The sequence below is a fragment of the Tinamus guttatus genome, unplaced genomic scaffold (assembly GCF_059628265.1).
Source record: "Tinamus guttatus ecotype Peru unplaced genomic scaffold, ASM5962826v1 Tinamus_guttatus_pri_ptg000260l, whole genome shotgun sequence".
Classification (NCBI taxonomy): Eukaryota; Metazoa; Chordata; class Aves; order Tinamiformes; family Tinamidae; genus Tinamus; species Tinamus guttatus.
In genome coordinates, this window is record NW_028288794.1 from 957,829 (window position 1) to 1,088,243 (window position 130,415).

The 130,415-nt window shown below is 42.3% G+C and overlaps 7 protein-coding genes across 7 annotated transcripts; 3 read left to right on the forward strand and 4 right to left on the reverse strand.

Moving 5' to 3' along the window:
* Positions 1-952: 952 nt before the first annotated feature.
* Positions 953-18,321, forward strand: LOC104575354 (aryl hydrocarbon receptor). The gene is made up of 11 exons (XM_088526963.1): positions 953-993; positions 1,069-1,256; positions 8,998-9,110; positions 13,116-13,205; positions 13,716-13,839; positions 14,279-14,409; positions 14,769-14,971; positions 15,094-15,203; positions 15,481-15,622; positions 16,268-17,915; positions 18,142-18,321. The coding sequence occupies exons 1-11, from the start codon at positions 953-955 to the stop codon at positions 18,295-18,297; spliced, it is 2,946 nt and encodes a 981-aa protein (XP_088383089.1). The 3' UTR covers positions 18,298-18,321.
* An 11,577-nt stretch (positions 18,322-29,898) lies between these two features.
* OSGEPL1 (O-sialoglycoprotein endopeptidase like 1) lies at positions 29,899-33,463 on the forward strand. The gene is made up of 7 exons (XM_088526964.1): positions 29,899-30,183; positions 30,721-31,108; positions 31,262-31,466; positions 31,549-31,697; positions 32,611-32,741; positions 32,902-32,973; positions 33,335-33,463. Exons 1-7 carry the CDS (start codon positions 29,972-29,974, stop codon positions 33,411-33,413), a joined length of 1,236 nt encoding a protein of 411 aa, XP_088383090.1. The 5' UTR covers positions 29,899-29,971; the 3' UTR covers positions 33,414-33,463.
* Positions 33,464-34,502: 1,039 nt separating this feature from the next.
* On the reverse strand, positions 34,503-50,636 carry ANKAR (ankyrin and armadillo repeat containing). Its single transcript, XM_088526948.1, has 24 exons — positions 49,985-50,636; positions 49,118-49,555; positions 48,647-48,810; positions 47,706-47,821; positions 47,206-47,386; positions 46,692-46,911; positions 46,218-46,253; positions 45,607-45,639; positions 45,038-45,245; positions 43,897-44,105; positions 43,234-43,338; positions 42,567-42,811; positions 42,296-42,464; positions 41,314-41,555; positions 40,974-41,127; positions 40,718-40,879; positions 40,066-40,172; positions 39,468-39,587; positions 38,614-38,772; positions 38,206-38,323; positions 37,286-37,395; positions 36,222-36,418; positions 35,186-35,232; positions 34,503-34,747 (listed from the first exon to the last, which is right to left on the reverse strand). Exons 1-24 carry the CDS (start codon positions 50,580-50,582, stop codon positions 34,503-34,505), a joined length of 4,383 nt encoding a protein of 1,460 aa, XP_088383074.1. The 5' UTR covers positions 50,583-50,636.
* A 1,046-nt stretch (positions 50,637-51,682) lies between these two features.
* On the reverse strand, positions 51,683-56,297 carry ASNSD1 (asparagine synthetase domain containing 1). Its single transcript, XM_010222689.2, has 3 exons — positions 54,774-56,297; positions 53,118-53,299; positions 51,683-52,009 (listed from the first exon to the last, which is right to left on the reverse strand). The coding sequence occupies exons 1-3, from the start codon at positions 56,244-56,246 to the stop codon at positions 51,748-51,750; spliced, it is 1,917 nt and encodes a 638-aa protein (XP_010220991.2). The 5' UTR covers positions 56,247-56,297; the 3' UTR covers positions 51,683-51,747.
* Positions 56,280-59,144, reverse strand: ASDURF (ASNSD1 upstream open reading frame). Its single transcript, XM_088526965.1, has 4 exons — positions 59,073-59,144; positions 57,741-57,794; positions 56,907-56,982; positions 56,280-56,394 (listed from the first exon to the last, which is right to left on the reverse strand). The coding sequence occupies exons 1-4, from the start codon at positions 59,142-59,144 to the stop codon at positions 56,324-56,326; spliced, it is 273 nt and encodes a 90-aa protein (XP_088383091.1). The 3' UTR covers positions 56,280-56,323.
* A 7,087-nt stretch (positions 59,145-66,231) lies between these two features.
* SLC40A1 (solute carrier family 40 member 1) lies at positions 66,232-77,764 on the forward strand. The gene is made up of 8 exons (XM_088526974.1): positions 66,232-66,286; positions 66,365-66,432; positions 70,468-70,627; positions 71,227-71,342; positions 71,664-71,790; positions 74,773-75,015; positions 76,079-76,735; positions 77,333-77,764. Exons 1-8 carry the CDS (start codon positions 66,247-66,249, stop codon positions 77,650-77,652), a joined length of 1,731 nt encoding a protein of 576 aa, XP_088383100.1. The 5' UTR covers positions 66,232-66,246; the 3' UTR covers positions 77,653-77,764.
* A 27,004-nt stretch (positions 77,765-104,768) lies between these two features.
* WDR75 (WD repeat domain 75) lies at positions 104,769-120,073 on the reverse strand. The gene is made up of 21 exons (XM_088526966.1): positions 119,975-120,073; positions 119,727-119,856; positions 118,756-118,821; positions 118,006-118,099; positions 117,169-117,293; positions 116,090-116,160; positions 115,623-115,739; positions 114,956-115,044; positions 114,285-114,443; positions 113,861-113,920; positions 113,660-113,775; positions 113,014-113,186; positions 112,533-112,696; positions 111,181-111,364; positions 109,402-109,496; positions 108,889-108,984; positions 108,165-108,334; positions 107,624-107,683; positions 107,025-107,168; positions 106,858-106,949; positions 104,769-104,994 (listed from the first exon to the last, which is right to left on the reverse strand). The coding sequence occupies exons 1-21, from the start codon at positions 120,061-120,063 to the stop codon at positions 104,787-104,789; spliced, it is 2,502 nt and encodes an 833-aa protein (XP_088383092.1). The 5' UTR covers positions 120,064-120,073; the 3' UTR covers positions 104,769-104,786.
* Between the last annotated feature and the right edge of the window lie 10,342 nt (positions 120,074-130,415).

Genomic DNA, 130,415 nt, shown 5'->3' on the forward strand with positions numbered 1-130,415 from the left:
GCACCCTGAGGAGGTAGCACCCTATCTGGTTCCCTTGATTAGGGCCAGGACAGACCCTCCGTGACCTCAGTGCATTATTGTTAATTATGTCTTAATTCATTATGTATTATGTAAATGCATATAAAGGGTATTTTTATGACCAGAGCTCACCTTTGCACTTCATGGTTTCTTTGGATGCTATTTGCAGACAAAATATATTGGGAAAGAAAAAAATATATATTGAAACTCTTCTGCTTTGTATGTATTAAAACACAGTTTGTTTTGTATCAATACAGTGTCCCCGCTTCCCGCCCAGCTCCCGGCCCTGCTCCCGCGCTCTGTGCCCTTCCCTCCTGTCATGGCTTTTGGGGCTCCGTGCTCATCCCCGCATGGCTCCCGCCACCCAGGCTCGACGCCCCGCTCCCTGGGCAGGTCCCCTCGAGCTCGGGGAGGGGATCCTCGACCCGCCCCCGGCTCCCCAGGACTCGCCCGCTCCCCGCTAGGGCTCCATCCCCAGCAGCTCCCCGGAGAGGCCTCCTCACGGCCAGGGCTGTGGCGCTGCTGTGGGCGCCGCGGCCGCCCCTCTCAGCCAAGGTTGCCCAAACCTTCCCACCCCAGCGGGACCCTCCTGGCTTGCAAGGCCGGGGCGCAGCAGAGCTGCCGGGTTCCGCGGTCACCCGTGTGAGCGCGTTGTCCCCGCGGGCTCGTCCCACCGGCCGCGCGTGTGTGCGGCACCGCGTCCGCCGCGTCCCCCACGCACACGCGCTTCGCACCCGGCCGCAGCCCCCGCCCAGGAGCCCCCCGGCCACCCGCGACCCCCGCTCGCCCGCCGGGCCCCGCGCGGCGCTGGGCGGGCTCCGCGCCCGGGCCGCCCCCAAGGGCGGCGGCGGCCGCTGCCTGCGGTGGCGCCGCGCGGAGGCAGCGGCGCTCGCGGCGCCCCGGCCCGGCTCGGCTCGGCCCGGCCCGGCCAGCCATGTACGCGGGGCGCAAGCGGAGGAAGCCGGCGCCTCGCGCGTGAGTGTGCGGGGCGCGCGGGGCCGCGCGGGGCGGGCGGGCGGGCGGCGGGTGACCCGGCGCTCTCCCCCGCAGGGCGAAGGGCGGCCCGGGTGAAGGCGCCAAGTCGAACCCGTCGAAGCGGCACCGGGAGCGGCTGAACGCGGAGCTGGAGCGGCTGTCCGGGCTGCTGCCCTTCCCGCGGGACGTGCTGGCCGGCCTGGACAAGCTCTCCGTGCTGCGCCTCGGCGTGAGCTACCTGCGCGCCAAGAGCTTCTTCCGCGGTGAGCGGCGGCGCGCGGGAGAGCCGGGATAGCGCGGGAGAGCCGGGATAGCGCGGGAGAGCCCGGGATAGCGCGGGAGAGCCCGGGATAGCGCGGGAGAGCCGGGATAGCGCGGGAGAGCCCGGGATAGCGCGGGTTCCACCCGCGGGTGCCACCCAGGGACAACGGGGCTTCTACCCGCGGCTGCCACCGGAGTAGAAAATGGAAGTTGGGTCTAGAGGATCTCCCCGCGATCCTAGGCTGGGGCTTTGGCAAGCCCAGCTGTGAGGTTAGTGGCATCTTATGTAGCACGGCTGCGAAGTTTCACAGTGAAAGTGGCCTTTTTTGCAGCAATAGGGAGAAACGCCCTTGTTAAGCTTTCTGACAATGAATAATTGTGATGCAGTTACAGTTTATTTTGGAACCTTTTAAAATACGGCGTGTTAAAGACATTGCTGAGTTCCGCAGGGATGTAATTGTTGTAATTCATAGGAGCCCTTGGGAGGGGTGGTTAGACAGCACTGGATTTGCTACTGTGAAACAGCAGTGGCATGAAAATGTTACGCGTAAGCTAAGAAACGCCACCTTTTTAACTCCAAATTATTGAATGTCCTTCCCTCACCCCGAGGGAGTGTTTATAGGATTAGCAGGCAGGTGAAATAAAAAACTAATGACTCTTTAGACCGAGAGGTCAGGACTTCTCTTTGGGCTATATTTACCTTATTTTGCAAACTTTTTTTTGCCCTGCCAAGTAGCTCTGATGTTTCAGCCTTTCTAGTGCTGAATATACTGCCTGAAGTCCCCTGAGCGGTGCCCTGCGGGATGGAGTCGAGTCCTGGGTGTTTGGCACATCTGTTAAGACGCTCCAAAGCAAAGCAGGAGCAACGTGCCGTGGTTGTGCTGGTGTTTCTGAAGGTTTCTGCCTGGCAAAAGCGTCCTTGTTCCACGTGGGGGCCGGGGACAGTGTGGGGCAGGAGGCTGTGGCCTTAGCAGGGGCAATGCAGGCCTTAGCTTCTCCGGAAACATTAATAATTTAAAATTCTCAGCTTAGAGAACTTGTAAAATGGAGGGGTGATTGCAGTTTCTTAATTTTTAAATGGCTGTTTTATTATTACTTTTTTCCACAAAGCATCAAAGAAGCTGCAGTGTTTGTTGCCCCACTATGCTAAGAAAGCAAAGGGAAGTCCTTGAACAGCCCACCTTGCCCTGAGAGAACCCAGGTCCTTGCCAGCACTGTTCATTCAGGGGCTTTACATTCATGGAGCCTGGGTGGGTTGGTTTATTTTGGTTGTGATTTGGAAGAAGCTATAAAATACCCTGTTTTGAGATTCTTGCAGATTGACATTTTGCTATGGGAGAGCAAAAACACAACTGTGAGCTGCCAGAGCAGCAGTAGAGTCTTCCCTCCCAAAATGTCTTGGGAACACTTGCCCGCTCCCCCTTATTCCCAATGTTTCGGGAATGTCTTGGGCAGGAATGGGTAGTAATGTGGTGGGGAGGGAGTTTGCTTGGATGCCAAGCACCATGAGGCAGGTTGAGTAAGGTAAGCATGGTGAGTGATTAAGAATGACAACAATCCTGCACCGTTCGACATCCGTCCTACCTCCGCTTCTCTCTTCCCCATAAAATCCCTCCCCTGCTCTCGTGTCTTCCACCTGCACCAGCTGCCGGCTCCTGCTCAACTGTGTGAGGGACTTTCTGAGTCCCCCGCAAATGCACTGTGGCTGCCAGGCATTAATCAGTGAGAACTAGAATCACAGAATGGTTGAGGTTGGAGGGAACCTCCAGAGATGGCCTAGTCCAACCCCCCTGCTCAAGCAGGGCAGGAAGACACACTGCGTGGCTGCAAAATCTGCTTAATTTGGGCACTGAGATGCCCCCTGCCATCCTAGCGACTCCCTTTCCTTATGAACGATGTTGCTCTGTGGCAGATGTGTTGAAGCCACTGCAGGAGACACAACTGCCTGCTTGAAAACACAACGTGGATTCCCAAGGAGGAACTAGATGTGGCAGAACAAGGTGAGTGGCAGAACAAGAGCAAATTGCAGAGTCTTGTAATTTGCAAGAGATTTCTGGAGGTTTTTGATGCAACCCCCTGCTATGACATAGCTCTTCTGACGGATGAAGCAGCACTGACATGACAGGCCAGCATTACTGGCTTCGAACAAGAGGACCAGAAGGAGCTGATGTTGGTTCTCAAATCCAGGGTTATATGCACACAACACTGCAAACTGGTAAAAAAGCTCTTTCCTGCCTTTTTTTTTTTTTTCCTGGCAAGAGTCCTTTTCCTCTGTCTCTTCTTGCTGAGGGAACAATTCCCCAGATCAAGACTCTCGGTCACTCCCAAGCTGAGGAGCAGGATGCCGCGGCCTGTGTCCCTCCTCCAAACTCAACCGGTGCCTGCACCTCAGCACGGAGGGGAAGGGCTGCCCTGTCCTGGGCCCTACAGCTTTGGGGTTGCTGTGTCCTTTTGACGGGAAGGGCTCCGGAGATGCTGTTGCGCTTGGCAGCGGGGCGTTGCGGTGGACGAGCGTTGCCCATGACCCCATGGCTGCCGGCCCCCTCCTCCGCGGCCCGTCTCAGCGTGGTGCCCATTGAGGGAGCCTCGTTCCTGCCGTCCCCCCGGCCCCCGCTCATAATGCGGGTCTTGTTGGGCCGCGCGGCGCCGGCGCGCTGGGGTCTGCGCGATGCGTGGTGCCAAATGAGCCCTGACAGATTAGTCTGGCTGTGCCTGGCGGGCTGCTCCCCTCTAATCCTTCCCCATTCTTGTGCTTGACACTAAGTGCCTGCGACGCGGCCGGCCCGGTACGCGCTGCCTGGGTACAGAGAGGTCACTGGTTCTTTTGCCTCCCTCGCCCTCCAAAAAAGGGGGTAGGACAGAAAGAAAACGCACGAGTAGCAGCCCGTAAGGAGGGCGTGAGGGCTGCGTTTGGGCTTAGGAAGCTCTGGCTCAGGATGGGTGTCATCTGCAGTCTGTCATCAGAGAGTTTGAGCCAATGGTGCGCTTATATGAGGTGATAGTGTAGTTTGTCCAAAAGACATAATAAAGCCTAGCAGTTTGTATTTCTTATAATTTTTTTTTTAAAATACAACATTCCAGAAAGTGTTGAGGGTTTGGGGTTTGCTTACAGTAGTCCTTATATCTGCAGTGGCTTCTGTAGCATGGGTATGCAGCTCTATGGCTGGCCATAATCCCCTGAAACTCTGGGAGAAGCTCAGGACTGAAAATGCTGCCCTGGGCTTGGGTTTCGGCTGGCAGCAGCTCCAGCTTCAGACTGAGCTGGCATTGAAGGAACTGGCTCCTCTGCAAGGAGATGAGCACTCCGGGAACAGATCGGAGCTCGTACGTCCATCTCTCCCAGCATGTTTGTGTGTTAATGTGGTGGTTACCTGAGGGGCTCTATCCGTTCTGTGGTGCCTACTGTGTCACCACGTCTCCGACTCCGTTTGCATCCAGGTCTCATCCAGCCATATTGACCCCATGGTGGCTCCTGAAGAGGAGGGTTTGAGATGAGCTTCTACCACCAGAGTATGTGCCAGGCATTGAACAAACACTGTATCTGAGAGGGGCAATGGGGGAAGGAGTGAGAGCCCCTGCATCTCCTGCCGATGTTTGGAGGGCAGGAGGTTCAGGATCTGGGCTCGGCAGGGCACAGTGTGCAAGTCTCGAGACTCTTCTAAGATACTCAATCTTCCTGCTATTTGCTTTCCTTGCAAATTACTTTTCCCTGGGCCTTATGAAAATAACTTGTAGGAAGATGACAGAGAGATCCATGAGGTTTCATCTAGACACTTGGTAGCTGTCTGCTCTGTTGGCTAGAATCACCTCTGCGTTGGGGTCTCTCAAAATTCCTGTCCTTTCAAACACAAGCAAGGGAGCAGAAGGGGCATGAAGCTTCAGGCTGAGATCTTGAGTTGAGACAGCGCAAATCTAAAGCTCTTGGGAGACAGGTGAAGGCACCAGGAGGTGCTGGGAAGCAGGACAGGGAGAACTTTTTGCCCACAAGTTATTCTTAACGTCTAGGCTTGGGCACTGACCTAACTCTTATGAACTTACCAAACAGTTCTCATGCTCTCAGTGAAAGTCATGACTTCCCTCAGGTATTCTTGCCACTGACTGTGTTTGCCGTGGGCAGCGTTTTCATGTATAAAATGATGCTTCCTTAATTCTTGGAGGTACAGTTCTTATCCTTCATATTAGCTATTATCTTTAAATTTCCAGCATGCTATTGGATTCTTCAGTTTATTTCTGTTGAAGATGTGGTTTTGGGGGTAGGGCAGGTGCATCCATGACTTAAAATTCCTGGAGAGCTCATGGAACAGAAAGTGAATGTTTTGTTACTAAGGGAGAAGCAGAGCATGTAGGTGTCAAACTGTAGGGTGATGAAACTATAGGCTGAACACAGCGTCTTCCTTGGCCACGAGGAGCTTCCTCAGGCTGTGGAGGGTCTCTGCCATCTCTAAGCTGACACTTGGAAAACTCTCACGCTAGCTAAACACCACAAAGTGAGAAAAGGCTCGTGCTGGGAGTGTGCAGAAGTGTCGAGGTTACGTGCTGGAGACTTAGGAAAGGACTACGGTTATGAGGGTGCATGTGCTCATAGGTGCTGCAAGGAGAAGGGAAAGCCTGTACAGTCTGCAGGAAATTCTGGATGAGTTGGGACCTTTGTACATGCTTTCACTTGACACACAGAAAGTAACATGCAGTCAAAGCATCCTTGCTTTTATAAGTGCAATTAGATCTTTGAACAGGACATTCATTATTCACCAGACATGTTCACAGAACTTTGTGTATCTGTACTATTCAGTTGAGGGATAAATAATTAATCTACTTGATGAAATTTATGTCAATGGGGAGCTGTGGCACGTATTATGAAACACTGAGTAAAACCATAGTCTCTACTATGGATAAGAAAGTGGAAAATACTTGTTACTGCCTTCTGCAGCTTGCCATCACACCGCTCACCACAACCTCCTGCGCTGTCCAGCCAGGTTCAGCCTGGCTCCTGCCTGCCCAGCTGGCCCTGTCTTCATCAACTTCTCCCAGTGAGCATCTTTTGTGCCACCCTGTCAAAAGCCTTACTAAGGTTTGCTCCCCTTCACGTCCTGGGTTCTGTCCTGCTGGTGGAATCTGGGGGCTGCGTTTGGTCCCGGTTCTTCACTCCCTGCACAAAGGACTGGCCTTGTCCTCCCAGCTGAGGCGGGTCAGGGATGTTTCTGCTCTTTGTGTGCTTTTCCTCTGGTAGAAATCAGTGCTCACATCTCTCCAGGACTCACACAGAAGCTCTGTGGCACAGCAGTACTGCAAAGGCCTGGCCAAGGGGGCTTAAATGTTTATGATACCCACAGAAGGCAAAATTCTTTCAAACTGCAGCTTTTATCCCAGTCCGGGCAACGCATCCTTTCTTCTTTTGCCCTGCGGGAGGCAAACGCCACTGCCTGCAACCTCTCGCCGAGAGCCGGCGGCGAGCGGCGCCCTTGCCCTTGCTGCTGCCCTCTCTGGAATACGGGATCCAGCGTTTGGGAGCCCTCTGCAAGGCACCAGAAACTACATAGAGGGAAAACATACATCCTCATTACTGCCTTTCCCATCCTCACTTCCTTCCTTCACTGCCTGCCAGGGACACAAGTGCTGCTGGCAAGGGCACCTGCGAGCTGATTTCCACGGGACAAACCACTTCTTCCCCCATATAAATGCCTAGTCCAAGTACTGCAGCCCTTCCTAGCAAGGATGAAGCCAGCATCTCTGTACTCAAAGCAGCTTGCGTGGTGGCAAGTGTCTGGTTTGAAAGGCCACTTTTCTCCAAGTGACCATTTTTCCCCGTTCCTGTCTTACTTTTCCAGGGCAGAACCGCAGTGTGGAGGATGCCACTACCAACTGTCTGGCTGATCTCTGCTCTGTCAGTCAGATTTGCTGTGACAGTTCTGCTGAATTAGCCACCCAAGGGGCTGTGCAGGCCTATTTATAGAGAGACAAAGCCAGGGGAGAGCAGGCTGAAGGCCAGTCTGAGATATCTGCAGCGAAGAGCTGGGCATCTTCAGCCCTGTTTAGGGTTCCTGAATGCTTCTGTGGAAAACACGCTGCTTTGGTAAAGGACAGAAAACTCCCTCATAGGGGAAATCTGTTTGTATGGAAACAACCTCCTGCCTCTGCAGGGTGTGAGTGTTTCCCAGGTTGGCTCAGGAGCCCGTGAGCCAGACAGCCTGATATTCTGGCATGCTGGTTCCTCCCAGGTGAGTGACACGGAGGCTTTTCATGAGGATGAGAAATAAAATTATTTCCAGGAGCATCAGGGAGCCTTCCCTCCTTCACACCCGAAGAAGTTATGTCGTATTCTCAGAATCAGGAATCATAGAGGACAGGATGTCGTCCTCCCTCTCTGACACTGTAGCACTGCAAATTTTAACTGATGTCTCCTCTGGCCTGATAGCTTTGGAGTGGCCTGGGCACTCACTTGCTGCTAGCAAGGCCTGTTTTTAGTACTTGTGATCCAAATCCATCACTCATAATTTTTTGCTTTGCAGGACTGGGCTCTGAGAAATAGTCAAGCCATTAAACTCCTCTGCTGGAGACCTCTGAGGGGAGGGTGGCTGCCTCTTGGGCTGCTCTTTGGCTGTGCAGGTCCATCCTTGTCCCGCCCCAGGGCAGTGCAGCGCTGCAAACCTGCCTCGTGCACGAGGCCTGCACGGGACAGCCACACTGCTCCTCCTCGCGGCCCCCACGTCTGCCTGTGCCTGTGGGTTTTCCAAGATCATCCTCCTCAGAACGGGGAGATCTTCATCCTCAGCAGGAAGCGGTCATGACGTGTCCTGATCCGTTCAGATCCCAAGAAGCGGTTGGTGGCCGAGGGGTTTCCCGGTGCGTGGGCTGTGTAACGCGGTGCGCGGGGCGGGATGGGAGCCACGGTGCGGGGCTGCGCCCCGGCGCGAGCAGAGGCAGCGGTGACAGCGCAGGCTTCGTGCTCTGCTCTCCGTTCCACGCAGCCTCGCGGCCTCTGGGCTCCTGCCATCGCTGCGTGACTTCCTCCACATGGAGGAGTTTAAGGAAAGAATGCCACCTGCAGATGAGTGTGGAGTTTGTCTGATTGGTTTTTAACTACATTGAATACACTTCTCTCCTGCAAAACCTGTCTGCAGCGGGGGCAGCCTGCACTCAGGTACTGACGTGCCAGTGAAAATGGGCTCAGCACCAGCATCGGCATGAAGCAGTGCATATGTTAGAGCAAGGGGACCCTTCTCTGGGGAGTCTGGATGGATGCCTGGAAGATATAGATGGGTTTGACATAGACTCTGCAGATTATACCCTTCAAGATGGCATGTTTCTTACTCAAAAGAGAATGGGGTATGGTGCAAAGCAGCCAACACCACTGCTGCTGCTGTTTGCAAATAAATGCTAGGCATGGCGATACCTGTGGAAGAAACAGAGCAGCCACTGTGCTTGAAGAGAGAGTTTGTATGGCTTTGTACCTAAGGGCTGGCTCGGACTGCACATGACCCACTGGGCCTGGCAAGAGGTGGGATGGGGAGTTGAAAATGTGTCCATGGGGTCTGAAGGTCTCCTGATGGCTACTGCTCAGCACATGAACTAGCTCACAATATCCTTGGGAGACACTCAGAAAATAAGGGATGAACCAAAAGGCTTCCCCTGGAGCGGCATTGCCAAGTGTGGACTGCAAATGCAGCCAGGTTGGTAAGAGGTTCTTCTGGGCACGTCTGAAACGTTGCTGCAGTGCTGAATTCCCTTTCTTTTGCTTTGTTGCAGTTGCCCTGAAGAATCACAGTGCCGAAGAAGCAGGGAGCGGCGGAGCCCACGCGGGCGGACGGGCTCCGGGCTCGGCAGCTCCAGGGGTGCCGGAGGGAGAGCTGCTCCTGCAGGTTGGTGCTCACATGGCCCGGGCACGCTCCGGCACGGCAGCTCCCTCTTCCAGCCGCTTTGAGTTTCACCTAAAGAGCAGCCTGCTGTGTTATTCATCACAGAATACCTGGGTGAAACACATTATGGTAGCAGGGGAGAAGCTGTCCAGTTCTTGATCTCTGTTCAATAATTTACTGATCAATACAGCTTTTTAATGAGCATGCAAAGCTCATTTTCTCCCTACTCTTGTTCAGTGACTTCAGACTGTCTAACTCATGATGGTTTGAGGTAGCAGAGGTTTAAGCATTGTTCAAGCACAAAAGAAAACGGAGAAAAAGACACTGTGGAGTCTTCGTAGTTTCTCAGACAGTGATGCTTAACATGTGGAGAGAATACACAGACACCAAGGGGCCAAATCTTCAGTCGTCCACATAGTGCAGGTGGCTGCAGGCAGGGGGTTCTGCAGGCACCCCCTGCCCTCGCTCTCCTGCAGCAAGCTGGAGTGGGGGAAGAGGTGTGATTTGGCCTTTGCTGTGGCTCCCACTAGGGCCTGTCTCCCTATGACTTCCAGGGCTGGAGGAACATCAACCAGAGAGGGTGAATGTCTCTGTTTTATCCCTTAGCAGCAGGGAGCTAAGTGCAGTCTGTCGTATCGTGTAGCCAAGAGACACTAACAGACACGGTCGCTGAACTGTTTTCCGTGTTCCCCTGAGAATCAGCACAATCTTGGTCACCCTTTTGCAGCCTGGCAGAGGTTTTCTCGCATCTGGATGTATAAGATGGTGTGCCAATACTTCAGGACAGGGGTGATCATTGTGGAATGGCCGAGCTCCCTTCCTGAGAGCAGGAAAGCACCTTCAAAGTGGCTGATGCTTAAGCAAGACTGAGAATTGGGTCAATAATCTCTGCCGAGCTACAAAGCAGTATTACCAAGCAGTGCAGGGTAACGCACACATTGTTTTGCAGGTTACTAAATCCTCCCCTGGTCAGGGTACTTAAGAGAAGTTAGAGTGATATAAGACATGCTTGGCTGACATGGGACAGAAATGCCTCAGAAGCTGCTCAAAGGGTTAAGGCGCGTGTGGTGGCACTAATTAACCTCTGCAGCAGATTCCCACACATTCAGGCCCACACAGTAAATAGAGTGTTTGTGCCTGGAATAAAGGGGGCAGGGGGAGATAGGGACCCAATGAATCGGGAATTGGCAGCAACAGTAACTGGACTTGGCCAAGAGGACTCGCTCGGCTCCAATTACTCCTGGTCTGATGTAAAGGCAAGGACCGACCTGGCTACTGCGGATTTCCTCTCTGTGGCCAGATTTAGTGTTATGGGTCTGGTTTTAGCTCTTGGCAGACACACTCTGGGGTGAGTGCTGCAGGAGGACCCCTGCCCTCCGTAGCACTTCCCGTTCAAGCTAGCAGTGGTGTCCCTGCAGGACCCGCTGCCCTGATAGGGAGAGTGACCAAGCACAGAGAACACTGTGTGTGGTTGGGGTCTGCAGTGCTGCTCCCTGGGGCTGGCAGCATTTTGAACTGTTCCTCCCTGGCTGTTCCTAACGCTCTGTCTGTAACACACGGAGCTGGGAAGTGGATGTCCCAAAGGACATCCTTGGGAGGAGGGGAGTGTTCACCCTGGCACACGCTCACAAGAACTGCGGCCCCACCTCAACCACCTACCTTCTTTTTAATGCAAACTGCTGCGCTGAAGGTGCAGTTTATGCAGATCCCTAACAGCATATTTTCAGCCCAAATTCATTACGCACGTAGGGATGAGCCCTTCCTGAGGCTGACAGCAGCGCTGAGTAGCTCAGCCCATTCTGGCCTAGGAATGGGATGCTCCCTTGCATGCTGATTTTGCAGTCTTGGAGCTCTAAGAGAAGATGGAAAGAAAGGCCACTGAACTGTAAAACATGTAAGTTGTGTAGCATTAAAAATGCATCAGAAGCCTCAGATTGGCTGCATTTGCTCTTTTCTGGGGGGAGGGCTCGGTGCTTTGAGCCCACACAGGCGAGGGAAGCAGAGTGTTTATTTTATGAAAACAGAGCACAACATCCGGAGACTGACTCCAGTGTGCTTGGGTGGAGGATGTGCATGAGCAAGGACACGCTGCAGGACACGGTGCTCGTACTGCACGAAGCTGCACACTAACCAGACCGAGGGACTGCGAGGAACAGGAGTGAGGCTGCGAGTGTCTTGTGGCTAACGTGTGCATCCCGGGACTCGCCTCCCAGCACACGCCGGCATTTGAGCTTTTCCTCTGCCATGAAGTACTTCAGAAGGATGTTCGTGTGCAGGCAGCACAAGTGCCTATAGCAGGTCCCCACTGAGCAGGAGTTTGAGACGGAAAAATTATTTGCCAAAGGGAAAAAGTACTTTAGGGCCTATATGATTCTGTAAAAGTGAGTCCTCTCTCCTCTTCCCCCTGTGCTAGAAGAAACTGATTTTGCAAAAAATTATTTTTTAGTTTTCATCTTTCCATTTTTAATGGCTCAGGTTCTTTCCAGCATTAGGTTGTCCACCCTGACTGCAGGGAGAGAAGTTGCAAGTAGCAGGGAGTGTTTGTGGGAGAAGAGCTCTTTAGAGCTTTGATGGAGAAGCTGAGGATGGTAGTGGGGACCATTCTGTTGGAGACACTCAGTGCAGGGTGTCAGCAGCAGAGAGGGCTCTCTCCAGCAAAAGCTCCCAAGCTCCTAGGCCTTATTCATGTCTCTGCTGTCCTCCCCAGCTACAGCAAGTCAGGAGAGAAGTTTTGAGAAGGAAAAGGCCACAGTCGCAGACCCAAGGGTCTCCCAGCATCCAAAAATTGCCAGAGGCCTCCCAAAGGACACAGAAACTCCCCAGTGGAGCTAGTAGGGGTCAAGACTAAATGAAGCCAGTGTGAAACACTGCTTTCATTCAAAGTTGTCAAAAAGTTTTACTTCCTCCAGAACACCAGAACAGTCCCACTCCTAATTGTGTCCAGTTTCATTCGGCAGGCAGTTCTATCACTTTATCTGTTCCTCACATAGTATGAGGATCAATATCCATATCTGCCTTCTGCCCCAAGAATGGAAGCCAAGGTTTCCATGAGTCTGAATTAGGCTACACTCAAGCGGGCGAATGCAGTTAGATGGGGGAGCTTGGACAAACCCAGCCACAGGCCCCATCCATTTGCTTGGCTAGTACAGCTCTGCCAGCACCGTGATTGCTGCAGTGTTGGTATTTGCTGAACGGGGGTGCTTTTTGTCCAATCTGAAAGAAACTGAACTAATGCTCTGTTCTGACACATCGCTCCGTTCAGCCTCCCAGGCACTCGGCTACACTGCAGTGTGTTGTGACATTTACATTACTTGAGAGCCTGGAAAAAAAAAGGAAGAACCCCCGTGGTCCCTCCTTTTTGGGCAGCAATTAAACAGGTCATTCAGAATTAAAAGGCCACTTGCTGAACCCTGTTTGCAACCCAAGTAGCTAAGAAGTGACCATGTAACCTCACAGTTCTCACAGGAGAAGAAGGGACTGTCCATCCTATGTCCATGCTGTAAAGAGAAGGTATCCAGCGGGGATCTCCAGGGGAAAAGTGTGTGGCCTGCTCATATTCCCCTCAGGACACCTAGGGCTGTCACCAGAACAAGGCCTTTGTTGTAGAAGCTCTGAATCTACTCTCACGTTCACGTGTGCTCCGTGCACTGCTGCATCTCATCTGCTCTGTGCAGATTGCTCTTCTGCGTCTCTGCAGCAGAATTTAGCTTTTGCTAATTAGATTTTGCAGTCAGAGGCAGAGCTCCCTCCACTTTGAAGTAAGAAGCAGGGTCAGATGGTGCTGTTACCAATGTGCTTATGATGGAGAGAGACATAAGCAATACCAAGAGCTCCTGTGGCTCAGCTTGGGATTCCTTTTCTCTCCAGCCAACTGCCAAGCAGTGGATTTACCCAAGGGAAGCAGCATGGAGGAAAATCTAAGAATAAATTACAGTGTTTGGTTACAGCCCTGTTAGAAAAGGGTGATGTGAACATGGCCTTTAACTGCTGGCCTTCTCTCTCCCCCAGGCACTCAATGGCTTTGTGTTGGTGGTGACATCAGAAGGAGTGATATTTTACTGCTCGCACACGATTCAGGACTACCTGGGGTTTCATCAGGTTAGTAGGATGCCTGTGCTTTGGGGTGGTGGGTTTGCTCTTGGTAAGTTGATTTGGCCTTGGTGATGGAGGATAGGCCTAAGCTCCTTGCTGGGAGCTCTGCAGACATAGCAGGGTCTCTGTGGATTGTGTGTCCTGGGAAGAAAGCAGGACATTGATGTTACTGTGCTCTCAGAGTACCCTTCCCTTTGTAGGGCTCAAGAGAAGGAAGAGCAAGGGAGCTGCAACATGCAAAGATTTTACCCTCCATGGGATTTTGGTGGCTTGGGAGTTTAAGATGTGAGGTGTCCTAGCTGCACTGAGACAATAGTGAAGGAGAGAGAAAAATGGTTAAATAGGAGTCTTTGACATAGTTTTATGCTCCAACACAGCCTTTGGGACAGAGCAGCCAGGCTGTTGGTAGAAAAAACTCATTTCAGTGGAATGGGCAATTTCATGTTCCCAGCCAGACCAGGAAAACTAGCATCTAGGAAGAAGCCACGGGATTCAAATGTTATTTCTTTCCTTTAGACAGATGTCATGCACCAGAGTGTATTCCAGCTGATCCACCCCGAGGACCAGCAGGAATTCAGGCGCAACCTGCACTGGGCCCTCAGCCCGCCCTGCGCTCCCGAGGGTGAGCCCTGCTCTGAAGGTAAGCGCAGGTTTCCAGGCCGACATGGGACATCCATCCCATCAACTCAGAGGCTAGTGGAGCTGCTCCTTCTTGCCTTCATCCAGAGATGAGTTTGTCCTCAACAGGATCCTGCCTTGCTGCGGGTGGTGTCTGCATGTGGCCACCATCATCACAGCAAGGACTCGTCCTAATGCAGGCTGGCAAAGCCACCACGTGCAGCTGCACAGTGCAGATGGTCTTCATGTGCTCTGCCATGTTCTACGTTATGGAACCCAGATCCCATGTGTGGCTTATACAGGGCCCAAATCTGTGGCTGAGGCGCAGAGTCCTGCTCCAGTGGATTTTCTGTTGCTTTGCAGACTGCTGCAGCTGTCGATACTGTGTCAGGGCTGCTGAAACCCCCCGCCCTTGCTGAGGACCACCTGCCTTTGCCTCTCTTGCTCACTCTCTCTTACAGGGGAGAAGAGTCTTGGCTCTTCTGCTGTCACCTACAAGCCTGATCAGCTGCCCCCAGAAAACTCAGCCTTCCTTGAAAGGAGCTTTGTGTGCCGGTTTCGCTGCCTCCTGGATAACTCATCCGGCTTCCTGGTGAGTACAGATCTGCACTGCCGTCTCCACAGGAGGATGGTGCTCGGATAATGATATTAGGCAGGCCGTGTGTCTGAATTCATCTGGGAATGGGGGAGCTGAAAGGGAAAATACTCCTGGAGCACAGGTGAGTTGGTCCTACAGTGCTACTGTGTCAGATGGTTCAGGGCCCATGAACCTCCTCTCCTTACTGCTGTGGAGATTCACTGCTGCTGGTGGAGGGCTGGTATCCCCTGTGGATTGTTTGCGTCAACTTTCCAGTGAGATGACTTACTTTCCATGCAACTTTCTTCTCTCATTTTTTTTTCTATACAGTTTAATAATAAAAAATGTGTGATACCAAACTCTTCTCTTTCAAGGCTTTCAACCTTCAAGGCAGGCTGAAATTCCTTCATGGGCAAAACAAAAGGTCCAAAGACGGGTCTCCACTGCCATCCCAGCCTGCCCTCTTTGCTATCTCCACCCCCTTGCAGCCGCCATCTATCCTGGAGATCAGAACCAAGAACACAATCTTCAGGACGAAGCACAAGCTGGACTTCACCCCCTTGGCATGTGATGCCAAGTAAGTAACAAAGCTGATTTGAGGGGGACCTGCTGTGAACCTGTGTTTCCTGCACAGTGGTTCATGCATGATACCCAGGTGGGCTCTGCCTCTGAGCACGGTGCTTTCTGGCTCTCTTGCAGGGGGAAGATTGTTTTGGGCTACACTGAGGCAGAACTGCGGATGTGTGGCACTGGTTACCAGTTTGTCCACGCTGCTGACATGCTGTATTGTGCAGAGAACCATGTCAGAAGTAAGATCTCCTTCCCTTCTCCCTTGTGCTCGCCTCTGAGGTTGATAGGTGGGCTTGGACTATGGTAGCTGTCCTATCAAGCCAGGCAGCTTCCCGCCAGTTGCATACTCTGCTTCATGCCTTGCCATGATGCTCTAGTTGTTGTGGGGGTCTCTCTGTTGGAGGATTTGCATGTTTGTAGAGCTGGAGCCTTGGAAGAGCTGCAGCTCTCAAATCAGCCCCTAGCTCATGTGATGTGCTGCACAGGCCTCAGCACAAGTTTGTTTTCTCCTGCCAGTGATGAAAACAGGCGAGAGCGGCCTGACTGTCTTCCGCCTCCTGACGAAGGACAAGCGCTGGAAGTGGGTGCAGGCCAACGCGCGGCTCGTCTACAAGAACGGCAAACCCGAGTATATTATTGCCACACAGAGACCACTCGTGTGAGTGCTGCCCGGGATGGGGGTGAATGCACACTTGCCTTCACTGTGGACTCTGGGAAACAGGGCAGGGTGTTTGGTCATCACTGCTTCTTGCATCTCGTAAGGGAGTAGCCATAAGACACTGTGCTCTGACCAATGTTGTCCAACCTCACTGCAAGATACTGATCTTGCTTGGCGGCTGCCATGGGTGTGGGTGGGAGGGCAGGTCTGGGACCTGACCCCTGCAGTCAGAAGAATGGATTTTGTGACCTCTTTGACTCAGCCTGCAGCAGTGCTCTGGTTGTGTTCTTGAGGAAGAGCCTAGTCCATTAACAGCTCCCACAACCTTCTGCCCATGTGGGGCCAGAAACAACAGGGACCTCAAGCGTGTCGCAGTTGGGTTTGACAGTAAGCCAACACCTGTGTCCTTAGGAGGATGACTGCAGCACAGATGAGCAAGGCAAAGGGGTGACTATTGTCCAGCAAAACTCTTTATCCCTGCTTATATTACAGATGTGTTTGTGTGTATTTGTGTGTGAGCAGTGCAGTCTGGTAAGAGCAAAAAAGGGTTGCAAAAGGGTTGCTGGGATCACAGTTACCCTTTGCAGGAAACAACTAGCAGCGTGTACACACATACAAAACCTAATTCTTCTTCCTCCTGTGCAGAGATGAAGAAGGAGGAGAACATCTCAGGAAACGGTCCGTGCATCTTCCCTTTACATTTGCAACGGGAGAGGCACTCTTATACCAAACTACTCACAGTCTCCCAGGCTTCCCTGACTCTTTCCAGAACAAAGAGAAGAATAACAAGTCCAAGAAGACCTGCCACAGCAGTGGAAGGCACTCCTGGAAGGATAACATTGACCCCAATTCTCTGCTAGGTGCTATAACACGACAGGATGAGGCCATGTACGTCTCCCAGACAGCTCCCACACACAGTCACTGCTCCAGCAGTAGTTTCCAGAACCACCTGGGAGATATGTCCTTATGGGGTGCACACAGAGAGCCCTGGAGTACACTCACTGCCCCACTTTCCTCAGGGGAAAGCAGCCTCAAGCAGGAACTGACAGATTTGCAGGAGAAGGACCCTCTCTTGGCCACCTTGGACTCACTCTCGATCAGCAGTGATGAGAGTTGTTCCAAGAGTGAACTGTCCAATGCACTGGAGAGTCTTGGTTTCAATGCCAAAGACTTGGAACTCCTGCTGTTGGATGAGAAAATGGTGATGGTTGATATGGATCTTGATCACTCCCTGTCCCTCAGCAACTTCCTAACCAACAATGAGATTCTCTCCTACATCCAAGAGTCTCTAATGAACAAGTATGAGGCGGGGCAACAGGTCAGGTCTTTGCTGGACACAACCCAGAGCCTGAATGAAGGCTTTGCTATGTACCAGGCCCAGGGGGAGGAGAAGGACTCTCAGTACCTTTCCCAGCAAATGCAGCAGTCTGGAGTAGCCCCGGGCCAGTCAGCCGCTCCACCATGGGAATGGCCCCTCCACACCACCCTGGGGCAGCTATCCCCATTGCTGCTGAAGCCATCAGAGGAAGAGAAACAGCAGGCTGCTGGCTTGCAGTGGAAGCCAGCTGCAGAAGAGGGCTTGCTCCACTTCTTCCAGCTCACACAGGGCACGCAGTGGGCCAGAGCTCCCGGTTTGGGCCTGCAGAGCTCCCCCATGGGAGCCCCATGCCCACAGGAGCCACACAGGGCTCCACGGCTGGAGAGTCAATTCCCAGCTATGCTTGTGGCCCAGGTAGATGCTCTTCAGCCCTCTTCCAGTCACAGTCAGGGCTCGGGGTGTTCGGGATTGCCAAGCCCACTGAAACACAAGGCCAACCAGCACCTGCTGATGGACGGGGTGTGTGGCCACAACCCCCCAGCCTCTCCGCACCCCCTCCCTGGCAGCAGCAGCAGCCCGTGGCAGGACTATGTTTCCCCGCTCCTGGGGTCCCCAGCTCAGCCTGATTTCTATAGTGTTCACCGAGACTTGAACCCCCAGTGCCAAGGCTGCTCGAGTCCAGTGCACGGGCCCAGCACGTCAACAACATACGTGAACCTGAATGGATTGCCCAGCATGGAAACTGTGGACAGCACAGGCTCCCGGGAAGAGGTGGTTCCATACTCTGTTTTTTTCCCTCCTTCCTCATACCAGCTTATTTCCAAGAAGCAGCCAAGCCCTGTTACCTCAGCATCCCACCACCCTTTCCAGAGCTTGGCTGCAGAGCACTTCGGGAGCGTTGGCAGGCCACTGGAGACTCCCATGAACTCCTATGGGACGTACACCTCCTTGCTGAGCCAGGAGAGCGGGCACAATGTAAGGATCTCATTCTGCTCCTGAACTCACTGTTTTATTTGGCAGCGTTTCTTGGGGGTGCTAGCATGGGGAAGGCACAAGCCACTGGTTACTAGACAGCAATCACCTTCCTTGTTCATAGCAGCCCCTCCTTGCCAGCTTCCAGACAAATTAATACTAGCAAAATACTGCCCCTTAAAAGCCTAAATGCCTTTTTTTTTCCCCCCCTCTCTCTTTCTTCTCTTAGCCTGAAAACAGCTGTATTCTGTCCAATGGTTATGCGGGACTCTCTGGAGACTTCCTGGTGCCGAGGGGGAGATCTGCTACTTCCAGCAAGCTGCACTCCTGCACAGAAGTGCTTCCAGATCACCATCACACATCCAACAGTGACTTTTTCCTTTAGGAGAAGCAGATTAGATGCGACAAAACAGGATTATTCACATACCATATGGGGAGAAGCTGTGTTAAAGTTACGGATAGCAAACAGCCCTGTCATGCGTGTCCTGCCACCGCTCTCAGTGTCAGTTACTTTGGCTTGGCTGACTTTGTTCTTATATTTTATCAACCTCTTGTGATGCTGATCCTGCAGCGCAAGGAAGAAGGAAGACTGTGTGCGCCAGACTGTACGTCTCAGAGATGTGTCCCTGGCCTGAGAACTTAGGTTACCATTAGGGCAGGCAGCAGGGCTGCAGAGCGGGGCTTCTCTGGGGCATGGATGCTTGGAATCAGCCAGCACACGCAGCATCTTTGTGCAGCTATCTTGGCATGGCTTAGATTTGGTCAGCTTTGGCCCATTACAAGACTCCAAACTTTAGGACATATTTTTCATGACCTCTCTCATTCTATCCTGACCCCCTGGTTTTTGTTTCCCCAGCAGAAATGTTGTCAGCCCTTTCTGTCTATGCATCTTGCAGCAGGAGAGTTAATTCTCAAGTATTTTGGCCTATTTTATTGACTTTTATGGCTGTTGCTGCTTTTAAATGGTGTTCAGAGACTAACTTTCGCTCTAGAAAGGGAAAGGATTGCTTTCTAACACCTACCAAGGTGCTCTGTGTTAAAGATGTGATATTAATGTGCAAGTCTTGCACTCTGCAGAGAAATTAGAGTAAGGTCTCTGTTGCACGAACCTTTGCAGTTCTGTCATTAAGTGAAAGGGGATTTTTTTGTTTGTTTTGTTCTGTATTTTCCAGGCTTTTTGAAACACTAGCTGCTTTCATTATTGCTGCTTCACTCCCAAAGTTCAGTAGCCCTTGACCTTGTCTGTCCAAAGCAGCCGTCACCTCTGAGGAAGGTTGGATTTCTGCACTCTGCTAGGGTGGGCAAGGCTCACATCCTTTAGCTTCACTGATGCTTTCTGATGAGCAAACATTTACAAGCAGGTCCTCCCAAAAGAATTGTGTGTAGAAAAAAGACAGAAGGTTTTCACCTATGGTATTAACTTTCCTGCTTTCCCTGCCAAGGCACCTTTGGCTATGGCACAGGCCACATTGAATGGATGCTTGTTTTAAAAAGAAATCTGAGCCCTGACTTCTGTCTCATATTGCACTGGTTCTTTTGGAGCCAAATTTTTGTGTGTCCAATGCATTTTTAGGACCTAGATTAGATGTCCTGCACTCAATGTCCAGCTGTTCAGGTACTTCATTCTCAATCTAGGATCAAACTGGCATATAAGCCATAACTTGCATCTGTGCCTAAACAAAATGCAGAAAAGTAGTGGAATAGACTGCTAACTGAAGGAGAAAATTCAGATATACTGTACAAAGGAAAGTTTTCAGTAAGATAAAGAAAAGTATGATGTTTAAATATTGACATAGTCATATTTTCCCATAGAAATGAAATACCACCCATACATATGTATATGAGTTAACGGATACGTTTTTATGCCACTGCAGTGAAGAAGAAAATCTCTTCCCAAAACATTAAATTAGTATCCTATGGGATGAGACAAATAGACTGTTCAAAGGATCAGAAATATGTCTGCTAAGAAATCTGACAAAGCAGAACCTCTTCCTGTGTGTGCAGCATTGGCTTCATGTTAACTTTCCATCTTTTTTCTTTTCAATAAAATGTTTTGGATGTCAGCCTTTGTAATCTCCCTCCCTGCATGCTTCTTGCTTGTCTCTGTAGCCTTGTTCAGCCACTAATGAAATAACCTGACCTCTACCAAGTTTTCCCATGGATCTTGGTCCTGGAAGTTATGAGCGATCATATGGTTGCCAGATATCCTGCCTGCTTGCCACCAGTCTCTAACACCCTAATGATCCAGAAGGATCTAGGGAGGCCTTACCCTTCCTGACATGTTTGCCATGGTAGTGTGCTTTATTTGCCCTCAACATGGAACCAAACTGTCCAGTGCTCTCCAAGGAGTCTGTTCCCTACATAATTCATTCCCAGCCTCACACCAGCTGCTGCCTAGCTGCTGTTCGTCTCCTCCTTGGCCTAATGGTAGCTCTTTGTGAAGCACCAGGCCAAGTAACCTGTTGCAGAGCAAAATACCCCTCATGAGTCTCAACAAGTGGCAGAGGAGTAGCCACTGTTTATTCTCCAGGCTGGACCAAGCCAGCTGGATTTGGATTTGCAACAGTTCTTGAGCCAAAGCATGGTCCCTCCAGCACAGAAAAAGAAGAGAGGAAGGGGAATCCCTCTGTTCCCTCCTGGTAGGAGTAGAATCCTGGTAATCATGAACACTTTGAAGAAAGGGAGAAATGAAGTTAGGCAAGACCACGAAAGCTAAGGAAGGAACAGGCCTGTACATTACATGAGCTGGCTGTGTCTGTGTGGTACATGTGGTGGCAATCTCAGAGTTATTTTAGACTCCAGCTGGGAAGTAGCTCTGATCCCAGTTTTTGCCGTACCCTGCCAAGCCCATGCTACAAATATGCTCCCATCGGCTACATGGTGAGCAGCTGCCAGTATTGATTCAAGTAAATGACTGTAGTGCTACTTTGCGCTCCTGGATATGTGTTTGTGCCTCACTGCCCTCCTGCGAAGTCACTGCAGGGACAGGCCTTCTCCAGCCTGGCACACCTGTCTGCCAACTCAGGTTGAGCTTTGCTATCCTGTGCTGTGGGGTTAGATGGCAGCCCTCTTCCCAGCACCCACCTTACAGCTGAGCTGAACTGAATGCTTTCCTGTGAGGCAGGGCCCTCCACGTCCAAACACACGCATCTCTCTGGGATTGCAGTCAAATCTCCAGGGTTACATGCCTGACATATGGCTTGGCCTGAAAAGGCGTAACTAAAAGCATAATCTTTGCTGTGAGGGGTTCGTTAATTGCTCCAGTCAGACCTTCTCCACCTCTCTACATCTGTTTGAAACCCTCCCTCACTGTTGAATCAAAGGAGTCGTGATTCTTTAGGCAGACTCATCAATAAAACATGGTGACCCATTAAGCATAAGAGCAACTCCTCAATTGCATTTCACAGTAATAGCAGTTCCACACACAGAGGCGAGGCAGACCACCACCAAAACACAGGCAACTGAACCCTAGATCCAGTGGAGGAAAGGAAAGCGTGGGCAAGGAGCGGACAAAGGCTCTTCCTATGCTGGGCCCCACAGCAACACTGTGCAGAAGAGAAACAGCCCTCTTGGTGGGGGAAAAAACAAACTCCAGATGCCTAACTCTAGCCATGTTCCCTCAGATCCTCATGGATAAGGCATGTTTTCTCCAGTGCTCTAACCTCTCCTGGACAACAGCATTGCTTGCAGACAACACTTTCTTGTGGCAAGAGCAGAGCAAATTTCTGGGCAGCAGAGTACACACTGACATGATGGGAGTACACCATGGCATTTCTGCAAGCCACCAGTGAAACAAGTCATTTGTGAACAAGTATAAAAGCAGGGATTTCTGTCAGGGAGTGGTGAGGCCTGCCCGCTCTACAAGAGACAGGGGTTGAGCACAGCAGCATGGCCAGCAGCGCCAAGGCCTCACCAGCCAGAGCTTCAGCCAAAACACACAACTGGGGCAAGCAGGGCAAGCCCAGGCACGGCAGCTAAGGTCAGCTGAGAGTCCTGGCAAATTCATGGTGATGGGACAGATCTGTGGTCATGCCAGGAAATCAACCCACAGGTCAGGCCATGAGGGTAACCAGCATCAGACAGCGCAGTGATGGCAGCTAGGAACACAGCAGTAGGAGAGATCCAAAAACTAAATGTCAGGGTCCAAATAAATGCAGTTCATGGCCATGTGTGGCTGTGGCTCAGCTGGAGACCGTTACTCTGATAATATAAGTCAGACAAGGAGTGAAGGTCCAGAGCTGGGCTCCTGGGCCTGTGGGATGTGCGTCAAAGTCCTAGGTGAGGCTGGTTAGGGTCATTAGGGCATAATACCGCGCTCAGAGGTGTGATGGTGACCCCAGGAACTCATTCCTCACCAGTAGTTTTAGGGTTAGTTATTGCCTGAATCTGGTAGACTAGGGTGAGGAGAGAGGATTATGACTGTGGGAAGGGATGTGGGGTTGTTTAGGGTGCCAGGAAGGTCTTGGCTGTTTTTTGGATGTTCAGCACAAAGCAGCCTTCAATATGCAGGTCATGGCAAGAAACAGTAAATGCAATCTAAGGTTTCACCTTGTATTGCGCCTAATATGTAATCCAATATGCTTCCTTGTTATTTTTTGCATTGCAATTATCACTGTGACTATTAATTATTGAGGGGGAAAAAAAAGTCTGATTATATTGGAGCAAAGAAGGACAGCTCCAAGATGCACAGAACCCTTCTATGCACTCTTTAAGGATGACTTAGAAGCTTCAGTGCCCTTCTTATAGCCACGGCTAAGAAACACCTTAAGAACCGAATGTGCACGAAGACACATTTCCATCTCAGAAGGAAGGGAATGATGCTAGCAGCTCATGGCATCTTCCTCTGATGTGATGTGACAGCAGAGTACTCTAAACACTGTCTCAGGAAGCCAATTATAGGCAAAACGTCTGTTTTCATCTCCCCTGGCCCATCCCCTCCAGCTACAGTTGAGACACGCTTGCAATTCACTGTTTCATGTCTGGGAGAAGGATCCATTCTAAAAATCAGCTGAGATAGCTGGAAATAATTCACAGGAGCATCTTAATAAATAAGTAAATATCTACCTCTCTGACATGCCCCTTTGTGCCTTTTTCTAGTGGTACGAACACCCATGGCTGCCTGAGCAGCCCTCCACAGGGAGCACACAGGACCTTCAACAGAAGCTGCCATAGTCTCCTTGAAAGAAGCCAGGGCTTGCCATAATCTTATATGTGCTCTTTGTAATGCAGATGAGGAATGTATGTCCAAATGGACAAATGTCTGAGTGGTTGTCTGGCACCTGTTGCCTTCAGTGTGCTGAAATAAGCAGGTATGAGGCAAAATGTGTCCGCCTCAAAAAGGTCTGCTATCCCAGTGATTCTTGAGAACTATGCTGGCTTTTGCCCCAGAGACCTATCCCCCTAAGTGATTCCCCTTGTCTGTGGGTTTTATCACAGCAGTGGCTGTGTATTTGGCTACTGCTAGCAGTTGATATCGAAAGAAAACTGTATGTCTGCTGTGTAAGGAGATGCACACTCTGAAGAGGCAGCCTCTCACCTGAAGAGCGAGGAAGAAACTTGTCTTTCTTGTCCACTTGAGGAAAATGGAGACAGCTTTGGGACTGGGCCTTGTGTGTCTGGCCCCACCACCCCGAAAGATCAGCCAACAGAAGCACTGGAAGCAGACATTTTCTGTCAACATCTTTTGCCAGGTGGATCCTGGGAAGGAGTATTCCCAGGGGTCCGGAAGGTTTAGTCTAGGCATGATGGATGGCCATGCACAGATAGGGAATGACTTCCAGCAAGATCAAAATAGGGTGGCACAGGTGTCACGTTTATACAATTCATTGAGCCTTCCATGTTCATTTGACTTGTCCTAGTTAGACACAGTCCACATGGCTGCCCAGTACTCATTGGCGAAGAAGGCCTAGCACTGGTTAGGAACTGGTGGTCAACCCCCTACTATAGCCTTTCCTTTCATGCTGGTTTTGACTGGTATTATAAGCGGTGTTTGTCACATACTTGAAAAGTCATTGGTGAGGGGTGAAGGTTCATGAAGTGCAGTATGTTGTTGAAATGCATTATGTTATTGAATGTTTTCATCACAGAGCATTGCTATTGTGCTCTTTCCTATAGTGCTCTAGTAAGTAAGGTTGGTTCTGACTGTTGCTATCAGAAAGCTGCTCATCTGACTTAACAAAAAGTACTTAGAGCTCTGATGACTCAGACATCTCTCAGAAGGTAGTTTGTCTCAGTGAATTGGGGCAGGTGCATTTCTTGCCCTGTAGTCAAACCTTACTTCATGGCTGCATGAGGAGGAATTAAATTAAGAAACACAGTACTTTTCTTTCTAAAGAAAAAGTCTAAATATTGAAGGATTCATTGGTTTGTGTGCCTTCATCTTTATCAAGAATAATCCACTGTAAGGTCTGGTCCAGACAAGGAGATTGTTTGGCCTCTCTGAAGGGCATGATAACTATGACAGAAAATAAGCTTCTAGGTAGGCTTCCATTTCCTCTCCAGGCATGGCAATGGGGGTTGCATAGCACAGGCAAGGACAGCGAGAGGGGGTCATATCGTGCTCACAAGAGCCCAGTGATGATGGATTGCATTTTTTCCAAGAGCAACTTTACTCTGCTAAGCCACCTCCTGGGGCTGTCAGGGAGCATCCAGCTGGCAGACGATGGGCCACATTTGCTCTTCCAGCTCCTGCGTCTGGGCTGGAAAGTCCTCACTAGGGTTCACACATGCCAGGGACCCACTTGGGTTTTGGCTCTGAGGGCCATAGTTTGGGGTGGTGCACAGAGGGTGCAGAGCAGAGACCTTCCTGTGCCAGGGAGCCAGAAGAGCAGAGAATGTCTCTGCAAATGGCACCATGCTTGGCTCCCCTCTCTTCTGAAGCAGCTTTCCGACAAGGCACATGGAATCACAGGATGGTTCAGGTTGGAAGGGACCTCTAAACATCATGTAGTCCAACCTCCCTGCTCAAGTTGGGGCACCTAGAGCACGTGGCACAGGGTCACACCCACGGAGGTTTTGAGTCTCTCCAGAGGAGACTACACAACCTCTCTGGGCAGCCTGTTCTGGGGCTCTGTCCCTCTCACAGTAAAGTTCTTTCTCACACAGAGATGGAACTTCCTGAGTTCGTGTTTATACCCATGACCCCTTGTCCTGTCCCTGGCCACCAAGAAGGAGAGTTTGGCCCCATCCTCTTGACATTCTCCCCTCATGTATTTGTACATGTTGATTAGATCCCCTCTCAATCTTCTCTTCTCCAGGCTAAACAGGCCCAGGTCGCTTGTCTTTCCTTATGTGGTAGATGCTCCAGTCCCTTGATCATTTTCGTCACTCTACACCCCACCCTCTCTAGAAGCTCCATGTCCCTCCTGTGCTGGGGAGCCCAGAGGTGCACCCAATACTCCAGGTGCAGCCTCACCAGAGCTGAGGAGAGGGGCAGGATCCCCTCCCTGGACCTGCTGGCAACTCTCCTCCTGAGGCAGGCCAGGATCCCACTGGCCTTCTTGGCCACAGGGGCATGTTGCTGGCGCATGGTTAGCTTGTTGTCAACCAGAACTCCCAAATGGCTCTCCAGACACAGAGACCAGCTCTCACAACAGTTTCTTTATTCTCCTGGCTCCCTTGGAGCCCTACTGTGGGAGCACCTGGACACTGCGGCAGAGAAAAAGCTCTCCTCCTCTTCTATATCTTCTGCTTTCCTCTTCTTGGCTGGTTTGTGGAGCCCGCTCTCCTTCACGTGCAGGTGGCACAGGCGCCTCAGCTGCTTAACCATGAGGGCTGTGTTTGCTTCCAGCCGACAGAGGACCCCATAGCTGTCGTAGCGGCTCCCGCCGCGGCAGGCGGTGTCGCCAGGAGCAGCAGATGCCTGGTCTACCTGCTGAGAATGACAGGGCAGGGGTGAGATGAAACAGGGCAGGGGCTGTGCAGCTCAGCCTAAGGTCAGTAGCAAAGAATGCTTCCTGGGCAGATGGGGCCTCAGCAGGAGAGGCGGGAGCTGCAGCCACATGGCCAGCACATGATCAGGAAGCTCACTGGATGGCCTCACGCGTGATCGTGTACTTGACTGGATGATTGGGTTGCTGGGCTTCGCATGCTGCTAGGCGGAACAGGAACTGTCCCCAGGGTGGGGAGCTATATAAGTGGAGTTTCACTCTAAATAAAGGTCTTTGGTTTCACCCCACAGAAGTCTGTGTTTCCTTCGTATGCTGCAGTGGCCTGTGGGGTGCAGACGTGTCCAGTAGGGCTTGGCCTTTCATCGAGTAACTCAAGCCTCCCAGTGCTGCTGCAGCCAGCAGGTTGCCCCAAGAAGCCCTCAGGCTGAATATTTTCTGCCCAACGGCTGGAACCCCAATGGGCTGTACGTCCCCATTCCCCTCCTCTGAGGCTGACACCAGCCCCTGCCACCTGGGAGCAGCAAGTAGAAAATGGCCAGGGGAAGAGGCAGAAGACACGCCACATCCTGCCAAGGCTTTCTAGGCCAGCTGGGTTTTTTCCTCCTTGTGCCAAGCATCCCACACCCCAAGGCTTTGCCTGCTCCCAAGCTACCATCCCACCTGCATCCCTTCCAGCACTCGCCTGTCTCTGGCATCTGACGGCTTTACGCCAAAGCCAACGTGCAACCAAAAGCCCCCCGAGCAGGCCCAGGGCTTGCGTGCACAGAGAGAGCACCTGCAGCAGCACCAGCGTTACCTCCAGCTGGTCACAGGAGGGCCAGAGCTGGTCCAGCGGGTAGGGCAGGCAGGAGCGCTGCTGCTCCCTGCTGATGCCGAATTGCTGCAGCTCCTCAGGGAGAAGATCCCACCCTACTTGAGCCCAAGCGGGGTGCCTGCAAAGGCCCAGACTGCCAGGAAGCAGCAACGCTGTGATCACAGCAAGGACCAAGCAAAGAAGTGGGTAGAACATTGTCCCAGTGCTTGAGGAGGACCAACTTCTGCAAGTGCTGCTTGTCACCCTCAAACTAGCTTGGCCAGTGACTGCCAGCACAGAGAGGCAATGCCGATTATTGGCACAGTGGCGGGTGGATGAGGTCATCAGCCCCAGGTGGCTGTCACCAAAGGCCCTGTGAGGCGACAAGGCCTTTCTCCAGTGGCCAGAAGATGGCTAAGTTGATGGCAATACAAAGGGGCCCTGGGAGGCCAGGAATGAGACCTGTTGCTGAGGTCTGTCCCTTCCTGGCATTCAGCTTGGATTGTGCTCCTGCTTCCTTGAGCCTGGCAACCTCTGTCGTGTGGAGAGCACATTCCAGCTGCTGCCTTGAGTCCAAACGGCCTGACCCAGAGTTGTGCCTACACAGGCACCCACCAAAGCCTCTGCACACTGTTTGCCCTGGGTGCTCCTCTTTGCCCTTGAGCATGCCAACACCCCCTGACCTCCACCTGCACAAGTACAGCAGCCTCATGCCTTCCTAAGATACCAGGCTAGCACATACTTCATCTAATTTCCATGTCCAGACCTCAAGGCCTCTCAGCCAGGCTCTAACACAGAACCTGCGTCTTTCCAGTTGTGCATCTCCACTTGACATAACCAGTCCAGCTCCATAGCTGCTAGCAAATATCACACTGAGCATTTAGGTTCCTTAGGTACACTTGCTGCCTCCAGCCTCCTCTGGCTGTGGAACCTGGCCCTGCTGCCCCCCATGTCTCACAGCCCCTTCTCTGGCTGCTCACACTGTCACCTCCCAGCGTACTTCCCCACACATAGAGCACAGACGGAGCTTACACAGCAAGAAGAAACCCAGCTTTCCTGAGAAGATAGGGCAGCCTGTGGTGCAGAAAGGAAGGCAGACAACCACATGGTCTGGTACCCCACCAGACTGGCATACTTGGATCCTCTCCACTTCTCCACTCCGGTCCCCCTTCCTCCACTCTCCCTTCTTCCACTCTTGCCTCCTTCCAATTGAACAACCTGTCCCTCATTATTTTTTCCTCCATTGGTCCTACTTTCCCTACACTTGCATCCAACTGTGACATTTCTCATATTGTTCCCAGGGTCTGGGAACAGATGGACTCAGATGGACCAAGGACAGAAAGGCCATTCAGCAAAGAGCCCTTCTCAGCACATGTATAAATGAAAACACTGGAACTTAGAAGGGTGCAGGCAGTCTCAGAGAGGGCCATGGTAGCTAATGTTCTCTGCTGCTTCCTTTACTCCAGTGAAAGAAGGAAAAGATCCTCCACCCACCTCTCCTTGTGCCACCGGAGTCTGGAGATACAAAAATGAAAATGAGTTCTGTTTTGTACTTGATCCTAACTAGGGAGGGAGGGCAGACAGTAACTAAGTGCATTCCTCACTCACATGTGCAACAGCAGTGAAAATATCTGGGCTCATTTGGTAAAACACTATAATTGAATACCATCCATTTTTGTCTAGAAAGGGGAATGTCAATGGTCCATGTATTCACTTCCCATGCAATATAATTACCCATCCTTTTGACTGCCTTTTATTAAGACAAAACAGGGATGTGAAGAATTTAAAGGAATGTGCTGTTTCAATTCATCAGATAATTCCGTTAGTCGAAAGCAAAATTGAATGACTGCATGAATTAGGTCAAGATATAAAACAGATCACAGGAGTTGATTTTTCATGGCTAACCTCACGGTTGCCCAACTTTGACTGGCTGAAACAACTGTTTATGATGTTTGTATTTTTACTTGTAATTATGGTAATACATGGCTGCATGTTTCAAAGTCAACCTTCATGTGGTTTCCAACTTTTGTGTTTATTGGTTTGGCCCACCAGGCACACTCCCTCACCTGGATAATAACCACATGGCCTCACTGTGCATGTTTCCAGAAAAAGATGTGAATAATGTGCATGTCTTGGGAACGTGCAGGAATGCAGCATTTTAAGGGTACTGTGCGGTGCTGAGCCATCTCGTGTGCGATGGGCTCTGGAACTGGACTGAAGAAGGTACAACTAGAGCACCAAGCACCTACTCCTGCATCTTGGGAAAAAGGGAAAATTTTAAAGCTACAAAGTGGCTGCCAAGTGTAAACAAATTAGACAGATGCCTCTAAGACTCCAAAGGTGATTTTTTGAATTTCTTTCATTTAATCGTGGCCCCGATTCATATTTGCATTCAGTAACAGCCTGGGAGGAAAAGCAAACAAACAAAATGACTCATGGTGCTTATTGGTGTTCATGTTGGCAAATTTTCAGATTAGCTTACGATTAAAAAAAAAAGAAGAAGAAAAGGCAAGCAATGGACTAGGTCCTAGTACTAAATAAATCTTCAAGTTGTTTGCGCGTGAAGGGTAGCAGCTCGCTGCAACCTGGGCGTTATGGGCTGGAGGAGGAGCAGGAGGAGGAGCAGGGGAAATGGGGGCCGGCGCCATTTGGGCGCCGTGACGCGGCGGGGACGCGCTGACATGGCGGTGCAGGAACGGGCCTCTTGTTCCTCCCCGCGGCCGCGCTGCCCCTCGGCTAACGGCGGAGGGTAGCAGGTTGCCAGCCCTCGTGGGGCTCCGGTAGGCGCTGCAGTCCGTGTCCCTCCCGCGGGGCAGGAGCAAGAGCAGAAGCCAGGGGCAGGGGCAGGGGCAGGGGCAGTGGCGAGGACGGCGCTTCTTGCGCGGTGGGGGTAACGCGCAGGCAGCTCCCCCCAACCCCGGCGGGGCACGTGGCTATTCTGCTTTCCCGCTGCCCTTGAAAAGCTCAACCAGGCTGGTAAAAACCGCCCTTGGAGCTGTGTAGTTTTAAAAACCAGGAGTTCTAGAGAATTAAATACACAGACGGGATATTTCTAACCTGTAAATTGCCGAACTTATTACTTTTCCTGCACCTGAGAGAGGATATGCTTGAAAAAAAAAACTCAAAAAGAGGTTTCTGGTGGGCTTGGAACGAGTCCTCCCCTTCCTGCTGGAAGCATTCACACCTTCTTACTGGAGCAGGCAGTATGGGTGCCTGCTCCGTAGTTAGAGGTGACGCTTGCTTCATTAAATTAATCCTCACTGAATTGCAATCAGGGTGAACACTGCACGTTGCTGGTTTCCTTAAAGCTCATACTGTGCAGAGACGGTGGCTGTACAGTTCCTCTCTGGATGTGACCACAGGACAAGCTTTTAGCAATGAACAGCTTTACCAGGAGCCTTTGGAAATCACTTAAGTGCGGACGGGCGGCATGGCCAAGACACAGCTCCGCTCGCGCTGCAGAGCAGCATTCACCAAGACTGGTTCTGGGCATAGAGACAAGCTGCGATGACACGGGGGCTGCCGTGGTGGACGAGAGCGGCGCCGTCCTGGGAGAAGCGCTGCACTGCCAGAGGGAAGTGCACCTGAAGTAAGAACGCCTGCTTGCCAGGCTGCTCGTGTAGTCGTAGTTGTGGGGGCGGTGTGAAATGCGGTGAATTTGAGGAGGCTCCTCTAGTTGTTTTTTTTTTTTTTTTTTTTTTTCCTAAAAGAAATTATTTAGCCTAATTAAACATCAAATTATTTTTAGTTAAAGCCACAAAATATCTCCAATGTTGTAAGAGAAAATTAATGAAAATAGGCACTGGTGGCCTGTTTCCTGAACTGTACCTGAACTGACAAGGGTCAGTGATTTTTGAGTCTTCAGTTGCAGAAGTTGTTTTGCTACAATACTTGGCTCCGTTTAAGAGGGATAGGTATTGAACTTGAGCAAGCAATATATTTTTCTGCCTCCCAGTGAAAACAATTATTTATTCCGTACATAGGCGTCCTTTAAATAAAGCATAAGAGAATGTGCTAAGGAAAGACAGAAGATATGTCAAGGTTAAGAGGTGTTTTAAATTTGCTTTTCCTGTGGCTCTGACTTTTATAAGAAATACAAATTGTAATTCCTTGTTTTTTTAACCAGAACAGGTGGGATAATTCCTCCGGTGGCACAGCAACTTCACAGAGAAAACATTGAGCAAGTGGTAAAAGAAGCTCTCAGTGTCAGTGGAGTTTCTGTAAATGACCTTGCTGCTATTGCAACTACAGTGAAACCAGGCCTTGCCCTGTGTCTTGGCGTGGGATTGGAATACAGCTTAAAATTGGTGGACAAGTATAAGAAGCCTTTCATACCCATTCATCACATGGAGGCTCATGCCCTAACCATTAGACTGATAAGTCAGGTGGAATTTCCTTTCTTGGTCCTTCTGCTATCTGGAGGCCACTGCATTTTGGCAGTAGCACAAGGAGTTTCAGATTTCCTTCTGCTTGGGCAGTCAATAGATATAGCACCCGGTGACATGTTGGATAAGGTAATATTGCCATAGATCAATCTTTTTTTTTTTTTTTTTTTTTTGTTACAGCAAGTATACTTAAATTTAATGACTTGAATGCAGTGATGCAGTTGCAGGAAGGATGAATTTGGCTCTTCATTCTGGGTCTCTTTTTTATGATTTCCACCTCAGGTAGCAAGAAGACTGTCCTTAAGCAAACACCCAGAGTGCCAGAGCATGGCTGGGGGGAAGGCCATAGAGCACTTGGCTCAGGCTGGAGACTGGCGGTGTCACGCGTTCAGAGTTCCCATGCAACATTACCGTAACTGTGATTTTTCTTTTTCTGGACTTCAGAATCTTGTCAACAAAGTAATCATACAACAAGAAAAAGAAGAAGGTATTTTAAAACAAAATTAGATAGAAAGTATGGACTTGATGAGCTATACTCAGAAAAGGCCACTGGTCTTGTGTTTTTACAGGTGTTCAGGAGGGAGAGCTGCTGTCTTGTGCTAAGGATATCGCTGCTGCTGCACAGCATGCAGTGGCTGTGCATATTGTCAAGCGGACGCATCGAGCCATGCTGTTCTGCATAAAGCATAGCATAATATCACCCAAAAATGCAACTCTGGTGGGTATACATCATCTTTTTGTGTCGGTAGGGGGAACATTCAGCTTTATATTTCACTGCATAATATCACTTGAAAGAGTAGATGCCTCTTGGTACTTTCTGCCTTGTCAGAGCTATTTAAAAATAAATAAAAACAGGGTATTTAATTGGGCCCAAATAGTTACTGAATTAAACAGTAGTACATTAGTGTTTATGCGCAATGATTTGTTGTTAAGGTAATACTAAAATCACTTTAAGATTATTTTATTATTTAAAGCATACAACCATGTAGATTAGATACGTGGCATTCTTATGGATATACTTTTCATTCTCAAGGACTTCAGACCACTTCCTAAAGATATTTAGTGTGCTATGCAAATTGCAGAATGGACTAGCAGCATCACCTTCCTGCACAGAACAGCCCCTTCCAGAGCACCACTTGTTTCAGTGCACACAGCACAATGTAAAGCGCTTGAGACAAAAGCAGAAAGAATTTTTGTAAGGAATTAACAGGTTAGGTAGATACCAATAAGCTATTCTATATTGTTAAAATATGAAATTAAAGTAATGGTCATATAACTATTTAAAATGCAGCCTTATAATTTGGTCTTCAGTAGAAGTAGATTTTCTTAGAAATCAATCAAACCTTCAGTAAAACTCAGGCCACATAATTTGACCTAGTGCTGCCCAGTGCTTTACAGGTGTTCTATTTATAGCCCACTCTTAGTCAGGAATCCTGTAGCATAATGTGCTCACTTCTCATACTCTTTTCTGACATGCCATAATCTTTAAATGTGCTCTCTGTTGCTGTCTACAGAACTTTGATGCCTTTCTTAATCAGATAGTAATTGAATATGGCCCACCAATGTACTAAAGCTCTCCTAACTTGTTTATTTTTGAATTACGCCTTTTTTGTTTTTAAAACTGGTGTCAGGTTGTATCAGGAGGAGTTGCAAGTAATCAGTATATCCGAAAAGGGCTGCAGATTGTGGCAGATGCAAACGGTTTTGCTTTCCTGTGTCCTCCCCCGAGGCTGTGCACTGATAATGGTGTTATGATTGCGTGGTAAGGACTGCTTTTCTTTGTGTATATTTCTATAGTGTTCTAGCATCAGAGTGAAGAATTTGTGACTGAACCACATACATGTATTCAGATGATCTGAACTCCATACTTGTATTCTGATATTTTTTGATGAGCGTTTTCATACAGTTGCTTTCTTGCTTAGGAATGGCATTGAAAGGTTACGTGCAGAACTTGGTGTTTTAAACTGTACTGATGGCATCCGCTATGAAGCAACGTAAGTAACTACACATTTGCTTACAACCCAACTCTTCACTTACTCACTGTAGTTAGTGAAAATGGAAGGAAGTGGAGACCAAGAAGGCCAGTAGAGCCTGATAAGTACTACTAAACCAAATCAATATGAAGTTCTTTGCTGTAGACCCTACCTCCTTTAGAATTATCACAGAGAACATACTTATAAGCCTCTAGCGTGTCTTCATCAGTGAAATAGAAGATGACTTATCCACTAATACTGAAATTTAAATAAAGTGACCAAAAAGAACTTTGAGATCACATTCCTGTTGCCTGAGCTGTCCTCTACATGCAGTAAAAATGACACTTACGAAAAATATGTAACAACTATTATTATTTTCTAGTGCTCCACTGGGCATTGATATCTCAAAAAGAGTTGAAGAAGATTCAATCAAGGTGCCAAGACTAAAACTGAAGATTTGACGGTTGGCATCAGATTGAGTAGTAACCGAATAAAACCCAAATACAAATTCCTCAGTAAGAACTGTTTGAGTGCTGTTATATTTACTATCAATATTTGGCTTGAAGTTGTTGAAAATCACATACCATAAAAATAAATGCTGTGAAGTACCACCAAAATGTTTCAAATTACTGTTTCACAAATGGTATCAAAGCAAAATCAAAAATGCATTTTCTAATGATTTTAGATTTATGGGTTTTATGCGATTAATGGGTTACTTTTACCTTGCATCTTGACAAGCAGTGGTAGATTATTTTTTATGTTGTTTATTACACTGATGTTTACTGGATTAATCTCTTAAGCACTCGTACTTCCAGATGACAGTTAACAGAATTTTTTAACACATAATGCATGTGTTTAAAGTTACCTGCTTAACTACAACCCAAATAATTGGGATACCCAAGAGAGTTACAGCCAGTTTACCTCTTGTGGTAAAGGTGGCGCTGTTTGGACTGGATTTGTTTTTTCTTCCTTTTCAACTTGAATCCAAGATTTAACACAAATTATGTGCCTTATTTTTCCAGTACTTCTGGAAAATGAAGAAGATCTCTCTTCAGACAGAAAGTGGTATTTGAAGAATACACTCTCTGTATTCAGTTTGTCACATAGTGTTTTAGGAGACTTTTTTGTATAATTTCATAGGATCTTAAATATAGCTTCAGTGCTCTAAGATGGCTATAAATGTTGACATATTCTCTGTAAAATAGATTCAGATGCTCACAGGTAATTTTCCAATTCCTCCACATAAAAACTTCAGAAACCTCTCTTAGGATAAAGCACTGCTTTGTTAGAAAGAGAAGCTTAAATTCTCTTTATATTCTAAGATGCCTCTGGCAAGCTTAGAATTTTTAAACTTTCGATACATTTATTCTTTAGCATCGTAGCTGTTTTTAAAGTATTCACAGTCTTCCTCCATCTATCACAGTCTCAAGAATGAGATTTCAGAAGGCATTTTTGTGAAATGATTGACACACTGAACTTTGCAAATACGAAGCAACAGAACATGGCATAGTTACATTAAGTGCTTTTCAGCTCCAACACTGACACAGGACTTAAAGCTTCTCTCCCGGTGCAATGGCTGAAATCTTACTGACATTAACAATTCTTGGTCTTGAAACTTTTGTGATGTCTGACGAAACTTCATACGTAAATGAATATACTCTAGGAGTTTGTCCATGGAACATACTTGCTCTTCTGAATTTTCCCCTTAGGTGAGCAGGGGCAGATACTAAAAGCAGTGAGTCCTTGGGTTGACATTTAGTCCAGGGATGTCTTCCTCTGCGACTCCACGCCTTCTCTGAAACAGTAAATTATTTTGTTAGCATTTATATGTGATATATTGCAACTGTGTTCTGAACAGCATAAGCTACAGCTTTCTTCTGAACGAAAGGCCTCAAGTTAAAGTTATATATGACCCAAATAAAGTATTTTACAGCTACAGTGTGACCTTTTTGCATTTATCCATCTTCAGTGTTGAGCAAAATTAGCAAAATGGCTTTTTTTAATACAGTGCTCAAATTTTGCCACCTTGTTTCTCCAGAAGGAAACTGCATTTAGTACAAACTGGTTTGTTGTGTAGGGACAAATAAGAATGTTAATAGTTTATGATTAATACATTTCTCATGACTATAGAAAATACAAACTGATCACCTGAAGCTGTTTTGCAGAGCCAGACTTTGGGGCATGCACCAATAAACTGCTTGCCCTCCTCCAAACGAGGTGAGAAATATCCTACCTTTAGAGTAAGTTGGAACTGCGGGCGGTCCTCCGTTTATCATCAAACTGCAAATGGAAGAGTGACATCATGAAAATCAATGGCTTAAACTATTCAACACGTTCTTGTAATAGTGAATGGGAGTCCTTCAGCCTTTTTATTATTTCTGTTTTTCTTGTACACTTTTTTTTATTAGGAAACCTAGTCATTTTTTTTGTAGTTTAAAAAGGTAAACTTGCCCATTTTGTTGTAAAGTAAGTTTTTGCCTACATAACTCCTAAGAATAGTTGGCATTTGGGGGCAGGTTCCACGGCTAACCAGCGCAGCCCTTGCTTGCCTAACCACTGACCTTAGTTCCTTGCCATGACATCCAAAGAGGAACTCATTCCTAAATATTTACTAATGCTAAGCAGCATCTTAACTCCAGGAACATTTCTGGTATTGCAAAATACTAAAATCTTGTCTGAGCTTCTGAAGTCAAATGACTTAAGTTCATTGACATCAGTAAGAGCAATATAGGATCTATACATAATTCAAAAGATAAGGGAGAATTAATACAAGAGTAAAGCATTTCTCTCAATCTTGGTGTTTAAGCTGTGTGTTTTCAATACTCAGTTTGCAAAAATAGGAAGAATTTTTGATAATGATGTCTGAACAACTCACATGCACAAAACCAAATGATGCAGGCACCCTACCTTTTTGTTTTTGAGTTTTTTTTAAAAAAGTCAATGTGTTGTCATTTACAATGAATCACACTATTCAGAATTTGCAGTTGCGTATTTTATGTGATGTTCATGTGATAATTGCAACAGTTGGTGAAAGACAAGGGGAGCAGAGCATTTCTGAAAAAATTTAACAATTCATATGTACACACATCTTTAAAATCTTTAAGTTTTATTAAAAAGAATCCCTGTATACCTTCAAGAAAAGTCACAGTAAAATTCATAGTAAAATTAACTATTTTCAACATGTTTGAGGAATTTATCTTAATTATCCTCATGCTTTAGGGTTTTTACAATACATTTTTTTCCATGTGAAACACACGTGCGAGAAGTACCTTAGGGAAGGCAGTCCCATGCGTTTCTCTCGCCGGAACTCGTTGACGAAATCCGGGTTTATCCGCGCGTCCCTGCTGAGGTTCCCCAGCAGCCGGCCGAACTGCTGGGGCTTGTTCCTGCACTCCCCGAGGAGGTGGCGGTACGCGGTCGGGTTGAACGTTAAGTAGCCCAGTGCATTGGCAGAGGCTATGCAGACCTGGAAGAAGGAAACAGGTCTCACCCTTAGGTCAAAGGAGGTTTTTCTTCGGAAATAGACTCTTTTATCAAGATAAAGCAGGTGCGTATCAGCAGCTCTCTTGTCACCCATCAGAATTTCAAAATACAGGTCAGAAAAACAAGAGTGTGAATGAAAAAGTAAAATGCTTCCCTGTTCAATGAAAATAAATTTGGTTCTACAAATGAATAGCTGTTCTACTTTGGGCCAAGTAATGGGAGATTTGCAGTTTACTTCACTGAAAGAGGGAAGCTCCTGTATTCACTTGTAGCTGAAAATAGTGAATAATCATAGATGGGAAAAAGTAGAGGATTTTAATTTTTTTTACACATATGTGATGGCTAATGAGTTTTTTCAGCGTGAACTACATCTGCCTAAGTTTAACAAAGATAACAAGCAACTTTTGAATACTGAATTACAGACTAAGCAAAAATTCAGGAAAAGATGCACAAAGTGTTGATGGACTTAAAATCCATCGAGCGTTCAGAAAGCATCATCTGCAGTCTACAGAATTCAAGGAAAGTGAAAAAGACACTAGGCCTTCTATATTAGCTAAATTCAAAAGTGGGGAATCTTTAACATTCAGAATCACTGTGACTCAGAAGCGCTGCTTTCAAGTCAACAGGCCCGTGTTCGCGGCTCATCCGATGGCTAAAACGTTTAGCTGAAAGACTCTTCTGAAATAGTAAATCATTGAACGCCATATAATTATCCCATTTCATTATTTTTCCCCCTGAAAAATCCTCTTGCCATGAACTGTACTGTCAGCCAGCTGTACAAGTTGAATTCCACACAAAGCAAAAATAAACAGAAATTCACAACACAGATGTTACTTTTCTAGCATTTTACCTCTTCGTCATCTGAGTACAGGTGATAACACAGGCGCTGGATAGTTCCTAATGTAGTGATGGCTTCTGGAATTCCTGCCCTCGTATGAGCCAAGCTGGCCAGTAACTTCCCTAGGAAAGAGACATACACAACTGTGTCTCCCAAGAACAGTGCTACCCAGAGAGGTTGCATCCTCTATAACTCTTGCTCTGGTTGTATTTAAAGTATTTTAATGCTGAAAACCCAGCCCGAGTTTAGAGCTCATAGGCTTCTCTAAAAGATAAAGATAAGCACATTCAGTGTCCTCCATCAGATATCACTACTCCTTCTGAAACAACTTTAGAAACTATTAACTGCTTGCAATATCAACAAACTCACCACTGTATTTCTACTCAAACTCTCAGTGACTTTTTAATGAAAATATATTTCTTCAAGGAATCTGCTTTGAAAATTAAAAAACAAAACAAAAAAAAATCCAAAAAACCTCCCACATATTCTATAGCTATCTTATTTTTATTTTTTTTTAACTCTCTAGTCTTTTGCCAAGCTGTTGAAATCCTTAGTAAGTTTTATTTTTTATTACTGAAACCCTTGCCCCTACTCCCATTAAAAGTCTTTTAAAGAAGAATTCATTTCTCCAGTAGATGGAGTAGCAGCTATACAGAGGCTGGTTCCACTTTACATTACAGTATGGGATGTTAATGGTGCTTTACATCAGAGAAAGGGTTCTTAAAAAACAAAAACACACACCCACACACAAAATAAAGTTATGCAAGCAGTTTGGGTATGTCATAGTCTCCCAACTTTGCACTTAGCATTGCACATGTTCAATTATATCATTTACTACATTATGCTAGAGGAAAAAAAGTCCTTTCTCAAAAATGCATATGCTTAATTTTTGCCGCTCTAGAATAGATGACCAGCATATTTGTATTTCCTACCTGTAAGAATAAGTGTCACAGTGTCCTCAGAGCTCAGCAATTCCACCAGTGCAGTAACACCTCTAGCAGACAAAGTGACCTGATCGGCATCTGCTATAACTCTGGCTAGCACAACAATCTGAAATCAAAACACAACTTGATTTAGGCAAGCCTCTTATTTCCTTATCCTTCTCTTTATTATTAGAACAAATATTTATACATGCTGCTCCAAATTTAATCATTAGAAACAATGTGATACATTCATAACCAAAAATTTAAAATATTGCCATGCCATCAGATATGATTATACAAAGACACCTAAGCCTTTATAAACTATATATATATATTAAAAAAAAAAAAAAGTATACAGATTTTTTTTTCCAGTTTCAAATATCTAAAGCCTGTGCTTTGAGAAAACAGATCTCATACCTGAAAAGCTGCCAGGGCTTTATCTGTCTCAATTTCTGACTGCAAAAAAGGCTCAAATATGGATATTGTAATTGTTCCACTCTCCCGGATCCGGAGTTGTTGGACACAGTTATTGTATGCAAAAAGGGCTAAAGCATGTGCTGCTCGTAAACGGATATCCTTTAAATAAATAAACAAAATATCAGTACACCATATAAACTTGTATTTCATTCCATCAAAAACCCTTCCCAGACTCTTTATGGCTCCTTATTTATGCTATTTATGCTAGGATAGTTACTATCCCTGCACTCTAGGCTATCAAACACAGATCTCTTCTTGCCACACCATTTACCTTATTTTTAGGGATTTACATCCCTAAACATATTGAGGACCAAAGACTTCAGAGATTGAAAAAGAAAATAAATATGAACACTTCACATCAAAGAACCTTTATTACTTAAAGTTAAAAAAAAACAAAAGACTTATTTGAGATACAGCAAAGTTGAGTAGTAAAACAAGTAAACCTAAAACTAAAATCTAAAGTATTTATAAGAAAAACAATTAATCATGCCAAAGGATATTTTAATTTTACCTCCAAGGAAGGCTTTGATAACAGCCACTAAAACTTCTTTTGTTGTGATAGGGAAAAGGGGCAAGAGAAAAAAAAAAAAAGAAAGAAAAATAAGGAAAAAAAAAACTGTTGTTGAAAAAGAGGGGCCTGGTTAAAGTTGGGACACTATTGATCGTGGCTAACCTGAGAAAAAAAATCATGTACAAAATACAAGGAGTTATTGTATAGTTAAACTTGCTGTGACATTGTGAAAAGAAAATTCTTGCTCCTAAATTGATACTGTTATGTTATAGAAAAGAAATACCTTATCTGGTACTTGAAGAAGTTCAAGAACATCGGAATAAATGAAACCTTCTTCTTGTAATACCTCCTGTAGCTTTCTGTTTTTTAAAACAATACAAGCCAAGGAATATGCGACTTCAGCCTAAACATTATGAAAAAGGCAGTTACTTTACACAATAAAATAATTAAAGACACTTTACAGGGAACAAAAAGTTTGCCTTTTCTATTACCAGAGTGTGTATGTATCCAAAGTTAAATGCAATATTGCCCTCGTTATTCTGTAGAGACGCCTGCTGAACTGGTTTTTGTTCTTTGATGTAATAAATCTTATCTATGCAATAGGATTAAATTATACTTTTTCACCCCTCATAAAGACATCCATCACAGACCCACCCACACAAGACCATGCGTCTGTACGTTACCACATTCAAAAGACTGACTATAAAATGGCTTTACAGGTAGCTGATTTGATGTGTTTTACATTTTTACTTTTTGTTTCACCTCTGAATACGCTGCAGGAAAGACAAGACGTGCCCCTGTTGTCACTCTGCCAGGCAAGAGAGTCACAAACACACACAGGAACCCACATGCACATGGCCATGAGGTTTCTTGCTCCACACCTTTATCTGAAGTGAACCGTGATGTTTGAGCAGATGAACCAGGGTTGGCAAGGCCTGTTCCTCCAACACACTTTTCTGGCTGACAGGGTTGTTTGTAAGAGCTACACCTGTAAGAGTTCACATAACAAAATATTGCTCTTTTACACAAGGAATTTGTGCACGTGTGGGGGGGAAATGGAAACAAAGATAGTCAAATTTATATGTAGGTGTATGTACACTACAGTATATATTAGTATGCATACGTTATTGTGTACATATTGACATATTGTGCACATGTTTACAAGTGATATATAAACCACACATATATACATGAGACATACACATATGCATATAGTACCAGCAAGCTATCTAAAAATACCTGAACTACCTTCTTTATCACTGCCCAGAGTGCCCTTGAAGAATTTTGAAGCCCAGATTACAAAAAAGCTCAACTAATTAAATTTAAAGTAATTAAAACTAATGCCTTTAAACATACAGTTGCATGGGTTCCAGAATTTATCACAAGTTGATGAGATGAGAATGTCATCTGTGGCATCTTATATTCAGTGCCTCACAATGGTTGCACTAGCAATCTGTTAACTGATACTGCTTTTACTTCATCCCTTTTTCTGTTCAGAATCTTTCACAAACAAATTCCGTAGATTCTACAAACCAATGCATATGGTCCCCAGGGCTCTGATGACATTCAGCAGTGTTCCCTCTGCTATTTTTGCATTTCTCAACAGCCAAACTAACGGGCTGATTCCATTCCCTTTACATATTTGATTTTGATGATGTCTGCTGTCTTCGCAAAGGGCAACAACTGCTTCACCTCCTTTCAACAAAAAAGTTTGACAATTTTTAAGTTCTTTTTAATAATCTGTCCAGTGTTTTTATAAACTTGCACAAAAAAAAAAAAAACAACTCACCAACATGCTGCATTTTATCAGATGGTGACAAAAGCATGTCAGTAATTAAGTTATACCCAATCTGTTCTGCCATGAACTTCTGTTGCTTCATTTTTTTTCCTGCCAGTGCCCACAAAGCTGTTGCACCCTGTTCCTTCACTTTCACGTGAAATGCCTGTATAATAATAACAATAGCAGTATTTTAGGAGTGCACATTAAAAGGTCCAACTATCTATTCTGTGAAATTAAAAGTTCCCCAAAACTTCAAGGCAACTACATTTTCTATATTCTTCTCTTAAACAAATTGATGTCAAACAGTAACAATAACATGACAAACCATAAAAACAAGATAAATTCTTGCCTTTAAGAGCTTCAGCAGATCCTTTGTTACTGATTTCTCCAGGAACGCCCTCTGCACATGAATGTTGTTTTCACACAGTGCCTCTACAGCCAGAGCACCTTCCATTTGTACATTGATAATCCTTTTTCTTAGAAGTTCAACTAGAGGATCAATTGCCTCTGCATCTGCAATGGCATCCTGCATGTTTTTATTCCCTCGAGCAAGTTCTGCAATAGCTGCAGACGATACAGCCTGTAGTACAGCTTTAAATGCACAAAGTATTTATCAGTTAAGAGGTAAGATTCAGTTTATTTAAAGTTAACAGATTCTAATTCAAACAGCTGTTAGCACTGAAAGCTTTAAATGAACTAATACAGATAAAAATCAACAAAGTATTTAGTCATTTTGCCCTGCTTCTTGCTCACTGTGTCTGATTCTTATGGATTCTGAATGCCTTTCAAATTCAAATGTCATCACTGAGGACTATCAAAAACCCTAACATTTTACAATATCTGTGTTCTTGTGCTATAATGAATTTCATTGCAGTTATAAGTGTTTTTGTTTTAAGTGGTGATTTTATCTTGATTTCATGCAAGATGAAAGTGTTTTTGATCAAGATCTACTGGGTTTAAAGATGATAGTTTTATGCGTACATTGAATTTTTGCTCTTAAAACATCGTTCACATATATCTGTTATCTATGTATGTCTGACGCTTGTAGTTATACACTGTGTGTTAGACTATCATCAAAAACCAATGTAAGGAAAACAGTGCTGACCTACCTGACATTAAAGCCTTGTATACAGGCATGCTGTTTAAACTAGTCTGATATGAATTAAAAGAAAGATCCATATTCAACTGAGAACTGAACTAATTTCTTTTAAGTTTAGTGGCTTTCTTGATTCCATGAGCAAACAAAAAAGGAGCCATGTGCTTTTCAAAGCTTTACGACAAGAATATGACACGCACAATAAAAAAGAGAATACACGTAGCTGGATTTTTACCTGAATGTGCAGTTAGAAACTGAATAAGTAACGGAATACCCTCATGCTCCTTTACTTCCTCTTGATTACTTTTGTTTTGAATGCACAACACTCGGATACAATTCATTACATTTACCAACAAATCATCAGTTTTACTTTCCAAAAGATTTACCAAAGACCGAATTCCACCCTGAAGTGGAAAAAAAGGGAGTATGTCTGTTATATGAAACCACTCGTAGAAGCAGTAGCTTTATCAGGTAAGCTTAATTAACAGTTCTGGATTCAGGCTTACCAGCTTAGCAATGACATTTTGATAATTGTCCAAATGAGCAATATCGTATAAGACAACAGCACAGCGAGACTGCAGTTCAGGTTCCTCATAGCCCAACAGATCAACCAGCACAGAAATGCCCCCAGCCTCTGCGAAGGCTCTGGAAATGGCATCGTGAGTTGAAATGTTGCTCAGAACTCCGGCAGCTATGCATGCAAGCTTGCTGTTCTGGCTCTTTAACAAACTGATTATAGGGGATATAGTGCCTGCAAAGACAAGGGCACATCACTTACTCTGTCATCATGACAAAAAAAAAGCCAAAATAATACTTACTTCCAACTGACATTCAGAATATCAGATTAATAAAACAGATACACAGAAAATGTCTTACTTCGAAAATGTTAACAACTATTGAAATACAAATATAATGTAAAACTTATTCAGAAATCTGAATATTTTTATTAAAAATGTTCAACTTCTCCTGGCAATAAATTTGGAAGCTATGATTTTACTATAGTATATGCACAACTACAGAATATAATGAAGAAAACCACTGAGAAAGGCCTTGAAAGTTTATGAAATCTTTTTCTGCAGTAGTTAGAACCAGATTACAGTGTAATTAATTTTATGCCTTACCACATGATAATGTTCAAGTACAATATCAAGTATATTTGATGTACTGTATTACCTGCATCCAAAATGCACTTCCAGTAGTGATCTTTTGCTAAGCAAAGGACTTCCAAGGACCTAATAGCCATTTCTCTCCTAGTAGGTTCTTCACAGTTTAACATTCCTATTCAGAATTAAAGTACTTTTTACACATAAAATAATAAAAAACAAGTATACATTTGAATGGGAACATTAAAGATTGCTAAACTCTTAAAATAGTGCTTTTCACCATAATGATATTCCATTTCACTCATAGATTCCTGTTTCATGAAATCAATAGTAAACATCCCATCAACTTAAACAAGTTCTCATGCCAAATATATTTCTCCAAATGCTAGCATATCAGACCTTCAACATAGTAGAAGAAACGCCTGAGAATGGAAAAATAAACAATACTTTAGTGTACAGGAGTCTGGAAGTGACAATAAAATCTAGTATTCACATGACAAACGTAGATTTCTAGCATGCAGAAGTTATAATTTTTCCATCAAATTCAAACGTCAAAAAGAAGGAATAATCTAAAATATCACTTACATTAAAGAATATGACCCTAAAAACATTCTGAAATATTCATTTTATTCTCATCATTTACATTTCAAAGGTTATGTAATTTCATAATTGTAGGGAAATTGCAAGTGGTTAGATACCTACAAATTGCTTGGAGACACACTTCGGTACTTACCTACAATAGTACTCCAAACAGGAAGATCTGGATTATTTACCTCTAGCAGATGCTTAAGAATTTCTGTGTGAAAGTAAAGCACTGCTAAATGAATTACATTGTTTCCTTTACTGTCAGTCTTTTTGTAGTTGGCACCGAGAGAAAACAAATACTGCAGTGTGTCTAACGCCCCAGATATGGCAGTAAGCAGCAGTGGAGTAACTCGATACCTTGGAGACACATGAAGAGATTCTAATATAAATACATGCAACTTTTTCTATGTCAAATTTTATTATTTAAGATACAATTACTTAAAAAACTATTTCACTTATTAAAACAGTTCTTTTAAATGAAACCCAAAAATGTGCAAATAGGAAACATTCTATTCCAAGAAACCAATACCCCTTATTTTACAAATTTTGTTTGTTCAGTCTTGTTAATTTGCATTATGCTGAACTAAGGCTAACAAGGAGACTTCAAATCAGACTGACAATGCTCCGTTTTCTGTCCGTTCCAATGAGTAGAAATATAAAAGGTGTTTCAATTTCTGTTGCTCATAGATGTGCAGCTGCACAGTATCATGAGGTCAGGATGAAATCTCAGCACATCAGCAGGACCAACACCCTATCTCTTCTGCTTTGACACTTGTTTAAAATACATTTAAATTCTACCAGTTAAAGACATCAGCGCTTTCAGATAAGTTATTTTACTTTCATATGGACAAATAATCTGTTTCTGTTCCACACTGAAAGTACAGCTAGAAGTAGAGCAGCACTCTACTGCACACAAGCTCTACATCTCATTCTCTTCCTTGAAAATACCCAACAACTGACCTGCCTGGATGTGCCTAAGACACAGCAAGCACTGTAGAAAAAGAAAAAGCAGGCACAATTGCTAATGCTTGTAGCACGTCTTCACTCATCCAGGCCACAGGTGTATCATAAAAATACAAAATCACAATAATTGATATTTCCATATTGGTGGATCTGCCTTCATACATTTAAGGATAGTGCTAAAAATATGTTGTTATCCTTATTTTGAAAGTCTTTTTTTTCTCCTCTCGATATCTTTTTTTTTTCTGCTAACCTCACAAATTATAATTTTTCTACAGCGAGTTTTTTTTTGTTATACAGCACTACTGAAAACACTTCTAGTAACTTACACAGCTGTTGTTTCAGCCTCCAGCAGGCTAGGGTCTTTTCTGCACAGGACTGTGATACAAGCAATCTTATCATAGAATGCAGCATAATGCACAGCCAGCCAGCCTTGATGATCGGCCACTTTATAATCTGCCTTCATGGCAAGGAGACAGTTAAGGGCTTCAATGGATCCACACTGAGCTGCTAAGTGTAAGGCAGTAGGACCTAGAACTAATACACACGTACAGGAAAAATCTCACATGCTGACCAAAAAAAAAGCAATTGAATTGAAGTGTTTGCCTGTGTGTAAGGCTTTTCACTGTATTTGCAGAAACGGCTTTTATAAAAAAAGATGATAAAGGCTGGTAGTTCAGGGGTAGGTAGCACAGTCACACTCTGCTTTTCTCAAAATATGAAACTAAAGTATCTTATCTTCCATACTACAAAATGTGTATTTTGGAAAGTTTTTATTTTTACAGTTTCCAAAGACTCAGATTAAAATCTCCTGGAGTTAAATGTGAGTAATGTATTTCCTGTTCCCTCAGTGTGTGGTACCATGTTTCCCCTCACAGATGGGTAGTAAGTAACTTACCAGACTTTTCATAAGGCTGCACGCTTTTTTTCCCTGAAAATAAGCATATAATATTCAGTCGGGAACAATACTATCAACGAAGAACTGGCAGGGCAAATATTTGTATGAAAGAACAGCAGCTACTGTTAAATTGTAAGACCCAGAAGGAGAAAATTAATCCAGTTGTGAAACAAAATGTTCCCCTTTGTGATGGGACAAAGTTGTACCCCAGCCACACTTCTCCTTAGAAATGAAAGGAAACGCAGAAAAGAGTCACCCTCTTAAACAGAAACTCTTGCAGCTAACCAAGACCACCGATATTCTCTCTGAAATTATTAGCCATAGCTTAAGATACATATTTTTTAAAATACAAAGATATCAAATATCAAGCTGTTCAGGGAATTAGCAGTCTTAATTTATCTGTAAATAAGGAGACAATAAAACGAGGTAAGAAATCCTTCCCTTAAGGAATAGAGATGGGAATAAATGTTGCATATATAATCTAGTTTATCACATAGAGTACTAGTTACTACTGCAGACTCAGATCTGCTTTTGAAGGAAACACTGATCATTTTTCCATGCCTACTTAAAAAAAAAAAAAAAAACTGAAGCACCAGTCAACATTTACTTACGTGCTTTTTCTGCCTTACTCTTTTGCAAGTGTTTTCCTGTAATAAAATCATATATCATATCATCATATATCCTACTTATGTATCTTCTATATTTTGCAATATGTATCTTATATATTCCAAAGAACAGAACATATTTTATCCCCTTCTACATAGCCAGTCTAAAAAGAGATGCTTAAAATTTATAGAAAAGCAGAATAAGCAGTTAAAAACAATATATCTCTGTGCAAATAGACATGCTAGTGCACAGAAATTTGTTCCCATTTCTCTTTGCACTACAGGAGATAACAAAGTGACTTGCTTAAGCTTATTTCTCAGATCAGAGAGCTAGATTCCCATGAAATTTCTTCACTGAAGTTTTCACAAGGTTTAGAAAAAGAACAAAGTTCTCTGCATTCTATTTTTACAAAACTCTGCTTCTAATAGGAGTGAAAAAGAACAGAGGGTCCTAAACATCTCCCGCACCTCACATCTTACCGAGGCGAATGTGAACGATGCATCTCTGGTTGATATCCACATGGGCTTTAATCAGCTGGTATATAACTGGAACACGGTTGTACATGGCAGCATGGTGCAGAAGAGTGAAACCAGACTCATCAATAACACTGAAACTGGACGTAGATGCCTTACGACAGAAGGCAATGAAGATAGCAGCTAGTCCTCTCTTGGCAGCTGATTTCATACCATATGGCAAGCTCTAAAATTTATGAAAAATAAAACAGTATGTCTTGTTCATGTGCAACTGGACAAGAAACGTGAAAACAATACGTTTTGAAGAAGTTAATGAGGACAGAATAAAGGCTACAGAGCCATTAGTACCAGTACTGATATATGAGAGAGAACACACTTCCATTTATTTATCTTCTGTAAAATTTACAGGTATGGGAACAAACAGTTCACTGTAGACTATGTAAATACACTCTATCATAATATTTATATTTCTTGAATGCAGATGCACCTTAAGAGAAAAATATTTTCTTTAATTGAGTACCTTGCATTTAATAGCTTCCTTGTAACCAAATTTTCTTTTCAATTGGTCAAGAATCTGTGTATCTGTAAAGGCAACTCTTTTGGGCTTAAGAGTATTTATCTTTTCATTTATGGCTGCCCACCATGGTGTCCTATAAAGCTGCTGATAAAACCCTTCAAATTCAATACAGATCACATAGTAGCTGTAATTAAAAAACAAAACACACACACAAGTTAGAAAGAAAACTAATTTAAAGGCTCTCCATTACTTTTTTGACTTCTCAGGATACAAATTCACATAGGTGAGACAGAAACATGTATGAGACCCACTGATTTTAGAAAAGCTTTTTACATCATCCCACATGACTTATTACTGAACCAAGTCAATATACTGTATCTCAGTAAACCAAACACGGTAAAGCACACATTGAAAACATTAAATATTCGTTCAGAAAATTAAAAGATCCTATATTATTTTAAAGTCTATATTATATTGTCCGTACTACTGTGTATATTCCTTACCTCTTACCCTCAAATTCCATGACTGGAATGGGATAATGTTCTCTACCGGTTGTATCTCCATCAAACAACTGAGCCATTTGTCTTGATACACTATGCTGTATTTTTTCATAGGCAGCCTATGAAAAAAATCACAGAATCACAGACTGGTTGAGGTTGGAAGGGACCTCTAGAAATCATCTGGTCCAACCCCCCTGCTCAAGCAGGGACACCCACAGCACGGGGCACAGGGTCGCATCCAGGCAGACGTTATAAGCATTTCTGTATAGCCAATTTAACATTAATAAAATGATTGTTAGAATTGCAGCCTTACCAGCCCTATCAACGCTCATCTACAGTGCAAGCTGAAGTACAATTTTGATTTCTCTTCATGTTTAAAAGTCCTTTGCATCTTCATACAGATCGTTTTCAACAACAGGACTAATTAAACCCATATCTAAAGAGAAGCATTCTTCTGGGAATAGTTTTTACCTCCTCCAGTGAATCCGTTTTGGTGATTCCTCAAACTGGCCTCATGCCATCCAGAAACGTCACATATTATATATTAAAACAAGAAGTCTGATACCTTAAGGCTAGGTGTCTTTTAAGGCAACATTGTCTTTATAATTAAGATATCTTAGGCAAATATGTACAGATCAGTATTAGCAATAAATATTCTAACTGCACACTTTCAGAAATGTGTATTGCCTATTCTGCAACATGCAATTCCTGGAAAATACCCCTTCAGTTCGCTATAGAGTGCAATGACAGGAATGACAGTATCCTTAGACTACATAATTTGACACAGAGCCACAGCAAGACAGAGAGGGAAGTATTTGTACCTGTGCTTCATTCTCACCTCTTCAAGCACAAGTTAACAGCGTCTAAACTACCATATTTTCTCATACCTTGTTGGCTGTAAAGACATGCACACATACGTTACGTAAAAGAGAGCAAACTAAAACCTTGATCTCTTCTGAAATATCCTGTATCGAAGGAGTCCCAACGTCAAATTCTATTCCTCCATGGGCATGAAAAAATTCATTCTGTGCATATTGAAAATGCTGACATTTAAATTGTTGTCCAAGAAAAAATGGAGGCAATTCTCTTTCAGTTTTAAGCTCGAGACCTATAAAAGGATTTTTTTAAGAAAAGTAGAATTATGATAATAATTTAATACACTAAAAAAACTTATTTTGATACTGAAGATATTTGACTCTAAACAGCTTTATTTCAGCTGAAGTAGCATATTATTTTGGAATAACTATATTGGGAGGAATTTATCACTAGTACAACACCGCTGCATCCAATTGAATTGTACCTGGGGTGACTCACTTATGTAGTGTATCATGATTCAATTTCAGATATTTGGAGTTACTACATTTACAACATAGAATCTAAATTTTTAAAAATCACTAGAATTGCAGTTTTCTTACTTGAGTATGCCTGAAGAAGTTTATTTAAATTGGGAATTTCCATCTTCTTCTTAAACCCCAGTAAAAATGGAATCAAAAAGCTCATTAACTTCAGGTATTCTATATTCTTGTGTACTGTGATGTTCTTTTCTAAGTGTTTCTTCAGGAGCTTTTGGTGAAGAGCTAACCTTTGCTGCAATCTCTGATATGTTTCTTTGTCTAAACAGTCCTCTGCTGATCTTATAACATTGGTGAGTCTGTATACTGCATCAAACCTAAAAAAGTTTTCATGTTGCTCAACTTGTGCATTACCAAATGTCAACTTAAGTACTATATTATCAGCATACTGCATGAAGAAACTTTTTTCTTCTGCACTGTTTGGATTGTAAGTTGGATCTTCATTGATATTTTCATCATAGATTCCAACAAAGTCAGGTTCAGTAGAAATATCAGTTAGCCCTGCAAAATACAGAAATAGAAAAATCTACAAAATGTAGTTTTAATCTAAATTTTATAACATTTTTTACCTACCATGAAAATGTATTTGTACCATTTAAATGCAAATGCTGTTCTTCCATTTTAAAAGTATATTTGTCAGAAGCACTTCGCATCTGTAAGCTGACAGTATTCTAATGCAGGGGAAATAATTAGTTATATATACTGCAGTAGAAGCTAAACTCTTTTGGAATTGTGGCAAATAACCTTTTGTGGCATCAGCTTTAGTTTTACATAAGCTCTAACAATCTATATTTTTTCCAAGTAAAGATCCCCATTTTTAGGAATGCCACATATATATATGCACATTAAACTTAAGTGTATATGCAGTTATCAGACTTAATAGGAGTATAATATCCAAAAATATCAAAGGAAGATATTTTTGTAACCCACCTCCTGAGGAAAACACTGAAGAAATGTTTCCATCCGTTTGGGGTTTCCCATCTGCATCCACGTCCACCTCAGAGCGCCACAACTTGGAAAACCTCATGCGTTTCTCTCTGGGCACATAGGCCCCGTGCCACAGGGCTTTGAGCATGTAATCAACACTGATCAGAATCTGTCCAATCCTGGTATCGACGTAAGCTGATGGAAGCTGACAAGATGTGCTTTGGTCATAGTTAGCATCTAAACTGATCGAAGGTATCTGGTTTAAACAGTAAATGCCAACAGCCAACTCTCTCAAAATCTGATGGACTTCTTTACAGTCCAAGGGTACACCTGAAACCACCGGTGCCAGCAAAATTGCAGTCCGGGAACTTATGTTTCTTAGCTGGCTCACCAGTCCGCTGGGAAGCTCTATTGGACACTCCATGGCATCTTTTGAAGCCAGCCAACTCGAGGACATGGCTGTAAGTAACTCCTGCAGCTCAGTCGCGTCATACTTCTTGAAGAAGGCACTTGCATTTTTCTGCACTGCTAGGTTTGACAAATAGGTTGCCTCATCAACTTGTTCAGCTCTTGGGAATGCTTTTTTGACAGGCCTGAGCATTCTCCAAGAATATTCTTTTTCTGTTTCCAAAATAAGATTTTTAAGAAAGGCTAACAAAAATAAGAGAACTATTATTTAAGCCAGTACTATATTAGTATGTGCAAGAAAATAATACAATTCTTAAGGACAAGATTAAAAGCCAGTAACACATCAATGCTCTAAACTATCAATGAATGTAAATGACTTCAGTGTGTCAAGTATTTTAAAATATTAATTTTCTCTAGAACTCTTTTCTTTAAAAACAAAAAATGCGCTCTGAAACATTGCAGAACTTAACATTTTGTAATAAAAAAAAATCTTTACAGTCTAAGCTACTTAGTTTTAGCTATAGCTATAATATGCTTTGAAATATATTTAGAATAGCTATAATATGCTTTGTATGAAAAAGACTTAATTGTGTCTGGCACGAGCACTCCTCTCTTTCCTTTTAATTGGACAGACTTTCCAAGAAAGTAGAACTGTAAGGAAGCATCTTGCCTATCAAGCTCCTACCTTAAGAACAACAAAAAAAAACACCCAATCACACTAGAGAGCGAGTATCCGGTTTAACATTGCTTCCCTTCCATTCATACTTAGAAAATAAACCGCCTGAAGCTTCTCTTCAGGTAAGCTCCTCTGTTTCTATTTGACCCCATGACTGTACTGAGACACTTACCTAGACACAGTCTGACTTTTGTTAATGTTCTTTTTGAAAGAAGTTTGTGTTTTGCTTGATGTCTTTAGGGAAGCCTTCTTCTCACTACACAGAGGATGTCTCACAACATCACAGTAAAAGCTAAAGCTACAGGAGCAGTAGCAAATGCAGGAGAGCCTGTGGGGAGCTCCCCTTCAGCTGGGGCTCCCCCCGAGGCCTGGCTCCAGCGCCTGGAGGCAGCAGGCCCGGGGGAGGCAGCAGCAGCAGCCCCGGGGAGGCCCTGCCCCAACTCAGCCCCAGCCCGCACCACGGCGACAGGGAGGCCCTGGCAGCGCCCTGGCGACTGGCAGCGCCTCCCTCCCGGGCAACCCCCCCAGGGCCCCTCTCCCACTCCCCAAACACCAGGCCTCCATGCTGCAGGGTCACAGCAAGACACTGGCGTGTAAGAAAAAACAAGACCAAAGTCTCCAAAACAACTCCAAGGCTTTACTGAACTCGCACACAGGATAATGTTGACTTCTCAAGACGTAACTAAACTTCATCAGTTGGAAGTGACTTGAGCCTGCTGCACTTATCAGAGGCCTTCTCACTGTTGCTCTCCAGTTTGGCGATTCGCGAGCCAAACTGGACAGCCCTCTTGGGCAGAATGGCCGACGCTGTAAGGCCAAGCTCCACAGCTGCGAGGCGCAGAAGCAGTTTCTCACCAAGTCCTCGAGGTAACGTCAAGTCTGCTTTTTCAGAGATAGGCAGAGAATTGAGGAAGGAGACAACATCTTCATCAAGGAAAGGAAATCTAAAGAAGAGATAGACATGGTGAAAAACCCCTTACAAAGTCAATACAAACTTCCTTCTCCCCTATTCTGTGCAAAGGCCTCAAAGCCATGTTGTCTCCCAATCCAAGACGCTGCAGTACTGGAGCAAGTCTCCCAAGACAGCAACAGTATCCTGGAGGGTGACATATTGTATCACTTTTAAAATCAGAACCCTGAAAATTTTTGAAATTGCACTCAAGAATAATTTTTCTTTTTTTTAAAAAAAGCATTTTTGATGTTCACGCTATCAAAAGAAAAAAGTACAAGAGATTAGCAAATACAATGCAAGAATAAGATCACGTTAAAAGTGACGGTTCTCAGGATAACTTTTAAATATTAGCAACACTATACAAAGCTGTACCGTAACTTTGAAACAAAAATATTTAGACAAGAAATTCTTACAACCTTGTGGAGTAAGATTTCCAGATATTTTTATCATCCAAATGATTAACAATATTGCCTGTCCACCACTGCAACTACTCTTTGCTAAAACACTAGGACTTGAAAAAGCACTTTGTGACACAAAGATCTCATGAAAAGCCAGACTTTCATGCACCTGAGCCGTCCCTGCTATAGCACAGCGGTTCTAAGGAACTAGGTGCTAGTGTGGAGGATGTAAACAAGGACAAATCGGTTCTTTAACCACTCTGACTGAACAGCCAGGAAATCCAGTGGATAATGACCATGTCATCATTGCTGTGGCAGGAATAAGTGGCTTTTGTGCTGTGGTACCACAGCCTCTGTAAAGGCTGGATTAGGTAGTTTCCTTTTTCCAAAGCCACCCTCCAAGTCACCACACAACAAACTTTTCAAAACTGTGCAAAAGACTTTTGAACTTAAAATGATAAAAGCAACTTGATTTTGTTTATTCCAGTATCCAACAGTTGCCACTTAAAATTTTCAGACAGAAATATGTTTGAATTTCTGTATTTTCCTGAAGAACTCTTTTACAGAACTATTGATGGCTATTTTTCTACAACAATACATACTAACTCAACTGAATTGGAATTTAAAGTTGCAGTAAACTTTCTCTTGCAGTGGTAAAGATCATAATTTAAAAAGTTTTGCTTCACATTAGGACAATACTACCTGGCTTCTTTTCCATGATCACCAATAATCCTGTCATCTCTACCAAGATTTCTAGAAGAAATGCGATCTAACTCCATCTCAATTTCTTTATTTAGACCCTCTAAACCATAATTTTTGAAGCAAACACGATGTCGAGAATAGCCAGCAAGTTGCTCATCTGCTCCAATTCCTGTAAGTACAACCTAAGGAAAGAGAAGAGATGTTCTTAATATCCATGCAATCTAGTAGCATTTGGCAGCTTTAAAATAGTTAACTACAACTTAGTAAGGAGAGTAAATTTAATGTATCTTCTCTATATATAAACTAGTACGACACAGACCACAGCCTAGTTGACACATTAACAAAGCCTGAAATAGTTCAATCACTGGAAAGCTCAATTTAGGTTCATGATCACACCCAAGAGTACAATCATTTCTACCAAAGCAAGGAAAAATCTTATACTAAGCAAAAAAGTGCCATATTCTTCTGCCTAGTCAATGACCAATGACAGACACATCAAACGTCATCAAGAAAAAAAAAAAAAAAACTAATACACCTGGACCATCATCATGCCTTCAAGAGCAAGTCATTGTAAAATCAGAATTCTAAATATAACCGGTCAAGAGCATGCTACTGTTATGACACTTGCTAGTGGTCAACTTACATATGAAACAAAGTTACCTGTGTACAGTAGTATGTAATTTTAGGGAGAATGACACTGTCTCTTCATGATTTATTAACTCATAACCCTTTTCAACATATTTTCAATATAAAATAAACTTGCTTTTTTCCCCAAACATGAAATATGCAGCTTTACCTAAATCAGTCAAGTAAGTCAAATGTTTTACAGTGATATTATTTAAAGCAAACTACTCCTGCACTGCAATATATCTTTATTTTTTTAATCCAAGTAACTAGCACAAAAAATAAGAAGAATGTCAAAAACCAAGGGCAACAATGGCATGCAAACTCCTGAACTTGAAAAGTTTATTCTTCCCTGCATAAACCAGAGATTTTGAGAAGGTAAGGGAAGGGAGAAGAAAGAAATGAATTCCCAAGAAAAGCATCTAGTTATTAAAACAAAAAAAACAAACAAAGAACTTACTTTTTATATAGTTTTGAATAAGTAAGTTACAAAAAGAAAAGGGAAGGAGCTGCATGTAGTTCAAAAAAATCATTCACTCAGATTTCAATTACAACAGTTTCCAAGACTGAGTCTGTTATTAGCAATGGCTTATTTTGTCACATAAATAATATGCCTAAATAATAAGCTGGTAATTTGCAAGCCAGGAAATGCTGGCACAAAACAATATTGCTTAATAACTCATTAGAATTTATGCCACTAACTTTATTGACCTACTCAGTTTGGACTGAATAGCAGTTGTTACTGCTAGTGTTATTACACTGAAAATGATAGGTATTATTTTTTTTTTCTAGTGATATTGTTGTCTATGCAAATTTCTTGAAAATCCATGTAATTTGGAACTCATATAAAAACAGCATGTATTTTTAAACTCTAAGTTACACAGATTATCACTGCAAAAATATTTTGCATTCCTCCACTGAATTTTAGAGGTCTTATAAATGTTAAACATACATAACTAATTCCTGAAACAAAACAGAACTGTTTTTGAATTCAAAAGCCAAGCATAAGGCAACAAAACAAGATATTTGTACCTTTGCAGAACTTCTATATGGTTTCAGTTCTCCACAGTTACTAACAAAACCCTCTCCTCTAGAAGCAAACCAAACTGCACAGCCAATGCTGTCATCCAGGACAGTATCTAGTGGGTAGATTAAGTGACTAATGCGCTGTTGTCTCATTCTTTTCAATTCCTCTACTGTAACATTAATTTCCACAAAGTTCCAGGTTCTTAAAGAGTTAAGAACTTTTAATTCTTTCAGTCCTGCTCTACCAGTGATTCTGTCAGGAACATCAAATTCATTGGTAGTTTTAGCATCAAAAACTTCACAGCTTTCTTGATGAGAAAGCAAATCAAGGTGCACTTCTTGGTCACTATATTTTTTAGAGGCACATTTTTGCTTATTTTGTTCTTTAGTCGTGAAAGCTACATTGAGAAGATCGATAGGTTCTTCCATAGGAACATGCCGATCAGCGAGAGCTGCAATAAGCATAGAATCGATGCCTCCAGAGAAGAGCACGGCAACATGAGCTTTCCTGGTAGACATGCTTGGAGTGTCTCTTCTTTTCTCATCTTCATCTCTAACCAGAGCTAAAACACGTTTCTTCACTGCTTCACTTAACACATCAATAAACTGATGGACTAATTTCTTCTTGTGTTCTACTCTGAGAAAAGCTTGAAGAGTTTCTACAGACACTGTATTGTTAACGTTGCTAACGTTAGTGCACTGACATTCACCTAAAGCCTCAGAAATGGTTTTATTTAAGGGAATAACTGGTGCTGTCAGACACAGTCTTGATTCATTTGCTACAACTAGTATGTGGTTTGGCAAACCTTTTGAAACTTGATCCAGAACATTAGTGAATATTTCTTCTCCGGTTTTCTCTGTACAGCTGTATTTCCATGGAAACAAACTTAAAGACAAAGCCTTAGCTGTTGCACAGTCTTTGAGATCAATTTTGAAAATTCCAGATGCTGGGACTTCTTGCCACTGCTTATCGGATTCAGAATAAACACTTACAGATGCGAGACAGACAGCCCTCTCAACCTCGTTACTGAACTGCCAAAGCAAGCTGCGACGACCAAAATAATCCCTACCAAACCACAAACAGTCACTAGATCCTTGATAGTAAATAAAAGACCACGGACCTCGAAGCGATGAAAAGAGTGACAAAATTTCTGATTCACTATTGCATAAGGTGAGATGATGAAACATAATTTCAGTGTCATTCTCTAGGGACCCAACATGAACTCCATCAAAAATTTCTCCATTCCAAAGGAAAATATTATTATTGGCATCTTCCAGAGGCTGAGCGGTCATTAGCCCCCTCAAGTGAAGTACCTGACCAGAAAACAGACACTTATAAGAGAGATCAGACACCGTTTTTATCAACTGTTGGCTACTGTCCGGTCCTCTTCGTCTAAGGCAGGAGAGCACATCCTTGCTGAAGGAATCATGAAGCCCATGCTGGCTAGACAAGGTAATGACACAACAAATACCGCACATGGCTAATTTAAATTCAAGCGGACTATTTCTTGATTTTTTTTTTCTGATTTTTTTTTTCCTCTCAGAATTCCAATGGGCTATTTCTTGATTTTGGTCTTCTCTGAATTTTCTATCTCCTGATGTGCCTTCTTCAATTCATCTAATGTATCTGTTTAACAGGATAGAGAAAATAAAATGCATGAAGAAGGTAAGTGGGAGAGGATATCCAGCAATTCCAGCCACTTGCCAATAAAGAGATATCTAAGAAATGGTACGAAACACAAGTGCTATTACTGATATAATAAAAAATAGTTTGCTGTAGGCAATTCTTCCATTATACAAAAATTATAGTTTCTGCTCCCCCCCCCCCCAAATAAAAGAAACCCTGTACAAATACAAAGACTCAAAGACTTGGGATATGGCCAGTTTATGCCTGTATAAACAGTATAATTTACATCTGTAATAATTAAAAAAAAAAAAAAAGCCAACACCAGAAACTGCAGAAATAGCTCTAATCAAAAACATGAAATACATAGCAATGTTTCATTTCAGAAAGTAAAACAGGTTTTTACTTCAAAATGTATAAGTTTCCACTTTGTTTTACTAAGCTTTGCTCAATCATCAGCTCTTTTCATTTTTAAATAGTTAATTATTTGATTAACTTTCACACTCCATACTTACTTTTGCATTGAGATAATGTTTCTGTTCGGTCTACAAGGAAGAATATGTAGCTATTGGGTTGCTGTCTATAAACTTTCTGTAAAACAAAACCAAAACTGCAGTAAGTCAAACCAGCACCATCCTGCACCAGGCACCAACCCTGGCCCACTGAGACACCCTTAACTTTTGGGACAGAGCTGAGAGCTCTGCCCTGCCTACAGCAGCATTCTAATACACTATTAAAAACATATTATGATTTTATTTTCTCTCCTGCACTTTCCTTTTCAACATATACAAAGAAGCACCTTCTATATGAAAGCATATACATCAAATGCAAAAATATTTTATGAAGTCTTGTGACCAATTCTCCTTTCTTTTATTCTGTCCTAAATGACAAGTAGCCATCAGCTCCTTAATATGAAAAGCAATCATGCTAAAAGCGTAACACATGATGTATAAAATGTCAGAAAGAGATAATTCTTTGCATAGTGTACAGAAAACCTAGGAGATTTTCTACACTATAGACTATTGTTACCTTTTATGTAACTGTACATCTAATGAAGATATGGAAATAAATTCCATGGGAAACACTGAGTAAAAACACAACATATTTTAAAAAGAAAAAAAGCACTATACTGTGTTACACTGCAGAAATGTATACAATAAAAGTACTCAGAGAGCAAATCATTTTGAGAACAGTCTATGCCTCATATGTCTATGCCTGGCAATTTCTGTTCTGTACTGGAAAAAAAAAAAGTTTATTTGCTACTCTAATTTTCAGTTTCCCTCTTGCCTCTATGCTTTTTTCTCTGATCCTAAAATGAAACAGCCAAAAGCAAAATTGTAAGTACTTACCCTGTTCTTCTTTAAATTAGAAAGCTCATCAACTACAATTTTCTGCTCTTTAATCTGGAAGGCAAAAAACACACTTCAAGTTAGTTATTAAAAATAAACCAGCACGTTACAATCCTGATTCTCCTTACCCCTATTTTAACAGGGCTTGAAAAGAAAGTGAAAGCAAGTGTAAGAATGAAAAAAATAGGAGAGGCTGCTCAATATTCCATGACTGCTCAATATTTGAAACTGACACTACAATGCTTTGGGCCATACAACTGATTTACATACATAGGCTTCTTTTGAATCATTATTTTAAAATATTAATACACTTATGAGCTGGTGAAGCATTATTAAATAACTGCTTTAGAAAGGAGATATCCTGTATGGAGTGGTAGTTTGGCTGTCTGTCAGAATGGCCATTGCTGGGAATCCAGCCATCTCTAGCTATTTGCAGTCACAGATCACATTTTTCCCCAAAAGAAAAAAAAAGTTAACAACTAATAAAGAAAATGTGCTATTTTCCCCCATAAAATTATATCAAGGATTAAAATACACTCTCACAGTTTATTCTCAGATTTTAAATTAGGAAAAAAAATAATCTTATCCACTGTATTATGAGCAAAGGAAGCCTTGCTCTGAAGTTTCTCTTTAGTTTTATACAAACTTCATTAGTGAGATCTGTCAGTCTGTTCACCTGCACTGACAGCTGTGGCAAGGCTTCCCACTTTTTATTATCATGGAAACTCTCAATGCTCCAGAGCAATCAGGAGGAGCTTTGCAAAGCCAAACAGATCAGCAAACCTGTTTGGCAGGCATGTGTGCCATCCTCTGCTAGGGACTGAACCAACAACCTACGCATAAAAGTGTGAGTCCTTGCATATCTAATCTCTGCCCACTTCATAGTAGTATAGGCCATCAAAATATATCACAGATTTTAGGTAACATGATCATATGGAAAGGATGCCAGTTTTCCTGCAGAAAGCATTTCCATAGACCTTGACAGATTTCACACTGAATGATACCACTGGCTGTTCTGAAAATAGCACTGATTTATGAGGAGTATCATCAAGGAGATCAAAATTTGCCTGTACTCTCTAAGCAGCTGCAGGCAGGAAGCTCCAAAGAAAACCTCACCAATGCACGGGATAACTCAAGCTAAGCCAGGAGCGCTGAAAACAACTTCGTTCTCCCGGTTCTTCGGTAGCAAAGAGGCCACTCAACGCTCATGACGCGACACGGCGCCTGCCCTAGCTGTGAAACTGACAACCCGCACTCCGGGCCGCGCAGGCTGCGCTCCCCCCGTGCCGCCGCCGCACGGCCGGCTCCTGGCGGCGGCCGCAGCTCACGCACCCTCCGGCTCAGCTCCTCCTTGTGGCGCAGCCTCGCGCTCTCCTCCCCCGGCCGCGGCGAGCACCCCGACATCCCTCCGCAACGGCCGCGCCAACGGCCGCGCCAACCGCCACCTTCCCCCTCGCAACCGGTGACGCCGCGCACGCACGCACCGCATTGGAGGAGGGGCGCCGGCGAACGCCAATCAGCTTGTCCGTCCCCCGCCACGTGGGGCGAGTGAGCATGCGCGCACCGCCCGCCGTCGCATGGCCTCGGGGGCGGGGCGGGGCGGGGGTTGGCGCGGCCGTTGCAGAAAGGGCGGGAAGGGGCCGCGTCACCCGAGCGCTGTGTGGCGGGAGGGTGGCTCTCGTCGCAAGCCCGTTTTCTCCGTGGTTTCCTATACGCGTTGATTCTGTATTCTGTCAGGCTACTGATGACTTAATGCACCACAGCAACAGTGTTGCCACAAATAAATAAAAAATTAATATTAAATAGCTATTTTTGTTGCTGTTTTTGACAGTGTGCCTCAATGGAAAGGAATTTTTCCAATCATGTGTTTGTAAAGAGCCTTAAAGTGTGTTAACTAGCAGAAGCAAACAAGTTACTAGGCAAAAAGAAAGTGATTCTGTTAATACCAGTTTGGGGCTTTGTTCTGCTATCACACGTGAAAGCATGAATAACTCGAATAACTGGACAAACTTCTAGCGTAAAATTCATATGAGAAAGAGTCACAATATATGCTCATCAAATACTATCTTTCCTATTTTTATGCTTCACTGTCAAAATAGTTTTTATTCTGTTACCCTAGCCTAGGGAGTATGAGTTGTGAAGGAAGCATAAATCCCAGGCTGGTGCATACAACTTGCGAGCTGACGGTCCCAGAACTGTTATTATGATGTGTCTCGTGTGCTAGAAAAAGCTCAGCCTGTCTTGTTTCTCAAGTGATACTTTGGTTAGTTAGGGAGTACAGATGAAAGTGCAGGTGCTTCTGAGTGAGCTCCATTTGACTGGTGAACTTTATGAGTGCTTTAGTTACCGTGATTATCTAATTGGCATGGCAAGGTGGACATGAAGAATGTGTTTGCAATTTCTGTGGTTTGATGGTGCTGCTCCTATTGTTTGGACTGAAACCTGTGATGTTGGTGAACCCTTGTTACTGCTTAATAACTGTACCAGAAGCCCAAGGCTGGTGTTGTGTAGATGTTTACTTGAAATGTGGTAGTAGGTTGGGTGGCAAGAAGCTCTGCATCAATTGACACTCCAAGAAAACTTCTGGTTAAAGAACTCAGAAGGAAAAAAAAAAAAAAGAAAGAAAAGTCCCACAAGTTCTTTTGTTGTTTACTGCACTGTAAACAGTACAAAATTGTACAAATTCTGCTAAATTATCTGAACATTTGTTACATTAGTAAGTGAAGCAAGAACGATGACATTTCCCACTTCACGGTTTGTGGCTCACATAATGATAGGTGTTATGTATTTTGATAACTGAGTTTGGGAGCAAGATTGCACCTTGTTTTGATGGTGTCCATCAACCATAATGAAGTTCACTAGAATTTTTGGCAATGGAATAGAGAGAACTAGGATTCTGGTTCCTAGTGGACGTCTGAGAAAAGCCAATTTATGTTTAATAATATTTGACAATACAGTAAATCACAAGCATTACTATATTTACCACCAATGGGAAAAGAAACCGGAGATATAGATTAATAAAAGGTCAGTCTTGCTCTTCACTCCACCTTCAACCACACGTTCCTGCTCTTGCTTCAGCACAACTGCTCGTGGGACTGTGTGGGGAGCCGGTTTAAGCAGCTGATCCAGGTTTCTCCCTAGCATATCAGTGGTTATATGAACTTGGCAGCCTCCCAGCTAAACTCAGCTTAACTGAAACTGGAGGGGTTCTGGGCCTTGTCCTTCTAATTCTGTGAGAATTAGCCAACCTGGATCACACAGACTGGTTTTGATGCTATTGATGAATGCACTTGGGAATTTGTTGCTCATGTTCTGTGGAGGAATTCGTTTGATCCGAGTGCCTCCCAGCACTCCGCCGCCTCAGTAATTATTTGCTATTTCTATGTTACAAAGGTTGATGATCAAGTAAGCCAGTAGTCCAAGTATAATTTCCTTACTGATGGCCCTTTTCATGTTCAGTAATAAATAGAGTTAATGTTTATGAATCAACAGTCCATCCCTGTGCTCCTGAGAAGATTTCGTTGATCGGTTTGTAAGAGTGGGGATAATGGTTATATATTTAAAGCATAATAGTGAATATGAGCGTTATTTTCAACTTCTGGTCTTACCACAAATTATAGATATTTCTACTGATAGTGAATGTGCTTTTGACAAGTTTTTTTTTTTTTTTGTGATTACATGATTGTGCTACATGATTCCACCTGATATTACTTGTATTCTTACCCATAGTAAGAGTAGCTGTGTTTAAAACTCAATAAGGGAAGAGGACTTACATCTCAAATCCACACCTATGACGTCTTATCTCAGCCTGACTGGATTCAACTGTGGATATTGTAATCTGAAGGAAAGCTGTAGTACTTTAGAAGAAGTTCCCTTGACTCTCCTTGGAACAGGGCAATACCTGGAGCAATACTGCAGCAGTAACATTGGCCACAAGAGAGCAGCTGAAATCCTGCAGGCTGTCCAGAGTAGTCCAGAGCTAGACAAAGTCATATTAATAAACCTAGCTGAATGTATCTTGTGTTAATTTGATATGTCAGAGCATGGTTATAAAATTTACTAATTAAGTAGCAGTATCTTACAAAGCTGAAGAGAATGAATCTGATGAGTTAGGTAATGAAATACTCGATCTAATGGATTTCTTTAAACCTCCAAGTCTAGGCATCTATACAAAATCTTAAGCAACTGAATCTATTTAAATCCAAATAATGATTCCCACAGCCCACTTCCATGTATTTATCTAACAAAAGGTATTTGTAAAGACAGGCAAGTTCCCCTGACCAGCTTATGATGATTGTCTCCATCCTGCCAAGGAGCTCCTTCAGTTCCTGCCACAACAAACCATTCCCTGCAACAGCAGAATCTTTGCTACAGTCCCATTTATCTAAAAATAGTCTTCCAAAAATCGATGAAGGCTATTTCCCCACTATGACTCCACCTTGGAGGAAGCTATGTAAGTGCAAACTCAAGCTCTCTGAATTGCAACTAAATGATAGTGTTTTGATTAGCTGGTTATAGAGTTTCCCAGGGGAAAATGATGGACAAAAAGACTTAAATAGGATTTGGAAAAGCTGAATGTGGCTCTCGATCTTCCTGAATCTCAGCTCTCCCATAGTGTAGCTGTAATACCTAGTGCAGGAGTGCTACTATGAATCTCAATGTAAAACATTGGCAAAGTACTCTGAGGCTCTTGAATATCATAGAAAGCAAAACCTACCGTGTTAATATTAACACATGATGTCCTAAAGCTTTAGCATATATCTAACAGCCTCTGTAAGTTTTGTAGAGAATGAGGATTTGATTTGTTTTTCTAAATCTTGGCCTCCAACATCATCTGAGATGACAGTGGATCCTACCGGCCACAACACCAGAACTCGGGAAGAGCACAACTCTCCTACAGGACTTAAGTTATAGTTGCTGTTTGGATGTTTCAGCTAAATGCAGACATCTCAAACTAGATGCTTGCATTTAGGCAGCTTAATATGTCCCTAAGAAACAAGTAGTCACTGTGCATGTTTTTCACTATTAATCACTATTTTGAAACTTGTGACATGCAACCGCATAAACAAAATACTTGTGATGGCATTTATCAAATCTATTTTATAGGCAATAGCCGGCAACAAGAATCTAGTCAAAACAGAAAGACTGCTTAGATTTAAAAGAATTTAAAGACTGTTTAAAGTGATGGTCTCATTTACTTTTCAAATATTTGATTGGTACTTTTATTGAAATTTGTTTTCCCAACCTTAATACTTGGTGGTATCACTGTACGTTAATTACTCCATCAACTTTTCTTCTTTAGCCAGCTGTCTGTGTTAGCATAACTGGTCATTCAAAATACTTGCGCAATGCTACCTGTAACCACACGGTGGAGAAGTATTATAGCAAGATAATGACAAGCTATTACTCAAACTTGATACTGACAAGCTATTGCTCAAACTTCTTTTTTTCTATTGCTCAAACTTCTTTTTTTCTTGATTTAAGATAAGAAATAGATATGTGCTTAGGATATGGAAAGAAAGGAGTTCTGAATATACTGTTGGGACACATTTTAAGCTCTAATGAGGCAATCCGTACAGAAAGCCCAAAAGGCAGGCGCAAAGCACCACTGTGGTCATGGGCCACCTCTGAGCAAAACTTCTTCAGGCAGGAAGGATTGTGTCTGGTCACAGAAACTGTTTAAATAAATGTAGTGGTGTGAATAGACTTGGTTACTCTATACTAGGGGAGGGTCACCAAGATGATGCGTTCCTGGTGTGATTCAAAAACTAGATGTCATTAATGGAACACAGAGACAAACACTATCTTTTTTCAACTTAATGGTTTCAACTTATGTTCTAGATACCTTAAAAAGTAAAAATGCATGTATTTCCAAGGAAGTATAAGAAATCCAATCATTACCAAAAAAAAAAAAAAAAAAAAAGAGGGAACTGTATCACTAAGACCCCACAAAAAATCCCTCACAAGACAGGTCTCTTGCATGAAACAGTTTCCTTTGGCAGCTCCTTCCCGTACCAACTGCCATGATGCCTCCAGGATTCCTCCTTCTCCAGACCCTAACCCTAGTCCTAACCCTAGCAAATTTTTGTGTCCAACTCTGGCACTAAGAACCTTATCTGTGCCTCAGATGAAGAACTGCTTTCAGGACAGGCTCCTTGGACGTCTCCAGGATTCCTCTTTCTCCATTTTCTCCTTCACAGCAGCATTATATATCCTCATTTAAGTCTAGCTTGTCCCAATAAACCACTGTTTTCTGAATTTTCTCAAGCTTCTTGCATTTTTACTTCAAGGTTTTATCACCATAGTGTATTTCTGATGATGATTTCTTTTTCAGGCTAGAATGACTGCATCCTATTAATGATCACTGAATTACATACAAATTTCTATCTTTGAAATTCACTGGAAATAAGAAGAGGCTTGAGGCAATGCACATTTACTTAATAATGATTATGTACAGATATTTATTTTACTTACATTTAAGTGAAATATATGTTTTTGGATGAAAAAGCACCATATTTAAATAGAAACACAAAGCAGGAATCTTAATAACTATGAGGAATTTTCTGTACCCCACCTCTGGCTATTTCCCTGTGCAGGGGTATTGCAAACTCTCAGTATCAGCGGGTATCGAAACTCTATTTCAGATAGCTCACATGCAGAGGGATGAAAGCCACAGAACCACAGCTCTCTGTGCCCAAGTCCAATGAGGACCATCTCAGTGAGCAATTCTCTGTTTCACCCTTCAAAACACTGCAGGTTAGGTGATTTATATATATAAATATATGTATTTACATATACACACACACTTACGGAGATAGATGTGTATGTATGTGTTTAATATATTCTCCCTAGTTTTTCCTGGCCTTTTATAACCAATGAGTAAATAAAACCTTTGCATACCAAGAGGGGAGTCTTAAGAAAGAATAGTAATATCATGAGAATTATGAGAATTAAAATTCCTGAAACTCTCAGCCAAGTGTAAGATTGGAGTTTACATGAAGTCTCTCAGTATTATTCACACCTCTTTAGTTGAATCAGTGGTGCCATTTGTGGGGAGTATTTTGTAAAATTGCTATTGCTCTAGATTCTGGAACTCTATTACAAGCACGGTGTTTATGGAACGTGCCATTGATGTGGGCAGTGATTTAAAGCCAAAATACATCCTGTCTGTTTTCAAGACATGTCTATCCTGGAAATGAACTTTGAATATTCTTTGTGTCATGCACCTGCCAATAATTAAAACATTTTCTGTTGTTTACATCTTACAGCTGAATTGTTGTCCTAGTTGCTGGACAGGTTCAATAGACAACAGCCGCTTGGTTACAGAAATCTGTTTCATTAGAAACGTTTTGCACCTGAGGACATCTTGAAGCACCAGGGCTCAGATGAACGAAGGGTGGGGGGTCTCCCAAATTCTGCTCTTGCGCCTCTCGTTCCAGGCTGCCTGTGACAATTCCAGATCTCAGATCCTCTCCGGGCCTGTGGCAGGCCTGGGCTCCAATCCTTTCCAGCATTTACGTAAATAATTGCTGTGAGGCTGTTGAGTCTGTGCCATTCCCAGTAAAACAGGTAGTGCTTCCATGTGGCTTATCGAGCGCCTCCGTGGGTGCATCTGAAGTCTGCAAATACTGTGGTATGAAGACCAAGAGAAAAGACCAAGAGAGAAGAACTGCCTGTTTAGAAATGTTCTCAAGGGCTTCACGAAGCAATCCAGCACAGGCTGGATTTATTGGAGTACGAATAACAATGTTTGAGACTGTTTGTAGCACACTTTACTGTGTGCAAAAATCAAAGTGCTTAAACCGGCGCGTTAGGTTCAGTATCAGCGAGATAAGGAACATTTTCCCCCGTTTGACAGGGCAAGAAACGTAGTCACAGACTTAATTAACATTCGAGGAGGGATCATGTGGGAATTCACGTAGGATTTGTGTGGGGATTTGCTGCGGTGACGCCGGCGGAGCATCTCCCATCGCTGCCAACCCCTCTGCCTGGGCGCACGCATGTCCGCAGAGGAGGAGGGCGAGGGGGTCTCGCCGCCGGGCCCCAGCGCCCCGGGCGCCTTCGCACGGCCCCGGGGCGGGACCGCGCCCGGGCCGGGACAGGGACAGGGACAGGGATAGGGACCGGGCCCGGGGCCGGGGCCGGGGCTGGGGCGGGACCGCGCCCGGGCCGGGACAGGGACAGGGACAGGGACAGGGATAGGGACCGGGCCCGGGGCCGGGGCCGGGGCTGGGGCGGGACCGCGCCCGGGCCGGGGCGGGACCGGGAGCGCGGCCGGGTACAAAGGCGGCGCCGCGCGCGCCCGCCCGCACTTGGGCGCCGCGGCGGTGCCGAGCGGAGCAGCAGCGCGGGGAGCCTCTCAGGGCGCTGCTGCCGCCGTCGCTCGGCCCTGTGCGGCGGCGTGGGGCCCGCGGGCGGCGGCGCATAAGGCCAGCGCCTCCCCACTTCAGCCACAGTGCTGGCTAAGTCGGGGAAGGCAAGCACGGAGCGGAGCGGCGCGGCCGGCATGGCGCGGGCGGCCGAGCCGGGGCGGCGGCGCTGCTGCGGTCAGTGCGCGGGGCCGGGCGCGGGGGCGCGCGGGGGGCCGGGCCCGGCTTAGCCGCTGTCGCTTGTGTCTCCCCCAGGCGCGCTGCTGGGCTACCTGGCGTCGGCCAAGTTCCTGCTCTACCTGGGCCACGGGCTCTCCACCTGGGTGAGTAGCGCGGCGCTCGCCCGGCCCGGGGCCCTCGCGAGGCAGAGCCGCGGTTCCCCCCGCAAGTCCTCGTAGCCTCCGCAGCCTGTGCTGCGCTGTGCTCCGCTTTCCCTGGAAACTGCAAGCGCAGTACGCGGGTCTGGTTCCTTACACAGCAGCGCAGAACCCCTGGGATGCTCTTCGGGGTGAGCGGAGGGAGCGGAACGGGGCACGGCCCCAACTTGTATCTCGGGAAAGGCACGTGCTGCGTTGCAACATGCATCTGGGAGGGTTTGTGTGCTACCTTGCACTGGGGAAACTGTGTCTGCAACCGCCGCTTCCTGCTGCGGTGTCCCACACTGCTCAGAGCCTCTCAGAGGGGTCTTCTCTGGCAAAGTGCCCTCTGGCACACTTGTGTGTGGAAGTAGCTCACTGTAGCAGCTTTCCTTCACTTGTGCAAAACATCAAAAGAAAATTAAAAATCTGATGCTCCTTGTTATAGTAAAATGATAAACAGACTAATACTTAGCTAAAAGATACACAATCATGAAATATAGTCTTGATTTGCTATAAATAGCTAGGCTCAAAAATGGCATATTTGTTTCCAGGTGTTCCATTATTTATCTTTTAGTCCTGGATTTGGACTGTTTTCATGTGTGCTCTGTATAGCACCGAGCCTGCTCCTGATAAACAGTTACAGCATCACGTGCTGCCAGTGCCCTGCTTTTCCTAATCCAAAAGGTCGCCTTGATGCTCCTGTTAATGGAGGAAGGAAGGCTTGGAGGGGCATCCAACACTTGTTTACTCAAGTGCAATATTTTTAGCAATTATTAATTTAAATCAGGGGGTCGGGTGATATTTGGTTTGCAGTTAGAGTCCAGGGCTGTTACCTGCAGCTGTTTGTTCTGTCAATACAAGGGCCAAACTGCTTACCTGGCTGTCCCAGCTCCCTGCTGGTGAGGCCAGCAGAGCTCTGTAGTGGGGTTACTCAAATGCCTGTGGAAGGGCGACCGTTGTGTGAAAACTACAGTGTGTGCTCTGGAGAGCAGACTGCAAGGTGTCTGTTTGGCCCTTAGCAGTGCCAGGAACACGCTCCTGGCTCCTGTGTGTTCATCTCTTGTGCTGAACTTCTGTCCCAAGCTGTCAAAGTAAGAGCAGCGCTGCCCATTTTGACAGAACTGGCTGCAGGACTGTGTTTTTCATCTCTTGGGCTTTGATGTTCTTGGAGTCTGAACTGTTCTAACAAGAAAGTTTTCCGCAGGCCACCAACCAGTGCTTTCAAAACTGAAATTACTGGAGCTTTGCTCTAAAACGTCAGTGTCCAAAATAAAAACTAATAAAAATGCATCTTTGTTGTTGGTGAGAGAACTTGATCAACTTCTGTGTTGCCAAGCCACTCCCAAATACAGAGAGAAGGTAAATGATTAAATCTCATGTCTACAAATGCTCAAATTTGAGCAAAGTCTACATTGTTGTAGGCTCTCTCGATCAGTAAAAGTGCCTGAGTGTGCGTGTCGCCTCAGTGATCTGTAGCAAATGGGCAGGATAGCTTTGCTGAACGGGCACCTCAGACTTCATGCTGTTGCTTCACATATATAACTTTTTCCTATCTGTTGCTCCACAGTGGCGATTGAGCAGAGTGAAGCTGTTCTCCCAGTTGTTGTCTGGACTAATAATTAGTCATATAAGTATTGCAGCTTCCCAGCTTATCTCAGTCACTCAAGATGTCCAGGAAGCCCTTTATCAAGTAGCAGCCTGGCTACTGCTTGGCTTCAGTTCTGAGCTGGGACTATATACACTTAAGCTGAGAGGCTGTTAGTTTAGTTAGAGAACTGAAAACAGTCTTTACAAGGATGGTTAGGCCTAACAGTTATAGTTGTTCATTAAAAGAAGTTTAAATATCACTACATTGAGTCATCTAAAGGTAGGATCAAGTATATATAATCAAGACTTTGCCCACTTGAGAGCTATTTACTATTGATATCTCAGTAAACTTAGTTTGAAATTTTTTAACAGCTTCATAACTGCTAATAATAGAATGTTTTTCTGTGGCTCTAGCTTATCTTTACTTGATCTCTATGGCTTTTAATTCTTGAAACTCTTGCTTCCAGGTTGGAACAGCCTTGATTATTCCCAAAGCTGTCTGTGTAAATTGGCCTGATCAAAGCTCCCTGGGTGAATAAGTTGGATGAGGTTAAATAGAGCTTACAGGTTCCTGAAATGGGTCCTGTAGCAAAATTAGTCTCACTGAAGTCAGGGGAATCGTTCTGGATGTCTCAAGTGAGACTGGGTTTGTCACTCCAACAGTGACTATTGCTGACTTTTGCATGCTTAACTTTTCAAGATTTTTCTCTTTGTTAACAGAATTCAGTAACTGAAAAATAAGGGAAAAACTTACGAGGTTTTCCTAGTGAGAAATACGTTTTAGAAGATGATTTTCAAACACAAAGGCTCCCTAAGGCAAATCAAAACTTACATGTAATCCACCTGCACACACTGTAAATTGAATTTAGTGAGGAAATAGCTGAAGTCATATTAAGCTTAAGTGAATGCTAGACTTGAGGAAGTTATCTCTGTTCTTTCATGTTCTTTCTGCACCCTTAACTGTGGAATGCAAGTGTAAAATTTTAAGATGCTTGGAAGAGTAATATGTTAGATTTGCCCTCTCATATAATAGTCATTTATGCTTGTTTGCATTCTTTTGTTGGTTTTGTTTTAAAGCAATGAGATGATTTTCTAACCTATTAGAAGTGAAATTTTATTTATAATGGGGACACAATTATTTCTATGCCTATAGTTAAGGAGACTAATACGAATGTTTAAACTTTGCAATGTTTGAAACCATCTTCAGAATACTTCAGTAAATGTTAAAATGGTGATTCTTCATGCATATATACATTGCTGTGTTAAAAAGTTTTCATTAAATTATGTCTGCAGTAGCCTTAACTCTTAAAATAGTGTGATTTTTATGCATCTTGATTGCTCTTTTAATCCATATGCCAAACTTGGTATATGCTCTTTTAAAAGTGCTTTTATGTGACTGCTCCAACTGTTCAGATACTACATGTTTCAAAGGTCCTTAAATACTTGTAATTGCTGCATTACGCAGCAATTACTTAAGGTGAGGGAAGGGAACAGTTTGGTTTGCAGGAGACTAACATCAGGGGCCCTTATTAAGCATATCCTCTGCCCTAGAACAGTGTTCCCTTTATCTGCTTTGCTATTGATTAAGTAAAGCCTTTTCTGTAGCGCACTTCTTGCAATGTACTTAAAAATACAGGGAGATAATGACTCCAATCATATGACAACATAGCTGGTGTCGTCATTAGCTGACATATTCCTAGATTTCTTTGGTAACAAATGCTTTGAACAGTATGAAAGTTACTTTGTTTAGACATCTTTACCTTTCTGACTTTGGCTGCTGGGGCATATTGGAATATGGAAAAGGTACAATCAAAGAAACAGTGTTGTGATAGGTGAAATATAAACTAGGTCTGATATTCTGCCTCTTAGTAATACAGCATTGTTCAAATTCATTGACGTCAAAAACTAAACCTAAAAGATTTAGGACAGTGCCTTCCTTGATCTACCTGTATTTGTCCTTCATTGTTTTCTGACCCTTGACCAACTTTTGTGTTTTAAAATTGCCTTAAGCTTTGCCCATCTAAAGACAAGTATTTTAAAGTATTAAAATAGTAATGATAATAAATATCTTGTGGTATCTATTTGGTAATCAGTGCTGGAGAGTCTTAAGTTTTCTCTGGATTTTGTTGGAAGTGGCTGGCAACAGACTTTTGTAATAATATAGTATATATTTGGAATTTGATGTAATGCATAAGCTGTAACATACTGTTAAACTAGAGCAGATGATCACAGTGATACTTGGTTAAACTGGAGGGGAGGGGATAGTTTATGGTTTATAAAGCCCTGCATGTGCAACAAACCCAATGCTTGGTTAATTCAGATGTTTTTCAAGACATCAGTAAAATACGAGAGCCAACTAGTATTCTTCCAAGGTGCAAATAGTAATGCTGTGTGTGTACTTTATTTTTAAAGGGAGATCGTATGTGGCATTTTGCTGTCTCCGTGTTCCTGGTTGAACTTTATGGAAACAGCTTGCTCCTGACTGCAGTCTATGGGCTGGTTGTGGCAGGATCAGTTCTTCTCCTGGGAGCCATCATTGGAGACTGGGTGGACAAGAACTCCAGGCTCAAAGGTTAGCATGTCCAGTGCAGGCTGTTTCCTTAAGGCTGGATCAAACTAATGTCAAAAGACAAAGGTACTGGAGTGAATACATCAAATCAAGTGAGAACTGGGCTAGCTCAGTCTTTTTAAAAAATTATTTTGCTTCAGAATAACACTTATTTTTAATATATGTGCTCTAGCCTGTTGTATAAATGACATGACATCAAGTTCTTCATACACGTTCTCTTTTCAAGAATTATGTAAAAGTGTTACTCAGCAACACATTAAAAGCAAGTTTCAGAGACTTAGACCAACTCTTATTTTTACCATTTTAAAATAAATAATTTAGACAGTTTGTTTTGATGGCTGAGGAAAAAGCCTACCTGGGCATAAACCTTAAAAGGTACAAAGCTACATTAGACATTAATTTGACTGAGACAATGGATGATTAAAAATGAAGTCTAAATTGACACCTCCATTTTTGGTGAAGGGAGGGGTGCTGGGGGAAGGAAACAACTAGACAGGTAAAATATTTACAGAATCTTTGTTCTTTAACTACTCTTTCTGTAAGCTTATAGTTTGCTCGTTCTCACATTCATTATTGTTGCTCTTCTCTTTGATTTAACACAGTGGCCCAGACCTCCTTGATTGTACAGAATGTGTCTGTCATCCTGTGCGGTGTTATCCTGATGGTTATCTTCTTGTTTAAGACACAGCTCTTGACCTTATACCATGGATGGCTTCTTGTGAGTGCTCAAACTTGTTAACAAGGAATTAACTTACAAGGAAACTTCGGGGGGCGTAAGAAAGAAGAGGGAATTTTTATTCTTTTCTAGTCCTTTTAGACATTTCTATGAGCTAAAACTGGCAAATAAAATCCAAGCTAATTGCGAACAGGGGTGATTCGCTTCCTGTCAGGATTGGTAAAGGCAGCTTGTATTTGAAGAATAATACTTAACTGGATGGGGTTAAACATAAATCTGTAGTTTTTGGTTGTGTGATGTAGCAGTGGAGGTCTCCCATCATCACTTTTCTCACTCCGTAACTTTTTCCCCCCATTTTTCTAGACGATGTGCTATATCCTGGTTATCACGATAGCAAATATTGCCAATTTGGCCAGCACTGCCACAGCGATCACAATTCAGAGGGACTGGATTGTGGTGGTTGCAGGGGAAGACAGAAGCAAACTGGCAGGTGAAATATGTTGCCTTTTTAATGCCTTAAAGTGTCTTACTTTTCAAGTTTGACATTAGGTTAGAATTTCAGAGGTCAGTGCATTTGAGTTCTAGGTACTGTTAGGAAAAAGCTTAAAAGAGCAGTCTCTATTTTCTTCCCTTCCGTTCTTGACTACACTTGCTGAAATTAGGAACTACTGTTACGAATTTGTGATTACAATGCAGTTAGATAACCCTAAGCTTTTGTTCTTCATCTAATCCTACTGCAGCTTTGTTAAGAGAAACTACTTTTTTGTCAACCAAATAAACATACATGCTCTTAAATCAAATAGCTTTTCCTATTAAACACTGGTTATTTAACTTTCAGGCACTTAAAGCCAAGTGTTGCAATACTTTTTTAGGCTTCTGGGAGGCTCCTTATATGGAGATCAAAGAGGGTGAATGAAGTCCAGAACAGTTAAGTACATGGATCAGGAAACTGCCAAAATAAAGTCCTGTGAATTTGAAGTTTGAACTTCTACAGCGTGAGGAGCCTAGTTCAGAGCTGTGAACACTTACCTTCTCTTGGAACTGAAAACTCAAAATACTCATCTGTTTTTTGATATCTTTAATATTAGACTACAAGCTTAATACTCTCTTGGCTTATGAAATATATTTTTCTTCTACTTTTTCCTTTCTTGCCCAGTGGCATAGCATCATTAGAGAGCTTCCATTCCAGTTCTGTAGCTAGATGGTCATGACTATGAGGATGTTAGATGGTTTGTGATCCTCTACAGGCCAAGGACATGTTGAACTTGGCTGGGAGAGTATCCAGGGCTCATCAGAGATGTGATCAATGCCTGGCTGCGTTGCTGCTCTGCTTCCCACACAACACAGTGTGGGAAGCACTGTCTTTCATTACTAACTTGAACACTTTCTGTGGACTCTGTATAAGCCTGTAAGGGGAGTTGAGCCCTTTTAGATAGAGGAACTGATAGTGAAGTACAGACAAGGCAATGGAAAGCTCCTCTGTGCCAAGATGCACAGTTCACTGAGGTAACTCTGTGTCTAAGTTTTGAGTATATTTGTGGAGTTTAGGTGCCTCCAGGCTCAGGCAACACTTCAGTTCTATGAAATATTTTATTTAAAGCTACCTAAATTGTCCATAAAATTTCATTCTTATGCCTAAGTTCTGGGCTTTGGACCTTTATATTATTAGGTCAATCTCTAGTAAGTGAGGCTCTTCCCCTCCCTCAAGAGAGGATAGAGAAGTCTCAGAATTTCATTTCCCAGTGCACAATTTTTCCTTGTAGCTTTTATTTTGACCTTGCAGTGCCTTTTTAGGTCATGCCTTATACATATGAATCACAAGTCGGAAAAATAATTGTATCCATAGAAGCCTTAAGTCCCTAATGGCTCTCATTAACCTTTCTTCCTGTGTTAGATCATATTCAGCAAATCATCCCCCACCCCCTGTACTTCTACACATGAGATAAGGCACAGACCACACCTGCAGAGAACTGCACAGCAGGCAGTCCTGTCTGCTGTGACTTCAGACAGTGTGAGGTGACCATTCTGTGTTGGAAACCAGGCAAGAGGTGCCTGGGGACTGAGGCAACGTTATGTAAAAGAGTAAAACAAAAGCTCAGCAAATCTCACAGCTCTACCAGGCAGGTATAGGGTTGTATGGTCAATCATAATGTAATTTGTGCATTCTTAAGATAACCTAATAGAAACCAGTATCTGCTATCAATGTGGCATTTTATTTTTCTATTTTTGTATTGTTAGTGTCCTTAAAGAAGGGTCTTAATTAACTTGATGGACTAAGCAGATAAAAGCTGTCTTGATTTTTTTTTTTTTTTCCCCCCCATCACATTGACCTTAATCACTGATTAGTCTTTTCATTCTCCGATTCTTGCATATCTCAAGGTTCCAAATGCTAGCCTTAGGTAAATAACTCAATGTACCTTTATTTTTGGAATTTCTAAAGGAAAATATCAACTCCAACTTACAACTTTTGAACTCAGAATAACTTAAACATATCTTTGAATCACCAAGCAATTGGATCCACAGCAGATTCAGAAATAGCAGATTCATGTTGCTTTACAATTTCACTCATTTGTTAAAAGCTGTTTTCATAATAGGATCCTAAAAAGAGTATGAGATAGTGCATCAGGGCTTCACAGTGTTTAGTACTAACAGCATCCATCAACTCTTAAAGACAGAAGGGCAATGTCAGTTGGAACCTGCAGCAGCCTGAAGGTTGAGGCTGACTAAGGATTGGGGAGTAGAAAAATCCCATCCTTAGCAAAGGGAAGCCATGAACCTGTGAAGGGGCTCCTTGCTTTGACTGTAAAAATACAAGCGTAGAATAGACGGCAGCAAGGACTTTGCTCAAAGTGTTCTGAGAAGGCCTACAAGTTCCAGCTGCCAATGTGACTCAATAAGGAAACTCAAATCCATTTCAAAGGTCTGCTGCTATCGCTGAGGGTACTGTGTGGTCACCAGTTATTAGAAGTGAATGGAAGAGAGAGATTAAGGAGTACATGGCTCAGTAGCAGAGGCAGCAATAGCTAAAAGTATCTTCACAGAGTATGTTCTGCCACGCAAGATTCCCATTAGTGTCTGGAACTGCACGTGCCAGGTTTGAGTGCTGCAGAGCAGCCGGGGGGTACATCCAGTCACCTGGATGCAGGAGCAGTGTGCGATGCCTTTGCAGTGGAAATATTCTTGCATGCCCAGTCTGGAAGCCTTATTCCAGGAAGGCTTGAGGAGTGGGAATTTAGCTTACTAACACCTGGTTTATTCTAATAAATTTAGGGGTTTTTTTTTCTCATTATGATTTATGGAGCACACAAAAATGCTTCTAGTTTGCAGTCCTGCTGCAAGTGAAGTCACTTGTCAGGGGTCTTTCCTTGACTTCATATGTTCTGGAGCTTGATGTATGCTTATGGGCTGTTCTCATGTGTTAATATTTCTCTGTAACTGTAAGCAAGCACTTCATATTCTCAATCTCTGACAGACATGAATGCTACAATACGAAGAATTGACCAGTTGACCAATATCTTGGCCCCCATGGCGGTTGGGCAGATAATGACGTTTGGCTCTCCAATGATTGGCTGTGGATTCATTTCGGGTTGGAACCTGATGTCTATGTGTGTGGAATATTTGCTGCTCTGGAAAGTCTATCAGAAAACCCCGTCTCTGGCTCTCAAGTCTTCGAAAGTTGAAGAATCAGAACTGAAACAGCTGAATGTAAAGAAAGGTATTGAAAGTACTGAAGTATCTGTTCAAAACCAGCATATATTTCCTGCACTGGTCAAAGCAAAACTTAATTATTTTTCTATCTTGCTTGGATGCTGTTTTGAGGATACAGCTTTTTAGCTTTTTGGTTTGGGTCAAAAACACCAGGACAATAAGTAACAATGCTTCTTACTCCAGCTATTACAGGTATCCCATAAAATCAGCTAAAGGATGAATCCTTTCCTTTTAGTTGATCCTTTAGAGCAATCCTGCCCTGTTTAGAGCTGGTTGATGTTGATGAATATCCATCTGTCTTCCATCTAATGTGCCAACAAAGCGCTTTGATAGTGTCTACAAGCAAGCTATTTGTATAGGATTTTTCCTCCTAGCTGGACTCTACTTACATGCAGCACTTCACTTGCAGGCTTTCAGGAAGTTGTGGAATAGGTGGTAGATAGGATAAACTATCTAGCTAGGATAAGTAGAGTTTCTCCTTTTTTATAGTTTCTATCCATACTACTAATCCAAGTACCACTCTGGTATTTGGATTTGTTTATGAACAGTGAAAGTGTGGTGCCTTGCTTCTGTAATTCCACTTCGGCTCCTTTAATATAAAAATCTTGGGATTCTAAAATCAAGTCTGGAAAATGTTTTTCTTTTAGTGTATGGGGAGTTTTTTGTGTTTGTTTTTTTGTTTTTTTTTTGTTTGTTTTTTGTTTTTTGTTTTTTTCTCCAAGCTTCTCTGCTATAACATGAGATGCTGCTAGAGAATTAAGTATTTCCTTCTTGTGATCAGTGCATTCAAACATTTTTAAAAAAATAAAAATAAATAGAAAATAGCATTACCTAATATCTATTATTTTCTTTATGGAAGTTTGGAACATTTGGTCACAAGAAGTGCATCAAGACAAAAGCATCACCTGTTCCTTTCCCACCAATTTAACAAACTAAACTGCAGTTTGGTCTTATTGGAGGGAATTAAGGACACGTGAACACTGAATGCTCACTGTGAGCAGTACTCTTGCAGCTCACACTTTGCCCTTTCCTGCCAGGCGAGCACCTAACAGCAACATTTCTGCTTGCAGAGAGTGACACGAAACCCGCTGAAGGAGTGCAGCTAATTGTTGAGAAAGACGTGGCCGAGCCTCAGCCGGAGAAGGAGGTCGGCTGCGCCGCGCGGATCGCCGAGCCCTTCATCACCTTCCGTGATGGCTGGGTCGCGTACTACAACCAGCCAGTGTTCCTCGCAGGCATGGGCCTCGCGTTTCTCTACATGACTGTTCTGGGCTTTGATTGTATCACTACAGGCTACGCGTACACTCAGGGTCTGAGCGGCTCCGTGCTCAGCCTCCTCATGGGGGCCTCGGCGGTCACGGGCATCCTGGGCACAGTGGCCTTCACGTGGCTCCGCCGCAGGTGCGGCCTGGTTCGCACGGGCCTGGTGTCCGGGGCGGCGCAGTTTGCCTGCCTCACCCTGTGCGCCATCTCCGTGTTCATGCCGGGGAGCCCCCTGGACCTGACTGTCTCCCCCTTTGCCGACATCAGCGCCAGGCTGTTTGAAAGTGAACCCTTACCCACCATTGCCTCTCCGGGAGATAAGTCTGAAGTGGCTTTTGCAACTGGAATGCCCACCTTGTTGAACGGGTCCGCTCCTGGTAACGGTGACCCAGAGATGAGTCCTGAGCCTGTGCCTTTAATCTCTGTTAGTCTCCTGTTCGCAGGAGTCATTGCTGCTAGAGTTGGTGAGTAGCATATTGGTATTAAAATCTGACTTGTTGACTGTGTTTAATTCTAGAACTTGCAGAGCTTGTCAGCTAAATACAAAGCTGAATTTAGAATTGTTGGCTGCATTTGAGTGTTCCACAGCATTTCTGAGACTTACTTAATTACACTAATGTCCAAAGGAGGGTACAGTAGCATTGCTAATTCAGACTGCAGTTCCAACTTAAGAGTTTAAAATATAACTACTTCTTTGCAAGCATGCTCTTATGCAGCAATAAGTAATAGTTACTACTATGAATACATTTTAAGATGTAAAATCGCCATTTAAATAAGGAACAGCAAGTACCTTATTGAGCGAAGTTGAGCAAAACACTGTTTGTTTGATAGAAGTCTTGCTTCAACACGTAATAGGTGTTAACATGTCAAACTGTGTATTATTTAAGGAAGTAAAGAGCTATTTATTTTTGCTTTGCTATCGATTGTGCTGGTCTGTCTGATTAGTGGCTAGTTTGTCCTTTATATTTCAGGCAAATCTGAGTGTTCACAGAAATTTGTGCCAGTAATGGGAGCTGAGAAGTCCAGTAGTGTGGATAACTAACTGTCTTTTCTCTCCATAGGCCTTTGGTCCTTTGATTTGACTGTCACACAATTGCTCCAAGAAAACGTGATGGAATCTGAAAGAGGCATCATCAATGGTGTCCAAAACTCCATGAATTACCTTCTTGATCTGCTGCACTTCATCATGGTCATCTTGGCCCCTAACCCTGAAGCTTTTGGCTTATTGGTGCTTATTTCTGTGTCTTTTGTTGCAATGGGTCACATAATGTACTTCAGATTTGCCCAAAAAGCTTTGGGAACACAGCTTTTTGCATGTTGCACTCCTGATCCCAAAGCAGTCTCTGACAGCTCACCACCTGCTAATACATCTACAGTCTGAAAGATTTTGCTACACATGCATCACAGTTAGATGTATAGAAATGGTCACAAAAAGCAGTCTAAGGTGTTTCTCTAGAGTTGAATGCATATTTAAGGAAGCCTTGCCAAAAGAAGTAAGTCATCTCACGGTGAACCTATACATTGCACTTTGGACTAGGGACAACCTAGTTGGATCTTAACAGCTGGCATTTGAAAGGATCCCCAGAAATTACAGATAAAGTATTTGATCAGAACAACTTCAAATTTATGTCCCTCTCCTACATCCTGATACTGTTTGACAGTTTTACGTACTCATTTTGTCCATATTTGTTCATTGAGCAAAATAAGGTTTTTTTCTAGTTCTTTTTTTCTACATATTACTCCTCTTTTGCCAAAGTGGATAAAATCTTTCTTGGAGGTCTGAAGGGAATCTCAGACCTGTTCTGGTGTTTTACCAAAATACACCTATTCTGGTTTAACTTTACAGAAACACCGGTGCAGCTTTTCATGTTTTCTTACAAATTAGATGAGCGCTAGGTGCAAAATATTATATTATGCTTTTGCGCTTCATAAAGTAAAGCATATAACCTCATTTTAGTAGAAGCTATTGATGTAACATTATAAAAGCATAGCATTTAAATGCCAGATCTGCTCAAGTTTGCAGCAGAGAGTGCTAAGGTCAGGAGTACTGGTACAGAAAGGTAAACCAAGGGCTAATTTAGCCTTTGCCTTAGAATACAAGCAGCTTTGGTTTATTTTCAAATGGCATTGCTTTAAGAGACCTTATTAAAAGCTGATGCAGAAAACGATTACTAGTCCAGGCAAAACACATCTAAAAAGTGGATTTCTTACACTTGCTTTACAGTTAGTTGGATTTTACAACTTAAAGTTGATTCTAAGATGCCTCTAAAACAGTATCCACCATTGGACTGTGTGACCCTTGAGGAACTTCAGACAAATGGAGAATGGTTATCCTTTTGATTTCAAGAAGTTCTTGCATTATTTGACCCTGCACATGTACTAACACAGTGCTTTTATTTGTCATTAGCCATTTATGCACTTTTGTGGAAGCTACTCTAAGCACTTTGCTTTTCAGTGGAGTTGAATCTTGCAGTATTCCAAGTTTTTCTTTGGTGTGACAGTATGATTTTTAAAGTTAAATCTTTGTTAAATGTTTGTTTGCAAAATCAGAAGAATGAAAAATAAGGTATTTTTTACAGGTTGCTGAGTTTTTAAAGTTTTTATTTTAGGTACTTTCTTTAGTAGTCATCTATGTTGCCAGACTTCAACCCTGGAATGTCAGCGTATCAACTCCATGGACATTAATGGCGTTACACTAGGGCTGAATCTAGGCCAGTTATCGTAAGAAATTAAAAAAAAATGAGTATGTTATCAGTCTAAACAGAATGTAAAAAAACCCAGTAGTTTTTATCTCAGATGTGATATTTTGTGAAGGGGCTGAATGAATGGGAATACAAAGTACAACCTCATTGTAGCCCTTGGTATTCAATAACTGGATGTAATAACAATTTTCTCTAATAGACCAAAAGTGATCATAACTGAAAGGCTCTCAGGGATATTTTCATTAGATCTGTAAGTGTTTATACTTTGACCAAGCTTCCTTTTTTATTTTTTTTATTATAATAGTGAAATAGGTAGAGTATTTTTTCAAATCTGACTCAGTCCTGAGTATCAACAGGAAATCTACAGCAAAAGGGAATTTTGCTATCAGCAAAATTTTAAAAGTCAGAAGAGAATTAGAGCAAGCTTGTCTAGATTTGCAGAATCAAGCTGCCCCAAGGTAGCCTCTACAGTACATGAGTAGAGGCTGCACAGCAAGTAGGATTGAACCAATAAGGAACTTTGAAGTACGCTAGCAAAATCCCTGCTTTGCCAAATATGTTGTGTTTCCATACATCTGTTAACTAAGTTGGGACCAGACTTTAATATTGCTGAAAATAAAGGTATTAATGTCAGTAAGTGCCCCTATATTGCACTTTCAGGAACACCTGAATGCCACCGTATATGTGCCATTCACCGTCCATCAGAGAAAGCTGAAAATGCATTTCATGGGGGGCTTTCTCTAGCCTACATAAATGCCCAGTTCCTGAAGCCTGATCTGGTAGCGTGGGGCACCAGGCACTGCTCTGGCTGCCTGTCCTCCCCCAAGAAGTCCCTATTTCCACATGTTCCCAAAGTTGGTTTTGTTCTGAAGAGCAATGTAGCCTTATTCTTATGTCAGAGTAGCTTTTTGTTTCACAATCTCAGTGCATGCTGGCATCTGGATCTCAAGCCAAAAAAGTAGCATTAGGAGGGGGCTGGTCCTTCAGATTTTGCATGCATACTCTTGCTAGAAGTTTATGCATGCAAAGAATACGTGACTGGATGCCAGGACAATCCTAAAAGATCAAAATAGCAAGAAGGTCTTTAGCTTTAACAGGAATAGAGACATCTGTATTGGAAGTCAGGCATATTTTTTCAGACCTAGTCAAAAAATGTCAAAAATTGTGCTGCTTGAGCACACACCGATGTGTGTTTATATCTTTAACATATACATAGACACTTACTGATTTGAAGTAATGTGGAGTCTGAAATTTTACTTAGCAGGACTTTTGCTAAGTAAGCATTTTGGCCTATTTATTTATTTTTTGGATGTCCAATTTGGATGTAAATTGCCCTTAAAATGTGCACACTAAAATATCAATCTTACCAGAATAGCATATTTTGTTATACAACTTTATGCTGGACATAGTATTGATTGATATATTAATCTTGTTAATAAAGCTTTTGAATAAATTTGCTTCAAGATTTATTTCTCTTGTATTATTCAGTTTGTGGACACGTGCATTGTGATATGCTGCATCTAACGGATCCTAAGGATTAAGGTTTCCATAATCAATGTGTGGAAACAGTCAAGAAGCACAGAGAAGTGGAGAACAAGCGCTTCATTTCAAAAAATGTCTGGTGCTTTTCAGGAGTAAAAACTGGCAGATGCTACTGAGTCAATCCCAAGTCATGGGCTCTTCTTGACTTTGAAACAATACTTCAGAATTACAAGCAAACCCCAAATAATTCAGGGTAAAGATGATGTTTCTGCCGAAGAAGAATGCAACCAATAGATTGGTATTTACTACAACCCAGCTGCAGGGAGATGCTATTGCCTCCTTACGTAGTCAAACTGACCTGTTTTCAGGTCCTCTAGGAATATGGCATGTTGTACTCTTCATTCCTATCTTTCCCTAGAACCTCTTACCTTCCGTACTCCCTTTTTTTTTCCTCTGCTTGTGTTTGATCGGTATCATGCTATAATCGTTCTAGGTTTAAAATACAGGAGTATTTTGCCCCGAGAGTAAGTTTGTGTCTCCAGCTCCTGCTTGAACTGACAGACAACGTCTTCTAGCTCTGAAAGGCCGTGTAAGCTGCACGAGGATGTTAGCTTGAAAATGGGCAAAGTGCGTGGACAACATGCAAGCTGTGTGACAGTGCTTTATTCCAACACTTCAGCTCATCTTCATGCAAGGCAGTATTTCTCCCTAGTTCAGCTTTTACTGAATTTTGTCACAAGAAAAGCACACAAATCCCAGCTTTGCACTCTTGTTCTACATACAGATTGAGGGAGCAATCTGTTTTCACACATGCAGTTAGAGCTCTTCTTCCTTCATAAATGCCCAGAAAGCTACTTGCATTTAAACAGTCAGGCTGTGCTCCTCTGGCAGACAAGGGAAGGGGAAGGTATGCTGGACCCTGCTGTATATACCTGAGCCCTCCTTTGGGCAAAATAAAATACATCAGGGCCATCCCTGATGTAACAAGAGTTAGCAGAATGAGCAGCTGTTGCAGCAATAGGGACTGATTCAGAAAGCACAGCTGTTTATTCCTCACAGACACGGTACCCTTTGGGCATGGGAAGGACAATCTACAGAATATTGGCATCACACTGGCAGCATACCGGAGCCTCAAAATAAGTTGCTCCTTCAGCAGCAAAAACAAAGTCTGCTTTGAGGTCTTTCATCAAATTTCTACAGAATTCACCAGCTGACTGCGAGGCTGTTTGGCAGGAAGCGATGGTGGCGTGCAGGGCACAGAGGACACTCTGATTGCAAAAGTCCTCTATCCTTAGGAAACAAGGGTGAAAAGTGAGGGCATGTGATAAGCCCATAACATGTACTCTAATCAATATGTATCACCTCAACAAGTTGGTAAAGTGGTCTGGAAAAAAAGATGAAATCCAATGTAGACAAGTGTCAGGCACTACATTTAAGCAGGAACACTTATATGGACCACTGTAATGCTGGATTGGGAACACCTAATGTTAATGCAGGCCGTAGCACAGCAAAGGCCAAACACTGCTCAACTCCATAACATGAAATGGGAAATGTAACCAGCACTGGAGCCTGTGCGATTCATGAGCTGACTACTGCATTGGGTTTTCCTTCCTATCTTTCTTCAACAGCAGCACTAAATGGACAGAAGCCTCATGGGTGCAATTGGAGGTCCCGAAAACATAAGACAAGAATTAAGATCCTATAAAGACTGAGAGGTGACATGATAACAATATCTGAGGATGTTAAGGAGGATGGGAATCATGTATAATCTCATGCTTGAGAACATAAGCGCTAAAGACTCAAAATGATGTGTCTGGATTAATGCCCATATTATTCTAGTGAAGAGCCTTCTTTAAGTAGACAAAGTCTTTCTCACTATTTTCTAGCCTGGCAGTTAGAAATACTTGTCTTTCTCTCCAGTTATTTTGGTCATAGAAGCCTGGCACTCATTTTCATTAAACACATTTGCAGAAGGTATTTTCCAAAAGCCAGCCTACATTATACATATACATCTCCTATACAGTCTGCAGCTTTGATCTCTTTTTCCTGTCCAGAGCCTGCTGATTTAAATAGGAGCTATGGATCTTACCTTGGAGGATACGGAGCGCATGTTTTCTGGGTCTCCTTCTAGAAAGGCATATTTTGGCTTAAGGCTACTGGAAGGGTAGATGTAATGTTTGGATTCCTTTACATCTGACAGCTTCCCTCCAGGAACTGACCGCATTAGACATAAGAACTGACAGAGAGTTATGAAAATATGTTGTCTTTCCAGCTGAGAAAGAGGAAGGACGAGTTGCTTGTGTTAGAAATATTTGTTCAGCTGTTACTGGAGTGGGGCCAGTCAAAGTTACTGTTTACAGTATAAAGTGTGCTGCACGCCATTTATCTTTGAAAGGTAACTAAACAAAACAGAGAATCCATTCCTTGGGACAGCTTTGACAAGAGTTTCAGAGGAGTGAAAATAAATTAAACAAAACAGAGAGAACCATTTTAGATGCACATTACAAGCACGCATGTTTGCATTTGTTCACCTGTGCCCCACGGAAGCTTGCCCTGCCACTGGCACTGCCTGGCCGCACGCGGAGGAACAACCCGTGATGCACGTGGGGACCAATTTCAGTAGCATAACCTCAATGTATTGGTGGACTGAGCGGATGGCGTCAGGAACAAATTCCCCTACACAAAATACACACTCTGCTAGAGCAGAGTCAGTTTCTGGAGGGGGGCACACAAAATGCCACTTGAGGTAGCACATGCCCGTGGCGGGAATCTAAAGGAAATGTTTCTCCCATGGGAAAAAGTTTTGTACAGAAAAGTCTCCCCAATGTCTTTTGACAAGTTTCTTCCCCACTTGAAATATCTTGAGAGCGTATAAGGGTCAGGAGGCTTTTATTTGGTTTTATGACATAACATTTCTCTTCATTTTGTAAAGAAATTGTCATATGACAAAGAAACAGTAATTTATATAACGGACACTTCAGGACCTTGAACTTTACTGCCTTGTTTCCCTGTGTTTACTGTCCCAAAATAGCCTTTCAAGTGATTTTCATGTGCCCAAGTCACGCTTTGGCTCTTTTTCTCCTAAAATTTTGCTTGCCTTAGTTGATGCATGAAACTGGCAGACGCCACCAGCCTCAGTGCAAAGCCACCATATCTGCAAAAGAATAACATGTACCTCATCAGCTTTAATTACTTTCCCTGCCTGTGTAATTTGCCTCCTAATTAATCAAGAGAGGGAAAAAAGAAACTGTTCTGTTGTTCAATTTCTTTTTTTTTTAATTTTGTGGGTCTGTGTGGTTGCAAAGTGAGATTGATCCACTTTTAGTGTATATTGTGCAAGGGGTTGGACTAGATGATCCCTAGAGGTCCCATCTAACCTTTAGGGTTCTATGATTCAGTGCACACAGGAATCTGATGTGAGGATGTTTATTCTTTGGATTCAAAGCAGCTCAATTAGACAATAACAGTGAGGTGTTTTTCCTGAGATGAATACACAGGTATGTCCTCCCTCCACAATTAGCAACTTCTGCAGTTACTCAGTTCTACTTAGCTAACCAAGACTAAATTCTCAGTAAAGAAATGGCAGCTTGACTTAACTCGAGTATTAACTTAGGTTACCAGTTGAAACTCAGGGCTGTAAAGGAAAGTAAGGGTCATTTCATCTGCTTACCTAAGCTAAAAAATAACAGTACAGATCAGCATCTTCCTCAACCCTAGCCAGGTACATCCACATCCACAGAGGCGCGGGGTAGCGTACCAGAATAGGTGCTGATCTCTAGGTTTATACATTTCCAGGGCATCACCAATTTGTTGTGGATAGCTTCATATTCATTGACAAATCTGACAGCAGGAGAGAGAGAGAGAGAGAAAAAAAGGGAGAGGAGAGGGAGAGCTTTGTGGAATTGTTGCCACACAGAAGCAGCATTTTGCATGAGTAGCGCTTCATTTGGGTTGTCTGAGGTTTCCAGGGAATCACCATCATGGTGCCGGCCTTGCCCACCACCCAGGGCTATGTAACGAGATGACTGAGGCAGCTGCAATTGTCATTTTTGAAATAAATGTCACTCCTGTCATTTCAAATAGGGATGAATAGCTCGCTTCAGTAGCACTGGCTGCAACTTTTACCATATGTTTTTATTCTGCTAAATTTGCTTACATATATGAATGTGGGAAAAAAAAAAAAAGGAAGCAGCTATTTTACAAGTTCTGAGGAAGTGATACAGACATTATTGGAGGTATATAAGGATGAGTCAGATGGACAAAGCGAACAGATTATGGAAGCTTTGAGTACGAACATCGGCAACATTGGCTAGAAATGGAAAAGACAGATCTGAGGGGTTTTCAGCATGCAGCAGCATGCATCTGATGGCAACAGAGCCTGGGGGAGGGAGGCAGGACTACAAAGAAGTCCGAAGTGAGAAGATTATACTGGACGGCTGAGACTGGGGGTATCCAAAACAAAAGAGCATAAAACATGACAGAAACAGAAAGTGCTCCATAAAGTACAAGATACAAGAGGGTTCTACAAAATGAAATTCATGAGTCTGCGATCAACTCTTTTCCAGTCATCACGTAAATCTCTGTACTCTTCAGAATTATATTTTATTTAAGAGAATTTGTCATTCTTCCCTGCTTCCTCAGCCCCAGATCATTAACCATCAGTGATCACACTGCAGAAAACTGCCTCTAGGTCTTACTCCTGTTCTGAAGTCACCTGGAGTGAGACTAGTCACCCTAATGACAGGGACTGAAGTTTTAGTTACACAGGCCACTCATATCTTGGGCCTGATGAATGAGGAGACCCATTAATCCACCCCGTCAGATAATCTCAGTCATTTACTGCTGAAAACTAAAAAAAAAAAAAAAGGAAGGATAAGAAGCAAAACCTGTTTGCAGTTTTCAGGTAAAAAAGAGCAACATGCCAGGCAAAAACCTTCAAGCACCTCATTGCAGCTGTGCTGAAGGGTTTAGTGGCTTCCTCAGGGAAGACCTTGTGAGGAACACCTAACAATACATGCACCTACAGCCTCCTACATAGTGCTGAACCTACAATTCACCTGTCAGCAATAAAACTAGCACAACATATCTCTCCAACCCACCCCAGGCATTCAGTCCCCTACAATTTAAAGCACCTCACAAGACATCATGGAAGTTACATCCCTTGCTTCCTAAGCAGGCTACCCTACAGAGGAGCACCTGCCTGAGCCAAGCCAACAAGGATGAGGAGGCAACTATCAAGCACACCTGTGACAAAGCTTGCCAGAGACCAACATTACCTCTAGCTAAGCCTGCTCAAGCCAGCTATCTAAACCTCTCACTGCTCATTAGCCTCGTTAAGCAATCACCTTCTCCCAAGGCTTTAAATAGACCTCACATTATTCCACTCCTTTTCTTGCTTCAGCTGCTTGAGGAAGGTACCTGCCCTTCTCCAGAGACTACAATGCACCTCACTGCATGTGCTGTGAGGGCAACACAGCATGGGCACCCACAAGGAGCTGCACAACTGCTGCACCCTCACAAAGGCAAGTCCCAGCTACTCTGAGTTTCCTCAGAGCAGGAGAAGTGTGGAACTTTGTGAATGTTTTGAGGGTGTTCTCATGCTGGTATCGCAAAGGAGGGAGCAGTGCTGCAGGAGGAGTTTGAGCGGCAGCGCTACAGTGGGCCCTGAGCACAAGCAGCGTCCGTCTGTTGGCGGCCTCCTGGGCCCTCGCCAGAGGAAACGCTGTTTTCCCCACGAACGTGACTCAGCACTTTGTGCGCCTGGTGTGCTGGAAGAGCTGCTGTCACATGTCTGCCGGCTGAGCTCTTCACCTTATCTGTGATTACACAGTAAATCCATTACTGTGTAACTCATTAATAGCAAGTTCAGGAGTCTTTGAGTCGCTATACTCAATGTAATGGCAGGATTCAGCTGAGCGCCCATGGTGGGTGCTAATGATGTTCCTGTTGAGCACAGTTATCTGTGGTGCTCTCCAAGATACCCAAATTCTTGTGAGGGAATGAGCTGAGTGTGACTGAAAGAGCCAAGACTCACAAAATATAACCAAGATCAAGTTGGCTTCTTTGTATTGCCCCGGAGGGCCTTGTCACTCTGCACATAGGTTGCAGGGCTGTTAATCTTCAAAGCTACTAATAGTGAAGTAATTTAGGTTCATTTCTTGGGCTGGGGCTCTAGCTGTGGATACCTGTTTGATGTTGATAATAGAAAATTTTTATGGTAAGAAGTGAGCTGAAACACTGCAAATTTGCTGTGACAGACTAAGTGTGAGTGTAAAATAGTGGAAAAAGGCAGGATTCATTCACATGAAAATAACAGAGCAGGCGTGAGGGAGCTGATTGTGTTGTTTAAAACGCAACCAGGAGCGTGTTACCATAAACACTGGCTATAAATATCACCTCAGGAATGTGCCGGGAGCTCCCCCTCCATGGCAGAGGCCGCGTTGTGAGCGGCGGGCACAGTTCTGGCTGCCCTTCCCTCAGAGATCTCCCCTAGGACTGGAAAGGAAATGCAGTGCACGTGATGGACACCTAAGTGCTCTGTAAACCTCCCCATCCTCCACGCCCTGCGAGGGAGGCAGAAAATACTGACCCGGTCACGGAGCCCTCTGCAAAAACACAGGGTTATTGGTGTGGGGGTTAGGCACATATGTCCTGCTCTCTGTCAGGTCTCTGCAGGGCTGGTCCCTAAGCTGGGGCTGGAGCAAGTTTCCAGCAGGGCAGCAAAGCTACATGTGGGCTCAGGGACTGGGCTGGGGAAAAGCAGAACCCTTGAGAGAAGGAAACCACAGCTCTCCCTCAGTCTCCAGTGTTTCAGTGTTCTTGGCAAAAACAATGAGAAAACTAACAGCAGAAAAAGAAAGCACACTCCAAAATATATTTTTAGGAAAGCCAAAATATTGAGCTTATCTGGAAAAAAAAGAAACATTCCCTGAAGGGTAATAGATTCCCTCTGAGTGAAAGATTAAAATGTTTTCTAAATGTCAAACTCTAAGTGCCTTTTTTCCCTCAAGTGAAGAGGGAAAAACCTATTTATTTTGGTAGAGGTTGCTTATGGATTTAGCCCAAATTCACAACAAAACTCCTTTAACACTCACTTTAACCTAGCCTGCTGGTTTGTATTTTTGGAGGCATACATGAAAATGTATGCATGTCTTACAGGTAAACATTACATCATATCAGGGCACCCGAACAGCAGCACAGCAAAGAAATAAGAAATCAAAGCTCCCTTCTGAAGATTTGCTCCCTCCTGGGAAAGCCAGCAGGAATGAGAGGCTGCCTGTGGCTCAAGGCTGGCTCTGATTTGTAGGCAAGGTTGCTCTCTGGCAGCAAAACGCAGTGGGAGGCAGATCATATGAGAGTTTTTTCCCCTCAACTATTTCTGTAAAGCAGGGGCCTTGCTTTGGGTCAAGACTGGATGAATAAAGCCAACTCCCTCAGTCAATATAGTGGAGGAAGAGGTGTTTGTGAGGAGATATGTCAAAAGAAATCTGCATCAGTGGGGCCTGACTGGGAAAAGTCAGCTGAAAGTCACCTGGCTTAACACACAACTAAGTAGCAACTTAGGATGAAACTTTTTCTTCTGAATTTCTTCACAGATTCCTTTTTATTTATTTTGACCTTGGCACAAATAAGGTCAAGTGACCCTGGGAAAGGCTCAGACCTCTAGGCTGGTTCACATGTCTCTACATTTTAGTCTTGGGAAGCTGATGGAGGGCATTTAACTTTAACATTCACCTTGAACTGTGCCTGTGTGTGGATTAAGACCAACTGAAACATGCTGTGTTTACTCCTTAAGAAACTGTGTGTGTAGGAATCTCATTGGAGGTGCGCAAAACAAAAAAACCCCTTAAACCCAAAGGCTCTTTTAAATGGAAATTTGTAGTTATCTGAAGCATTTGTAATGGTAATTAGATTTCACACCATCTTGCACTTACTGTTTAGCTAAGCTCCTCTTGAAATTCCCAGGTGATGATGATCATGGTCCTTTCCAACTTTAGTCAGTTTCTTGATCACACATACTGTGTTTTTTACATGGGGATGTTACTTATGGGTAATGAGAGGGGCAAATCAATTGGAGGATTTAAGCTCTGTGCAGATAACAGTGCTCTAACCCGATTATTTCTTCCTTTTATCTGTAATACTGATTACTGATCTTTCTTTCCTGAAAGCAGCTGAGGTGTCTATAGTGAACTGCTTGCTGATGGGCTCTGAATAGCAGGGGTCCCTGGTCAGCAACGTGCTCTGGAGCACATTCAACAGCAGACCATTTGCTGTGACTTTTAATTTGAGGACCTGCCAACTCAAAGGTACTGTTCTAGGTGAACCAGGCAATTTGTGTTACAGCTGCTACCTTAGGGTCACTTGCTAGGATATTTGCTGCTCTTTCTGGTGTTATAAATAAAGTCAGCACAGATGCAGCAAGGGTAGTAATGCTGATACTTGTAAGTAGGGAGTTTCATTTCCTTGAAGCCGCTCTGTCCTTGGAAAAACAGAAATGCAATTGGGAAGTCAGATTGCTATTGGTTGCCTATGAACAGCTGGCCTGTTCCTCACATGATCTTTATTTTTGCCTTGAAAAGGCAAAAGTGCTTCCTTTGCCTTGCCTGTGGTCTGGAATTAGCTTCCATAGCTTCAATTCACACTCTTCAGAGGTGTTACTTATTTTCTCAGCACAAGTAGGGAAGTAAAAAACACAAGCCTGAAATTGAACATAAATGTTTTGAGCTATATAATATTTTGAGCTATATATTTTGAGTTACACCTGAGGGTGTTTGGGTATTTCAGTAGGGAGCAAAGGCAACTTAAGACGGCATAATACCAGGAAGGATGTCGATCTGTTGTACAAGCTGCCTGCTACAAAGCTGTGATTAAGAATATTTTTTTACATGTTACTTGCTCAGCTGTTTTGCTTTTTGGCAGATGAAAATTATTTTTCATTCAACTTATTTCCTGTAGCATCAGAAATGCTAGTTTTCTGAAGCCTTGGAAAAACCTGGGCTTCTACAAATGGGTGAGCAGATTTCTCAGCTAGCTCTTGGTGGTTTTCTCTGCTGAAGACTTACTCATTCAAAGTAATAAGTTGCACTGTAACAGCTTTTCCTATTTGGTTGAAGCAGTTATGTGATGCTGGAAAAAATGCTACCATGAGCCTTCTCAAGCTCTTTAACAATTAGTGGTATCAAAACCATCATACAGGCACCATGCATAACGGTGTATTCTTATGTAAGAATGCATGTAGCACACTACCAATCTCTTAAAAAAAAAAAAAAAAAGAAAAAAAAAAGAAAAAAGAAAGGTAGGAAAAAGTACGTTTCAGAAGGGAAGTTTCTTCAAAAGGTTAGCTGTAAATAGTCCATTTTAATAGATCAAAATGTGAGCGTAGTGCATTGTGATTCTAGCAATAAGCATGCCCTGTGACTTATTCCTAGGAGCTATAACTGTCATTGTACTCATGTCATGTAAAAATATACAAGCAGTAATACTTCTGAGGTTTCACATCCTCCCCTGCTGTAATCAGAAGACCCAGGAGTTGATATCTGCACGATGATAGGGGTGCTGTGGAGTCATATGTTTCCCAGGGAAATAAGTTGCGACTTCCCTCTCTTTACTACTACACATCTTCAAAGCACAAAAACAGCTTGTTATTTGAGCCACACAATTACTTGCTTTACATCAAAGTTTTAGCTCTTTAGCTCCTAATTTAAGCTAGGTTTCAAAGGAATAAAATTGATATAGGTCTGTGTTGCACATGGGTGGTGATGTGTTTTCCGCTTATAGGCCACTTTCTATTGATAGTTCTTGGTATATTTTATAAACAATAATTTAGCTGCATGACAGGCAGAAAATGTGCTTTTCTGCTTGAGAAAAAGGGCTCCTGCTGTATCCCTTCTGCTTTTGCAGAGTTGGAGATGCAGCCCCTCCATGCTCCCCAGCTGTAGTGGGGTGCAGCTCCCAGTGCTTTGCTTTTAAATGCGAGTGATCTAGTTCTGTGTATTCTACTTGGGTCTTCAGGACCATGTCCTTGCTGCTTCTCTCAAAAAGCCTCTTGTCTTATGCTTAGTGCATTAGCTGCTAGCTACATGATCTGTAGTTCAGTAAGCATTGCACCTATGATGCAAATTAATAGTTTAAAAACTGAATTAAAAGTGCAAATGGGATTATTCATACTATAGAAATGTAAGTGTATTTGTGTTAATATAGGCGATTGCTGAACATAGGCAGCATTCTATAATTATATATATCTTCTGATCCAAGCATTGAGCAATCTATTTTATCTTCAAACATGAAGCAACAGTTCAGTGTTAACTGAACTCAATAGTTCAGTGTTAAAAGGGCAGCAGCGCTGCTGCCTGGCACTGCTGTAGCCAAAGAGCAGCTGGAGGCTTTGGCTGGCATCTCCTGTGTGCGGTGCAAACGCTCCCTGCCAGGCGCCGCGGCAGCTCTTCCTGCTGCTTGAGGGGCTCTTCCTTCTGCTGCGGAACTTGCTGCTTCTGCAGTTTTTCTTTCTTTCTTTTTTTTTTTTTTCCTGCAGAAAGCCAGTTGTGAATGCTTGTTTTTGAAATTCACACTTGATCCAAAACTTGTGTGAACCGAATACTGTTTCTCTTTCCAGAAGAGGTAGAAAAGACTTCTGTTTTATAATGTATTTACACAAGACTGTCCACTGAAATGGCTATAGAGTTAGCTCAAGAAGCTATATACCTCCAGAGAAAAGGAGAGCATAGCTACTTTTTTTCCCTCTAGTATTATCCCATTTACCTCTTGAACTGTCAGATCTCTATTCTAGCCCTTTATTTAAAGAGCTCTTTAGACTTGAAGGTTGGTTATTGAAGTGGGGAAGCAAGTCCTGCATGGGTTCAAGAACAAAATTAAGATAAATTCATTTTTCGTCCTTCCTTGCTCCTGGTGCTGAGGAGCTGAGGTAGCAGCAGTGTTTGGCTTCCTGGGCTGTTCTTAGTGGTGACAACACTAGCACAGATGTCCTGTATTGCAGATGAGTGGCTATCCTCCTGATAGAGCATGCTAGGCTTGCGGGGCAAAGGCTCCCCTCAAAACAAGGCAACCTTAACCCCCTACCCCAAACCACTATCCCAGTCAAAAAGTGCCATATTAGTGTCTAATTACATACTGCATAGTGCCATTAAGATTTCACACTTCTGTTTTCTTTAAGCTTCCCCCCCCCCCCGCCATGTTTATGGTCTCTTATTTTCCAGGCTACCTTCTTCTCTGGACAAGTCCAAGTGGGAAGCCTCTGGAAATGGGAATAAAAATGAAATGTCTGCAGAGTGTGAGTTAGACTCTGGGCTTTCTTAACTCTTCAGTTGAGTTTAGACATTTTTTCCCTGCTTCCAGACTCTCCTCTCAAGCAGAGTTCAGAATCCCAGAGGAGCCCCTAACCCTGAGGCCTGGTCTAGTTTCCCCATGTCAATCCCTTGGTGACTTCATACCCACCCGGCGGTGCCGGGTGGCCTGGGGTAGCTGGCAGGGGCAGAGGGAAGCAAAACACAGAAGTTCAGGTGGTTCCTCACTATTTGATCCTAAGGGTTTTGTACTCCTCTGCTTTCCCTTAGGTAGCAGAAGGGATGGACTTGCATTTTTCTATTTTTTCCCCCCTTTCTCTTCAGTATGTATTCTGTATCAGTATTGCTATGCAGTGTAGCTGACTGCAGGATTGCTGCTCCCAGTCTCAGCCGTATGAAAGTCTCAGGTCATTTCATGGAGGAAAGCCAACTCTTGGGAACATGAGGAAGGAAATATCTTTCCTGTTCCCTATTAGCTCCGAAGACTTGTAAGCCACCTTTTTGATCAGTCTATCCAAGCTGAGGTTTTTCAGTGTGAAGAGGTGTGTGCTGCTAATTTCTGAATGTCCTTGCTGTTTGGAACGAAAATCCTCTTGGATATAAAATCCTTGGTACACGGTTATGGGATTTTTAGCCATATATTTTGCTATTGATCACAGCTCTATAATAAAAGTACACACGATGCGAGATACAGACTTGTTTCCTCCTTGAGCTAGGATACTTCATAGTTCTTTATCTCTTCTATCAAGAAAATTTTTCCCCTGACCAAAAGCTGCACTTTGAGACAGCTCAAAAGTGGCTTCACTGACTGGGGCTGTACATGGCAAGGTACAAGCCAAACATGAAGGATTGTTTGTGTTTCTTGTTTTGGTCCTTTCTGTGGCCTGGAGGCTTTGGTGGGAGTATTTTCCACTGAACTACAAAAACGGCTCCCCTGCCTTATCTACTGGGTGGTTCAACCTCTGGCAGGATATTTAAAATAAACACTCCAGGAACAGTTAAAAGCTGAAAAATGTTAAACCGAACACAATAAGAACATTAAAGTGGAGATGGTGCATTGCTCAATAACTGTCTTGCCTTGTGGTTAGTAAAACTGCCCTTTCTGTGTGAAACTGAAGAGGTTACTGGGCATAAAAGATCCCCTTTTGTCAGCTCTCCAAACCACAGCAAATTTGTTCTGTCAGCTTTCTCACCAGTTTAGGTGCGGGTAGCAGGGGATAAGTGCTGTGACTTGTGACTGGTTCAATGACCAGATGTGTCTGAACTAACATTTATGGAACAAAAATGACTCTTGAATCATATGATTTTGTTCTGGAGAACATATCTGGTGGCTAAGGCAAAGTTTAGTGTGTTGTTTCAGCTTTGCTTTACTAGAAGTCAAAATATCTCTCAGGGCAAAATGTAAATTTAAAAAAAAAGTGCAAGAAATTAAAAACAACAAAATTATTGAAGCAGACACAAACCACTTCTGTGTACTGCCCACAATAACATGACTGCTCCCTGGTGAGAGCCATGCTCTTGGTGGTGTAAATAGCTGTGGCCCTTGCTTTTAGCCTTAATCTTTAGGAGCTCAGGTTGTCTAATTTCACTATTTGTGCTTACGACTGTCTGGATAGTCTTCTGAGTTTATGATCATAAAATTTCTTCGATTTAGAATCCCCAGAGTGAAACAGTTGTATGTGCGTATTGGAGTATTGCCATGATACTTGGAACCCATGCTTTTTATTTTTTTAATATATATGCAGATGTACAGTGTTTCTTTAAATATATGAGCAGAAGTTACAGCCTCATCCTTGTCTAAATTTAACCTATGCAAATGTGTGCCACAAAACTCCAAAGAATGTCTGTGGGCATCCCTATGAGCATAGGGTCTCTGCTGATCCAGCAGTAGGATTAGTTTGTCTCGCATGATAGTGATGGCATGTTATCAATAGTAGTAATTCCGATTTTAAAAGGACACTAGGAACTAAGCTGTGAGTTCTTTTAAGCCATGATATTGTAGAAAATATACAGTAAAAAAGTTGGCAAAATGTTGAATCAAACACACAACCTTTCTAGATTCATGCCTGAATCTATAAATAACATTTTAAGGTAATTAGTCACTCTAGTGATATTATTTGGCCAACTTTCATGTGATTGACCACATGGAATTCAGTGGGAACATTTGTAATCATAAATATGGATGTGTGCTCAAGCTGCTGAATTGCCATCCAAGGGAGCAATATTTTCCTCCTAGACTTGGGGATTCAGGTCTTTGGAGAGTGTCATTAAGCCTAACGGACCAGTAGTACATGTTTAATCATTTGGAACCTCTTCAACTTACATGTCATCAGAAAAACAAACTCATCAAGAATGTATTCTGTCTGCCCTTTTAGCATGGCATTTCTGCCTCTTCTTCAGTCTGCTGCTTATTCATTGAAAAGCTCTAAAAGTCTTTGATTTTTGCAGTCATGTGTTAGGCATTTCTATTATAACTAAATTGTTACAATAATGTAAGTTAGACTCATCTTATGCAATGTCATCCATGTGAAAGGACCAGGGCTTCTAGTCTGTGGCTTTAAAGATACCAAGGTTGCTGTGAATGGAGAGGCTAAGAAATATTTAGTCCTTAATGATAAAAATTAACACATTGGAACTGGTAGTGTACAGTGCAGAAGAGTGTTCTCCATGCTATGGAGAACAAACTCTAAACCATTCAGTGTATCATAAAATATGATAAATTTAACATCTGCTATTAACATTCAGTCATACTCATGTTGGAGATAGGAGCTTGTAGGAGGAGTAATGGAGTGATAGTGAGGCTCAGCTGCCTACAATATTTTTTCTTTTTTTTTTTTTTTCTTGGAAGAGAAAGTATCATGAACTATGTCGCCTGGAAACCTGAAGATAGATTTATTGTGAAAAACTTTTAAAAGTATTCAGCGCACCTTCCCTTTCTTATTCCAATCCATTTTACTTAAATGAACAAATGTGGTGAACCAAATAATTCCTTCCCCAATCATTTCTAGACCCTATTGTAATAAGAGATGACATAGGTGATTAAATTGATTAGATACAAGCCATCTACAAATATTTGAGGAACACGAACTTTCTAAGCTGTTCTTGGATTAATGTTTGCTTAAATGCAAACACAGCTGTTTCATGTTTTTTTGGTTCCTTTCCTGATGTACTCAAATGAGCAAATAACACAAGTAAAATGCATAGGTTTAACAGGCCCAATTTTTTCAAAATTCAATCTCAAGTGAGAAAGTCTTACAAAAATCCCTTTCAATCTGGGGAGTTGCTTGTTGCCTTCTCGTTTATCCCTGGAGCTCGTGAACATAAGAGCAACTACTGGAAGCTCAGTGCTAAGATTTGATCTCATAAGTGAGACCACAAAATGCATGGGCAAACACATCCTGAATGCTGGGTCTGTGTTCAAAACAGGCTCCACATGGGCAGCGTGGCCCAAAGATGCATCATTTTTTGTGCGAAATAGCCACAGTGATGCCTGTTTCCTTCCTCAACGTCCTTGGAGCAATGCCCTTCTCCAGGCCGCTCGGGGCTTCCCCTGCACTCGGGTTTCTCCATAGAGTGCTGATAGTCTCATCTATCCATCTCTACATACCCATCTCCTTCACTTAATGCTATTATTTCTGTTTACAAACATAAAATGTTTAACTTTTTTGACAACCAGTATAAGCATGAAGAAAATACGGGATTAGTAAATGCGAGTGATGGGTTGGTTCACATTTCTTTCTAGGCAGTGTGAGCTTCATTAATGAATAGTCAAACTCAATCTGGCAAATGAACAAAGGATTTAAAAAGTAGCTGCTTTGTACCTCTTGGATTCGGTGTGAGAAATAATTCTCATTGACTGGATTAAAAAAATACTTTTCAATATCCTGCTTAAACTGAATGTTTACTATGAAATTATTCCTCCAGTTTCTTGAGAAATAATAATGCCTGAGTACTCTGTGGAACCCAGCTGCTCTCCTTGTTTTTAAATTCTATAGATCAAGCCTGAGAACAATTAAAATGATTATTTCGGTAAAATGTTAAGGAAATTAACCTAATCCCTATTAAGTAGACATTTTTTCCTATGGAGAGGAAAAAACGAGTATGCTAAACTCATTAAAAGATCAAACTCTCTGAGGTTTGTCAAGCTGTTCATATTTTAAACTTCATTTAGATCAGAGCTGGGTTTACATTAATTTAGATGTGTTTTCTTAACAACTTCTTAAAAATCTAGCTATAGCCTTTTTAGAGCAGATAAGGGGGCTGCACTTTGGCTCAAATGTATTTTCTTGCTAGTGACAGCTATAGTTGCTATCCTAGTTATGTATCGATAGCTTGTTCCACTGCTGATGCTGGAGTGCAGTACCAAACACTTGCAAATGCTGCGTGTGTCTCAACTTGTCTCATGAGCAAACACTTATGAATGGGAGAAGTTCACTACATCCGACAGGGCTCTGCTTGTGCAGGAGCAAATGGCTCTTGAAGTCTATATGCTACAGAAGTGATGGCCAGGACTCAAATAGGGAAACGAAAACAAAAGCAGGTACAACAGTTCCCAGATGTTATCACTTGGGATCTTCCTTTGAGCTCTTCCTATTCTGAGGATCACGGTTTATTTGAACTCTTGTTCCTGTGATTTTCAGATGAAGGGTTATAGATCTGATATTTAGTTCCTGTGTGCTTACGTGAGTCTCCCAAGTTTCCTCCATCAGAGGGTTCTTTCCCTGGGAGTAGCTGCTGGCAGGCTGGAATGATTCCTCCAGCCTCTTTTGATCTCTTGGTGATTGTTGCCTTTTCTTATTGTCTTCATAACTGGCTCCCAGATTCCAGGGTCTTTACCACTAGAATTTTTCATTTTTTAAAAAAGATTAGCTGTTCCCCATAGTCCAACCTAAACCCTTATATAATATATTGCTCTGCTGTTCATGGTCTTCCCCAGGAAGAACCTCACTGTGGGACAAGCATTCCCTGGACACAATCAATACAATGATCCATTTGTAAAGTTTTGGGAATGCCGCTGGTTGAACATCTTTATGCTAGTCTGAATTACTGCAGTAAAATGATTACAAAATTTTAGTGGTGTTGCAAGTCCATCCATTTGATGTGGGTGAAAAAGTCTCCTTTCTGCCTTTTCCTGATTAATATTGCTTAGAAAATATGACCTAGACTGTACCTGTTAACTTGGTCAGGTTTTCAAATTCACTAGGTCAGCAGGACCTTGGTCTGGAGTGCCGGTTCCTCTGTGTTAGTGCGTGGTCACTGCTTGTTGTCCAGCGCCTTTGGTGGCCGAGTGCTCACGTGGGAAGTGCTGTCACAACTGGGCATCAGGGACTAGTGAAGGGTTACACAGAACACAAACACCTCCCTGCAATTCCTCTGTGTATCTTCCTTTCCAAATAACTTTTGAACCCTTTGGTCAGTTTTAGCCCTGTTTGATCAAGAGGTTATGCTACCAAAGGTTAATTGGGGAAAAAAAAAAAAAAGGTAGAGTAGCTAAGAAGAGAGTTGCCATGAGCGTCCTGACGATGAGGAGACTGTAGCTTGATGCCAGATGGGAGAGAATGCTGCAGATAGAGAAGAAGCTGGAGAATTCAGAGCCCTAAAACCATGGGAAAAAACTTGCATCACCTTCTTGCCATGCACAGAACAACTTCCTGATTTTTTTGGCACACTTCTATTTTTGGCCAGTTCCCTTTTGCTGTTTCTTCTCTTGCTGAATAATTGACACTGCTCCTGCAATCTGAGCAGATATTTGTGAGTTTGTACAGATTTGTTCTTGCTTGATTCTCCAAGTTGTGCATGTAAGATGGCTGCAACATAGCTCTCAGGATGTGGTATTTGCATGTCATACATAATGCAGTTGTATATAGTCCAAAAACTGCTTGAGAACTTCAGAATATTTTCTTGTAAGTGGGCAGTGTTTTTTTTTTTTTTTTTTTTAAATAGTGTATATATAAACTGGTATCCATCTTGAAGTCTAGGTCTCAAGCATGGCTGTTATATCTATAGTGTAGCAGGGTCTACTGGATTGTTTTGTGTTAAATGTGTGAATAGTTTGATTTCTTGCTGAGAAGGGTATAAGGAGGTTTTCAGTGTTTGTATGTACTAATCCATCTTTAATTGTCTTGCAAGTAGTTTAAATTACAGTGCATTATTCAAAGCTGAAGTGTTTTGGGAAGCCTCTCTGCTGGCTCAGTGGAAATCTATTTATTGCTTCCAGGTGACTTTACACTGTGGGTTCATGGTGGTTTCCTGGCTACATCTGAAACAGTTGATTTAAGAGTTGTTTTATTTTGCAAGTGATGCTAGTTTTTCTTTCCATCCAGTCCTTGAGATCAGCTAGTGGGTTTCACACAGAAGAAGAAAGATCAGCTGTTGCTGTATCCTGAGTCTACATACAGACTATGGAGTCCAGAAATAACAGGTTGTATTGACTGAGGGAGGCACTATGGAAATTTTCCTTTCCTAGCAGATGTGATAGTTCTCAGAAATCCATATTTCTGCTATTACACTGAATGAAAAGCCTGCTCAGCATGAAATACTGTTCAGCATGCAATATTTCAAGTTTTACATAGCCTTTTTGTACTAAGAGTATATACGCCCCTTTTCACTTACGCTTTTCAAACTGCATTTTGAAGGGATTTTGAAAATAAAGCAGCTTGCAATCTCTGTTAGCTCATGTGGAACATAAGAGGAGACTAAAGCAGTTGAGGATACTTGGACAGTCCTGCAAGTGTGTCTGCTCCTGATCCATCACAAGCAAATGTATTAGAAGGTGACAAATCCATTCCTATTATCCTTTAAAACTCTTGAACATGACAAAGCCCCCTAATTTTTAATCTGAAGATGGGGTTTGAGAACTAAGGTTTAATTCTGAAACTAAAACCGAGGTTTCTTTCCCTCGGATTTCTGGATTTTTTCCCCCTGTATCAGAGCTAGTGACAGGACCAAATTCTTATAGCGAAAACCTGTAACTACTTAAAACATCCCTTCTGCTGCAGGAATTAATGGCAAAGCCCTCTGGCATTGCAGCATTCTATGTATACTCTTTGCTCTTGGGCTGTGGGACTTGGTTCATCCTAGCCCAAAATAAAGCTCTGCAGATCGTGCACCGGCTGCTCAGCTCCCTGCGTCTGCACTGCCAAGGAAAGTGCAGGAGATGCCGAGGGTTTGGAGAGGACTTGCGTTTGCCTAGGGCCATTTTCCCCTTCTTTTCCTTTCCAAGGCAGGTTTCTGATCTGTTAATTGTTGTTTGAGCTAGGAAGTCATATTTGGATTATAATGAATGTTGTGGATTTGAGCACACCAAGCTTAGTTTTCAAACTGGAAAACCGGACTGTAAAAGATCTCTCCCCTTTGCCCAGTGTTTCTTCCTTAGAAGAATTAGCCCTCAAAGCAGGGAAGCAGTCGTGAGTCTAGGGAAATCCTAAACACAAAACACTTCCTTCCAAAACCTTCAGCTTTACTGCTGAAAATTGTGTATTGCCTTTGAATACACAATAACACTCCTGTCAAGTTACTCTATTATTTGTGGAGTATGAAAGAGATGCCATCATAGATAGTGTTGGGTTTTTGTTTGTTGTTAGCTTATTAGATCACTTTGGGGAAAATGTCGGTCACCAAAGGAGGTAAAATAACCAAGATCAAAATCTGAAGCTTTGATTGCGTTTTTAGGTTTGATACTGCAATAAACCAAGTAGCATTGCAGACAAATGTGAGTTGAGGAAATGATAGCAAACTGATAACCGGTTTTATGGCTGAGATAGAGATTCCTGGATACTTAAAGGCAGTGAGTGCAGAATGAGAAGCCCATTTGAAATACTTTGCTTTTCTGGGTAGTACCTTTTTTCTTGAAATCTACTCTTCTCATGAAAAAAATAGCTAGGCTTATGGCTGTAGTGTCTTTTCTGGACAGATAACCCTAATTCCTTGCCACACACATGTATCTGTGAAGGCCAACAGAGGACGAAGGTCATGGATTCAGCTTTATTATGGGTTTAAAAATTCATAATTTGTTATTTGATTCCCTCAAATAATAATTCCCTCTGCTTCTCCCTGGGAAATTAATGCAATGGCAATATCAAGCTAAAAGGTTTTCTCTTAACTGCAGGCCCCTGTGTTATCTGAAGCTTGGTTACCTGGGGTGCTCGTTGAGGAGAGCAGAGTGGTGCTGAGGAGGTGGCTGGTGCATCCTGAAATCCCAGCCATGGTGCAGTGTAGTGTGGTGCTCTCTGGGCATTGACTCTGCTCCTGCCAGAGTGGGAGTTGGGATTTATAACAAAATCATCACCTATTGAGCTCCTAAAGCTCTTCTCATGCAACTTGGCTGTGGTTATGTGAACATCTTAAAACTAGACCAACATCTCCACAGACGTGGCGGGGCAGGTGCTGGTGCCAGGCCGGAGCGCGGTGGGAGGCCGGGGGCGCCTGGCACCGCTTCCTGCTTGCTCGAAGCCTCCAGGAGAGCTGCGGCCTTGGGAGCGTCTGAAACGCGCGTTCCCAGAGCCACGCAGCGGCTTGGCCAGACACCCAGTGTGTCCTCAAAAATACTAAGGAAAAGTTCTTTAAGGAGCTTAGAGCAGCATGCCGCGTAAGACCCAATATGCTCCTTGCAGCACTGTTTGTTACTGCAGCTTTAGCACTTCGTGTTGGCGGTGGCTGGAGGTTTTTGCAATGCTGGAATAGGGAGTCCGGTGTGCTCTGGCAGTGACATCCCTGGGTCAGGACTTAATGCAGAGTTTCTAAAACACGAGCGCGCATCTTGCTCATGTTTTCTGCGCTTGGATTTCTGGCTATGAAGATGGATTTTCTGGTGTGACAAGCAGCCTCCTTCCTTTGCAAGTTAATACTGTGGCTAAAGTCCTGGGTGCTTCAGAGTGTCTTCTCAGTGACTACCCAGATAGGTTTATCAAAGGCCACAATTTGCCCTTGAACCTCTCCTGAAATTGGCAGGACCGGGATTTGCCCTCCTAGGCACTTCAGGAGGATGCTCCTGGGGGCTGGGGAAAAGCAAACCAGAAAGGTTGAACAAGCTGTGGGTTCTTAAGGAAGCAGAATAGGTACAAATCTTTTTCAGATTTTTAAAGATCATTACCAAAGATGTTTACAGAAAACATGGAAGACAAGACTAGAGAATTTGCAGGAGAGAACTGCTTTTATTATGAAAGACTGTCAGAGTGAAGCATTGAAGAGGCTATGTGGGTCACAGCATCTTTTATCAGACTTACAGAAATAAATACCTGTCAGGACTGCGTATGCCTTTTATACCGCTGCAGGGTGGGAGGGTGGGCTGCATGATCTCTTGGCATCTCCTCAAACTGTATTTCATGTTGTTGTTTGCCTGTGTCTTATTCTCTGTTGTTTCTAATTCTGGCCACCACCACGTGCTTTAGCAGGCTCGCTGCTCACTGGGACTGGGCAGATGGATCTGTCTGAAGGAGGCTCTCCCAAGGTCAAACAGCTGAAATTGCTGGGCAGAAACATGGGTAAAATAGAGATAAAGGAGATGGGGAGGACAGCTCTGCACAAACTGCATTTTTTGGCTTTCTGTAAGCAATTGCAGAAATACAGCTTTTCTCTTTGGTACTACTGAGCAGCTGCAGTCTGCCGCAGCGTCCCGGCGTGGTTTGGGGCTGCTGCTCCCAGGGACCATGCAGGGCAGTGAGAAACAGCAGGAATTTTTGTGCGCTCCCAATGCAGCTGGGCTGGCTCTGTGGGAATTGCTGCCTTGGGCTGGCAAACACGGAGCCCCGTGTGCTCCGCTGGCATTGCCTCTTGGACTAACCATCTGGACGGCATCGGGAGATGAAGCCTTTCTCCCTGTGCTGTTGGATCAAATCTTTTTTGGTTAGGAGTAATAAGATACTTAAAGCCGTTAGGAGAAAATGCATGGCTTTCTTCTCAGTGAAAATCCCTAATTCACTGTTCCAAGCAGTGCCTTTTCCCCAGGACAAAGCCAAATGTTGTCTTTCTGGATGTCTAACTTCACAGGTGCAAAGGAGCTCTTCGTATTTGTGTGGGGTGTTTTTAGGTTGCTCTCCAGCGTTGCTGACACAGTAGCACAACCCTGGGCTCTGACGCAGCCAGAGTTTCAGTAGGAGCCACGTGTGCAGAGCTCCCCACTTGGCTGGTGCTTGTTTATCACAGAGCTGAACTCTGATATCGATAAAGATAGTGGGAGGTTTTTGTCTTTTTTTTTTTTTTTTTTTTAGCATAGGGTACATTTGAGGAAAACCATCTTTATGCACTGCTTTTATTTTCTCCTGTGCTTCCTCTCATTGAAAACGCTCTAAGTTTTTCCAGGGCTGTCAGTTGCAACCCAGCACATTTTCACTATTTGCTTTGCTGCAACTTTGAATTTAGGGAACAACCCGTGGGTCCAAGGCTCTGGAAAGGTCATATCAGTTCTGGATTTGTTAGATAAAAGGACTGGAAATAAAAATTGCATAATATTTGAGGAGCTGGGATTTTTCGCCTTAGCTATATATACTTGAAGGTTAGCTAAACCACTGCTACAAAGAGCAAGAAAAAAAGAACACAGAAGCAGAAAACTGGTTATGTTGTGCATCACACAGCGTTATTGGTTTGTACAAGTTTTGAGATAGAACTTAAAAATAGGTTAACTTTGAGACAAATAATTTTGCAAAACAGATTTTACAATGTATTTTGTCATACCTAAGTCTAACAAATGAAAGTTTCCTTTGTATTAAATTTTTTAGTAATATTAGTCCCACTGTAAATCATCTACAGTAGAATAAGCTAGTGAAGAACAGGAAATACAAGGAATAAATAGTACCAGGAGCTGAGGGATGTTACTTTGTATGAGAGAGGCTGCAGAAGCCCTTTACTGAGCAATGAAGTCAGCCCTGCATGATTGCAGCAAGAAATAATATGCAATGTATTTGTCACCTTGATGTCTGATTAGGAAGAAACAAAAGTAGTCTGTAATGCATTGAGCTTGGAGAGCTCACTCCCCATACAAGAGTTACCTGAAGCAAATTGTACATGCTCTGTGCAAAGGCAGATACTGTAGGTTATCTGTGTGTTCACGGGATTTGACATCTGTGCGATTTACTTAACCTCTGCTGTAAACTCGAACCAAAGTGTGTTTTCCCAGTTTCCTGCTTTATTCTGAATTCAGTGGGCACTCACAGACTTGCAGGTAGACCTGCTTTTAGTGCCTCTCTCCAGTGCAGTGGGTGTCTTCATAGAGTGATTAGTGTAGAGTTTGCGGGTTTTGTCTCCGTTTGCTTTGCAGTGAGCCCCGTATCTGTAGTTTATTTGTATTTTTTTTTGTATTTTTCTGAAGGGGCCCTCGTGCTGCTTATGTGGCTGGTAAAAGGAGGAGGGTCACGGAGCGGCCTCTTTGTGGGCAGTGTTTCCTGCTGCTGCTTGTGCCGACACCATTAGAGTAAAACGTAATTATCAGCGGGCTAATGAGCTGCTTTTAAAATCTTTGTCCTCTTGCTAGAAGTGAAGTTTACTACCACAAACTCCTTGGCCTCCCTCCCCCTGCCCTGGTAGCTCCACAATACAAAGTGCATCATTGCTCCATGCACAGGTGAAGTCACTGCTGTGTCACATTCCACACTCCAGATAATGCTAAAGCCTTCATCTCTCTGGCTTTTAATCTTTGAGCTGCTTAAAACAGAGGTGAATGATGGCCTGCTTGTCAGTATTTCAAAGGTCAACAATATTTACTGTAAAACAGTTGCATTTCTTTTAAAATGTGGGAAGGAAGCCTTTCAGCAAAGTAGCTCCAAGAGCCTTCCTCAGTGCTTAACAAAAACTTGCAGTATCTTCTCTGTGTGTGTGGAAGTGACAGATTTTTGCATTTAGTAGGATACATGACTTGTTACAGGCTCTTCCCATTTACTGGCTTTGTAGCTGTGTGTTGTAAAACTGGATTCTTCAACTCCGAGTAGCTTGTGAGAGGAGGATGGCAGAAGGGCAAAACTGGCTTCCTTGGGATGGGCGGGTGGAAGGGGAAAGAATCCAGAGCCCCTTTACTGCAAGGATTGTTTCTTAAGAGCACCCCAGGCCCTCCCGTTGGGCAGTTTTGTTCAAGGTGGTAGTAAAGGAGGGGGTGGCTTTTGCTGGCCAGTAAGAATATTTGTGTGTCACTGCAGATTCAAACATGGTTAATCTGAGTAATTTTTACTAGAAGTGTTTCCTCAGCCTGTGGCTGGGCTTGTAGTGACCTACTTGACATCCCTCAGCTTGGCTTTGTATTGCAACATCAAGGAGCATGTAGCCACTTTTGGCCAATTCCAATTCTGTTACTAACCTTACACCTCAGCACCTGAGCATAGTTTAAGTAATGCACATAAAATCACAGCTTCTAAATGAGGGGTCCATTAATACAGCTGTCAGGAAAAAAGATCCTGTATATCCTTCCACAGAGCATTTACTTGATCAAAGCAATCTAAATGCTTCATTATGGCCCTTAACATCTCTTAACAACCCTGTGCTTCATCTCTGGACCTTGCAAATGCCAACAAGTATTAATTGTGTGAAACATTCAATAACTGGACTCCATGATCATGATCAGATCCATTAAACCATCTGTCTCAGGCAAAAGGGAAGCACTGAGGAGGGCTGTTGCTTACCAGGATGTAGCACTTGTCAGAACTACTGTGACCATTCCCTCCCCAGAGCTTGAGGTAGGGGCTCCAGGCTGCAAAGCTGTTAAATGCTGCTGTTTGGCCTTCTGTAGCCCAGCCTCAGCTGGGGAAGATCTCCCGGGGCATTTGACTTTGGCAACTGGTTGTGAACCTGAATGAACCCAGTTCTGCTGTTAGCCTTTCAAGTGCACTTGGGAGGGAAAAACTACAGCTTAAATGTTTTCTGAACTTGCAGGGAATCTGTAAAAAGGGAAGTAACAAAAGCAGATTTTCAAATTTTGATCCTTCCTCCTGCAACTTGTATTGAAAAAAAAGTTGCTAAAGTTTAATAGCCAAAGGTATTGAAGGATTTTAAAAAGAAGAGTATTTAATCCACAAGGTTTCAGTTTACAATATAAAAAGAGTCTCTGATTACAAACTAGATATCCAACTGTAGTCCATTTTTCTTATTTTTCGTAGCTCTTTTTCCTCTGATTTGGACAGTTTGCATGTTGTTTCTCCCCAGAAATCCACAGGTCTTTGGTCATCTTGTTCAATTTCAACAATATTTCTTTCCTCATCTGAATCATCTTCTGAGTCTTTACTTTCCATTTCTACTTCATCAGCAACCTCTTCAGCACTGTAAGAGGAAGATGATGGCCAACAACCCAATTAATGAAAATACAACACAGTTCTGTTCACATGCTATGGAGGTAAATGTTCATGTAAATTACTTTAAACATTAGGCTTCTGCCCTGTCATCTCAGGCTACTTAAAAGCTTCCCTTGGCATCTCGAATTCAAACCATGTTCAAATAGCTGTTTTTCTCTGCTTGGTAAGTAAACTTGCCAAATAAAGTATTTTCTCCAAATAAAAAGCATAGCGTCAGAATAGGCAGATCAGCACTATGTAAAAAGCAGTCTTCTTCTATAGGATTAGAAACACTACAGTGGCAGATGAGAATATTCAAGAAGGCCACTTTTTTTTAAGACCTGAAAATGTCACTTGGTCTTAAAAATCCCCCATAAAACCTGAAGTGTTCCCAGAGGAAAAGAACACTTACCTGCTTTAAAAAGAAAACAAAAAACCTTAAAGTGGCTGCTAACTTCTCTCTCCAACAGTTCAACTCACCTTGAAGTAGAAAGCATACTGCATAATAGCTATATACAACCATTTACAAGGGAGATAATTACATTTTATACATGCACATCTGTTGTAAAATTCTTTTTTGATCTCATTAGAAATGACTTGCACGATGAGTCTTCCAAAAATCCTTTAGATTTTAAGGATTATCACTTAATAGTGATAGTCCTCTAAAGACTATGACTTCATATAAACTGATTAACATTAATAAGAAAATGAATCTTTATAGTGGTATATGCCAGGCTCTTTAAAAAGAGCCCAATCCTACAGTTTCTTACATGTAACTTTAAATGCACAGCTTTACTAACTACTGCTGTTAAAGTACAAGTCCTATCTGTGCAAATATTTAAACAGTCTGGCCACTAAATTCTTCAGTAATGAGACTACATGCAAGCTTCTCTACATTCCTTGTATTGGGCTTTTCCCAATGTTTTGTTGCTGTGACAAAACTGCTTTTACTTCCTGTAGTCCAAAAAGAAAACTAGTAGCTCCAGCAAACACAATGTAACTATATATTGTGTAATCATAATCAACCAGAATTTGATCATGGGAGGCAAAAACACCATTCCTCCAACTAGCATTTCCTTTTGAGAAACTCCAGTGTTCGTAAACCATCTTTTTATCAGTCTGTACAAATTCATTAGGGCAGCTGACACCAGTGACAGACATTGATCTTTGGCTTGGTAAAGATGTGAGAAATCTTTTTTTTTTTTTTTTTTTTTTTTAAAAAAAAGAGCATTTAATTGGCTTGTGTATAAGTGACAAGGTATTCATCTTAAGGCTACAACTATGAACCCTATGCTTGCATTCTTTTTCTAGAAAAGTCATCTCAGAGCTAGCTATCTTACACCTTAAGTACCTATCCAACTGGGATTGATGCACTACAGAACAAGTTACCTTGCTCTGTAGCACACACTAGTACGTTGTAGCTTCACTAGGAACAGCCCTTATGTTCTAAGAACTAAAACTCTCATCACTAAACAATGATCAAGCCATAAGGATACTAAAGTAAGAAGTAAAAAAGTGGCAGGGAAACAGATCAAGCTTGCTTGATATTACAGATATTTATTCAAAAACATTCCATCTCTGCCATCAAGGTCAAAAGTGAACACACAAAACACAAGTACCAAAGACAATGTTTTCCTAACAATTACATTTGGCCAAATAATAAAATTAGACACACGGACTGAATAGTCAGTCTGCAAGTGTCTCCTAAAAGGTCATAACATGTTGCCAAAGTAGTGTTCTAGCAAAGCTATCTTAATAGAAGAAACAGTACTGGAAAACTGTTTTTATTCTTTTAAAAAAAGATGCACTTTAATTTCAATAACTAAAGATAGTTCTTCACTATTTTTCTTACCTTTTGTTCTCCTTAGAGGTCAGCAATGAATTAATAAATATAGGACACAGGAAGGAAGCAGATGGTAAAACATGTGCTGGAGTGTGCAGGAGCTGAAGAGATAGGACAGAAGCATTAAGAAAGCTTCTTTGTCACAGTTTTGTGAACTTACTATAAATTACCCCTACCTCTTTGACAGCAGGTGAATCTTGGTTGTGGTGACTATGAACAACTACTTTTCCAAGGTCTACATCCTCTGGTGATTTTTGATGTCTGTGCTTTCCCAGTAGCAAGCTAAATGGGGTCACAGGGAGACTTTCTTCTACTGCCAGCTTCAATAAAAAGAAAACACAGCCCATAATTAAAAATGACAAATTTTTAAAATAGAATTTTGGTATCAAAAATCTACATCCTATCTCAGTTCAGGTCATACTCAAGATTCCTAAAGTTAAAGAAATTAAAATAAGAAAACATTTTATCCAAATACTGAATATTTTAGCTTCATGAGAACAGCATGTAAGTCATTTTGAGATGTATCCTTTTTTTAACTTGGTATGAGAAAAGGAAGGAATAGCTTCTTTTATAGGTTTCTGCAAAAAGCAATTCTGAAAAGCAAGCAGATATGGATGACTGCTAGACCTGCGCTGCTAGCAAGTATAGCAAGCAGACATAAATGTTTGTGACCCCATGTTAGGACCTGATTGAGCACTTTGATGGTAAAAGGGAGTTTAATCTGCAAGCTGAACATGATCTGAATTTTGACCGTCAGAACTGGTATTAAAATTACCTGTTTGCTTGACGGTGTAAGCCTTTCTTCTGGAGACTTTGTGCTGAGGGTCAGTAGCTCCTAAAACACAGAATGATGTAAGCCAACACCGTACATAAAACTGCACATTTCAGCATATTGCTTACAGAAACTTCTGAGTCTAAAATTCAGTGAGTCTGAATTTTAGATATTTTGGGTGGAAGGAGAAAATTATAGAGAAAACTTGAATATACTGTGAAACACCTGTAAAATTAGCAATACGACAGCTTCTGCAGGTTGTCTGACTAAGTTAAATAGGCATTTTTTTATGAAGTCCCCAAACTATCTAGTTTCTTGCCTAAGGTAACATAAGCTCTTCAAAGCAAACAAACAAAAAGTTAAAATGTGAATTTAAAGCTTAAGTTCTTTTGACAGTATACTAAAGATCAGTGTGGCTTATGCTGCTTTGAAATAATAAAGAGAAATTATTATACTGAACAGCAAAACTTGAATTTCTATCAACCCCATTTAGAAAAACATTTCTTTGAAGAAACCACTGTCCTTGACAATCATTTTTTCTTACTTGCGTGTTAGTCAAAAAAAATATTTGGGATCTCCTTAGCCAAAGGTATTTTTCTGCACCAGTTGTTTCAGGGATGTCCCTTGGAACGAAGACAGCAAACTGGATCTTCTCTTTACAGAGGTTTCTCTGGATACAGATTGGCCGTGGCTCATTCGGTTTAAACACAAACACTGCAAAAACAAATGTCTTTAAAGCAAGAAACTTTTACCTTGTTGGATAGCTGTCACTGTCCTGTTGTATCATAACTGGTAAATCTGGATAGGAATGCCTTTAAGCACTAGAGTAACTATAATTGGATAACTAGGACTGAATAACACAAGGTACCTTTCATGGTATTTCATCAGGGAATATACTTATAAATTAATTTCTCTGAGTAATGGTAGCTCTAAGAAAGCTAATTTTACCAAAAGATCAAAAAAGATGCATAGTTCATCCAAGGTTTTGAGGTTATATGAGAGGGTGAGCAGCATGTAAGGCACTAACCCACAGCAGATGACTAAAGCCATGTTATATCTGGAAAATAACTGTTGGAGAGGGGTTGCTGACATGCTCTGCTTGACTGCTGCTGTCTGACACAGCACAGTTCTTCAGACAGGCAAAATATGGACTTTTGTCTTACTGCTTTTATGGAGCTGAATTCCAAGAAAACCTTTTTTTTGAAATTATTATGCATTTACAGCCTAAAGTTCCAACTTCTACTTGTGAAAGGAGCTTTTGTACTTACAGCTGGAATCTTTAGAGATGCATGAGACAGCAGCAATATGCTCTGAGAGGGGATCAGGTTGCAGCACTAAGACATTGAGCTGGGCACTCCACTCCACTGGAAAGCAAACACAGCAACAGCCAGACATGAAGAGAGGCATTCAGTGCTATCCAGGTGCTTCGCTAGTGAAAGGTCAAATGGGAAAACACAGCTTCACCTCCATTGCAAGGAAGCATACACTTCATTTACCCCCAGATGAATCAGAACATACAAATATTATCAGTGTCCTCTACAAAGGCAGGGAATACTATATATAGTGTTTCCAATCATCTCTTCGGAAGACACGATGCCTGTACACACTGAGCCCATGACCGTGGGGCAGAACGGTCAGAACTGACATGAAAATAGTACTTCCATGGGGTGTTTTGTAGTGAGTCCACTGGGAATCAAACTAGAATTGTTTTAGGTACTATAGTAAACATGAGCATTAAATATCATCACTGTTGCTCTAGCAGAGACTTGAACTGGTCTTACATGCACAACTGAGCAGATTCCAGCAGCACAGAAAGCCATGATCAGTAGCACCAATAAGGTATTTAGAACATGTTAGTCTCCCAAAGCAGATGTTCCTACAGAAGTAAAACATCAAAACAAGTTAACAAATTCAGCTTTTCTTTGCTTCTCTATACAGTAATGATTTGCTAATCACACAAAAGATAACTTAAGATGTGATTCTGCTCTTAGATCAGGAAGAGCTTGTATTTTGCATTCATGTGGAGTGAAAGCAAATGAACCTCTTCTGCCTCTCCCCTGCTGAGGGTTTTATATTTACTTTGAAATCTCCTGTACTTGTAGCAATTACAGGTAATTTGAAACTTCCTATGAGATTTTGATTTCAAGCAATGATTATAATCTCTTAAATGAACAACAAACATAATTACTATTGAGTGCTGAATACATAGGGACTGAGGAAAAAATCCATAATTAAATAGATTAAGCAATAGAAAGAGGAATATTTTTTTATCCTTAGTGGAAACTGAGACTAAAGAAAAGCACGTGTGACTTGTTTCCACTCCCTTTAATTTCTCCTTTTTTTGCTTGAGAAAAATAAAACAGCTTTTTGAGTTCTGTAAGAAAATGTTTTTTAAAAGGTAGTAAGGAACAGCATTTCTAAATTTAAACTACTCCTTTGAAGTTACATAATTAACAGACATTTAATGGAGGTCTAGAATTATTTAAATGCTTTTGAATTGTATGTATGCTTTTAATGGAGCCCTTAGTGAAGGCTCAGCAGGCCTGGGGAGTGCTTGCCACTGTACCCAGACTGTCCAGAGACATCTTCCCCATAGGTACAGGAAAGCTATCGCTAACCTGCCTCCCTTAGTTGTCCTGCAGGCCAATTTCAGAATTGTGTTTCTCCATTAATAGTCTTGAAGGGCCCAATAAAAGCAAAACAAACCTGATGACACACAGGAAAAGCTTACACATGTATGCACAAACATAAGGAAGCTAACTTATGCACCAAAATAAGGAAGTAAATCTGTATACCTTTGTTTAACTCTGAAACAACACAAGGAAGGCTTATTTAACTTTGAATATCATTAAGGAGGCTCTATGTTTTGCTTTGTTTTAGGTATTTTTAATGAACTCTGAAGTAAGCACTTCATGTTGCTGCAGTACTGACTTTTAGAATCAAGTTTGAGAAGCAGTAAAAAATGCTGAAAGAGAAAGGTAAGAGATTGCAGCATCATCTTCTTTCAGGAGTTAGGTACAAAGATCTGGGTAGACTTGAGTAGATGAAAGGATGAGTTTATTATAAGAAAAATCATTTCCCTGGATTAGAAACAGTTTTAAAGTGTAATTTTCCAACATAGGTGAACAAGGATCCAAGATATCTTCCTGAATGTAAAATATAGTGTATAATGTCAACACACTACTAAGCCCTAAGGCTAATTATTTCTATTTCAATGCATGCATATAAGAGAAAGCAGGAGCTGCTTCTATTTATTTTTTTCAGTCCTTTCATCAGTAGATTAATGGTGAGGAAATAAAATGCTATTAATAAATCCCTGTGGGCCCAAAGATGCATGTGAGTACTGGAGGTACATTCATAAGCAGGGAAGAAAAAGAAACTGAAGTCAGATTGTCATACTTTAAAGTTTAAGAGCACATTAAATATGGCCTCTTCTATATATGCTGAAAACTTAAATGTAGTATTTTTGTATGAACATGCACAGGACATCAGGGTGCTGTAAACTGAGTACTTTTTTGTTCTGAGCACTCAAGGAAGAAAAAAGTCATGAAAAGACTTACCTTATTTTTCCAGGTGGATGGCAAAATGTACACTTAAGATCCCACGTAAATGAGTCCCATACAGTGACAGTTTCTTCAAAGCTAACAGCAAGCAAAGATCCATCTTCTGAGAAACAGCAGTTAGTAGCTTGGTAGTTGTGGTAGCTGCCTACAAAGTCACAGCTCCAACTCACACTTTGCTGTGCTGCATTGAATAAACAAACTAGTTAAGCTGGTTCAAGTTGAATTCCTGCTTCCTTCACATTAAAGTGTTACAGCTGTAAAACAAGCTCAAAAGCAAGAGTTTTCATTCAGAAGGCTTCTGTATGAAGCACAGAGAATCTCGCCCAAGAAATGGGCAGCAAGGTTTCCTTTTTTTCTTAAGTTTTGTACTTGAGCAGTGACCTCCTGAGAGTAACGTGGTACAATACACGTTTAATGTGCAAACTGTGGCAATGGTGCTGTTCAAAAGCAGGTGTTGGATTAAAAGCAAACAAAACCTTCCAGCCCCACTCCTGAATCCTCCTGAAGTAGATTCTGAAGTGCAACAGCCTTTTGAAGCAAGAACACTAGTACTCCAAAAAATGTAAACTCACTTTACACTTGATTCCAAGAGAACTTGTTTTGTGTATTTAACACTGAGGATCCCATAGTGATCTGTTAGCATGATTTGGTGTCCTGATTAACCTGCCAGTATGCTAAACTGAGATAACTTCTCCATTATTGGTAATTACCATGAAATAATCTGGAGCAAAGGGATGTTCTTACCATGTAACATTTTCTGGTATAATTTAGTTTGTACACCATGCTTTTGAAAAAATGGAAATCGCATGAGGAAAGTGGGTAAAAATTAATGTACCCTATGCTACATTATCCTTTATATAACAGCTGAGATGATGATGAAGAGACCTAACTGTATAAAAGCCAGAGAAACAGATTGTTTCTTTAAAATGGCACCACCTAGAGGCACAAGGAGATATTTGCTGCAAAAAAAAAAAAAACGCTTTCTGCATCCTACTCCCTTAAACAATTCTGAAATGACTGCACCTACAGGAATAACACAAAAGCATTTTCTCAGCATAGAAGGAGTCATGATCCTAAACAAGCCTTTAAACAATGAGCACAGGCTGCCACTCTTCTTTGTGTCAGTCTCAGGAAGGTCTTTGTTTTTTTAAAAACAATAAGTAATGCAAAAATTATGATAGAATTTCATCAGAAGGGATACTCAGAAAAACGTACTTTGTGCAACAGCTGAAATATATGAACACATGGGACTAGATGGCCTAGTTATGAAAGAATAAAATTAACTGTCAGAACTTCTATAGCATGTTATAAGGTGGTAGCCAAGAGCAAGCTCTTTTGGTCAAGCTTACCCTCAGGATCTGTGTCTTCTACTATCACCCAGGCTTTAAACAGACAGTCTTTGCTAGCTGTTACCAACATTGCAGAGTCATCTTCCACTTCATCTGCATCACGGAAGCACATGGCTGTTATGTGGTCCTCATGTGGCATGTTTATTCTAGTATTCAGCTTAAAGCTGTAGTTAAGGAAAGAAAGTAGAAGTTTGCCATTTTTATTTCTTTGGAAATTGAGAAAGATTTCAGTTTCGGATGATTCTGGAAGGGGCAGCAGGAATCAAAGAAATTTCTGCCTAGTTGAATAGACAAATGGTATCTCATTTACTAAGATCACTTTTACCATGTCACTTCCATACTTAAAGGGAGATTGTGGCCCACCACTGAGAAAAGATGACTCCTACTAAATAAGCATTACTCAAATATTCAGCAACATACTTGCACAACATATAAGAAATAGGTTTTGAAATCTTGAGGACAGCTCCAAAGTTATAATTACCTCTGTGTTTCTTCATCATAGACCCACAGCTTCAACTGTAATTCAAGGTCAGTGTCATCTTCTCGCTCCTCTACTGTTGCTAACCACTTGCCTTGTGCACTAAATGCAACTTTTACCAAATCAAGCTGATTTAGACCTTCCTGATGGATGTATTCTTGTTGCACAATATCCAGCTGCAAAACAAGACCAAAAACAAATTTCAGAATTCAAGTATACATATAGAGATATATCTCATTCACAAAGCTCTGGAGAAAGGATATATGAAAGCACTGATGAGAATTGACTGGGCTGGAACATAAATAAACTTGGGGAAAGATGCATTATGGCTCAAGTTCCACGGTAAGGTGGAATTTAGTTTCCTGTTAAACATGAGAAAAATAAGGCAAAATTTTCTACCTAGAGATACGCAGGCATTAAACTTGTAAAACACGACACTTTCTAAGGATTTATTCAGTGGTTAAAGTTTAATTATGCTTAAGAGTCACAGAAGTCTGTGAAAAAGCCTGAAACCCCTCTGCTTGGATTCTAGTCTAATATACAGATGCTGGATTTTTTTCCTGTTTGCTATATAATTCTTCAAAGAAATTCTGTTGTCAAAGATTTGTCTGAAAAAGTTGAAATTATGGCATCGGCCTATCCAACTTACACTGTAGAGCTGTTTGTCAGTTTGGAGACAGTAGAACTGCAAGTGGCCAGGCTCTCCATTCAGGACCAAAGCTTTAGTTCTAGGATCAACCACTAGACCAGTCTTGACATCCCTAGCTGGAAACAAAAAGAGATGATAAATGGCCTAAAATGAAAAATGACATTATCTATTACATGATAAGGTAAGTTTTATTGCATTTACCTTTGATTAATCCTTGAATACTTCTGGAAAATCTTAGATTGCTGCTGATTATTGTAATTCCTGAGGAGGGAAAAGTTTTACAAGACAGACTTTCACAATACAAATGCATCCCATGGGAGAAGGAAGATATCTTAACTACCTCTCCTTAATATTACAAATACAAATTAAATATATTAAAAAGCCAACTCCATGTTCCCATCCTTTCAAAATATGCAAGACCCTACTCCTTAGTTCAGACAAATCCAATTACAGCAGTCCTTAGGCTAATTCATAGAACTGATGAAAGCAAAAATTATCAAGCACCTCTTCTTTCAGGTCAACATTTAATCTGTATTTAGTTAATTCATGTGAAACTAACAAAACACCTTACAGAGACTCATACCCTCTTGTGCATTTTGTGTTACTTAAACATGTTTGGGCTTACTGTTGTCTGTGTGTGAGGTGCAATATGAAGTGCCATCTGATGAAACAGAGATGCACTCAATAGCAGATCCCAAGCGAGGAAGGAAATCCTTCTTGCAGTCGGACCCATTGTGCCACTGAACGAGAACCGATTCGATTCCTCCGCTCAGCAGGCTGGTTCCTTTACAGACAAGAAGTATGCTGTTAGTTTTCATTATAAAATCAGCGTATGTTAGACATATACTTAAAAATTTTCTTAAACTACGTCAAACAAAACTAGTATTCCTCCTATTTAGCCTGGGCAATATCTCCATATACATTTGCTTTCTCATGTTAAATTGCTGGAGAAATTAAATAACGAAAGCTTGTGCTTACAGTAAAACTTAAACATTGCCTTGGGAGCAATAACTCCTATTCTGCATCAGAATACGAATTTTTTTTGAACAGATTTTGGCAAGAATTCTAAAGTGCCAGTGATGGGGAAGAGAACAAAAGGAAAAAACAGGTTTGGATTTTACTTTCTACCTTAGAAGATAGATGCTTGATGTTATGCCTGACAAAAAGCTGTAACTTTCCCTCTTAATCTGAAATCCTTCCTGAAGATCTGTAAATTCTATAAATTAAAGTGGACAAACTCAAAAATTCTATTGTTTCATTCTTCCTAACCTGGCTCTGAAAGACTTTTGTACTCACCCTCTACAGAAAAGGCTAGATCCATGACTATATCATGATGCCAGTGCAGTGTGGAAAATGTATATTCTTTACTGTGGTAGAAATTCCTCCTATGGAGAAGAATGTTGTTTAGAAGAGCACTTAAATGCACAGGATCAGTGACAAGAGCACAATGGGGAATATCAAACTGAATCAAATATATCATCCTCTAACCTCTAGGCTGCAATTTGATGTATGCTTGAGTAATGCAAAAGGGAGCAAAAGCAACATGTTGAGGTTTTTCAGAGAAGTTTGTCTTTCTTATGCACATTGTATATCTTAAATAGCCAATGCAACTTAGCTGCAGAGCAGCTTGGCAAGCTGATACTCAACTGTGCGATTCTGCTAGTATGTCCTCACTAGAACTCTGTTTATGTGTCAAAGAGATACTTCAACAACCTGAGCAACCTTTTTCAAGTGCAATTTTGTGAAGCATGGCTTAACAGAAATGTCTTCCCACTTGGCATTAAACTGAAGCTGTACCCTGAAGTCAGCCTCAGTACTGCAAACCTACAGGGCTGGCCATTCTTTGCTTGTAATGGCTTCTAACGGAGGCAACGTAAGGACTAATCAGATTTGTTCACATTTCTCTCAATTTTATGGTCTTGGTCTGTTGATAGGCTACACAAGGGAACCAAAATGAGCATACCAGAGCCGAATCTTTCCATCGCGGTGGCCCGTGGCAATACAGTCCTCCCTGGGGTGGCACGCTACGCAAGTGAAGCGATTGTTTCCACCCTTGGTGTTTGTTGCACTTAAAGAAAACCTTCAAAGTTGAGGGAAATAACATTAATTATCTGAATGAAATTTTCCTTTTGTTAAAAAAGCCTCAAAGATATCAGCTGTTGCATAAATGCACAATTTAGACCAGGAGAATCAAAAAAATCTTCAAGTTCATATTTCTAAGCTGTTATATGCTCTCAAAAACAGTGACAAGTAAAGCTAGTCTTAATTATTCCACGTTGTCTGGCAGGTTCTCAGACAAGAATGGAACCATCCCCACCAGTATAAAATTAACACATTGGCCACTGATGTAAAATAATGCTTGCATCATCAGTTAGTATAGACATTTACAATGTATCATATTGAAGCAGTAGTTGATGTGTTCCTTCTTACCTGTTTATCTGTTTCCTTTTGAAAAAATAAACTTGGAGTTCAAGCTCTTTTACTGATGCCACATATTCACCCTGTTATGGCAAAAATGAGTTTAGGATATACAAATTGTGTTGTTATGAAAAGGGCACGGATAGAAATCAAGCTTCACTACAAGGCATTTAACATAGCATGTAAACTGATATTAGATAAATAGTTTCTTTTCAAGTTTTTGTCTGTTAAAGCATAGGGCTTTCAGCATACAGATTCTTCCAACTTCATTTTAGTTTCAGTGGTGCAAGAAGTTTGGGCAGAAACACACAAACCAGAAGCACTGAGACCTACTTCCAGCTGTAACCCTATTATCTTTCCATGCATTTTAAAAGTGTTTTTCTGCACTGTAAGAAAAAAAGGAGAGGTATGCAACTAAGACGGTATCTTTTGTTTCCTTCCTATTTGCTGTTCTAAATAGGATAGAATCAGTTGTTACAAAGAAAATTGTAATGTGAAATCTGAGCAAAACAATGTTAAAATGTACTTTTAAAGTCTAAACTTCTCTACAATTTACCTAACAGCATATAAGGCTTTTATTTTTCTTTTTAAGAACTTCAATATCAAAAGGTATTTTTATGAGTATCATCTTTCCAAGTATGTATATTTTACCAGACTGATTTTTCTGGGCTTCTTTTCCATAATGCTTAAATGCTTACTTGATATGAGGTGTGGGTGTTTTTTTGGTGCTTCAGTAGACTTAATCTTACTGGATTGTTCTACTAAATGTTACGGCTGTTTCCAAGTGCTGCTGTAGTTAAATTTGTTGAGGGGTAGCCTTTCTAAAATCTACTGATTTTTTTTAAAAAATCTACTGATTTACTAAAAAATCCACTCATTTCTCTCATTTACTACTAGAAAATCTACTGATTTACTGATTCAGACACAGATTAAAAACTAAGATTCATACTTAGACTTATGCTAGAAAGGTTTGTAAAACTTTTTAATGCTGTTTTACTTAACAGGTCTGACTATTGCTGTGCTTGTATAAAATCATAAGCAGTATCTAGTTTGTTTGAGGGGAAAAACATCAACTAAAAATGTGAATATACTTCTCTTCCAAATGCAGTGTGCTTAGGTGACTTATCCACACCATCCAAAATCACAGACAATTCCTTGGCTTCAATTTCTTGGCCCGCTGCTTTTGTCAGCTTAACCGATACCAGTTGGAATGAATCTGACAAAAGAAAACACTGTTACATAAGGCTTTTATAATCAAGTTTATATATGCCTCCTGCAAAGGAGGATTTGCACCTGTTCCCCTGTAAACAAAATGTATGTTTGTATCTTTCAGCATTTTTGATACCTACTGAGAAATTCTGTAACACTTTCCAGAAAAAAACAATTGTTTTTGTTTTGAATATTCAGAATTGAAGGTTAGGTAGGAGTTTTCCAGTGCAAATGTGAAGCAGAAACCAAGCAAAATAATGTAGTATTTGTTCTTGCTCTGAATGATGCTAACAGAAATATAGCACAAGTAGGTCTAGTTAGAGCTATGTTTCTCTCGGACAAAATCCTAGGGGGGAAAAGCAGCTAGGTGTTTGGTTACACTGGGCAAGTCTGTTGATATCTCTTAAGATGGGAGACGTGTGTCTGCAGTGCACCCTATACTAAAAGCAAGCACTGCTTGAGGATTTGTTGCAAATCTACAACATCAGATATACAGTGTGTGCTTCAAAAGTGAAGCACTCTTCTAGTCAAATAAAAAAAAGATATAATTGAGAATGAGAAAAGTCTCAAGAGACAAAATGCAGGAGTACAGACATCTAAAGACTTAAGGAGTATTTTCAAGAGAGTACATTAAAGGATCTTCTTGCAGCAGACTGTTCACTGACCTGATAGTAGCTAAGAAGTATAAACATTTAAATTAGATATTAATTCTACTGTACCTCTTTCACCACTCTTTGGAATTATAACAAACACTGAGTCCTCAAAACTATCAAGTGCATACAGTGCAAGAAGTTTGCATCCTACAGTGAAAGTCTGGAAAAAGAGAGAAAAAAAATCAGTTATTATATTCAAACACAGTGTTTTTAACAAAATCAGTAATGCTGTATTTTTATAGTTGAGGAAAGATTCACATTCATTTTTTATTTTAAATATGAACTGTAAATATGCTGTATTAATTTTCAATTCTAGGACAAAGAGCTCTATTCTATCAAGGAGGCTAATAAAAATAATGTTAAACAGTACAAACTAAATACGAGATACCAGATTTAGTTAAAATCTAAAGGTAATTTTATTTCAAAGCAGAAGAGCTGTCTACAACTAATTGCCTCTCTAAAACAGAACAGGAACAGCAGGATACAATTAGCAGTTCATATTTTTGTGCCATCATACCAACTTCTATTGGCATAACTAAAATCTGCAACAAATTCCCCAATAACTCCATTGGACTTTGTACTGTAGCAAGAAGCTAGAAGTTCAAATAGCAATACATAGCCCTTGCCTCTTAAGGCTATGCATCATCCCAAATTTCTATGCTGTAGATTTTAGTTCATAAAAACTGTTTTTTGCCTGTGTTAATGGTTGAACAACAGCTCTGAGACTGATCTGTGACCATTTGCACTGACACCTACAGCAATCCTTGTCACTGGGTCAAGAATAATTCTGAAGTGTACATAACAGGAATTACATACTTTAATGAGAATCCCATCTGTGAAGTCCCATAGTTTAATGGTGCCATCAAGAGATGAAGAATAAAGCTGAGAAAAAAAAAAGCCAAATTTTACATAAACTTACAACTTAAATTTGAAGAATTGGTCAATAATTTGATTGTCTGAATAGATGAAACTTCAAAAATACAGAACACAAAAGCTCCCAAATGCCTGCCAATAAGTTCCAAGGAAAATACAACACTTATTGTAGCTTTACAAAAATTATAAAAGAAACTGGGGGGTATTTCTCTTTAACCATCTGAAACTGACATGACACAGACACATAGATATCTCCTATGCTTATTTACATTTGCTTCACCTCTTGCTTACAGGATCTGCGTAACCTGTGCATCAGATGCAGTCTGCCTCTGCATGGAATTCCTGTTTATATACAAACAACAAAAGTAGAAAAGCTGATAACCAAACTAGCAGCAGCAATGAACAGGGCAGAGAAACTGCCCATTGCCAAAGAGCAGCTGGGAAAAAGCACAGGCTTGGTCAAATCTGGACCCGTTTCTGATGTGATTCCTGCATGTCTCCATCCCTGGGCTGTTTCTGTGCTTCTCTGTTTTCTTTTTAGCTCATGTAAAAGGAAAGCCCTGGCACATGGTGAAACTGGCCCTCATGTACAGAGCTGCCCATTGGGGGGAAATGCCAACCTCTACACGTGGTATTGATTTCCTCAAATTCAGTTCCTGTGATTCTCTAAAGGAATCAACAAGAACTTGGTGCTTCCACTGCTAGAAAAAGGCCCCTTTGGGCAAGTGCAGTCCATGTGATGATGTGTGCACTTGTAGCAGATGCATAAGCCGCTTACTCTTGCGAATCAAAGCAGAAGAAATGCTAGTTTAGGTTTTTCCCTGTTCTTTTCCAGGAAACAGCCGCCCCCGTCCCGTTCTCAAAGGGCGCACACCCCGCAGGCCTGCGCGGGCCGCCCCCCGCCCCGTACCCACCTGCAGGCGGTTCTGTGGGTTCAGCGCGAGGCCCGTCACCAGCTCGGCGTGGCCCCGCAGCAGCCGCACGGTCTCCTCGGTGGCCACGCTGTGCAGCTTCACGAAGTCGCCCGAGGCGCTGAGCAGGTACCTGCGGGGCGCGGGGGGGACAGATCCGTCATGGCGCCGCGGTCACGCCGCCAGGCGCCGCCGCGGCCCGCGGGCGGCCCCCACCCCGCTGCCCCTCTGCCCGCCCCGGCCCCGCTCGCCTGGCGTCGGCGGAGAAGAGGGCCCGGGCGCCGCGCAGCTCGCTGCCCCCGCAGCGCACCACGCGGAGCGCCGCGGCCGCCGCCACCATCTTCCCTCGGCGGAAGTGCTGACCTCTCACCCCGGCTCGGCCGGGAAGGCGGTGTCATGGCAGCCCCCATAACGGCCTCACTGGCAGACTAACGCGAGCTCGCGGGGCGCTTCCGCCCGCAGCCAGCATGGCGGCCTGGCGCCTCGCCGCCGATTGGTTGCGTGGCGGTGACGCAATTGGGGGCGTGTCACTAACAGGGCGTCACACTCCTAAGGCAGGAGTTGGGGGCTGCTAAATAAAAATATATGTGGTGTCACGTGTCCTCTATTTCTTCTGCAGTTTGGGGGTTTTTCGGAGAGTGGAAGGTGTTTCTTGAAATTTCTGCCTTCCAGTCTTCTGTAATAAAATAACAGGTAGGAGGGGGATCTCCTTTTGATATTTTTCATTATGTATGATTGACTTGATTTGTCTGCTATTTTCCACATGTAAATTCTGGCAAAAGAGAAAGAGTGGCGAGTTCACATATAAATTTCCAGGCTGAGGAATATATTTGTTTGAAGTAAGGTCACACCTGGAAGACACAAGGAGTTCTTAGCAATTATTTTATATGCTAGGATTTTTCCCTTTCTGAGAAATGTGAAAACTGGTCTCTGAGAGAAAACCTCAAATGACACGGATTGCAGTTGAATATGTGATGGAGGCACAGTCAATTATTAGCTATTTTTATTACCTACTGGTTATCATGAGAAGTGTCTATAATGATGCAAATCAGTAGTTTTTAAGTTGGGAAAGCAACTCTTCATTACGTGCCCATACTATTGCAATAGTTATAAAAACGATTCGTAGCTGCAGTGGACGCTAGAGGGTGGTAAAAGAATGGCTGAAAGGATAACTGAAGTTTTAAAGCTCCCCAAAAATGGCAGTTATTTGAGCTGTTCTGTACATTCTTTGTGGTGTCCTCGGGACTGACCCAATGGAGAGGGAATGGGGACAGAGATTTAATCTCTGTGTATTTTGGAGCTCTTTTAAGAGCAACTCTTACTTTCAGAACAGATGGTGAGTGTTCCAGAGGGATCCAAGGAAGGAAAATGGGGCTTGCATCTTGTAGTCCTTTTGGAATGACAGCAGTTCTGACTGCTGAGACTGCAGCATTTAGGAGTATCTTACGTTGCGTGAGGACTTTGCTCCAGGGTTTTGTTCTCCTTGAACGGTGCCTGTTAGCGAGCAAGCTCCTGAGAGAGAGGAGTGCCGAGCAAGTGAGGCTCATGGGGATATTTAACTTGCGCAGCTGCTCAATCTTGTTCTATAAAGTCTTTAAAAATTTGTTTTTCTTGCCCCAGCAAAGGGCGCCAAGCTTTGTCCGGCTCGGGGAGGTGAGCACCGCAGTGTTTACGGCAAGGTTCTGGATGGAGAAAATAAACTCTCAGGCTTTTAGAAGCTCCGTGCTTACCATCTAACAAATGTTCTTGGCCTTTTCTCTGATAAAAACCAGCTGTAGCTATGCATTGCTGCATGTAAATAGTGTTTCCCTGTTTCCAAGCACAAAGCAGCAGATCTGAAGCTTTACTGTTCCCTTTTAGTCTGACAGATTTGTGTTATTTCCTAATGAGTCCTGTGACTGATAATCACTTTGCTTTTTTTTTTTTTTTTTTTTTTTTAAAAAAATCCCTTCCTGTTTGTGAATTCATAAGCTAGATTAGAGTTATGTATGCAGTGAACAGGAGCAAGCCAACCAAAGATATTGCATTCTGGGGGCAGCTTTTAGGATCTTCATGAAAAATCTGACCTTAACAAAGCTGGAACTCATGGAGAAAAATGGTATTTATCAGGGTGAATTAACTTTCTCTACTGCCCTTTTGAGTAGCATTTCAGAAAGCATGCATAGACCGAAACAGTGGGGGCAATGCTGCAGAACTCATGGAATATTTGGCCCTAGGTTGTTATATTCTGGGTGAAGGTGTGACCAGCCTCTCTTCTGTTTTCGCAGTAGGCAAGACTCACCCCCCTTTTCCTTTTTCATGTCTATTTCTCATGAGAAATGTAACATCTGCATTCTTTCTAATGGCTAAAATTTTCATGGCATTTGTCCTGTGATATGTGTATTCTGATGCCTGTCTAACGCCTATTTATCCTTTTCAAACTACATGTTTCTTGTAAAGTAAGCAAAGACAATAGAGTTATAGTTTATAGGTATATTCATGTGGAGGTAAAATTCATTTTTCAAATGATTTCCACAAAGTCAATTCTCGATGCTTATTGGTAGGGTTTTTGCTTATTTATTTTTTCTTGCAGCAGCTGAGGACTGGATTTTTTGAGCCGCTGTACTTACTGGCTGAGTGTCATAACATGGAAAATTGTTTTGTTGCCAAGGGGTTGTTACCATGTTCTCCATTGAGAGAGAGATGTGAGGGAGGGAAGAAAAAGCACAGTGTGTCCGAAGTTAATGTTTTGTTTTTGGGTTTTTTCCTTCCAAAGTTGTATGATGTTTTGCAATGCACGATGTTTTTCTTTTCCTCAGTAAATGCTACTCCATTAAACCGTAGGAAAAAAAGATTAAGAGCTGAAATCATCGCATATTCTGAACTGGGGCTTTTTAGACAGTAGAAATAACAGTACATCATCCTGCGCAAGCTTTTTATTTTAAATTGTATGGTACTTATAAGCATGGATTAACAGAACAAAATCTAGCATATATGTAAAGAAAAGGTTTAGAGCAATAGACAGTGTGGTTTAGGCATTATACCTGCCAAATGCTCTTCTACCTAAACAAGACATAGTTGCTGAGTTGTGAAGCTGCATGCCTGATTCTTTTCATCATATTAATTAGTAGGCACTAATTCTAAATAAATAATATTATAAAAATCATATGCACATATGAATCCATTATACAGTTTACATAACTCTTTTCCAAACATTGCTTGCTTTAATTTGGTAACTGATTGAGAAAAGGTAATTGTTAGGTACATGTTCCATTAGCAGACGTTGTTATAGCTAAAGGAGTTTAGGGTTTTTTTCTGGTTCTGATTGACCTGCCACTTCACAGAGGTGTCTAAACCCTTTGCTGCTTGTTATCCGGGCAGAAGGGGCTCCTGAAGCATGCGAGGTACCGCAGAGTGCTGACAAAAGAGTAAGAGCTCAGGGCAGCAAACTCAAGCTGCTTTCATGATTTAGGAGGAAGGGATTGTATCAAGGAACTAATGTGATATTGTCTATTTTTTTTGCAGGTAGAATTAGCAACATTTGTGCTGTCTTATAATCATGGCAGGTCTAAGTGAAGGGTCCCAACATGAGCACTTGCACAAACTTCTGGTTTCTTAAAAATAATAATAATAATAAAGCCTTGAAAGAAAGAAGCTGGGGCTGGTACAAGCCATACTTCATTCCATGTGGCCTGGAATACTGTAAAAGAAACCTGTTATTGGGAATTGCAGAAGCTGGAGAGATCTGCTGGGTATTTATTACAATTTATGATTAAATTAAAAGCAGGTGAAAGAAGACAAGCCCTGCTGTGGGAAGAAAACATGCTATTTGGAGTACTTTGAGGTTAATGAACACTTTCATTCAGCCTCCTGTTATACTGAGTCCAGGTTTATTCTCTCTCTGTTAGATTAAAATGTCTAGTTTCTATCAATAATCACTGCAGATTGTACTGTTTCAGCACACTTAAGGACAGTTTATTTAATTCTGTAGTCACTTTGGTAAAATCAGTGTTAATTGGATATACCTGTGTTTTTCATACACGGTATCCCTGTGAGAGGTACACTTTGAGATCTCTGATCTTCTAAATCTCTCCATAATTTTTAATCATAAATTGGATTTATTTGCTTTTTGTACCATTTCAGTTTCTTTTTCCTCTAATTTTTATGCATTCTGCTAGCTTATGTATTTAATTCATGGCTTACTCAGGGTAAATTACTGCATCCTCAGGCTATTGTAGTTTACCCAGGAGACTTTGAATTTAATACTTCACCTCAACCCTACGTTTGAAAGTACTTCATCTAACTTCTTGTAATAACTTTTGTTAAGTTTTACCTTAAGATCCATATTAAGCTTTGCATGGTCTTCAGGACTTCTGCTTCTAGACTCCTTTAACGCTCAGCTCCAGTTAACTGGGCTTTTTTTTTTTTTTTTTTTTTTTTCCTGATGCCCATTGCCTGAGTTGCTCTTGCACATGCTTAGAAGGCTATACTTTTGTCATTTCATTTCCAAAATTATTTTCTGCTTTCAAAATTCTTGTATAATTTCTTGATCAATACCTGAGATACAGAAACTTATAGTCCCTAGCAAAAATAATTTAAAAAGTCACTAATGCATCTCATAAACTAATGGATCGCATCTCATAAACTAATGGATCATGTGTCCCATTTTGCTAATATTGACATGTTACGATTATTATTAGCTAATATTTGTTATTTCTGAAATGATTAAATAACGTTATAATTGAGAATATCGCTTATGAATGCACATTGTACCACCACTCCTCCCAAGGCCTCGCAGCTTTCCCCTTCAGGAGAAGTTCCGCTGGCTGTGGAAGGCCAAACAGCTCCTGCCAGGGCCATGAGATCCTCCGCTGCAGCCAGCCAGCAGACGGGCCCTTGAGCAATGTGAGGCCCTCCCTTCCCCTCGGGGCTGGGAATGCTGTTACTGCGGCTGGGAATGCTGTTACTGCGGTACTTCCAGTCGCTCCTGCACGGAGGGGGATGAAGGAATTCTGAGGAATCTCTGCTTTTAAGTAACTAATGTCAGAGGAGCAGGACCAAGGGGTTGTCTGAAGTGTTAAAGATTCTTCTCTTTGAAGACGCATTTTGAAATATCCAAAATAATCCAGGTCAAAATTAAAATATCTAAGGAGTCTTTATTATTTATTTATTTTTAAGTGTTCTTTCTCTACTTGGCAAATGCGAGCGAGCAGCGACAGGAGGGCCCTTCCCTAAGGAGTCTAAGCCAGGGCTGCCGGCAGCCTCGGTGATCGTCGGGCAGGGCAGCAATGGCACATCCTGAGGTGATGCCCAAACCCATTTCAAAACAGATTCTTTAGAAGAAAGCAAAGTCATAATTCATTTCATTTGCGGAACAGGAATACTTTTCCTTGTCTAGTTACACAGTGGAAAAACCATTCCATCATGTGGAATGACCAGCCAAACAAATCTGTGACACGTTATTAATCAAAATGTATGTTTTTGTTTGTTTTCAGTAGGAAAAAGAGAATAGCTAGATTACTGCTAAACAAGGTGTCCTGATGTTTTAGCTATAACACAAAAGAGTTATTTGTATTAGTGACAGGTGACAGTAGGGGGAAAATTTAGGATTCTGTTGTCTTTTTCTGAGATCATATTTGAAAATCAGTGTAAATATAGATATGATCTTAGAAAGCAGTTTTCTGCTTATTTTGCATGATCCAGACACATACAGAATAACTTCCTGTATTGAATAAGGCCAAGTCAACATTTTTCAAGCACTTACGTAATGCCGTACCAAAAGTCATTTTTTCCCTAGTTCAGAGTTTGCTCACCACTCTCTGATGTGTGACACTGGGGAATATTTGTAATCCTTCTCATCAGAGAATGAGGTTCCAAAACTTTGACTTCAGATTCTAAGTGTGGACGCAAATGTCAGCTCTTTACCTTTGCTTTGCTCTGGGAGCCTGGTACTTGCACATGCTGCTGATCCCCGTGTGCAGCTCTCCTGACTTCGTTGCTCTTGGCAGCAGCTAATGTTGTAATTTGTCATGTAGGGCTAGGGCCTGATACCAGAGATGATGCTGTAAAAGGTGGGGGTAGCTGTTAAGGCCCTAACCCAGGCAAAATAACATAGGTTCTGAGGGACTGAATGTAGTGGAGATGAATATAAGATCACAGCAGTTTGCAAATGGCAATCAGATAGAGAATTTTATAGGATATGGGAGTTTCATTTTCTGTTTTAGTGGTCCCAAGTATTCCTTAAAATTTCAAGTGTAATCTCATGATCCTTTTGGCAAGATCTTGTGTTCTTTTGAGGTGGAAACACCTGTTAAGTTATTTGTCTCTGTCTAAAGTTGCATACTGCAAGAGTGCTTTTTTAGGCTAGGTTAGGCTTTTTTTTACTTGCCTCTTGTTGTTGCCTAATTGGATCTTCCCATAAGGTAACATGTAACACAAGTTCTTGGTATCGTGAAAAAGTCTTAATTGTTTTAGTTAGCAAACCTCAGTGGGTCTGATTATTCTCATTTTAAAGTTGGAGATGAAGAGACAGTAGGATAGAATATCTTAGATGTATCTTAGTAGAACCAGAAAAAACTCAAGTGTCATCACTGTACTCTTACCAGTTTGAAAACATTGCCCCCATAATGTCTCAGCAGCACTAGCAAGGTCCTTTTTTTTTTTTTTTTTTTTTTTTTTTTACATCAAATTGAGCGAATAAGGGCAGTCATCAGACTGCTGAGTTTTAACAGACCTTTGAAGCAAGTTTTGCAGCTAAATATTACAACTAGCTGACTTTGAAGACAGTTCTTCAATGATGTCTGCATCTGGAAACGGTAATTACGATTTTTATGAGAAAATAAGATGAAATTATGTTTATGCATTTGTTTTATGTTGTTTTTTAGTAAGCTAAGTACATACTCTTTCTCTTTGAGCATCTCGTTATTTATGGCATATAACGGGCAACGTTACGATCCTTAAAGCTTTTATATAATTTAAGAATGCTAGTTGCTGTGCTAATCTGTCTGATCAGCATATGCCCCTCAACTGAAGATAACAATCTAGCAGTATTTTTACTATTTTTTGGTGACTGGAATTGCTGGAGGATCTACTGCTTCTCTAAAGTCATTAGAAGTGACAACTTGTCAAGAGGGGGAAGGCAGAAGAACATGAATCTTCCCGTGTGATCTTTTTTCTTTTGTTTGACATTTTTCTAGGAGTGTCTTTCAGTACTCATTTTCCTTTCTGTTCTTCAAAATCTTGGCTGTTCCCTGATTAATGGCATTATGGATGGAATATGTCATGTAACGCACAATAAAATTTCATCTCAAATTGTGTCCTAATTTTCCAAATTCCCATTTAAAAAGTTTTCACATGATCACTTTCATTAAAATTGTGAGGCAGTTTTACCTCAGTATTAATATCAGCAGGAGAATATGGCAGATGTAACATTGCCTAGCTGGCACCAACATCTGAGTTACAGCTGTCAGAAGAACACAAACTTCAACAGGTGTGTCCAAAGAGTCATGTTATTTCTAGAAGTCTGGACATATTTGTTAAGCCTTTGTCAAGGTGCATCCTTCAGTTATTTTTTCCATCTCTTCTCAAATATGAGTGTGCTATTAAATGAATGTTTCATGTCGGAAAATGGGTTTTTGGCAGCTTGTCTTCTGAACAGCATTACCATGTATCTTTTTAAAAGTTTTTAATCTTCTCATTTTCTGTAGCATTCCTTAGGAGATTACGTTTGGAAGGAACACTGTTTTTCTTTATGCTTTACTTACAGACTGATGCCTTATTATGCTATTCTTAAGCAGCAGCCTTGCCACTCTTTTTTCTTGTGTTACAATGCATTAAAATAGAACCATACAGGAAGTGTTGGTAGAACGCTACTTTTTCTGGGTATCACAGTTGCATCAGTTATATACTTATGACTACTGGAGCAATCAACAAAATCAGGGAAAAAATGTCATTTTCACAATGTCATTTTTTTTCCCGGAGTTTAAATGTGTACTTTGTAAACTTTTAAATGTAAACCTTGTTTACTTTGCTCTAGTTATTAAGAAGCTACTGCAGTCCTCCATATACCCATGCTGTAGAAAAACATCCATTTATTAAGTGATGTAGAATGCTGCTTCTATTGCATGTACCTGGCTTGGACAAGAGTAAGTTCTAGCAGTGTGTTTTATCCTTTTATATTTTTAGTGGATCTGGTGTAGTAGTAGCCATGACATCAGTTCAAGCTAGAATTACACAGTGATTGGAAAATGCACACTTTGACCTAGCCAGCACTGAGAGAAAGGAGGAGTGTTAGACTGTCAGAGCTCAGTGCTGCTGAGCAGAAAAGGCCAAGTGCAGTAACTGCCAACTAAGTCACTTCTAAACTAACTTACTGAACTTTTTAAACAGAAGGGTCAATTTTCCCCTAACTTCTGTAATTTTAACTATAGTTTCTGCTTTAGAAACACCTCGGCAAAGCAGAGGCATCAACAGAGATTTATCTCACTGGCAGAGTTACGTATATCTTACACAGATCTCGCTGTTGTTGCGGCACGGGGCATTATTTATTGTCAGGCTGCCCAAGCCTTTGTGAACAGGGGGGCACGTTCTTTGTTAATGAAGACCGAAGAGGCTGTGGGAAATCGGTGGCATCTCAGGGAACACTATCAGAGGAAGTATCTTCTGTGAAAGCTTTCAAAGTCTGTTAGATCTGTGTGCTGTCTTTCGCACTGTGATCTATTCTCATTGCTTCAGCTGTGGAAAGGAGGCTGCCTTTGCCTTACAACTGTGAGTAAATGTAGGTGAAGCGTTTAACAACAACCCATTCAGTTTCAGCTTGGAATTGAAATCCACTTATGTCTGATTCAGCTACGATTTGCTCACATTTTGTCTGTATTTAACAGCTCTAGTCCAAACAGGATAAAAAAACATGTTTCATCTCTGCAAGCTCTTGGAATGTTCTCTGATACTTAGTACAGTTATTTCCATCCGCAGTGGCAGCAGATGCAGTACTACAGCTAAAAAAATACTACCTCTGGTTTTGTAATCCCACTTCTGTTTCCAGCAAACTCCCAATACAAATGTGAATCTGAATAATGCCTATTGGTTTGTAAAGTATCAATTATGAGCAAACAATATTAAGTTAAATAATAATTTAAATGTTCTTTCCTTCAAAAAGAGCCTCCAAAGATCTCTCTCAAGTCAAGCCTTGCGAGGTATGTCCCATAAATTACAGCCTGTGCAAGTGCGGGGCTGTAGCATCCAGGACGTATCTTGTGTTTTGCTCACATTGGTGCTTTTTTGCTTTTTGTTAAAGAGCAAGACGTTAAGTAGTTTTACTGGTGGAAATTCCTAAATTTCATTGTTAGGAAATATGTGTGCCTCTGAACTCCATCCCAGTGGTCCTAATTAACATTTTTGATTACTATTTCTCCTCTAATGTTTACATTTTTCATATCTTTCTGGATTGTTACATTCTACTTGTTCCCTGATACGCTTCACAAGAAACTGCAGAGATATTTAAATTTTTCCTCTATAAACCTTCACTCCGATTTTTGTTGTTATTTGTTTGAGTTTTTCAAGTTTATTTTCTGTTATGTGAAAGCCAAATTGAGATTTCTGTGTGACTTTTTGTCAGAGCAGCACTGAGGTAAACTGGCAGAAAACTGAAATGATGATTTGACTCTGTTTCCTCTGAAAACTGAAAAAAACACAAACGTATGGAAAGTTTTCTCATCATGGTGGCTATAAGACTTTAGAAGAAGGGTAAAACTGGAAAACCATTAGTAGTAGATACTCCAGAGATCATGTCCAGCTTATTTTGATCCCCTGAAAATAAATTCCAGAAAACTCTCTGCAGTTAAATAAAAAAAACCCCCTGAAGTTCTGCCTTTTCCTCTGATCTTCATTGATATTCCTTTGAACTATGTAGAAAAGTTGTACAGCATTGTCAGCACCTGCCATATTGCTTTTTTAAATCAAGAAGCAGTTACTAGAGCTTATATATTTACCCATTGATTTCAAGCGTTTCTAAAAGCTCCCATCTGAAACAATTGAAAGCATTTTACTGATTTTATCTCTGTTTTGCCCCAAATCTTCCTTCAATTTGCCTTTGCTAGCCTATGCTTAATAGGGGTGTTTCCTTCTCTTCACACATCACCATCTGTACTGTTTTTCTTCTGCACTGTAATGTTATAACTATAATACTGAATTTAAATGAGGACTAAATAGTCTTATCTAATGCTTGGTATTGACATAATTATTTAACCTTTACTGAGAATGAATCTTGCATTAATTTTAATAAAAACAGAGTTACAGTGATGCCTGGTACTGCATTTTGTACAGCAGGACCATTTCCTTGCAAAACCAGATTTTCTATCAGAGTCGCTGGGTAACTTAAATACTAAACTGCCACTGCCAATAAATGCCTTTAGGAGAAAGAAGAATAAAAAGGAATCTTGAACAGGACTGTACATCTGGTTATGTTTGTGGTACTTTTGGCAGCACCTTTTTTTTTTTTTATGATAGACTTGTCTGTGACAAAACCTATCTAGTTGCATAGATAGGTTTAGATAGAAAATTATCTCTTTCTGTATAGAATTAGGCTATTTCAGGCAGATGTAACTGAACAAGAAGCCACTTCTCCAGAAGATGTAGAGCTCTGAAATCCCAATGGGAGTTGAGTTCTGACAAGTCTAGCCAAGAGGTGCTCCAGCAGCACCAGGGGAAGGACCA

Bases quoted from the DNA above. Each gene is read 5' to 3' on its own strand.
- LOC104575354 (XM_088526963.1), top strand. From the start codon at position 953: ATGTACGCGGGGCGCAAGCGGAGGAAGCCGGCGCCTCGCGC. The intron at 13,206-13,715 runs GTTAGTAGGATG...TCTTTCCTTTAG, and splicing joins ACTACCTGGGGTTTCATCAG to ACAGATGTCATGCACCAGAG. The intron at 15,204-15,480 runs GTAAGATCTCCT...TTCTCCTGCCAG, and splicing joins TGCAGAGAACCATGTCAGAA to TGATGAAAACAGGCGAGAGC.
- OSGEPL1 (XM_088526964.1), top strand. From the start codon at position 29,972: ATGAACAGCTTTACCAGGAGCCTTTGGAAATCACTTAAGTGCGGACGG. The intron at 31,109-31,261 runs GTAATATTGCCA...TTTCCACCTCAG, and splicing joins CCGGTGACATGTTGGATAAG to GTAGCAAGAAGACTGTCCTT. The intron at 31,698-32,610 runs GTGGGTATACAT...AACTGGTGTCAG, and splicing joins CACCCAAAAATGCAACTCTG to GTTGTATCAGGAGGAGTTGC.
- ANKAR (XM_088526948.1), bottom strand. From the start codon at position 50,582: ATGCTCAGGCCTGTCAAAAAAGCATTCCCAAGAGCTGAACAAGTTGAT. The intron at 47,822-48,646 runs GTTTTAGTTTGC...TTTTTTTCATAG, and splicing joins ATATTTCAGAAGAGATCAAG to GCTGCCTATGAAAAAATACA. The intron at 36,419-37,285 runs GTAAAATGCTAG...TCCTTCTTCCAG, and splicing joins TGTACTCAGATGACGAAGAG to GTCTGCATAGCCTCTGCCAA.
- ASNSD1 (XM_010222689.2), bottom strand. From the start codon at position 56,246: ATGTGCGGTATTTGTTGTGTCATTACCTTGTCTAGCCAGCATGGGCTT. The intron at 53,300-54,773 runs GTACAAATATCT...CTCTTTCCTTAG, and splicing joins CATATAGAAGTTCTGCAAAG to GTTGTACTTACAGGAATTGG. The intron at 52,010-53,117 runs GTAGTATTGTCC...TCTCTTCTTTAG, and splicing joins GATCATGGAAAAGAAGCCAG to ATTTCCTTTCCTTGATGAAG.
- ASDURF (XM_088526965.1), bottom strand. From the start codon at position 59,144: ATGTCGGGGTGCTCGCCGCGGCCGGGGGAGGAGAGCGCGAGGCTGCGC. The intron at 56,983-57,740 runs GTAAGTACTTAC...TTTGTTTTACAG, and splicing joins CTAATTTAAAGAAGAACAGG to AAAGTTTATAGACAGCAACC. The intron at 56,395-56,906 runs GTAAGTATGGAG...CCTGTTAAACAG, and splicing joins AACATTATCTCAATGCAAAA to ATACATTAGATGAATTGAAG.
- SLC40A1 (XM_088526974.1), top strand. From the start codon at position 66,247: ATGGCGCGGGCGGCCGAGCCGGGGCGGCGGCGCTGCTGCG. The intron at 66,433-70,467 runs GTGAGTAGCGCG...TTATTTTTAAAG, and splicing joins GCCACGGGCTCTCCACCTGG to GGAGATCGTATGTGGCATTT. The intron at 76,736-77,332 runs GTGAGTAGCATA...TTCTCTCCATAG, and splicing joins AGTCATTGCTGCTAGAGTTG to GCCTTTGGTCCTTTGATTTG.
- WDR75 (XM_088526966.1), bottom strand. From the start codon at position 120,063: ATGGTGGCGGCGGCCGCGGCGCTCCGCGTGGTGCGCTGCGGGGGCAGC. The intron at 113,921-114,284 runs GTAAGCCCAAAC...TTCCCTCCTCAG, and splicing joins CACCTCACACACAGACAACA to GAATTACAATAATCAGCAGC. The intron at 113,776-113,860 runs GTAAATGCAATA...TTTTGTTTCCAG, and splicing joins TATTCAAGGATTAATCAAAG to CTAGGGATGTCAAGACTGGT.